General features: G+C 38.1%; 1 protein-coding gene across 1 annotated transcript; it reads right to left on the bottom strand.

Moving 5' to 3' along the window:
• Positions 1-279: 279 nt before the first annotated feature.
• On the bottom strand, positions 280-84,324 carry LARS2 (leucyl-tRNA synthetase 2, mitochondrial). The gene is made up of 21 exons (XM_058036860.1): positions 84,238-84,324; positions 81,117-81,367; positions 79,197-79,325; positions 69,815-69,906; positions 67,921-67,981; positions 60,202-60,291; positions 55,987-56,130; positions 43,725-43,832; positions 41,956-42,115; positions 38,640-38,744; positions 35,846-35,961; positions 34,612-34,895; positions 30,897-30,995; positions 27,966-28,103; positions 19,746-19,849; positions 18,395-18,577; positions 15,741-15,910; positions 14,670-14,747; positions 12,511-12,622; positions 5,995-6,122; positions 280-646 (listed from the first exon to the last, which is right to left on the bottom strand). The coding sequence occupies exons 2-21, from the start codon at positions 81,348-81,350 to the stop codon at positions 467-469; spliced, it is 2,715 nt and encodes a 904-aa protein (XP_057892843.1). The 5' UTR covers positions 81,351-81,367; positions 84,238-84,324; the 3' UTR covers positions 280-466.
• Positions 84,325-121,896: the final 37,572 nt, after the last annotated feature.

The following is a 121,896-nucleotide window of genomic DNA, read 5'->3' as shown; positions in this document are numbered from 1 at the left end:
TCCTTCAAACTTTAAATGCTAGTTAATGGTAGGGCACCCAAACATGAGATCCAGGGAGCAAAGCACACCTAACATTTGGGTTAGCACATATCAGGACAGTTGTTTAGTCCTGGAATCACATTTATGCATCTGCAATTAGCCAAGCCAGCTTTCCAACAGGATATATTCCCGAGGCTGACACTAAGCCCCATGTGCTTTCTTCAGTTACATTCTGTTACAATTGTTTAGTTCTTCTGTGCTTCCTTCTCTTTCTCCCAAAGAATAAGGACAAGCAGCATCTTACCGTGACTCAGTAAGAAACTTTAATTCTGCACATTTCTCCACATTGAAAGGAAGATTTAGCAGCAACCTGATTTTAACAAGATTTCTTTCCCACCTTTACATGAAGTGAAATAACCATAACTGCTCTTTTTGGTTTCCACCTCAGAAGATTCCAGATCCCTTTTGCAGTCCAGCAGAGCCTTTACTATTCTTGCACCAAGAAGTTGATAAGGGCAGTTCTGGGAGACAGAAAGGCCTTTTTAATGGCTCGTCCCTGCAGGTGCTTGGCTCCAAGCTCACTCTGAAGAACGAGCTCCTGGACTTCTTCAAAATTGCGGGCTGCTTGCTGAGGCACAGAAACTTTGCCACAAGCTTTGTTATTGATCTGAAAGAGAGGCACAAAAACAAGAAAAAAAAGAAGTTTAACTAGACTGTTTCCTACAATTTAATTTCCTGTATCTAACCTATCTTTTTACAAAAGGAAAGGGGGAAAGTGGAATAAACACTTTTTTCTCCAAACTCACACTTTCTAAGTAGAGGATAAAATTCTTTCTATCTCCTGTCCACCTAAGATAAAACTCTGATTCATGATACTCAAAAAAAAATTGGAGAAGTGGCCACAGGAAGTCTCAGTTTTGAAGACAGCAAGCAGCATGTGACTGTGCAATGCAGTGATCTTTTAATTTTAAAAACATGACAGTCATATAGGCTGCATGAAATGTCTGGTGGGAGTCTTGGTTTGTACATACTTCTGGGCAGCAGCTTGGATTCTTTACAGCTAAGCAATGTCTTGCAGAGATTCAAATGGAAGATTTATTATTTTTAGAAAAATAGGCTTTAACTTAGTGTATGTTGCACTCATTGTTATATGCTGCACTCAACCCATGGCTCATTAATCCAGCAGTGACCACAAGGACGTCAGCTGCTCACTCAGCAACATCTTCCTGTGTGGGGCTGCTTTTCAGTGCAGCTTCCACCCTGCTTTTGCTTCAGGAGGGCAGAATCACATAAGTAAAAATGAGTAAGCCCTTTGGTGGGAATCACCTCAGTTTATAAAATGGTTTTATAAATCCTTTCTGTCATCCAGTAAGGGTAGATAACAGAGAAAGACTACAGAGCCTGACTGAGTACCTTTCTGGAGCTGGCATAAAATGAATTATTACAAAGGCTTTCAGATTTATATGGACTATTTTCAGTGGCTTAATGAGAAGAAGGTCAATCACACATTTTAGAAAATGAAACAACTCAAATCTTTTAATGCAGTTAATTGCATTACTTGCATAATAATCTGTATATGTACTGCAGATTTCTGAGCCCTAGGCATCATTTCAGGGAGATTTCAATCATCTAAAAGAAACACACATTGCTTCATGTAGTTTGGACATAAAAATGTTCATGACTTGGTTTTCACCTGGATTTTATCCAGGATATCTCCATGCAACATACAACAAAGCCAGAGAAAGACCTAGGTCACTTACCTAGTTTGTATTTTGTTTGTATTTTATTTTAATGAAAATAATTTGTGCAATTCTCTGAAAGAGGAAGTTGGGACAGATTTTTAAGGAACAAGATGGAGTCTCAAATGCAGCAAGGATGAGCCACTTCTGTTTTTTGACTAGTCTTGACAATAATTTGCAGTGATGTCAGTAGGCTTTTAATTACTCCTACAAGCACCCATAATGTGGCATCATAAAAGGCTGACTGTGTTAAACTTTGCCTTTAGCATCTGGTGTAAAATAAAAATCTTTGAAAAACACATAGGAGTTAATTTTTAAAGCTTTTGTGAAAAATAACTACAAACAGTTCTTTCTGACAGGACACTTCAGAGAAGAAATGCATTCTACAGGAAAAAGAAAACAGTAAAATCCAAAGAGATACAGTTTTAGTGGGAATATAAAGCAAGCCTCTCAGTTTGCTGCTAGGACACGCAGCCTGCAGTTCAAAGCTATGCCTGCCCAGTTAAAATGTCATTCACTGTCCTCCATCATGCAAATTAATATGTCCCAGTGGATGGATGTTGGCAGGGGGAAATTTTCCACAGCTAGCCTATTTGGTGCTGTTCTCAACAGAAGAGCCAAGCAGCCTAAATCAACTTGGTAAATAAATGACTGCTAGCGGTTGTGTTTTCCTAGAAAGGTTGAGAAGCCTGGGCGACCTGGCTCTGTGTACCTTCCCACAGCACATCTCCACCTTCCCACAGCATGTCTCCTGATCTTCCCACACTCTGCTCTGAGCTGGGACCATAACTTTTATCAAACAGCAGATTGGTTATGGTTTCACCACGTGTTTGAGCATGGCTTTCATTTTATCATAGGTATCATGAAGCATTTTACCACTATTCTTAAAACAGGCAGCTGCAGATTTCATCACATGCTGTGTGTAACAAGCATCCTAGTCACATATCCTTTTAGTCCAGGGCTTAGGCTCTCAGCAGGAAAAATGCCTTCTGCCATTTCTGCATCTCTCTCTGTGTATCTCAGTAGACCAGCACAACCCCTGGCATTTCCAGGTGAAAGTGCCACACAAGAAAACTGGGTGCTGGTAGCCTTGTTTCTCTGACAAACCATGCAAGAGGAGAAATACACAAGTCTTGGGTCCTCTCTTCCCCTGAGGAAGGAAGCTGTTGCTTTTTTCTTCTCTTCTTTTCTCTCATTTATTTTTTTTCTTTTTAACATTTGACATTCTACACTATTCCAGATCTACAGAGAGCCAGTGGTAACTAGAGAAGTTATAAAACTTGAAATGAAATCACAGAAGACTGAAAAATAAGCACCTTGAGGCTGGAGAGAGGAATTTTTAATTCAACTCAAATATTTTTTTACCATTGATGCATAATCCTTCTGAGAAGTTAGAAAGAAAATAAATATCTGAGCACTGTTAGACCTTCCTCATATGCCAAAGCAAGGAAAATGACACCAATTTTTTTCTTAATTTATAAAAACATCAGTTATAAGACCACATCTGCTAACAGTTCTGCACCACCTAGAAAATGTGAGGAATGCTAGTCAGAAGTATTTATAGGATGAAATGCAGACTTCATTCAGGTCAGATTTTTCAGAGCATTAATAATATACAGTATTATTAAAAATACTCAACTTTGCAATAATATTTAGAGGAACAGATACTGTGCATACCCAGTGAATTTAAACGTCTTTCTTGTAGGCAATTTATATTGTTTCAGCCAAGGATACAGGGAGCTGGTCGCTTTTGTTGCTTTGGTTTAAATATGGAAAGACATAACTGCAGCACAGACAGGAAATAATGAAGTATTTTGTGTGAAGAGAAATAAACCCAGAATGTCTCAGCAGACAAATCCCTGGCAGCCTGAGGCAGTTTGATGGCTCCAGAAGAATAGGGTTGTGGCCCAAAGACTTGGTTTGACTGTACAGCCTTGTGAAGAGACACTGACTCTTTGCAAAACCAATTCCTCTGTATGGCGAGTGTTTCTTGGTTTAATGAAGGCAATTTATTTTTGCAGCCATACAAAAACCTTCAGTGTCCACAAGAATTCCCACATTCCATGCACATTCACATTCCCTGCTCCCCCATACCTCCCTTTTGCTTTACTCTTACAGTAGAAAGGCAGGCACACTCTGTAGGCACTATTGCTAAGAATTACTCCCAGTTCAAAAAAACAACTTGTCTTTCTGTCTTCCAGTCACTTGCTTTCTCAGAAGGAAGGTGTTTACATACATCATATAATTCCATGAATATATGACTGAGACCCCAGGGTTTTTTTTGTCTTATTACAACAAGACTTACACAAGGCTTTGACAAAGTCAACCAGGAAAAGAAACAAAAATCATTTTAATACAATAAATTAATTAAATTTTTTTTCTTGTTCCTTTTTATGAGAAGGAAATTTTCGTGTCAGCAGAAAAATATCAGTGAAATATTTAGGTATTTTCATGTTTGGTTGTGTAGTCTTAAAAACATTGTGTCCAGAGTTTTCTCTGTGTTGCTGAAGTTGTTATTTCAAAGATATATTTAATAACATGTTTGCTTTAACCACAACTGCGAAGACGTTTCTAAAATTACACCATTTCTCATTCATGACTTCCTTATAAACTGAACGCTGGAATTCAAGATGTTTGCTAGCTGTGGAGGCTTATTTTGGGCTTGAGAGAAGTGATCACATCTCAGTGAAGATTTTTACTGTTAGAACTAAAAGCTTATCACTTAAAGAAAGAAAGAGAGGGCAAGAGAGAGGAAAAAAGCAATTCACCCACAGTGACTATTAGGCTAAGTCTTCTATTAACTCCAGCTGGCAATTGAGTCCTTCTTGGTTTGGAAAGATGACAATTGAAAATTTCCTTCAAAAAGACATACTCCTTGGTCTTTCTTAAGTGCGTATGTTTAATGTTGGAAAAACAAGTGCTTTAAAATTATTTCTCATTCTGTTCAAATAAACTGACTCAGAGATCGGGCAAGATATGAAATTATTTGCAAAGATACTTTGATTAAGGAAATATAAAGCAAAATGGCTTCCCCTAAATTCAACCAATCTCTTCCCTCCTGAAAAAATTCAGCTCAACAAAAACAACCCAACTGCTTTGCTCCCTCCCCCAAAGGGGTGAACACAAAAAATACAACTAAAACACATTGCTTCTGTTTCTTCTACACACACAGAACATACAGTTTTACATGACCAAATGACATTTCTTCTATAGGCTCCATTTTCATTGACTGTCCAGAAACACAGAAAGTGTTTAAGTTGAAGCGTTACATTTAATTTAGAACATTAACTTTTAGAATGTTAGCATTAAAGATTATCCTTTGGGGACCAGTGAACAAGGCAGGAGACTTCAGATCCGGTAGTGTGCAGCTATGTTAATTACTGACTATCACACAGTGCCTGAGCATGAGGAGCTTGAAGGCAGGCGGAGCAGGAGCCAGCCAGTGAAGAGCTGAGTCCCTGCTCAGGGATCCCACACCTTTGGCTCCAGGCATCCATTCCCTCTGTGCCCTGTCTATGCTTTATGGTGCCTGGGAGCATCCTGAACACATGCTAGTTAACTAGAGCCATAGCAAAGAAGACAGTAAACTACTCTGTGCACACACTGGGGAACTGGAGGTTAACTAAAGGTAGCTACAATGTGCACTCTTCCAGTGAACAGTCAGCTCTTTCCCTGGGCCACAAAGGGGCTTGAGCCCAAAAGAGAAATTGGAAGTTATAACACACTTCCAAACATAGCTGGTTTTCTCAACTCCATTCCTGCAAATGGACTCTCCTGACATGTGCCAGAAATTCAGGCCAATGCAGATGGGAAACATCATTTGGCAAAAATCACAACTTAACCAAGCTTATGATTGGTTCTGTTAGGGAGCAATAGCACTACTGGCACCACAAGAAATATCACCCAATTATACATTTGTGTACAGGACTGAGTTAATAAATGCACTGTCAGGCAAAAAATCTGGGCCTAGTGATCCTAGTTTCGACTGTATCATCCTTGCCCATGGCTGTTCATTGGTCAAATCTCCACAGGTACTAATATACAGTCACTCTGAAAGATTTATACTTAGGGCATCTCTCTTCCAGACTCACTATATCTTTTTGTTTAGGAAACCATTTTAATTACTCAGCACAACTGTTACAGCAGCTTCTATTTTGAACTTTCACTGGGCCATTTACTATGGGAACTGACTTCCACAAGAGAAGAAATTCCATCATCCTCTGGGCTCATAACTCATTACTTGGCCACTACTGAAAATAAATCAAAATGCTCTTACCAGTACAGACATCTCCACAACATCTGATGGCTGAAGGTAAGCTGGATCTACTTTGGGCCAGGACTGATGCAGAACATCAACATCCCAGTGATGATGAGTACAAAGTTTATTCTGCACATGTGCCAAACCTGGAAAATGAAAGCAGTAAAACATTCATCTGTACATGGTAACCAGAACATTTGGTCTCTGGAATTTGTTTGACAAACTGGATCAGGATAAAGCTGACTTTAAAAGCAAGTGCCATAGGAGGAAATAACATTGTTTAGATTAGCATACAACACATTATAAACAGAAAGATTTAAATCTTTGAAGTATTTGTTTTATACCATGAGTAAGGATATTAACAATGTGGGCACACTTTAAATTTAAATTAACACTCTATAACTTTGCCAAGAGTGCAGAAGACTGCTGCTTATTGTTTTAAATTGTAATCCTGCAACATAAGCTGACCTCTGCTTCTAAAAGTCAACCATAATACTGCATTTATTTTCAGTAATGCCACCAGTTTGATTAGAATTTTACTAACAATTGAGAATGATAAATGATTATGCCTCATTTTACCAGCTGTAATATGCTGGCTAGTTTCTAAATTTGCAAGTCAAGCTACTTGCAAGATTTTCTCTATTTTGTGAAGTATATTTTCTCACAAATTAAAGGTGATACAAAGGAATGCCTTGCAGAGCTTGCTCTCCTTCTTACGATTTTTACATTCTGAAACATTTTGTCCTTCAATTTTATTGTTAAAAATTTCTAAAATGGCTTTAAGTGATCTTCTTTTATTAAACTGGTCTTCTCAAGATAATTAATTTCTGATTTGTTTAAGTAATAGGAGAATAGGATGCAAGTCATTCTGAAGCTGCATTCTGTAACTGAATAGAAGCTCCTGAGTGGGATTTATGTTGCTGTTTACTGCAGCTATATGACAAAATACAAAGATTTCATTTAACAAGATGCTGTCAAATATAATTAATATTGATGATGATGACTCTTGTGATTCTGACAGAGCCAGGAGATTTTTTAAATTAAAAGCATTCTCTGCATATGAATAAGAACACAGACTAAAACTTTTTATAAGCACATGCTTCCTTCAGGGCTGCAAAATGAAATCTTTTCTGGATGTGAAATTTCTTCTGGTTTAGGGAAACTCTATCAAAAGCATAAAGAAAACCCATTCACACAAGACTCACTGGTGAGACTGACGCACTGAAGCTGTTCAAAACAGCAGGACAGCAGCCACAGGCACCCACCCAACCCATGCACAGAGCATACATCAATTCAGCTCGCTGGGTTGTTCAGACTGATACGGTGAGTAACAGCAAACAGGCACATAAAGAGCAAGTAGCTTCCTCCAGAAAAATCCACCACATTTTTGTCAGTGCTTTTTTGGACAAAGTGCTTTGGTAAAATGACACACAGCTGTGCTATTTGCTGAGTGACTCAGACAGGGACAGTGGGGAGCACTGATAGGAGCTATTTCTAATGGCAAGCAAGAACATGCACATTTCCTAATGACAACACCTATTTGTTAGGTAAATAATTTATTAAAACACCTCAGTGACACTCATTTTGGGCATTCTTTTTTTCTTTTGAAGCAGTACTCAGAAACTGAGAGAGCAAAAGATAGGAAGTCAAGCAGAAAACAATCTTCATATTGATGATTCATTATCACATTGACTGTAAAGAAAACAGCTGTTAGATTCTTTCCTTTTTGGCTTCTGAACACCCAGATGACTTCACTTCTTTCCAACTGATCACATGCTTTGTGGCAGAAGCATGCATGCTGGCCATTCCTTATTTTACTGTTGAAGAGAATTCTTCAAACTATTTAAAACCCACTTTCTGACAGACAAATTTCTATCTACAAAAGCAAAACCAGGGTCCCTTTTAATTCCTGTGGAGGCTGTCAGTCTTAATAAACTGACCAATAAAAAATAATCAAAATTTATCTTGAAGCAAAGTGTGAGTAAGCTCAGTGTCAATCTTTTGGTTCATTTTCTTGCTACAAAATGAGCTATGAGCTCATCCACAGAAAAAGAGAGTAGAAAAGTCAACAGAACTAGTTTGAGAAAACAGTTTGACAGGAAACCAAAATGAAGGTTTTAGTTATGTTGCCTGTTTGGCTTCCTGCCTTAATTCACATTCTGTAAGCTGTAGAACACAGAAAACATAATGATTTGGTTTGTATTTTCAAAATTCAACACTCTAAACCAGAAACTCCATCACTCTGATCCAGAATGGTGATTGATAAATTAAAAATGGACCATTTCTGAAGCTTTGATTGTGAAAACATGAAAAACATCTTTTGTTGTCTTACTGTACAGGAAAGTGCCTAGTGAAGTGCATTTTATGAAGTGGTGTGCATTTTGCATCATATTTTTGATGCATTTTTCTTACATGGCTACAGATTCTCTGGCAGATGCACGACAGAAAGATAAGAGTAAATTTTTAACTTACTGTAAGCTTTTTACTTATACGTATTCATCTGTACAGGACAGATCAAAGACAATACTTGTGTTCAGTCTGAAGTCCTGATCTTGCTATTGGATCTGCTTCAATGGACTTCTACTGACTAGCAAGCAAATATTAGAGCAAGGTTTCCCTAACCAGTAACTCACAGAACTGAAACCCATTTTAAAACACCAAGTTAAATGAGTACTATAGTACTGTAAATTAGCAAGTTGAGAGAAAGTGGGGACAGGACCAGTCTAACAACTTTTCAGCTCAGGGCAATGTTTTACTAACATTACAGGAGTATTTCATAAGCATAATACTTCCCCTAAGGTGCTATTTGACAGGGCAGAGCAGATTCTCATTTTAAAAAGATTTAAAAAGGAAGACGTGGGAGCAATCGTGTATCAGCAAGGTGTTGGAACAGAAAGGTAACTCTAGTCTTACAGAAAAAAAGCACTGGAAAAAAATTAACTGTAAAATTCCAGTAATTGTGCAGCTACTTAGACATAAAATTATGCAGGCCAAGGAAAAGTTGTAATTATGAAGTAAATTGAGAAAGAGCTGGCTTGTGACAAGCCCTGGAGAGGTTAAAGCAGAGAAGGAAATGAAGATGGAAGTCTTAATGGGTGATAAAAGGAAGCTAATGAAAGCATCTGAAACAATGGCAGTGTCAGAGTTTAGGACTAGAGATTTTCAAAGAGAACATGTTAGAAGATCAGAGGGGTAAGTACAAGATGACTCTGAGGGTGAATACCCAAATACTGCTAATTTAATTAAAAAGCTCGGATCAGGAGTGTGTAAGGGCAAGTGGAGAGACATTTTGGGTGAGTATCCACTTGCCTGTGAAACCTCTTTCTGGCATTGTTGCCATGTTACTTTGTTCTTGATATTCTCTTTACTATTTAATGAATCTTCCTATTTGACAGATTTGGGCAAGTTACATATCCGAAATTTCTTTCTGCAGCTCAGGAAGAATATGTCTGTCAGTCATATGTGAAACAATCTGCTATCTCAAAGAAATGGTAACAGCTGTTTCCAGACAGCTCTGAGAAAAGCTGTATTATACCACTGGTATAGTAGCACAGAACACAGAACTGAAAAGCCTGGGTTACTGTAAGCCAACTCTTGGATGTGCTTGCAATCCAGCAAACTCCACACAAACACTTTTAACTTTCTTAAAACAATCTGTCTTCCTCCATTTGAAAGACTTTCTCTACTTCCTCTTATGCTATTACTCTTGGAGACAAAAAATTAATTTCCAAATCATGTTTCTTATTGGATTTATGAAGAGGGATTTCTACATTCAGATTTTCAATTAAAACCTGCAACATCAATTAGCTTTTACTCAACTCCATTCTTTTCAGAAGCCTTTTTAAGCAAGGGCTGAATTCAGACAAATTTTTGCAACAGAGCTATTGTAGTGACAGTTAAAATATTGTTAAGACAGTGATACCATAACAAATTCAAAAAAATATTTCTAATTTCAGTATTTCCTAAGATGTGTTTATTGAAGGTGTACATGTCTTTCATGAGCCATCTCTAATAAAAATTTAGCAACTCAAAATAAGTAGTTTCATATCCTTGTCTGAACAGCAAAACACTGTACTACTACAAACAAACTAAAAAAAAAAAAGTCTCAAATGGTGTCTGTATATTCCTTAGATACAAGGTTTCAGGAAGGAAACAGATTTCCTCATCCTGTTAGTGTTCATAAACTGCCAAGATATCCAGCCGGATGAACTCTTCCCACACTGAGGGGCTACGGCTGCTTTTTATGTTATTGAGTGATAAACCAGCGCATTCGGTGCACAATTAACACCAGCAGGCTGACACACCACAACACCAAAAACTGCTCGTCCTCCGAGGCGGGAGAAGAACTTCTTCACACACAAAGTATCTTGGGTTGCGGCTGTTCAGCTGCTGAAAGGTGAGGCACTTACAGGACAGCATTCAAGCAGCTTCCATCAAAGCCTGGGGTCCACTGCTATAGGTGCAATTTATAGAACTAACACTATACAAACTCCTTTTCCTGACCAAGTTACAAAAGAGGAAGCAGCATTATCCTGACATTTAGATGCAAAGACAAGGTACAAAAGGAGAGATTTTTTCTCTCTGAGTATGAAGAACTAAACACAGAGAAAACTAAACAGAGTATTTAGAAACCTTAATTTTTGTATTGAAATTATTTAAAATAGTAAAGCATCATCGCTTATACACAACAAAGTTTGAGAAATTGGTTACATTAGAACAGCAAAAGGACTTGGTGGAACCAGAGTGCAATTCAAAACTTGGAGAATTTTTAATATGAAATCTTAATCCCAGGACAGAACTGATAGATGCTGGCTATTTCAAAGTAAAACAGTATTCTTACCACAATGCAGCAGTTAAATGTACACACATTCTCCTGATAAAATTGTTTAATAACTTCAGTATAATGCAATGATTACCATGCTAAAGGATACTGTCATTTTCAAATGTAGTAATAAAATTCTTCAGGCAGTAATCAACACACTATGGTTTTTAATGATTGCTGCACTGAATTACAGTGCACATGCCTTTGGACCACACAAGTAAAATTTTATCTTTAAATGCAGACAGAGGCTGAGGACAATACACTTCCAATTTTTATATGCTTCCTTTTGATTCTTACATCAGAGTGAGATACAGAAAATGTTTATCATTTTCATTCTCCAGTGATTTTAGTAGCAAGAAAAGACTTCCTTATCTGACATTCAAAACACTATAGGATTAAGCTTTGTGTTTGACAAGTTGTTAATTAAGATACCCTAGTGCTCTTTGTCATTTTATCAACCATAGCTGATAATTCTGAATTTCCTAACATGTAATAGAATTCCAAGTTTAGAAGGCACTGTATGTATAAGTAATGATCCTGAATCTCTTCTGTCTCCATCTCAACCAATAAGGAAAACAGTCATGCTAATTGCTTTTATTTAGCATTATTTTAATTAGATGGCACATCATCGTATATGACCAGATGGATCCTGTCTGATGCCACTCTTTATTCCAGACTTAAACTCCTAGTAAGACATTTTTAAATCACTTGAAATGAAAACACACACAAAAAACCCAACCCACTCTCCCTACTATATCTTCTTGTTTCCACAGGCTCCGCTTCTTTGTTACTGCTTTGAACAAGTACAGTCTTTCCTTGGCAATTAACATTGCAGGCCATGCCCAACACTGAAATACCATCAGTTTAGTAGCACTGCTCTGCAAACATTTGAATGCACAAACCATTGAAAATAAAACCATTAAAACAGCATCCAAAAGCTAACATTAGGTCCAAAACCACACAGCAGTTTGTGGCCAGTCACAACGCAGAGTATATTCCTATCTTCCCACATGCATCTTGGGACTTCTCCCAATAAACCTTACAATCAGTTGCTAAACTCTGGCATGCACATCCCTTATTTTACAGGCTTTAACTGTATCAGCACCATGAAACTTAATCCATTTGGTCTTCCAACCTGTACAGCTCTGACAGGTGTTAGAAAAGATACCCTTTTCTACAACTCCCATTCTCCATGGCAGGGTAATTTACAGCATAGTGTCCCTTAGTCTCTGGAGCATCCTAAAAGGACAGGATTTTTATTGAACATTCCTTTAGTCTTTTTACTATCCAGCCCTCTGATATGGTTTGGTTTGCCTGAATTCCTGAAGGAAAATATTTGTAGTCCAAAGGCTCTGACACAGTTATTTAAAAAAGGGCTGTTTCTGCCCTGGTGTTCAGCTCTTAATAATGCCATCCATATCCAGGAGCAGTTAGCAGATGACATATGAATTCCTCATGCAAGTCCTGTCTTGAATTTTTCTTCTAGCTCCCTTTCTCTACCTAGTTTCAACCTCTGTATGGAAGGAAAAATAAACTAAAGGCAGAAAGGAGAGATGTGGGAATGACCAAAGTTCAAATTTGTTTAACAATTATGAAAGAAGGTGACCAGCTAGATAAAGAATTCAGAGGTAAGTGACATGTGCTGAGTTACAGACATTTTTGCAAATTTCTTGTCCTTTTGCCTAGAACACCTGTATGAAGTTTATAAATACCTTTCCACATCTCTGATGCAATGTGGGGAGCCATAGGTGCAACCATAATGCAGAGGGAAGCCAAAGCATCTTCAAATTCTGTGCTGTGGAGAACAAGAGGCCGAGGAGCTTGCTGAGTGAAAAAGCAAGGAAAAAGAAACAAACTATTAACATTCCGAGGTGGGGAGGAAAGTAGTTTAATTAAGAAGAAAATGCAGTAATAAAACCTAAAATCAATGTCTATGCTAAGGAGAGTGCATTTTCACAGTAAATTGGAAACTTATGAAACTGGAGAATTAAAATCATAACTCTTGGTCATCGAGTGCTCTCTAACACTTAGAAGCTGATCCTGAAATGGATCATCCTGAAATTGCCATCATCATCCTGGTGAAGATCCTTGGGGATCTGCTCTAGCACAGAACTCTGAATACACACTCATGTGGACAAGAGTAGCCCATAAAACCATTTGGAGTGCTGCCTTTTCTAGAAGTGCAATCTTAGGCAAAACCAGAGCTATCTGAGAAGAGGTGAAGCACTTGTATATGACAGTCAAACTGTGCTGAATGCAACATAGATTTTGTTGGGACAAAGTTCCATTCTACAGGATCATAGAGTGGCTTCAGTAAAGCTGAATTTAGTGACCAAGTGAGGTTTTAGAGCTGAAGGAAGCTTTGAGAATGAAAGCACAGTGAAGTCTTTTACAGTTTTATGTTCTTATTATTTTAGTAAAGTGTCTGCCTTCTTTAGTATATAAAATGTTCAATTTCTGGCAAAAAGGAACTTGACTGACAAAATCTGAACTTCATTTCCCCATTTAACTCAACTTACAGAAAAAAAGATACAGCACTAAAAGTAATCAGATGAACTTTTTTATTCTTTGCCTAAGAGATCACATCCCATGGCAAATTCAGCTGATGCATTTATTTTGTAATCTATCTCTCTAATGAAACAGCACAAAAAAATGTCAATACATGTCAACTTACAAGGATTATTTGATGTGATGAAAACCCATTCTCATCAACTAGAAAATGGTCCAAAACCAGTGATTTGCTTGACCTCAAATGTTGTCAAAGGGCATCTTATCACTTATAGCGCAAACTATATTTGAGTAAGATTTAGCAACTGCTACCCACTTTCAATGTTTAATCCTTGCCCACCTCTCCACTTCCTCCTTTTAACTGGGAGCAAAAAGAGGAAGTGCCAGCAAGCTATGTGGAAACTTATTCTTCAAAGATACTGCACTGTCTTCTTTGCTCAAGAAATACATCAGTGCTCAAGTATCTGGCTGTCTGTAGGACTCTGAATTTTATCTTTTTTAACATTCATTCCACCATCCATTAGCCCCAAATGCCTATGAGTCATTGAAATGGAGATAAAGAACTGGGTGTTACCTTCCCAACACCATACAAGATGCCAGGCTTAAGTTGTTTCAGTACAGCACCTGTGCACAATGTACTTCATTTTTTGTTAAGTTCCTCGATTTTGCTAATAAGCACCTTGGAATTCATAATGTATAAAATGGTATTTCAATAAAGAAGCTAAAGCTTTCAAAATTATATTTAATTTCGGTTCAATATCAGGTTACCATTATATGCCTGAAGGACTGCTCAACCAGATCTAAGAGTAGTAACAAAAACTAATGATAATAGTTTATTATTTTTAATCTATTACCACTGGCTGATAAACAACATAATCTAAATTAAAAATCTTAAAACTTAGGTTCAGCAGTGTAAGCTGTCTTTGAGGACTGACTGTGTGTGATTTTCCTTGCAAAGAATAACCCTTTTAAAATCAGAATATTTGGTAATTCTATAATGTACTACTATACCTAGCTACCTATGTAACTTGGCTAAAATCAGGAGAACAAAGAACAGAACTAAACAAAATGTATCCTCTTCAAATTACAGGATGCAGACATAAACATCAGAATCTGGTCTAATCTGATCTAATACCATCAAGCTCCTCCTGCAAAACTGTTTATATTTCAGGGTTACAGTGATACCAGAACATGCTTTTGAACTGAGTGTAACTCAACAAGGCTCTTGACTCAGTAATACTGGTTATGAAGTTAATGACTTACAGAAAGCTGGACCTACAGTTCAGGTAGTTCCTGCTTGGTAGAAAGACTGACAGGAGCAGTGTCTGAGAGGAAAATACCTTCATTAATATCCCATACTTACATGGAGTACATTTGTGAGGCTCATCAATCGGGAAATAGCTGCATTGAACAAATGATCCTTTGTGAAGTACTCGGTTACCTGTATTAGAAGAAAAGGTCTGTCATTAATTACTTAAAATTCTCAGACTCAGAATACTGGGTTTTTAAAAATGGAAAACAATTACTGGTAATCAATTTCAATTTGTGAAATATGTGCATCTTACCTAAAGTGAGGAAAATCACTTTAGTACACAAACACATCATATGTGCAATCACAGGTGTGGAAGGGAAAATAATAATCATATAAAAATTCAATTGATTAGCTTCCCTTCTGTTTCAAGATTTAAAATGTTTCAATCAATGAAAAATGTGCATTGTTCACCCTTTATTTCCTTTAATAAAATATCTTCCCTTTGCCCCTTCAAGAGGCCTTCTCTCTTGTAAATCCATTTATACTGGTGAAAACTTGTTCATAGATTACAAGATTAAAATTATAAAGTCTGTTAAATGATCTGGAATATCCCTCACAGCAGGGTTTAAACTGGCAAAAGTTTTTATGCACAGAAAATTACTTGAAGTTAATTTTGCAGGTATTTATGTTTTCTTCTGAGTCTTGGATAACAGAATTTATACCAATCACAGCAGGAGACAACACATAACAAGAGATGAACAACCACTTCAGTATTTTTTTCAAGGCTATGCTAATATATTTTAACCAGTGGCTTTTTTCATTCTATATGAAACAGCAGGAACGATAATGAGATATGAAGCAAACAGACCAAAGCTTTTGTTAGGGTAACCTACAGAACTCACCTAAGGTTTTGTTACTTGAAATGGAGTTACTTGAATCCCAGATTGACAGAACTTTATTGTCATAACATTTCATTCCTTAATGAGGCATACATCCTTTAAATAAGTTTTGCCCCACAAAATTTGTAGGTAGACAAAATTATTTACATAAAGAATAATTCAGTTTAAAAAATAGCTACTCCTCTGGGGAAAAAGCTTTTGGCTCTGTAAGTCAAACATGTGGTTTTAGCACAACAAGCAACTTGTTTAGCAATTTAGAAACTATGTAAGTGTTTCTTTTAACCTCAGAAATCACCAGATTCTTCTGCTCCCAGATCTTTCTGGCTTCAGCCTTCTCTTTCTTATTCAGAAGCTCAGGATTGGGCATGATTCCTGAAGTCCTTGCTTCAATAAGTTTGGTTACAAGTGCCCAGAGGCGCACCTGCCATCTCTGAACACCGGGCATGGCATCAGCTGAGATTAATGAAAGATTTCAGAAACAAATGTCAGTTACAAGTAAAGAATTCAAAACTGTAAAGAAAAGCAGGACAGAACATTGGAGATAAACATTTTTAAAAAACACTCTCTATTTTAAATGAAAGACATCAATGCAATTAAAAATGTCTTTAGAAATAATGCTGAGTTGCTTGAATGGAAAAAAAAATCAGTAAGTATTTTTCTGCAATGACTTTAAAGCAGATATCTATAGCAAGAATATAGCATAGAATATTTACTAAAATCTGTAAAATAACCCAATATTATGTCAATGCTAGAATGCTCATCTGTTTTAATGACTCCACAAAGGAGTTGCATGTGCTCTCATTTTTCTGAACTCATGGCAGAATACAAACATACACACAAGTATGCATACACATACATTTTCAAATTGAGAAGTTTCTTTTCAGATTTGATTTCAGCAAGTATGTATATTTTTGTTGCTAGATATGCTATTGTGCTAATGAGTACAAGCTCACCATACTCACACCACAGGAGAAAATGACATGAGCCCTGCATTGATGCCCACCACTGAGAGGACAAGGAATTTAGTCTGAAGGGCAAACATCCAAAGGCTATCCCATCCAGAGGAGAGAAGGATCATGACAACTGAGAACCACTATTTAACATTCTCTGAATGAAAAAATTTCCTGGGATGGCTTTGCATGGTAAAGTTTTGGTAGGGATATGCTACAAGGATGACTCCTCTGGGAAGATTCTAGGGGCTTGCTCCATGTCTGACAGGGCCAGTTGAGCCCAGGAAAAAGGGAGGGATGAAAGGAAGGTGTAAATTTGGTTTTACTTCTCTTTACTCTAATTTTAATTGGTATTACATTAAATTAATTTCTCAGTCGAGTCTGTTTTGTCCATGATGGCAAATGCAGAGTGATCTCCTTGCCCTGACCTCAACCCATGAGCCTTTTGCTGTACTTTTCTCCCCTGACCAACTGAAAAGCAAGGAGTTATAGAGCAGCTTGGTGGCACCTGACATCCAGCCCAAGGTCAAACCCAACACAACCTGCCTAATTCCTTTAATTTAAACATTCATGATGTTGTTATCATCATAAATTCAGAACAAAGCATAAAGATATTTAAGAGATGCTTTTCACCTAACTTTCTATTTTCTTCTCCCCTGGAAATATCTTTAGGCAGCTAAAATCTCCTTTTGCTCACATTTTCCAATACTTTTAACATGAGATGATGCCAAAATATTCCTTTGTACTTCTAAAGTGGTAAACAGTTGGCTTCAATGACTAAATACATTTTTGCTAGTAGTATAACTGCGCGTTCTTAGCTTTCTTACAAAAATGTTTAATCACCAAGCTCTCATATACTTTGCAACTAAGATTTGGTACACATTATCCTCACAGTAATTCAATTATTCCATTTTCAAGATCAGAAAATACAGCAAAAAGTTTGTGCATCACCAAATTAGCTGCCTCAGAGGGAACTGTGTACCTGTGTAGTGTTTAGGATGCAGCTGTTAAGGCTCAGTTCTAAGTGACTCATTTTTTTAAGAGACCTCTTCAAATGCCTAGCTCTCTACTGTTGTGATTAGGTGGTGACAGAAAGCCAGCTGAGAACTCACAAAGCCCACTCCTCCAGTACATACAATAGTGCAACAATATATAAAGGAACACAAATGAATATAAAGCATGACAGACACAACTGAAATAAAGTTTAGTGCAGGCTGAACTAAGTGGCAAGAACTTAACATGTGAAAGAATGAAGAACTACACTTTTTGAAACCAAGAATGGAGTGTTTTATTAAAGCCTTATGAAACAGGAAGGTGAAATGTAAATGAATATATAAGACTACATTAAAATGTATGAACCACAGTAGATAAAAGAAATTAAGACCTTTCAGTATGAGGAATTGCATGACAGGAGTAAATAAATGCACAGGAGGGTAATTCCTAACTTACTCAAGAAGTAAGCTCATAAAAATGTCATATCTAGAAATATTAATTACTAGGAACTTCTAATGAGATTCTTTCTGAAAACGATTTCATAATCCAGCTTACAAAAGCCATTGCATGTTTGTTAATAAACAGAAATAACAAAATATTGTAAAGTTGCATCTCTGATCTGATATTATTAGAAAAAAACAGATTATAAAGAAAAATAATTTTCAGTTAATCAATTATTGCTAATTAAAAAAAAAGATAATGAGGTCCAAGTTTTCAGAAGAAGATGCAACTTAAGAAATAGTTTTTGTATGTGCTTTTAGCTTATAAGAGGTAAGCTGCTTGCAATAATCTTGTAAGATTGCCTCAGTGACAGCTTTGTGACTCTTTCCTTTAAAAGAAACAAACAATAAAACCTGTTTATGATACTTTTTGATTAATTTTTTCCAAAACTTGGGCATGAAGAACTGTATTAATTTTGTGTTTAAAATATACTACTTGAGAAAAAAGAAACAAGTCCACAAGAAAACAAACTACAGAAAATAATCTGACTCACTTTTAGCATCCCACAAAATGTCTTGTTCTGGAGGAGCAGCAAACAGGATGTAAAGGCGCAGGGTGTCGATGCCATACTCTTTCACTATTTCCTCGGGGTCTATTCCATTGTACTTAGATTTGCTCATTTTTTCCCAAGCAACTTGGAGCTTCTCACCAGTTTTTAGGTGGACTGGTTCACTTCCTAAATATTAAGACATAAAAAAACTACTGAAACAAATTTTGCTCACTTGTAACAGCTATTAATTTTGTTCCCTAAGCATGAGAAGAAACAACTGTTGCTAGCATTTTGGTTTTTTTTTTTTTTCCAAAACAGCTTAAAGAAGAATACCACCCATTCCAAACACTCTTTTCCCTCCCAAATTTTTCTTGTGGTAATGTTCTGAACACCAGTAATATCCTAAAGCTTCCATCACATCATGATAAAAAGTCTCCTATCACTTGGAAGCTGTATCTGGCATGCATCCTAAGTGCTGCCTTGACAGCTCCCGATATTTAAACTTTTTTATAACCATGACATTTAAAACTTTCCAGATAGGTGTACTGATTTGATACAATTCTGACCTGCACTTAGCTTTTGCAAACACCAGAGTTACAGGTTCCAACTGCAGTAAGTTATCCTGAAAAGAGTGTGTTTTCTCTTGCATGAATTTAGAGACAGAGTGGGGCATTTACAATTAAAAAGGTGCAACTGAGTAAAACCCTCTGCTAAAAAAACTCAATCCTTTCTAGAAGAAAACAGGGTAGCAGAGAGTGGTAAAACTTAAGAGGGTGAATTGGTGGGTTGATTTTTAACTCTTACAGGGTTTGTATTCAGTGCAAACGAGGACGTATGAGAGGAATGCTTAAGAGAGGCAAATAAGACCAAACATTTTTGTTGCTACAGGTCCCATAGCAATGACTGGTCCAGCTTATGCAATGAAGGCTCTGCAAAGAACTTGAGAATGAGCACTGTTTCCTAAAGGTTTTACATTCCTAATACCTACTGTATACACCTGCACCTGTGTTAGTTTTGCTGCAATGTTTTTGTAGGTTGTCTGTTTGCTGGGCCTAACTGGCTCCATTCAGCAGGCTGCTGAGCGCGGTCTTAACAAAACTGACTTTTGATCTTTTGGACTACACTGGAGCCAAAATAATACCACAGCACTGTTTCTGTGTTTGGATGCAATTAAAAGCTGCTGTATTAGTAGGATCTCTGTGTACTCAGCAGCATGTGTAAATCCAAAACTCACAGAAGTTGCTCTCCAGTTTAAATATTAGATTCATTTTCTCTTCCAAATTTTCCCAGCACCGAAGCAGTCCCTGGCTTTAGGGGTGCACCTATGCTGATTTTCCCATGCAGTTTCTCTTACCAGTGAGATCAACCTCCTCTCTCTTCAAACACTGGCCTGTTGTTGTTAGTCTGAAGGTCTGATTCTTGATAAGTCCTTGAACCAAGAGCTTATGGAAAGGCTCCCTAAGGACGGAAGGAAAAAGAAATTTCTCTGTTGAAAAGAGCTGTAAAAAGCATACTTTATGATAAGCCTCAGGTGTTGAGCCAATCAGGCACGATTTTTTAATGAAACAAGAATTTCAAGCTGACTGTACATAAATAGTTGTCACCTTAGAAAGAGTACTTTGTGCATTGATTAATGGTGGCTGGCTGGCAATTCTAAGTATTTATTTGCATTCTGCTCACATTCTTGTACCCTAATTTAGTACTAAGTTATTCTAACATCACTTTTCAAATTAGCATATGGATAACACACAGAAGTTTCTTGTACAACAGTACAATTTCCCTAACTTCAAGCTAAATCTCTTGCGTGAAAGCATTCAAGTACCTGGCTTCATTGTCACAAATATTTAGTTCTAGCTTCTCTCTGAGGAGCACAGAATTTTGAACAAATCAAAATGCTGTTGCACATTTCTTTCTATAAACAGATGGAAAGAACAGATAGATGTTTCTCTAACATAAGCACCCACATGCCTTGGCCCTTTGCAGAACTAGCCAGGAAGGCCTGGCTGTATGAAAAAGTGTACTAGAAAAAGGGCAATGCTGAAAAGTTCCTATCCCAGTGCATCAATTTTTTTGCACCTTACTTTTCTAGCAAAATTTACATCAGTGACAGTAAACTCCCATGAAATGAGTGTATGACAGGGCTAAAAAGAGCCTTGAAAGGCAGTAGCGCACTCAGCAAGAAATAAACTCTAAGTAAACACTGCTCTGGTTGACACTATTGTGGCCCTCTCCTTTAATGATCTTGCATTTCTAATGCATTCAGTCACAGTTCTGTCACTGTTTTCACCGAAAAAAAAGGCAACAAAATGAATCTCTAAAGCTTTTGGTTCCCACTCAGCAGAACAGGAAAGTAAGGCAGCTCTAACACAGCTTTAAGAACAGCAGGGGCCAGGGAAGGAGGTATGGAGCCAGTCCCAGAAAGCACATACAGTCTGGAAGCCTTCTCACAGGACCCTCCAACACAGGGACATCAGTCACCACGACTGATGTCATCATGACATCATGTCATCATGATGTCACCAACACCATGACATCAGTCATCATGTCATTTTGGAGGACATGATCATCAGCACTGGTTAGTACTGACTTGCACCTCCCAATGCTGACATGTGTGTGCAACATTAAACTGAGTTTTCTACACTTTTTACCTAATGAAACCTCAAATATATACAAAACAACTTATGTAAAAGGATGCATTATTTCTATTAACTTTTAAAAAGCCAGAGTATACCCATTTAAAAAAGTAGAAGTAAAACCAGACTTCCACATTTTATTTCATGTGTACAAAAAAGTCATAATCCAAAACATGATTCACCATTAAGGAGTTAATATAGTATTTTAAATTATTATGAAATATAAATTAAATGAAAATTTATCTCACAATTTAAAATGAAGTAATTTAATAAAACAATTAAAGTATTATTAAATTATAGAACAATTAGGCATGTTTCTATCATATTAAAGCAAGTATATTCCAAGTACTAGTCCTTAAACACTTTTGATGACTCTGAAGTAAGAAGATATTTGAAAACAAAACTATAAACTGGGAGAGAAAGTGACAGGCTTCATATTTGATCTTCAACATGCTCAAGTTTGAACATGAGCTTCCTTCCTTGCATATTTTGTATACTTATAAATATTGTGCAAGTACTGGCACATATTGATGTATCACTCAGTCACAAAGAAGTATGAGTCTCTGCCACGCCACCTGGTTTTAGCAACAATGTTAACTAAGAGCAACTCAAGCATCTCTATAAATATTTTGTAGACCATACTTCAGAGGCTGATGAAAAACCTTGTTATTTAGAAGTAAAGGAACTTAAGGGAATGAGAACTGAGGTCAAATTTAGACAGCAAAATGAAAAAAACATTAAAAACAGGATTCAAAAATAATCTAAAATACCAAAAATTATTATAAATTATCCAAGTGAATTAGAAGGTAAAAATTGGGAACAAAAACTTTGTAACCCTATCAATAACAATGGTGGGAAAATGCTTCAGGATAAAACAGTTTATGATACATTTCTTCTGTCTCTACAATCTAGAGACATAACACCACTGGAAAAAAAACTCCCTCCCTATCATTCAGTACTTCAGTCTGTTTAAGATCTCAAGCAGTTATTAAAATAGCTACACTTCCTGCTATCTAAAGTAAAGCTAATGAGGTAGCCAGATCATCCAAATCAGATAGGGCTCTCCACTGGAAGTGATTTTTCAAGGAACACTTATTTTTCATGACAAAGAGTTAGTTCAGATCATACGCCAAGTTACTAAAAACTAAATGCAGGAACAAGCATTTCTTATTTTTGTTTATGCTGACAGAGGCTACAAAAATGCAATACAAAATACATTACCAAGTATGGGGAAAATAAACCCCAACCATGTGTCCCTAGTGGGAAACCACAGGAGTATGGAAACATGCCCAAAAGGAGAAAGCCAGAGCCCATCTGCTAAAGACGAGGCTCTGAACCAAATTGTGTTTAGTGATTTTGGCATTGTGTTGCGGTGGCTCCCTCTCATGTTCACATGCAGAGTTACACTTGAATTCATGTTAATAAAACTGCACACCTCAAACAAGCCCCTTCAGAGGCAGGGATGCACTTCTTGGCTCTAAGGGAACTGCCAAGGGGCTGCAGCACAGCAGGGATGATGCAATTCTGTCCTCAATACTGCAGCACCATGGTCATGGCACCATAAATACCTCCTGATCCAAAACACCAAGAATAATGAAATTAAGCCACTTTGAGACACACTGATATTTCTGGCATAGAAGAGGAGTCTGGAGTTCCTCTGAATGCTTGATCATGTTTCAGACCATAGATATAATGGAATGGGATAGGCCTTCACCTGCCTGTGAAGTTTGTGCTCATGCTGGAGTATCTGCCCTGGGGCTTTTGCTCATGTTGTACACCCACCTGCAAAGTGTGCCTGACACGTCTGAGAAGGATCAGCTGTGCTAGTAATGAAATCTGGAATCCTTCCCTTCATCTTTTCCTTTCTCTAATGTTCATACTCAAGTTCATCTCTATGAGAGACCAATCTAGGACCATGCAATGGATGGTAGGGCAAGCACAACAGACAGATCAGGAATTCCTGCTCAGTACCACGGTCTCATGCTCTTTGCTTTGTTCTGTGCAGGGTGACCAGCAGGACTTTCAATCCTAGTACAAATGACCTGGCTGGAAGAACTCTGTGGGGCCACAGTGATAAAACAGTGAATTCAGGAGAAGGGATAGCCCTAGCAAGGGAGCTCACTGCATGTATTTGCACCCTGCGCCTTTAGAAAGGATGAGAGAGCCCGAGTGCTGTGCCCCTGAGTGAAGACAAGACTACATCAGTCACTACTGGCTGAGTTCAGGGGGCTGTGAAACCTGCTGCTAGATACAGCTCTGCAACCTTGTGGAGGTGACTGAAGGGCATAGAAACCGATAATTTTAGGCAAAAAAAAAAGATAAAACAATAATGAATGTTCAAGATTCCACACAGTTAACAACTGAGAGCTTTTGCTTAAAATCAGCACTAGAGATAAGGTTCTAAATGAATGCAGAGAAGCTGTAGCATTGTTCCTTCACAGAATAAGCTATTTCTGTCACATACAGTCTTTTATTCTGTAACTCAGCTATGTGAAAAAGTGTCTTCTTACTCAGCAGATTTGCCCTCTATCAGAGTCAAATCTGCTGACTTAACGGCAACAACAAAATTTTTTTATTGCTTTCTAACTCTTCAGGCAGAATGTGCTAGATTCCATTTCCAATTATTCATCAGACAGATGTGATTACTGAAGTCTAGGGCAGAACCAAATTCTGTGTAACTTGTACTTGCAGAGATGAGCAGGTGCAGCAGAGAGTGACAGCACACGCCTGCCGTGGTGGATTGAGCTGGAACAGAGGAGGAGTTTTCTGGCCCCAGCTGCCTACCTGGCCCCTCTCCCAGCAGTGGTCACAGCTGGGAGGGCTTGCTGCCTTGTGAATTATTTATAGAACCAATGCATTTTACAGACCAGACTGCTAGAACAAATTGACATCAATTTGGGCTTAATCTGATATCACATGTATGAATACCCAGAGGGTACCACTTATTCTGCCTTGTCATTACTGAGAAATTGAGCAGCATTTCTTTCCCATCGTCTCCAGTCCAATGCATTAAAAAATAAAAGACCATGCCTCATCTTTAGGGGATATTTAAGCTATACTGACACCTTTACAATTCTAAATTCTAACTCTAAATGTCTACAAACACTGCATTTTCAATGAGGGTATGTGTGTCTGTAAATGCCTATTTCATACATGTTGCCTGTAATATTTCTGTAATAATCATTACCATATATTTGGAAAGATCGCTTTGACAATCCAAACTACAGGAATGTTAATTTCTGTTTTCAACCACATTACTATATAAATAGCCATTAAAGACTATGCATAATTAAAGGCTACACAGAAGTATTTCATCGGATTTGAACATCACAGGATAGGAGCTAAACAATGAAAATTTCCATCAAGTAAACATATCAAAGAAGAACTACTACAGATAAGCAGAGGAATCATAAAATTAATGCTAGATGACACTTTAAACGGTGGCAGCTCTCCTAACTGAGATATAACAATTTTATTTATTTAATCAGTGAAAAAGACCTAAGCTTCTAGAGAGAGATTGAAAATGCACAAGAGGGCAGTGTTTTTTAACATTTTAGTGTTTTCCCTCAGAGCTGTGAGTTTTGACATCATAACTTTGAGCTTCCTAACAATAAGCCTGTTGTTTCTAATTACACTTGTCAGATACTTCAGACCAGTCCTTGAGCAGTTCAAACAGAAGACTGAGCAAAATTGGCTTCTGATTAACACTAAAAATTTAAAATACATGGTAGTATTTATAAAGGAGTTATGATTTCCATATTAAACCAAAATCCTAATTTGACTTCATGGCTTCAAAGCACCTAACGCTTTACCTGGCACAGAGCTAAAGCAAGTGAACAATTTTGTGCATGATGATGAATTTGTTAGAGTCATCTTGCAGTCTGAGCACTTATCTAAGCACACGCCCAAGCAGCTCATACACCCAGCCCTCAGGCAATGCTGTAACACATCTTCACACCTGCAACAGCCCTTGACATTGTATACCATGCCAAAGGAATTCTCCACAGTCTTGCAAACTGCTTCTACAGAAAGCAACTTCTATTTTCTTCTGCCATTGTCACTAGATGTAGTCAGTGCTTCTTAAAGAGTTTTCTTCACTAAAGGTAGAGTTTTCTTCTGCAATTTACCACATTTAGAACAGGCTACGCTACACAGCTTTTGTGCTACTGCTCTGTCACACCAGAGTGTGAACAAAACACATTCCAAAGCAATGCAGCTACAGAATCACAGAGTCCTCAGAATAATGCAGGTTGGAAGGAACCTTTGGAAGTCATTTGGTGCAACTCTTTTCTCATATCAGACCTGACTTCAGGTTGTTCAGGGCCCTGTCCAGCTGCGTTTTGAAAATATGCAATGATGGAGGTGCCACAATGTCTCAAGTCAAATGGTTCCAGTCTCATCACCTTCCCTGCCAAAACTGTATTCCTTCTGTCCTTGCTGCAATCTGTGACTGCTACTCGTTTCCTTTCTCAATACATCTCTGAGAAGAGTCTGGTTCTATCTTCTCTATAAATCTCCTTTAGGTAGCAGTAGAGAGCAATTACATTTCCTCCTTAGCCTTCTCTTCTCCATGGGGAACACACTCAACTCTTTTAGCCTCTTCTTGTATGTCGTATGCTCCAACCCTGACTATGGTGGTGGTCCTCCTCTAACCCTCTTTAGTTTGACAGTGTACCTCACACTGGGGTGAGGGCCTCAAAACTAGACATAGTATTCCAGTTGTTCCTGAATGATGAGCAGAGATAGCCAAAGCTGGGCATGGTTTTGCTAGAGGAGTATATTGTCATGCCAGCTGCTGACCCACATCCAAATTGCTGTTCATGAGGACCCCTAAGCCCTTCTCTGTTGTAATTCTCCCCACACAGATGGCACAGCCCCAGATGTTCTGTTGAAGTCATGGTAAAAGATATGCACAGCTCTCTCCTCATCCATAGATGGAATCATGTCACCACAGAAGGAAAGCAGATTAAGTTTGGAATAATTTCTTCTTGGTAAATTCATGGCAGCTGCTCCAGCCTCCTTGTCTTTCATGCCTGGAACTTGCATGTGTCTGGTTTACTTAAGTGAGACCTAACTCAATCTTACTCTACAATGGGCAGTATGTCTTGCCTTCAAACTTTCCTACTAAGCACAGACCTTGACAGCAAAGGCCAAGGCAAAGACTTTTCTTTCTACTTAGGCTCTTTGCTGGATTGTGAATCAGTCCAATGTCTTCTTCCTTGCTGTTCTTTTCCATGTTTGTCCAGAGGCTCTTCTTACTATCTTCACATTCTTCAACAGTTTCAACATCTGATGAGCTATGACCTTTCCATAATCCACACTGCCTATCCAGTAAAGGCTTCCACATTCCTCCAGGGGTAGACAATCCTTACCTCCCATTTCCTTGCACTTATTTTGGTCTTCTTGAGGTCACACAAGAGGTCTCTTTTTAGTCCAGCTGGCCTCTTTCCATGCCCTTTTCTCTAGCATACCAAAACAAACCACTTACTTTGCAAGAAAATCTCCCCTGCCCTGTGATCTCACTTTCTGACAATACTTCAGCCACTAATGTAGTTAATGTAATTTTGGAAGGTTGAAGAATTTGACTAGCAAAAGAACATTTTGCTGTTGTGTGTTACAGCTCCACTAGATGCTTGATGGATTAGGATTGTAAAATCTTTTGTAGAATTAATAAGCCTAAAATTGCTTGCAAGGGAAAGCTTTAAAATTCTCTGCTTGAAGGCACAGCACCTCTGAGAGGAAGGGTCTGCTTTGAAAGGTCCACTCTGAGAGAGAAGAAACAGCCTTCCTGCTGCAGCTACACAGGCTGCAGACAACAGAGTGAAACAGGTACACAAATCATCTACATCCAATATTTCAAACACAGCTTTCACTGCAAACTTTTGCACAGCCAAGAACGAGTTATGAAAACACATTGCCGATTTTCATCAAAATTAGGAAATACCTTGGGGAAACATCCTGCTAGCTGCAGTAACTTGTCCATCTTTTTCTGGCTCACAATAATTCAATTCTAGTTTTGTAGCAGAACTACAGCATTCAAGTGAGTTCAGTGACACATATATTTAGGCTCCTGTTTAATGTCAAGTTTTTAGAGGGGATACTCGTAAAGAATGAATTTATTTATATGAGTTGTGGCTGAGAAATCATTGAGCAGTTCTTCTCATGGGGCCACTCATTTTGACTCAATATATTCAGTCATCTCTGCTGATGGGAGAACAGAACAGAGCATGGGCCAGAGTTTCATTGTTCTGTCCCTAGCACTCTCCAAGCTGAGGATGGCATTTTAGGGTACAAAAGAGCTGAATTTCAGTGGAAATGGGGATGTCAAGCTCAGAACCTATCTGAGAGGACAAAGAACAGAACAACAGATGACTCACTTTCTTCCATCAAACTTTACCTCTAACCAAAACAGAGAACAGTGAATTAGGCTATAGCAGCAGCATCAACAAGAATAATTAAAGGTAATTATATAAAATTAATTAAATAAAAAATAAATTGGCATGAGATAAATATATTTCTTTTGCCTATCAAGAAGTGTTTTGTACTGCACAGCTCCAATTATACAGTGACTTAGAGTGCTTTGTTTTTTACATATGCATGCTTCCACTGAAATTAATGCTATTACTGGTAGGAAGTTACCTAATTTGAAATAATAGCACTACACAGAATGCCTGAAGTTACTCATTTGTGCATGCTTTTGCAGGCTGGAAATCTACAGCAGCACTTTACCACTTGCTCTGAGCCAGTTAATACTCATGCAATAAAAACCTTTGTATGAACATATACAGGAAGTGCAACTCACAGTGAGAAACCAAGTACTGACAAGGCAGGAAAATTCAGGCTTACTCAATGTAATGTTCCACCATCACGTCAATGTCCACTAATACTCTTATGAGTCAAATGAAATATGAGAGATTTTAACAGAAATAAATAAGGCTTACTTGTGTTTAGTCATCTTTAGATCATGGCAAAAATGGCTGAAGAACCTTGCATAGAATAAGTGCATAACTGCGTGCTCCTTTCCTCCGATGTACAAATCCACAGGCATCCAGTAGTCTGCTAAGTCACTATTAAAGGGCCTGAAAAAACATAATTATAGGGAAAAATCCAGTGTTGAAAAGAAAGATCAGCACCACGGAAGTAGCTCATCATCCTTAACTGGACAATACTGTTTAGTGAGAGCAATACATGTGTAATAAAACTTTCATTTTACTATCAGATCTTTTTATTTTTCTAAGAAGTAAAATGCTTATTATAGACAAAAATTAAGTTTCTGCTGAGATGTAGATCTACAAAAAGATTATTTACCTACTTTTCAGGCAAGCAATTACCTGAGAAAGCAATGAAAATGCTTGACTGCTCTTTAAATGATTTTTTTGTAAATACCCTGTGGCTGGCTTTAAATTTTTTAGTATTTATCAAGCTTTATATACAAATATATTAGAATGAAAGACAAAAGACATGACCACTTAAAACCAGTTTTTTAAACTGACGGTTTGCATTGCTGCCGTTAGGGGGCAATGGTGCAGTTCAAGGCTGCAGAACCCTCTGTAGAGTGAGATGGGTCACAGCACTACAAGTGAAGGATGCTCATGAAATGACAATAAATTTGCCATTTACAGCATATTTACATATCGTTGGAGGTCACCTGAATGATTTCCCAGCATTGCTTATTGCTTCATTGCATATTTCCATGTCGCTGTAGTGGCCCCACAAAATACAATTTGTACAGAAGTGTTTCTCTAATGTAGGCTTCAATCCCCTGCTCCAACAAATTTATTTGTTTTGTCTGTCTGTCTGATTATTCCATCTGTAATTTTTGTTACAGCAACACTTCCTTCGTCACAGATGAGCCCAGAAGCAAATAATGATCTGGGATTCATGTCTTTGGTGGAACAAATCAAACCTAACTTGTTCATAGGGTTCCAGAATCAACAGAGTAATTCTCCTGAACGGTAGACCAGTGAAATATGGTTTATGGAAATGAAGGGTTTACATATGCATAGCTTAGTTAAAAGAACTAACTAAATAAATCAAATGCAGGCAGCAATTTAGTGCAGAAGTCCATATAAATGTTCTCATTTCAGTGTAAAACAGATTAGACTACACTAAGCTGTTACTTTGACAGTTGGATGTTACATCTGACTATTTATTCTTCAACTTCTGGAAAAGTCCCTCTTGCCCACACACAAAAAATACTTCAACTGTAATGGAGAGGAAGCAATCTGCCTAACTCAGTAATAGCAGTAATATATTCATGCTAGCACTAGAAAATAATTAAAACTGGCATAAAATAAAAGAGTTCACAGAAGATTTTTCTCTAGTTTAACCAAACTAGTGCTGCCAATACAAAAAAAATAATTGGCCCAGCAATACTAAGTCACTGAGTATATGCAGTATGCTTCCAGACACTGCTATGCACAATAAATAAACAAATACATGCCCAAACAGCCCATCATGTGGTATCAATGTTTTAAAATGTCATTCTTCCTGTCCTCCTCAGACTACATAGGGATGTTGCACTAATTCCTCTTTGGGAAAAAAAGTGCTATCAAGCAGTGCTACTACAGCCACACTATGAAGCAGAAAAACAGCTAAATAACTACATCTGTCTTCCCACACTCTCCATGCTGCAGACACTAGGCCATAGCAGATGAAAAACCTCATTTCATTAATAATGCATGCAGTGGAAGTGCTGACACAGCAGGACATTGCTGTGATGCCTCTTCACTTTAGGTCTGCACACAAGAAAATGGCAAGAGTCACCAGAATTTAAAAGGAGAGAAGGGAAGGTTCCAGCTTGGCAGCTGCATATCACACTGGATTATTCCTCTTCTTACCATTGGAACAGCACTGCCTGTCCACACACTGAGCTACTCACTGCATTGCCAGGGAGGCTACACTCCATGCAATTTACCAGTCTGAAGCCACGGCAGGCTGTCATTCCTGATGGCATGGCCCACTAAGGACTTCAGCTCCTCAGCTGAACATTTTCCCTGAGCCCTGCCCCATAATTCCCATTCATGCAGATTTCTGCTCCTTGTCCTGTGGTTCCTGTGCTTGCATAGTTGTGCTTATGCATCCTGCTCTTCTAGATCTCCTGACACAGGAGCAATCAAATACCACATTTTTAGACCAGCTCCAGATATTGCCCTGATTTTAGCTGCGATAGAGTTCTTTTTCTTCTGAATAACTGGTACAGTGCTGTGCTGTGAATTCAGTATGAGAATAATGTTGATAACACACAGATGTTCTGGTTGTTGCTGAGCAGTGTGTACTGTAAGCCAAGGATTTCTTGGTCTCTCCTGCTCTGCCAGAGAGCACGTGTACAAAGAAACTGGGAGGAAGCACAGCCAGGAAGGCTGAACAAGACTGGCCAAAGGGATATCCCATACCATGGGCTGTCATCCCAGTAGATAAACTGGGAGGGTTGGCTGGGAGATGCCAATTGCTGCTATGGGATGGGCAGCAGTCAGCAGCTGGTGAGCAATTATACAGCGCATCACTTATTTTTCCTGGGTTTTCTCTCTCTCCCTCTCCTTTTCATTATAATTATTATTATACTTTGTTTCAGTTATTAAACTGTTCTTATCTAAGCCATGATTTTTACTACTTTTTTCTCCTCCTCCTCCTAACTGTCCTTCCCAGCCCACAGGGTGTGTGTGGGGAGTGGAATTTAAATGCCAGCTGGGGTTAAACCACACCCACCAACCCTGTGCTGCGCTCAGGCCCAAAGGGCAGGCACACGATGAGGGCAGTGCAGGGATTTACCCTGCCAGCACACTGCAGCTAGAAGCACCTGAGTGTGTGGTCTCTTTGTTCCCTTGTGTTCTGTGCAGCAGGCTTGTTCCCAGTGGCCCTGTGCCACTCACCTGTCACTGTTGTGAGGGTCAGTGTACCTCAGGTAGTACCAAGCAGAATCAACAAAGGTATCCATGGTATCGACTTCTCGCCGTGCTGCTGCCTTGCACCTGAGCAAGAGGGGAGAAAAGCTTCTTTTAGATAAGTGACAAGCTTGGAAAAAAAACCCAAAAAAACATGGACAGAGTGGCCATAAAGACATTTAGATTGAAAACTGAGCAGTCTGAAGAGTGACATGTTCAGAAAAAGTCCAACAACCATAACAGGACTGACTTCCCTCTCCCTCCCACAACATAGCAAAAGCAAGCTGAAAGGAAGCCTGAGCATTCATCATATCCAGCAACAGCAGAAGATGGCACTGCACTGGACAGCCCTCTCAATCTTGGAATTTTTTAGAATTGTCATTTTAAAAGCTACAAAGCACAGACAAGCATACTTTGCCATCAAGTTAATGGGTACTGAATATAGATCACACTCGTTAGGTACCAGCAGATTTAGCAGAAAGGTCAGGTGGTTGCCTCTCACTGATTGCCCGTACAAAATGGTCTTTGCAGATACCATTTATTATCTCTAGAAAAAATTAACTTAGTTTAATTTCAGCTTTCACTGAAATCAAATCTCTTCTAGACCTTGTAGCACAATTTTAATTTGTGATTACAGCAAATTGATTTTTGCTTGTAATTATATTGGCAGCCCTAAGGAACAGTTTCAAAATAGATTTTAGGAGCTCAGGTTACTTTCTGTTAATTTCTCCTTGAATATTCGTTGTTTGTACGAGCCAATAATGACATTTAATAAACTTCCATTTGTTGTAAATGATCCCTCTTAAAACTCTTACTATTAAAACAATGGGATTATTCTAAAGTCAATGAAACTTTGCAATCTGTGACACTCTAGTGCATAAATGACACTGATTATATGTAAGAAATGTACACAGTTAATAATTGCATGAAAGTTTAAATGTATGTATATAGTAGTAGTAAGTGCACATAATGAATGGGGACTGGCTATTTCATATTTACTAACTGCACATTCAGTCTCTGATCAGTCTTGATGAGTGAGCTGCAACATGTATCTCTGCTTGTCTGCCTGATACTTCAGCTTGGCTTGCCAAGGCAAGTTTACAAGAGCATCACCACTTAACATTTTTCTTCATTGTGTCTCTGTACGTGGTCTTCCTCTACATGCAACTTTTTCTTCCAATGAGACTAATGGAATAAAGGATTTTCACATCTAACTGCTTTTTAGTGTAGAAAAATATTTTTTTTCAAATTGCACATGTAAACAAAGACTCAGCCAATGTAAAATAATGACTTTTCTGTCAAATGTTAAGAATACTTTACAGTCATTGAACCATAATTACATCTGCTTCATGCCTCTGTGCTCTAAATGGACATGGCTCACTAACAGAGAGCCAGCAGGGGCATCTTTCAGAGTTTATACAATTTATATCAATACTGTGATTACAGGATCTCATTAGACAATCTTCAGACGACTAACACAATTACTGGACTTGTATTACAAAGAATAACTTGGGCATCTCCTCCCATTTATGATTGTTAACATTATTGTCACCCAAATACTCAGACTTTTGTATCTTTCCATCTGGCTCCCCTTATTAATTATAGATATTAAATGAAACTAATAAAAAACCATATTACTGGAGAGAAGAACTAAAGGAAGGGATGATGTCACTTCTTGGAGCAAGGAAAAGCAAGGATAACTGCACACAGAAGTAATAGCTCAAATGATTTGAAACTGTAGCAGACATGGACGAGCAATACTGATGATAGCTGTCAAAAAGGTGAAAATTAGGAAGACAAATAAAGATGATAATTTAAAAAGTTAATTTCAGCAAACTACTACATTTTAGGCTAAGAAACTAATCCTGTGTGACTTTTATTTCTGACTAAACAAATGCCTTTGATTAACTTCCCTGTAGAGCAGCCACAATAACTATCCAGAAACTGTAAGGATTTCCTATACATCAAAAGTATGTTATCGTCTGGTAAACAAAATAGTAACTTTAAACTAAGGTTAAAAACTGGGGGGTTAGAAGTTGGGGGAAGCCAAGAGTGCACACAGTGACTTTCAGTCACAACAGCAAAATTTTTAAGTTTAAATTAGGAATTGTAGACCAAGGCTTTTCTGGGGGTTTTACTAAACCTGTGGATTTTATTCAGTAAGGCTTCACTGCAAAGGTCACACTTTAAAATACACTACTATGTGCAATTTCAATAGGCACATCTGAGAGGAAATTTTCTATGCAGAAACATGGGAGTAAAGGTCTGTTTTGCAAAAAATTACATGTTATCAACAAAGTTTAAAACATATGTTTCCAGAGAACCATGGAACTGCTGATATTAAAATAAATTTAGATGTTATGAATCTGCTGAATTATCAGTGAGAGCCCCTATTGCCATTTATATGTCTGATTTCCCTACCTGGCACCCTGACAACATGCTTCCCATTAGTTTGGTCAGGCTACTAAGACCAGCAATGCATTGCACTGCTGATGAGAAAATTCTCTGGGATACTTTATGTTCTACCAGTTCCTCCCACAGAACCCACAGACAAACTTCAGTGTACAGAGTATCTATGCAGTCCTCAAGATTACACAACTGATTTTTACAACATATCTCTCACTACATCATTTAGACTTTTTATTTCTTGAACAGATGGACCTCAAACAATAAGGATTTCAGTGATAACAGGATGCATTTACTTTCAAATCTGAATTACATGTTATCTGTAAGGTACAGCCTCCTGATAAAGATTTATATAGCTGAGAGAACACTTTATTGTTGACTATTGCAAAAAAATAAAGACAATGTTAGTTTCCTTAACAAGAGGACTAATTCAGTAATCATTATAAGCTTTATATGAACACTGATGAAAGACAATTAGAATAACTGTAATAAATGAAGTGATAAATACTGTAAAGAAAAGGAAAATGGAGAAAATTATTCTGTTTTTCCTTTTTTTCTCTCCTCTAACTTAAAACCAGTGAGTTTTGTTTTAACTTGCTTTATGAAAAAACAGCAGTAGGCATTGACTGTTGCAAAACAAAGGAGTTTTACAGAGTGTATAAGAAAAAAATCCCTGTTTATGAAAAAACAGCAGCAAGCATTGAGTGTTGCAAAAAAAGGTGTTTTAGAGAGTGTATAAGAAAAAAATTCCTGAGCTGGGTCAAACAAAACATTATTTTGGAGTAGTATCCTGTCTCAGAGCAGTCACTTGCCAACACTTTGGGTGTCACAGACATATTTTATGAAAAATCCTTTTGCTAGGATCTTTTCTCCTGAGAAGCTGAGACACCTCAGAAAGTAAATGCAAACAATAATTATCAGCTGCTGTGGAATGCAACAGGTGCATCTTTGATTGGTCTCATGTGGTTGTTTTCAATTAATGGCCAATCACAGTCCAGCTGTCTCAGACTCTGGTCAGTCACAAGATTTTATTATCATTTCATGCTATTATTTCAAGCCTTCTGATGAAATTCTTTCTTCTATTCTTTTAGTATAGCTTTAATATATAATTTTTATAATTTTCTTTTAATATAAATATATTATAAAATAATAAATCATCCTTCTGAAACATGGAGTCAAGATTCTTGTCTTTTCCCTTGTCCTGGGACCCCTGTGAACACCACCACACTTTGGGAAAGCGCACAAGGAACAGGCAGGCGCAAAGTGATCTCTCCCAGCAAACACAGCACTGACTTACTTCGGACAGGAGCAGTTCACCCACTCTGGGGCACTCTCCAAAGGTGAGGCTCCCTTTCCTGTGAAGGTGGTGACATTGGGCAGCAGCACAGGTAAGTCCCCGTAAGGCACGGGCACAGCGCCGCACGCCGGGCAGTGAATGATGGGGATGGGCGTTCCCCAGTAGCGCTGTCGAGATATTAACCAGTCTCTCAACTTGTCACTCGTTAGGTCTCCACCTATCCTTTTATTTTTGGCCTGCTGAGTAATAGCTTTTAAAGCCTCCTGCCGAGTCATGCCGGTGATCTGATTGAAAAAGAAACAAAAAATGAGACGTGGGAAAGGAAAGAAAAAATTATAGGTGCTGTCAGTGGAAGTGCAAGAACAAACAAAACCAGTCAGTTTTCTGGGAGGCAAATAAAATAATAAGTTCCCTCTCACCTCTGGTTAACATCCTGCTATCCAAGAGACTATTCACATACCAGCTGCTCATTTGAACCTTCTTGCTTAAAGGATTATGTTCTTCATGATCTGAATAGAACAAGGCTGAGAAAGAGTCATGTAGACCCCTTCAGCCATTACTGGCAGATATTTGAATTTACTGCTGATATCTTTATCAGTTGCTGTATGCCAAAACTTTCAGAATTCTATCACAAACTTAAGGTAGAGACTAAGGAAATACATAAGAAAACTGCTTTCCCTCTCCTGTGTTCACTTCAGCATTTTCTATTCTTGCTTTCACATCCTTTTTAACCACTTAGACCCTATCTGGGAAGTAATGTGTCTGCTATTAAAACACATATTTTCAAGAGCTAGATCTAAAGATAAGATTCCTATGTCTCTTGAGGCATCCATGATACCACAAAGGCTGAAGCCACATTTCAATGAATTTATGGAAGAAGGATTAGTATGTTCACGTTTAGGTTAATATTCTATTGAGGTTATGAAATAAGAATCAACTTTTAACATGGGTTAAATTATTCAGTTTCCATTATAGAACTGAAACCAATAGAGAGGAAAGTTCAACCTTCCTCACCTATACAAAAGGAAAAAACTTATTTTATTGCTACAGCAGGGCGAACATATTTCATCATTAAATTATTCCCAGAAATTTGGTAGCATAAGCTTGGCTTGATTTAAAACAAACAAACAAAGAAATCCCTTTAATCATACAAAATATTTGGCACTCTTGAGAAAACAGATTTAGTCTGCATTGTTACTGTAAGCTGGAAATAAATCCATACTTGTATACCCACCTCTGCAGAATTAATGACCTTCTCCAAACCATTTGGCAATGTCTCGATGACTTCAGTGAAAGAAATGCCCAAATTCTTAGCTACTGCAGCATCTTCTGCACTAGTACTAGGAATTCCTAGAAGAGATGAAAAACCATTTCATTTCTATGGCACTCTCTTTATAATGACTTATATTTTCCTAAAAGAGTTAAAGGAAATTTTTTTAAGAACAGTAAAAACGTTTTTGTGTTCTTTAAGCAATGAAATTCAAACAGCAATAATTACAACTCAGTAATTTCTCAGTTCCTCTGTATTTCAAATGTTCATCAATGTCCTGTCCTTCTTTCAGAAAAGTTTGAAAATCTGATGGTACTGAAAAAACTAAAGCCGTAAAAATTGGATAGAATTACAGAATTTTCAATATAATCATATTATCTAAATATAATATATTTAAACAATACAAAATTTATTTATATTTGCTAATATGATAATCAAAGACTCAACAAAGAGAAGAGTCTTCCTGTTTCAATATTAATTTATCTCTAATTTCATAGAATTATGAAATAATAGAATATTATTAGAATTAGAAGTCATCTAAATTCACCGTAATGCAACAGTCTCAAACATTACTATCCCTTTAATTTACTATGAAAGACATGATTTGTTTATAAACTCAGGGAAACTATTAAAATAACATCAGTTTGCTATTCAAACTATAACTAGTGAGAACACTTCCTACAGCTATTCAGATGGGTTACACAACTCACACTATTTAAGGCTCCCAAAGCTCTCCTTCCCTCTGCATTTTATTATTTGTCATGCATTTTAATTCTGCTCTGGAGGGTTTAGCAGTGAGTTAAGAAATTTCTTAGCTTGTTTTATTGTCACATGTATTCTGAAAAAATATTAAGATACCATCAGATTTATTATTTCCACAGAGATATATCTTTCTGCACATTTTCCCCCTCCAATGATAATTTAATAAATAATTTGAACTATCTTGCAATTACTGGCATCTTTAAAAGGCAAAGAAACTTCTTCTAATGAGACAATGCCAGCATTAAGTTGGTGAAAACTACACACAAAAGTTCTCAAAATATTTGCTGAGCACATTGGAATTATTAACTAAACCAGCTTAACAATTGTCTTAGTTCAGGCAGTGAAATGCCAGCTATACTTTAACTCTGCCAAGATGTGGAAGTTTGGAAGCAGATGTCTAAAGAAAATCAAACAAAACTCCCCTGTGACAACTACTTCCTTAACTAGAAAAACGAAAAATTGCTATTTTATCTTCCCAGCAGATGTACACTCTTGCCATTTCAAGAACAATATTTGTATCTTAATTTGTCAGAGAGCCCTGCAGTCTGCAACAGGTGACTTCACAATATGCTCTACGAACAGAAAAAAGCAGCTCCCACTTTTTGGTCTGCTTCCTTTTGGAAAGATGATGCTATTAATGTACACTGGCAAAGCTCAACAGCTGGCACCCTCAGCTTCCCATGAAGAGCTGGGCTGTTTCCAGCAGACATAAGGCCAAGGTATGTGCCAGCAAACTGCAAGATTTTAAGGAAAATTAAGATTAGGTATCTCAATCATTTGGCTTCTCCAGTATGAGGAAAACCTTTGTTTTTCAAAACCAGAATCAAATCTAAAGTGTAAGATGTGGGCATGTTATAAGCAAATACAGCCCAAATGGGTAATTTCCATCAGCCCTGTGAGGGTCATCCAAGACATTTTTGCACATTCAGCTGGTTTACTTCAGTCCAGTTGTGCAAAAATAGCCAATATTGGCAGCAGTGAAAGCAGCAGCCCCAGGACAGGAAAGAAGTATCAACAATAGGGAGGCAACAACAGGAGTTAAGAGATAAGGAATGCACTGGAAAAAGGGAAGAAGACATAAATTATTTCCCTTTAGGACTGGCATAGAACATTGCCTTCTCAATGCAGCTGAGCCCATGGCAAAGCACAAGAGTAAACTGAGAGTTTGGTGGGTGAAAATTAAAATGGATATGGTTTTTAAAACTTAGTACAATTTCTACTTTGACTTATTCAGACAATCATATTATCTAAGAGGATGTACTTAGCTGCCCAGTTTTGGGACCAAGCTCCATGTCCAGGAAAGGAGTAAGACAGGAGCTTCATAGGTCAACTTTGAGAACAGAAGCTCACTGCAGGTGATTCAGCATCCTCTAGCAACACCCTCCCCCTCCACTTATCCACCCTCAACTCCAAATCAGGTGCCATAATTATGGGAATGCTACCCTGAGAGATAAAGGATCCAAGATAATTGTCCAAGACTACCTCAAAACAATTATTACCTATCCTGAACTATTTTACTGGCCTCAAAACAAATATTACTAGATAAAAGTCAAAGTTGGAAGTTTTGTAAATTTACTATCTGAAGCATTTCTCTATAAGCATGTCCATAATTTATGTAAACTTTAGACACACAAAAAAGTCCAAAAGTTAGGGTTGTTTGCCAAAAAATAGTAGTTCTGTTTTGATTAAGGATGGTGAGAGAAAGCCAAACACATATGTTGTATGTAACAAATTTTCTTAAGATTTGCAGATCCTCAAACTTAGCTCATTAAATGGACTAATTTTATAATATTTCCATTTAATATGCTGTAAATCTCTTCACCCACATAGATTCCACATAGCTTCTTTTCCCTTCCTTCTTCCCTAATGGAGAATAGAAATCCAAAATCTAGGAGAGAGAGCCTCTGTTTTCAAATATTTACTACACCAGTATCTTGTGTTCCAATACAGCAACTGAAAAGCATACTATTCCACTTAAATATTTAATGCCACATACCTATTTTAGTATCAAGATAATTATCAAAATTGGTCTTTCCTGAGATGACTATAGGAATCTCCTGATTGGTAAGCAAATTCACAGCTGTCACTGAAGTAAGTGAGTCTGAAAACAAATGTAATGATATGGTAAGTAAAATATAACAGAAGATATGCTAAGAACATCACTTAACATTACAAAGCAGTTTATCTTCAACTTACATGAATTTTAAGTAACAGTTTTCTTTAAAAAAGAAAGTGACAAACCTACTCACATTTCAAAAAAACTCAGATGTATTAAAATGCTCAGTCAGATTGATAAATTATCATGATTAGAAAACATACTTATAACAAGCACCTCTATAAAAACTGAGTAAGACTTGGATTATAACAAAAAATTGAGTTTTTGATCAAAATACAGGCCACTGCAAAGTTGTACAAATTGGTTTTATTAAGCCCTGAATTATGTACTAGCATACAATGCTACAAAATTCTATCAAAAATCAGATAAAATCGCAGGGGAGCATATATCCTTATGATTTAATTTCTTACAGAAGAACTTCAAAGCATATGACATCTTATTTTTCTAACCTGTGTTAAAAAGCCACCTAAGTAACCTACTGATTTCCAAACAGGATATTCACATTCATATTCCAGATGAGGAACCCAATGTCCAAGCAAGGGGGAAACAGGAGAGGAGAGAATTAAGGGTGAGGACTAATAAACTGAAATTGATGTACAATGTGCAGATTGGGAGACTCAGCAAGAAGAAATCCAAATCTGAACACTCCAAATTTTGAGGATTTGATCACCAGATCTCAATTTTGGTCTAACTTTTTCAGTGCCTTTAAGTTGATGATAATTACAATCATTAAAATATGGGTTGCTAAGAGCTTCCTTTCACCTTTCTTCATAGCTAAGCTGAGGCTATGAAGGCTTGCATTGCAATGCATAAAATCTGCTTGAAGTAAAGAAACAGCAATTTTGAAAACAGGGCTGTTGTATCTCATCACACTTCTTAACACAAATGATACATTTTATTTCTGATTACTACTTTTCCAAATTTTAGGTGTCTGAGGTATTCATATTACAAAGAAAATTTCTACATTTCCAACCACCACACACAGCTTTCCTGTGTTTAAAAAAGTACAAAAGGGACAATTTCATTTTTTAAAAGCAACTAACCAAGAAGCGTCATGAGCAGGAAGCTGAGTGGGCAGGACACTGCTTTTAAAAATAACTTCTCTCTTCCACCCAGCAATAATATTCATTTTTATGCTGGAACCCAAAATAATAACTGCAGTTGATGAAGGTGCTCTTTGCTGTGCTCATTTGCTCACATCATTATCATCATAACCAAAGAGAGAGAGTGGTACAGGTACAAGTGTAAGACAATGTATGCAGAATATTATCATGAGATAATGAACAATGTAATGGTCAAATCTTTATCTCAGGTACCTCCTGCTGCCCAAACCATTAGACTTTCCAGATTCTAAATTAATACATATTTTTCTAGGCAAAAAAAAAAAAAATTAAATTGAATGTTTGACAACTGGTTGTTCTATTTATTTAAATAATAGTAGCCTAAAATACAGACATGTACTTCAAGACTAAAGGTTTTAAAGCTTTCAGTTACTCAGCTATACAATTGCTTTTTTTTCTCTCCTAGAAAACATAAAAACATACCCTCCTAATTATTTAAATGAGAACACAGTGAAGAAAGAGAATTGCAAGACTATGCCCATTTAAATGAGAACACAGTGAAAAAAGAGAATTGCAAGACTATGCCCATTGAAAAGAAAACAATTACATTTAATCAAATTAAAATTTCTGTGTTACTGAGGAATTTTTTTATAAAAGTCTTGGTTAATGTGAAAATAGGGTCTACATAAGGCCATCCAAAATGTCTTTTTTTTAAATGGCATTTTTGGCCTTTCATATGTAAAATGCCAATCTCAGCTAATTTCAACTGAAGAATGTCTGTAAGTATATTCACAAGTAGCAGGAGTATACAATAGCAGAGTTATGTGAAATTGTGCCTCTTTTTTCAAGACTTTTGGTTGTCATCATTTCAATTCAGAGTTTCTTAATTTAACTCGGCCAAAAGCTTTAAGCTTATTGTTAACAGACACACAAAAAAGCTTTTGCAAGTATTTCCACTTAAAAACCAATATAAAAATATAACAACATTGTCCTTATTAAAAGCAAATTTTGCACTTCTGTGGTTTGGCATAAAGCACAAGATCCAACAAAGGTACAGGCACATGCATGAATGTGTGTTTGTGCAGTTAGTGCTTTGATTTGGTTCAACTGCAAGAACTGCAAATTTGTTCTCCAAAATTCTCCAAGCTTTTCTCACCTCTTAGACCAGGGATTTATGTACTCAACACAGTCAGGATCCATGTTTCTTTCTACTAGCAAGCAAACTGTTTTAAGGTAGAAAAAAAGTACCTAAAAAAGCAGGTTCTGTACAAACAACACAATTTACCAGAAGATGCTGTTGAAATCAGATGTTATCCAGACAATCTTATCTTTACCAGTAAGGGAAAAAGAAAATATTGAACACCAGCCTGAAGTAGAGACAAAACACATTATATTTACTCTTATCATGTCCAGGTTTTCCAAACAATAAAAAAATACTAGACCATGGATGCTAAATACAGGCAGAATTGGTGGTTGGAGACTTCAGGAAAGCAGTTAACAACAATTAAAACATTATCAGTTGACTGTGCAAGTCATGAACTGCCACAGGGATACTCTGAATTTACTCCATTGGAGCCTTGTATTAACAAAGGATCTGCATAGCAGAGTATTATTTTACAATCTATCAGTGATCCACTTTGCTATGTATTAGTGATAAAACCAGATAAATTGTTTTTATTTAAAAAACAATTTTAAAAATAAAGCAAAAAATTAGTGATATATTGACCTCTTTAGAGTCCTTATGACAGGAAGAAATAATTTCTGGTGCAAGAATTAGTTCTGCTGTCTTTGTGCTAATGACACATACCTTATAGACATGAGATTTTCCAATGGGCTGACACAGTCAAATTTGGACTATTCATTTCTGGTGGATGAGGAAACAAGAATCTGTTCCATTGCTTTTATATACTGTGAAGTGTAACAACTATTATAAAAAGAAGAATTCCAGCATAGCTGCTCTTGCCACATCTGAAGCCAGGACAGGCTGATGTGACACTGTGTGACATAGCAAGAATCAAAGGCCTGCTTGCTCTCAACAGGAACAGCTCCTGCTCAGCTTGATGCACATTCTCTAAAAACCATTCTCTATAATTGTTGCTCTTCTACAACAAATTGCAGTATGAGAAAAATACCACCTTTCCCTGGGATGAACTCCCTCTGAAAGACTTCCTTGAGACTGCTATTCCCATGCAGCAGTCTGTGAGTTGGTAAGATATATAAATGGGAAGCTCCATAAATGGCTTCAGGTGTATAGGTGTAAGCTGCTAGTTTCTCTTCTGTTACTTTGCCATTCACCTGAAAAAGAGCAGAAAAAAAAAATCCCACTGGCAGTGCGGTGCTTATTCCCTTCCTTTTCCCACAGCTAACGAGCCTACATCACCCTACAGAAATACACAGATCCAAACAGCAAAGCCAGACACATTCCCACTATAGAAATTTTCCAGAATCAAACCTTGACAAAACTTACTTTTAGGCCTTGAGAAAGTTGTTTTACAGTCTTGCCTTAGTTTATCCAAATATAACTATAAAAATATAATTCTAATCCCATATGTAATATTGCACTGTGCTACTGAGATAGACTCAATCCCTGGCTAAGCCACCCAGAATCCTTCTATTCACTTTTAATATGCATGCCTTGTTTCCAAGAAACTGGAGGGAGATGTTGCCTCTGAAAGGAATTTAGGATTTTCTCAGCTACAATATGACTTTACATCATACTTCTCTGATGAAGAAAATGCTGTAAATTATAAATAATAATAAATAAATAATAAAATATAGAAATAATTAATAATTAATGATAATAAAGAACAAATAATACAAATAAACAATAAATTTAAAAGAAATAAAATAATTAAAGGTGGCACAACAAACAATTGGACATAAAATGGAAATAGTAAACTTCAAACACTTTTAAAGAATTACCACCTGGTACTATCAACAATGTTTATATCTTAGATGAACTAACTGTGGAGTATATGGGGGTCTTGGAAGGAGATTTTTCCATAATAAGTATTGATATAAATTTTCAGAAGCAATTGATAAAAACAACTTTAAAACAGTTATTTATACAAATACAAGTACTGCATCCTTAAGCAGGGTGCAAATCAGAGGTATTTAAAAGGTTTAATTTGTCTCAATTTGAAGTTCTGAAAAACTCAGTACTTTAAAATGAGAAGTCACTTTTAGAATATTAGCCCAGAGTAAATAATCACAATAAAGCTTCACAGTACAACGGCTGAAATTTGATCAGGGTCTGTGAAAATGTCTTCTGCCACTACCATATTCATGGAGCCTTGCCCATCTCTTGACAAAAAAGGGATATCTGAAGCCCTTCTGCAGATAATGAGATTTTTTTTTTTCAGTTTCCTTTTCCTTCCTTTCCTTACTTTCTATCTAGACTTCTCTGTAGCTCCATCACTACCTAATGGTGTGGTTTCCATTATTTTAATTATGGGAAATAGTAAATGAAATAATGGACAAATGTTGGCGAAGCAGTTTGCCTGAGGTCAGCCTGGGTCTGGCAGAGAAGGTGCCATTCAGAGAAAAGCAAATGCCCAGCTAGACCCTAGCTGACATGTGCAGTGCCACTTGACAGTGCACCTGGCACAAATGTTGTGGCTTTTAGGGAAGCTTATTAGCTGGCATGTATTTTGGCATAAATACACACAGCCAATTTGCATCCACTTGAACACACAAACCCTTTCCTAAGGAGGGTAGCAGGGAGCATCTCTTCAACCCTCAAGTGCTGTTCTCCAGGAATCTGTGCTGGTCTGTGCATGAATATAATAATCATCTTTTTTAGGAGGTTTCAAGCTTTTAAGATCTGGGAATCCATTCTCATCACACATTTCAGGGGCTGCAGTTAGCCCAACCAAGAGATCAGCAAGTGAAATTTCTGACTTACCTTTAGCAAGAAGTCAAGAGAGCACCCAACGCAGTCACCTATCCAATTTGCTTGCATTTCTTTAATGCCATACCACTCAGGGAGATCAGATAAAGCATCAAACATGGCCTGGAGCAACAAAAGAAAGAATGAGGACATTCAGCTTTTGTAAGCATATGAATTAATACTATGGGTTTAATTATAACTAAAGCAAAATGGCAAGGTGCTGGTAAAAACATTGGAAGAGGTGATTTTATATTGCTGCTACCTCAAATTAATCTCTCTGAGAATAGAACTAACATGGTACAAGCCAGAGGGATGTCACTGCCAACAGAGACCCTCTTGTTATTAAAAGTGGCCTTTCTTTTGAATGGATTAGACCTGAAGATACAGGAATGAAAAACTGAGATGAAAACAAACACAGAAAATATTCCCAGTGGTTGTAACTTCTGGGAAGTGTAGGTGACCTACTGAGCCGAACAAGACTTAACAGATATGCTTGCAGATACAAAGCCTAGATTTGTATTATTAGACAATAGCCTGGAGATTGCAATCAGACAAAAGGTGTTAAAATGTCCTAAAATTTTCAAGCTCTGGCTTAAAATAGCATGATATTTTCTAGCTATCTATTTTTTCATATTTCGTATTGATATTTTACCAAGCATAACAGGCTGCAAAATTGATTGGGATCTTTAGGTTGTATCATCCTGCAAAAACAACACTAATCATAATAACAAAGGCTTGTACTAAAATAAAAAAAAATAATATTATAATATTAAAATTCTTATAAGCAACCAGCAACAAAGCTGGGTCTGGAGCGGGGTCTAGAGCAAGTCTTATGAGGCGTGGCCAATACACCTGAGAATGTTTAGCCTGGATAAAAGGAGGCTCAGGGAGGACCTTATCATTCCATAACTGTCCAAAAGGAGGCTGTAGTGAAGTGGGGGTCAGTCTGTTCCCTCAGGTAACAAATGATGGATGGGACCAGAGGAAATGGTCTCAAGTTGCACCAGGGGAGGATACTAGAAAAAAATTCACCATGGAAAGGGCTGTCAAACACTGGAACAGACTGTCCAGGGAAGTGTTTGAGTCATCATCTCTGGAGGTATTCAGAAGACCCACAGACGTGGTGCTTAGGGACAGGGTTTACTGATGGACTTGGCAGTGCTGGCTAAATGGCTGGACTTGAGGATCTCAAGGGTTTTTTCCAACCTAAATGGTTCTATACTATGCAGCAGTGAAGAAATTCAGTGTTGCCTCCTTTACTATCTATAATGTTCAACAGCCAACTTGTAACTTCTACTTATGTTTGCACTCAACAAGAGATAAACCTATATATTTATGTGCTTTCTGATGTGTGGAATGGAAGCATGAAAGTCTATTTCAAATCAATTAGTATTCGTCTAAAAAGTTTGAACATCATGATTTTAATAAATGGCATCTATAACAATGTAAAGAAGACAGATAACTTAAAGTTCATCTCATTTTTCACTTCATAACACTTCACATTTTTGTTATGAATACTGTGACTGTCCAAAATCTTTACTTTGGCAGAAGTACAGCCAGAGGCATGAGTCATTTGGACAGATGGTGAATATGCTGAACAATTACAGTTAAAATCTAAGAATAAGGCAACATGTTGAATAATTTCTCCTTCAGCTGTGACTCTCAACATCAAATGTGCAAGCTCTTTATTATCTCAGTAATTACTAACAACCTGCAAGGATGGACAGTATCTACTATGTGCTGTTCAAACCAAACAGTAGGTAGGTGGATAATTAGTGAATGCACACTTAATTCTTCTCCAAGAATGCATTTCAAGTTCTGTTTTAATGACATACTTAACTAATTTCAAAGTGAGATGCAGAAAAGTTACTGGAAGAATTACTTTTTTAGTTACTGCTCTGCTGTATATTTGTCATTCAAAATATAACAAAACCCATGTCCTTTGTAAACCATAATATTACATCACCACTTGGGATTTTTATGGCTTTCTACAACTTTAAGAATCAAACCAATTTATTGATGATTTATAAATAAAAGAATGCTAGACTTTTGGATAGGTTTTTATTACACTATTTCTTTAATCAGTTTTAACTCTCAATTGCAAGCATGTTATATCAAAGAGAATTCAAAGTTTGGAGTATTCTCATTAATTGCACCGTTCCAGAAACAACTAAGCTCTATCTACTATGCTCAATCTATGTACTGATGTAATTATGAAAGAAAAAAATAATTTGAGATAAATATATTATATCTCTATACTATGTATGTATATCTCTATACATAGACACAATATCTAGTTACACTCTTTGTAAGAACTTTATGCATTTTAGAAAGAATGAAATTGTGTCAATACACGCAGAACTGGCTGTACACATTAGATATCCATTCTAATCTACATCACATTTTGCTGCCAAAAGCAGCTAATTGTGCATGTGTTCTACTGAAACTGTACAGTCTGTAACTCCTTGCCAGCAAAGCTTCCTAGATGTTTGTTCACTGCAGTATTCATACACCAAGATTGTCAATACCAGTGTGATAATGATTTTACTGTAATTCATTGGCCTTATTAGAAGCTACAGTATGAGTTAACCCAGTTCTTCTCTTGATAATGCAATTACTTCATGCAACTAAATACAGGAAGAGCCAACTTTACTTCATGTGAATGAAGATAACTAAGCTTACTCTGCATGATGATGAAGCCTACAGTGTTTGCAAACATAAACCTTTATAACCTAATTTATACATAAACAGTTTAGTGTGATAGGAAACAAAAACCCCAAGCAAACAAAAAAACTTCAAAAATGTTCAAAATGGATTTATGATACCCAGTTCTTTGTACTCAACAAACTCCTTAGGTTTCTCGTCAAGGCTATGAACTGCAGGTGAAGCAGAAAATGAACATGCAAACTATAAACAATTTATCTGGTGTTACAAAGGCAAATAATATACAATATGCACACTGCTAGCGTGTTAGTAAGTGTTTCTGAATGGTAAATTATCTAGGGTACTCACTAGCAGGAAAGGAGAGATGCATCAATTCTTACACACATGAATGCACTTGTACATCCAAAATTCATATATGCAAACTAGGACCTTTTAAAAGATAGCTTAAGGAAACCCTTTAAAAAAGCTTTTCATTTTCAAATCCAATTGGACTACACCCTACAAAATATATGCTCATAAATATATGCTAAAACTATTATTAATATTTTAAAAAATTACAAGTATACTATTTGGGTATACTCTTAACCAATGCTAGCATAGAAATTCCTGAATATTTTAAGTTACTATTTGGGAAGTTAAATATTAACTCCCATGAATTTTGCTTCCAGGCTATTTTTAAAAAATCACTGCCATGTTCAGTACAACATTTTCTCAATCATTAGAGTAGTCCCATGAATTCTGCTCCAAATTTTAATTTGCAAATTGCCAGCCCTGGCAGTATTTAAGGCCAGGGTGGATGGGGCCTTGAGCAGCCTGGTCTAATTGGAGGTGTCCCTGCTCATGGCAAAGGGGATTGGGAATAGATGGTCTTTAAGGTTCATCCCAACACCTTAACATTCTATGATTCTGTAATTACTGATAATTTCCATTAAAAAAAAAAAAAACCTGATCCTTAAAAGTGTATATATAACTTTTTGTTATTTCTGCCACAAATTTGTTAATTGATTTGCTAACACAGAGAAGACAGTCAGTAAGAAGACTCCCAGCACACAGGCAAATAAACAAAAGTAAAACCATGTTGGAGTCAGCAGGGGACAGAGAACAAGAGCAGCATTTCAGTCCAGTAAGCAGAGAGTGACAAGATTACCAAATAAACTCCATTTCTGAATTTCTGATGATAACTTAATAGTGAAAAATTTGGAAACATTAGGTAGCAGAGCATTTCTGCTTTCATTTCTCATTACTCAGAAAGAGACATGAAAACCTCAAATGCAAACATCTAATTACAGGAGAAATTACTCCCATCTTAATTAAACATAAGTCAAGGAATAGCATAAATACATTTTGTCAGTCTTTCAGATCTAAAGATAGACAGACTCAGGAAAAGCTAAAGAAATCAAAGTTGTGTTCAGGGATGAGAATGATTTAAAGGCTCTTACACCTGAAGAAGTTGGAGATTGAGGATAAATGTTTCACAGACTTTTTTACTCTTTCAGAACATGCAGAAAATCCTGGCACAGCCAGAAGATGAAAGTCAACTACCTCAGATGATCAGAGAGTAACTAAATCAAGATGAATTTGCTGAAAATTCATCAAAGACAATGATGACCAAGCCTAAAACTAGAAGTAACACATTGTATGTGAAAAACTGGTCTCACATTTCTAGCTGTTTAGTCTGCTGAGGCTTATCACAGAAAGAGAACTTCAGTTAAGCAATTTTCAGGCAAAAAAGATCCAGAAAATCCATGAACAGAAGTATTTTACAATCTCCCAAGAGAATCTCAACTCCAAAAGTCCTCCTGCTTTAGTTCAAAGAAAAATTCTGCTGAACCCCTAAAAAATTCAGTCTTTGACTCCATGAACTAAAAGTTTTAGTAGATCAATACCAGCTACTAATTTCATATTTAGTGAGAGTGACTTAACTCCTCTATGATAATACATGAAATAAAGTGGAAAATCTAAATATAACCTATATAATCAAATGTATACTCTTTTTTTAAATGAAGACACTTCAATGAAGTTTGACAGATCTGCAAGGTAACAAGAAGATCAGAATAAAAACTTCAGCAAAAGGTCGCATTTCAGAAGAATTCAATTAGCAAAATAAAATTGCATTCTACTAAAAACAATAAAATTTAAAAGCTTTGCTTCTGAGGAAGAGTCAAATAAATATCCAAGCTCTGTTTGAATTAAAATGAAATTCTTCACTTCATTTGATCAAACTCCCCAAAGAGCAACCAAATGTAAACTAAAGATTACAGAAAATCATTTAATACAACTTAATATATTAACATATATTAAAGCACAAGAAATTAAAGCTAGGCTACCCACTGTTTTATTTTGCACTCTATTGCACTGTTCCAACTGTGATTATATGCTACAGCTTCTGCTGGCATTTAATATCTTCTTGTTTTACTATTTCTTCTTCTCCTTCAGTAGTTTCTATCTGTACTATTGTAGGTCACTCTTGACTTTTATTTCCCATGTGTGAAGAATACTGAAAACATACATTAAAGAGGAGCAATAACACAGACACTGTGTATACTGAAAATTCTTTCTCATAAATGTCTGAACTGTCAGCAGTTTTCCCATTTCCTTACCTACAATTTATGGGCAACAAACACCTCTGGTGTGATTACACAGAGCTGAGGCAAATAAATGTTTCCTTAAAAGCAAAAAGTAAATCCAGAATTATTCTCCAGATTTGCTCTTCAAAGCTGTTCCTTGCTTAAATTTCTGAAGAGAAGATACTCCCTTTCTGAAATAATGAAGTATATATTTGTGATGAGTAACTGAATCCATAAATAGAAAAGCTCTTCAAAACATTTGCTATAATTTTTAACAGTATTAAGTATGCACTGTTTTGGTTAACCTCATACCAACAGGAACTTAAATGTACATTGCTGTACCATCAAATGAGATGCTGCGTTTAAAACAAGGTGACAAGACCAGCCTGGTCTGGATATCCACAAACAACTTTCTGCCTTGCCAAACTGACAAAACAGGGGCCATTTCTTAGGAATGAAGTGCTCAGCAAGCTGAGGGAGCCCGGCTCTTGGTCCTTGTCCAGGAGACAGCTCTCAGCCTGGCTCAAGAAGAAGTGCTTCAAATAGAGCTTTATCAGGCCTGCTCTGTTGGGGAAGACAACTATGAGCTCGACTCCAAGTGTGGGAATCAAAACAAAGCACACACAAAGAATGAAAAAGAGCCAGCATTTCAGTTCTCAGTGATGAGGCATTACTTCCTGCTATGAAATCCCAAGTGCTACCAAGACTCCTGACATCCTGAAATTCAGTACTTCAATCTCATTACATTTCATTACTATTCTGCTTCAGATCTCAGAAATAAAATACAAAATAAAAAAATCAAGCAAAACACAATTACATGAATTGTGTACAATTCCAAATCTATTCAGATGAGGCAAAAAAGGCTGTCAGATGCAGTGCAAAGCCAGAGAAGAGTTGTAGTTCATTTGCTGTTTTCCCTCCACAGAGTCAGCACCATGCCCAACATTGTGTTCCTGAAACCCACAGAAAGTGAGAAGGGTTTATCTCTAAATGTCTTTACAAAAAAATTTAACTAAGAAAGGGTGCTACTTATCTGTATGGCAACTGTCAATTACATCAGTAGAATTTTTTGAATTAAACAGACTGCCCTACTGCTGTGCAAAAAGGGGAGATCATTTAAGGCAAAACTTGAAGTTTTAAAGTTGCTTCTGTTTCATTTTATTCAAGAAAAGATTATTTTCCAGCTATTTGAATGAACTTTCATACAGTAAAATATGGAAAAGAATTGTATAAATTTAATTTAGGAAGAACAGCATCTATAAAAAGACTAACCTTGCCAATTCTGTTTTGAGGACTCAGCTGACCACGTATAAAAACCTCCATAAAAGCAATTTACAGGTACACAGAAAAAATACTAACATTTACAGACAGATTTTTCCAATGAATCTGCCTACCAATTCAGCAGGGTAACCATAGCAACTAAATGTTTTAGCTTAAACATCTTAAATGCACAGACAACAATCTGAATAATAATGCCATCAGTTAAGGCATTATACTTTTATCAAAGAAATGCATCAAAAGAAAAATAACAATTAAAATGTTCTCTAAAAATCAAAAAAAGCTGCTAGACTATTTCACATGTACTTTACAGTTTAAAAAATGGGTCACAATTACTTTATTACTTTTCATAAGCAAAATGCTTTCTGCTAAGCATTAAAAGCCTGGTCAATATTTTTGCCCTTTGAACAAAACTCATTACCAGTGGTAAATTGCCATGTGAGCCAACACTGCTCTGTTTACAATTTTTATTGCAAGAAAGGAATATGAGATGGTGCAGTAACTACAAAAAAAAAACCAAAAAAACAAAAAAAAAAAAAACACCACTAAACCAAAGAACCAAAGCAAGTCCACACCAAACCACACCAAAGCAAGTCCACAGGAGATGATTGCTCTGGACACAACAGAAATGTGAAAAACAGTGTGTGTAGGAATGAAGCACTGGTTCCTGTAATACCCAGCTTCACAGACCACTAATAATCATGTAACTCCTGGCTGCCATTTGACCAGTAATGTAGGCACTGCAGATGAACATTACTCTGATTAGTTTTTATTTCCATTAAGGTTGTGAGATATCAAGGAAAACATAAAATGATAAATGGGCAAAAGAGAGGAACACAGATGACTAGAATAGATCGTCAGTATACACTATAAATAGGCTGAAAGTTACAACAAAATAGTTTGTGGATGCTACCAGCAGAAAATAAGTTGTATCCATACATATTGAGCCATTATTGCTAGCTGGTAATTTGCATGAAGAATTAAGGGCTAGAAGATGAATTAAATGTATTTCAAATGGAACTTTTTCTATGAAAGAAGGCTATGGAAAGACTTACAGTGCCTACATTACTGGTCAAATTTTCCTCTAAGCCACACAGGAATGGAGCAAGTTAACAGAAATTGTAGAAGTGAAGGGAGACGACCCATCCTTTGATCAGCATCGAACTCTGATTTATTGATCCAACATGCACATTTTATAACCATGTTAATTAAGTTCATACATATTGCAAAACCCGAGCTCATCATTGGTCACAGATTACACATTAACCCCTCCTTTTGTTTTCAATACCTGTGGTTTGTTATTGAGACCAAGACTTGTTTTTTCTCATCCTGTTACGAACGGTTCTCAAGGCCTCCATGTTTGTCACTCCGCTTTCCCATACCTTATCCAAGGACAAGGTATTTACTTGTTATTGAAGACAGGCTTGAGAACTCTTGCTGCTTACAGAAAGGTGCCTGAGAAACAGGCTCGAGAATTAGCTGCTTACAGCTGCCCTTTTCCATCAGCTGTATATTTTCATGGCCTTTATTTTTCTTCAAGCCATGTCTGAGCAAAATTCTCCAACAATTTCCCGTTTTTCCTTTTTGCACAAGGAGGTTAGTCTGCCAGGGTCTCCCCATCAAGAAATAAAGCTTTTTTTTTTTTTCCAAATACTTTCTCACTATCTCAACTTATAGAAAACCCAGGTATAACTTTGGGGAAGGAATAGGAAACAGATTTGTAGAGAGCCATTTTTCAGAAAAAGGGCAAGGAAGGTGATACTTCTGACATTTGATCTTGAATTTCTGTAAACTTTTCAGAAGAAATATTAGTCACCATTGAAGGCACAAGAAAAAGGTGACCAGAATCAAATAGCTTTCCCTACGATACACCAAAACCAGATAAAGGCCTGACTGCACAAAGGTGAGTGAGACACTCATAGAATTCTAACCCTCTAGGTCTGAAAGTAGGCCAATCAGAAAAAAACACAAGTCTTCCCCAAAAGGTGCAAGGACTAAGTTACTCTTAGTGCCTTTCAATTTTTAGATTTCAAAATAAGATGTAGTGGAACTTCAGTGGATAGCACAAATCTAGTCACACAGCTCACTGAAAGCCTGATCCACTTGGCTCTCTACCTTTTTCCAAACCCAGGAAAAACATCTTGCACAAAGAAGGATTAAATCTGCTCTGTGCCTGTGAACTGTGAGGAAATAAAGGGCCATGTGTGCTGGGATACAAATTCTGGCAGTACAGCCCAAAGACCAAAATGCTGCTCTGTACTGACAGAAAACACAGATTTTCATATCACAATGACTGTGACCACACTAACCTGACATAATCTTGTCTTAACCTTCTGGACACACTTAAAAAAAAAGGAATTGGACAAAAGATGTTCAACAGGTAATTGACTCAAAAATGGGGAATAAAGGACTCAGGATCAGACAAGTTCTGGAAGGGCAAATTTCTATTTCTGTTAGTGTCTAATGCAAAACAATCTAGTCACACAGCTCACTGAATGACCACGGATTTGAAATTGACCATGGATTTGAAATTCCTCATTTTATAATGCCCCCTCAGATTTCCCTTCTACAGGAGTCTGGCATATGAATTACCAAACAACTGACAAAAAAGGGAAGTGAAATCCATAAAGAATCAAATTGCTTTACTGATTTATCATTAGAGGCACAAATATCTGAAGTCTTGGAACTGAAAAGAATTTCAGGAAAACAAAGCTGTACTGGTAGTGTTTCTGGTCTGGTTTCATAAGCCAGCAAAATCTCTTCATGGAAATAAGTGTGTTCAAAATCAGGAGACATGAAATAATACCCCTTGCCAAAGTGAAGGTATCACCACCACCAATGTTATCATCCTGAAATCCTATTAGCAATTAAAGATCTTTAGCTTCTTAGAGAGATGTCTTTATCCTCCACTAAAAGGACTAACTCCTTAGAAATCTGGACCCTCCACTCCAAGAGGAAAGGTTCTGTAAATGATGAAAGTGAATGAAGGTCTCCCTCTCAATAAAGCCCATTCTCCTGGCAAGAGCTTTTGAAAAGAGGTGAGGAAGAAGGTTTGAGGAATAGGCTAGGAAGAGTGATTACTGTAACCAGGGTGTTCAATAAGGCAGGATAATGTGGATTCAGATGAAATGTCAACAGCCTGAATCCAAAGATAAAGGGGACAAAAGAAACAGGAGGAAGGATTCATGGGTTTTACCACTCCTGGAGAAGTACTGGCACAACTACCATAAGGAATGAAGAATTGTGTGCAAGGATGTTTTGAGGATAACTAGTCGAATTATTCAGGAAGAGAAGCCAAAGTTGTAGCATTTCAGATCTGTAATTTGGCTCCTGTCAAAATGCTAATGTGAAGCTTCCTGATTATTATGTCAGTGTGTGCAAAGAGTTTCTAAGAGACTGAAATGCTTGGCCACTATTAGCTCAGATCCAGCCTCCCTCCAGTGGACTGTTTACAGCTGTGGCTTGCAGTTCATGGGCTGTTCAGAGTTGTATGGCCAAAACAGTCTTCCTGAGAAAATAAACCACAGCACGCTGTGTTATCTAGTCTCTTGCAACTTGAAAGAAAAAAAATTACCAAAAAAAGGGACTTTATTTGTCTTAATCTTCCAAGCATGAAATCCATCGACTATCAGATATTGGACTTCATAGAGCAGAGCCTGGTAATCTGCTATTCTTATTTCAAGGTGGGGGGGAAGTTATTTTTCCCCCTCTACAACCAAATGTTTAAAAGCCTTGCCAAAAGAAGCAGAGTGAGACTGTTTAAAAAGAACCACAGCAACAAAAATAGGAGTGAATGGAGGGTGAGTAAAAAGGAAAATCCAAACCACCTGCTGATTCTTGGTAGCATCTGTCACTGTACAAGAAGTGGGAGAACATGTAGGTAATGCTTGCCAAAGCACTTCAGCTGGAAGCAGCATGGCATCATTCACTGATCTGGTTGTATCAGCTAGCACAGACCCTATGAATATCAATCACAAACTGAACAAAATTTTGGGAAACCTTCACATAAATCTGTAGAGTACTCAACTGTCCTTTGCAGCAATGTTTTAAGGTTTTGTAGGAGTTGATACAAATGGTCTTCCTGAAATGAAAAGCAGAAGCAGCTCTTATTCATGTCACTAAGATATTCAAGAACAAAAGGTCACCTGCACATTTGCCCCTCATGTAGGTAGGGAATATGGCAGCGTGCTGAGGTGACATCTTTGGGGGGAAGATGAGGGGGTGTTGTGGGGGCAAAAGTTCCGTCTTATCATAAGATAAGCCTGCTTACTGGGGAATGACATGATGGAATGATGGAGATGTGATCAGAGATTGTGCATTTCCTCTAACAGCATTTCTCAGGTAAGAGACTAAATACAAAAGATAAATCCTTCCTAGCAGAGGGTGGATATCGAGCAAGAGGTAATAATCCCATAAACCAAGGGTGTTTTCAAGGTTACTGAAAAGCTCCTCAGTCACGTCTTTTGGTCTCGATGAGTAAAAATTTATGGCTGATTCACCCCTTTTAAAGGGATATAAGTGATTGGGTACCAGCATGGATACAGACCAGAAATACCAGTCATTGCTTCCTACAACCTGTATAGAGACAATAGACAAAAGAAATAACAGTGGAGACAGAAACTCTAATGGAGCTCCAGCCTCAAACGGGGGGAAGAATCAGTGAGTTGGTGCAGACCCTAAAATATCACAATGGTCAAAATGAAATCTGGTGACAAAGGAAGTGGGGGGAAAAAGCTCAGAACGTTGTGCTTATTTTGTGATGCTGCAGACATGCTCCATTTTTCCTTCAGCTATTGCAAATGTTCCCTCCTTACTGCCAGAACAGGCAGCACAATCAAAAAACATGTATCTCAAGCACTTCTCTGTGTATGAAGAATCAAAGCATCAGGCAGGATATCTAAAGCTTTTCTCTTTGTTATGAATAGACCTAGAGAGAGACACAGACTTCTCCTTGGATGATAGTGGAAATTTGGCTTCTTGAGTCTGGGACTTGGGAAAAGGATCAAAGACAAATGTTTAATATTTTCTTGGGAGCAACTTTCTCAATCTGTACTTGAAGTCTCCATACACAGAACACTCAGAGGGAATAAAAACTTCGCCCAGACACGACAGGAAGCAGATACTTTCATCTCAGAGAGCATAAAGCCAAAACTTTTGTTCTGAATTCTGAAGTATGGAATCTACATTGTCCCAGCACAATCAAAACTGGAGCTTATAAGAAAAAAGGATGTTTAAATGACTTGAAAACATTTTTAAAATAACAGATTATCAAACAGAGTAGAGTGTGAAGTGAAGTAGAAGGTTGAGATGAATCTTCAATAAAAAGCAGTTAAACATAAAGAACTATGATGCAGACACAGGTAGAACTGAATGCTAGGTAACAGGCTGTACTCCATTGCTAATAAAATGCCCACAAGTCAGCAAACAAGTTTTGCACAGCTCTACACTCAAAATATGCAGAAAAGCACTTGATGGTGAACACAGATGCCAATGTGCAAATGCAGAACTCAGTAATTCACTTCTAATTTATGCCTTTTGATTTCTTCAAAACTTAATCCCACACCAGTCACCTACAATTCTTAAAGAGGTGAACAGAAGAACTTCAGGGGTAATAATTTTAATATACACACATACACAAGGATATTACTATGCAATTATGTATTATTCAAACATGTATCTATAAAGGACCACATTCAGCTTAATATTTCTGAGCAAGAAGTCTCCTCTTCAAAGTGCTACCATAATTTCCAAAAACTGTATTCTCATACCTTTGCATAAGCAGTTGTCTTGATAAACCACTGTTTGAGGTATTTCTGCTCCACTTTTGCTCCTGAACGCCAAGAGCAACCATTGTCATCCACCTGCTCATTAGCTAGAACAGTCTGATCCACTGGATCCCAGTTAACCAAGGCCTAAAAACAAGTTGCAGGAAGAAGAAACACTTTCAGCAGCTAGTTAAAAACCAGTTTTACTTTACAGATGCCAAATGAATTATCCAGAGGCACACCTTGGAAGTTTGCCCGAGTCTTCCATATTTTTAAAACATTAATTTGAATCAGCAACATGGACTCAGATGGAAAAGTTTTGAACATTCATCTTCTCAGAATTCAAAAGACCCAGAAATGCAGTTGGCAAGATTTGTCCAGACTGATCATGCTAGCAGGATAGGCTGGTACTTGACTGCTTGGCTGTAATATATAATAAGTGTTCCAACTTGACTACACTTCAAATAAAATAGTCTGATGCTTAAAAGTTCTTCACTACTAATCCAAAAGTGTTGAGTCAGACTGAGGGGGATGAGTAGACAAGGATGTCCAACTGAAAAGGACAGAATCTCAAGGAAATATTACAGTGGTCAGCTATATTTTAAGTGAAAGAGTTGATATTATTTGTATGTAACTCCTGTCAACTGCATGAATTACTTTTGGAATTCTTTGCTTATCAATACAAATGCATTAAGTGAAAATCTGTGAAGTGTAATTAATGTTGGTGTTCAACTCCACAAGCCTTGTATTTTGAGCTTTAGAGTCAACTGAAATACAAGACATAACATACTGGAAAAGAAGCAAAAATCAAACTCAGCCTCCCTAGTGCTGAACAATTTAACTGGTCACTTATCAAAAAGGATCTAGGATCACAAAAGAATCCTATCCCAAAGTGGCATAAAATGCTATACATTGACTTGAAAAAATGAACAGAAAGAAAAAAAGTATAATCAGAGCAATAGAGTAATCTATTATATTGAATGTTATTTAGTATTTAAGCTAAATTAGTCTGACTGAAAAACAGCAGCTATCGTTCCATAGAGATCTAATACATTAAACATTTTAAAAAATATTTGAATGACTTCTTTGGGTATGGGGAGGTCTTGTATCTCTATCAAAAATTAGTAACCGCACTCACATTGTACTTTATATTTTATCTATCACTGATCACCTTCTGACCAGTTTCCAAACACCCAATATTGCTTCATTTTAAATATGCTATATGTTCTTACAAATAGTAAATACCACAACCACTTTACAAATCTTAAATGAGGAGAGCTGAAAGAAAGACACAGGGATCCTCTTGCTTCAAAATACTGCTCACAACTGTGTGAGCACAAAGTCTGGCTACACTGAGTTATAAAAAATTTATTATCATTAAACGAAAGAATGTTATTCATTGATAAATTGAAACTTGCCTTGAAACGAAGCTTCTTTGAATTCAGACTTGAATTTAAACTTTTTACTTTTAGCCTTTTATCTGTTACCAACCAATAATACCCCACCAGATTTTAAAAAGGCTTATGAAAATTCATTGTGAAATTAAAAGAAATCAATATATTCCACTATTACAAATGTATTTTCCAGAAAATAAAGCTTCTTCAGTAGTAAGACATTATGAATATGGCTCTAAAGTAATCTAAAAGTAATCTTTTAATTTATAAAGTTCTGAAAAAATGCCACACAAAGTTACACCTAAAGAGAGTTAAATCAGACAATACTGAGAAGTAATAAAATTCCAGTTGCATAAAATGGTATTAGCATAAGCTTGTATTAAACTGGCTGTGACTCTAAGTTGAGCAAAAATACCATTTCTATTTTGATGATAACATACCAAATTTATGATGAAAATTTTGGAAGGTAACTGAAATGATTACATAACTATTTAGCATAACAAATCCTCCTGTTACAACTCATGAGGCTATATTTAAATAAATCCTGCAAAACATAAAGCAAATATGCATTTAAGAAATGGCTGGTGGAAAGTTCTTTGTATTTTTAAGTTACATTCCTTCCATCTCACACAGACTTTTGACAGTATCTAGAACCTGGCTAATAAATGAAATCTTTAGTTCCTGTTTGTACCTCACAAAGGCAACTTCTTGACAATGACAGCCTCTGAAACTACGACCCCAGGAAGCTGCTCAAAGTCACCTACACAAAGAAAGCAGAGAGCAGGAGTGTTCAGAGCACACCAATTATCTTGCTCTCCTCACTATGCCAATGCAGACATGTGCTTTTAAGGCAGGATTCATCTTGTCTAACTTCAGCTCTCCTAAGTGTGAGCATCTATCTCCAGGCTTCTGTCTCTGTGTCCACTGTGGATTACAGGTATCTGATCAAAGCAGCAGAGTCAGGGCAGGTATTAACCTCAGTGAGGCACTCACACCTGGCCAGGCCAATAACCTCCACAGCACATTGACTAGGTGAGTACTGCAGGAAAAAGGGACAATTTTGCTGCAATGAATAAAGGTGCCCTCTCTGGATGCTGCAGCGCTCAGACAGACATTGTTAATCCTCCATAATTGCAGCTCATGGACATTCTGAGCCTGTGCCTCCCTGCCAGGGTAATTTCTGGTCAGACATGCACACTGCTGGAACAGAGCATGAACTAGGCTAACACCTTATTCTTATTGTCACAGCAAGGCTATGAACTATCTCTTGTGCCCAAAATGAAACTGTAATACAGGAGACTTCAGGCTGTGTTTAATACATACTGCAGATACACTGACAACATGAGACAAATATATGCTTTAAGTATATATGACTGTTCAAAGAGACCCAGGGTTACGGGCTCTCTCTGCCATCTGTTTCCTGCCAAAAAGCAACTGGTTCATATCCACCAGAGATTACATCCCCTACAGATTGACAGATGCTGATTTAAGTCCTCAAGCTGATCCTTGACTTGAAAGCAGATGGAAGTTAGAAGTAGATTCAATCACTGGTATCCAAACACCTCCAGGATCCCACAGTACTCAGAGTCAGAATGTAAAATTTATTTTGTATATCATCCCTGCTTTAAATGAAGCAGCAAACTTTTACTTTCTTGAATCATCTTGATTCAAGATTCATCTTGAATCTTGAGTTCACTTGTCAAACAACAAATTCACAGATAAACCCAGGTTTGTTACAACAAAGCTGAGGGTTCACTTTTTTTAATACAAGAAAAAAATAATTACAGAAGGGAAAAAAAACCCCAACCCCCAATCTAGCAAGCTAGTATATATTAACCATTGAGAGATTTCACTGGTTGTCATTTAAGATCTCTAAATACAAATGCAAATAGGAGAAATAGCTCAGTAACACCCTGCTATCCTAAATGCTACCTTTCACCATCAATCTCTTTTTCCAGGTTCACAGAATAATTCGAGTACGTCCTTAATTATATCCTATGGGGTTTCCTGGTTTCTACAGAATACAAATGAAATATCAAAGCATATTTAAGAAATCTTAGTTTCCTTTTTAAGTTAGAAACATTCAGTAAATTGCTGCTTTGTTAAAGTGCAGCTGTTCAGGTATTTTGGAACTGCATTGCCTAGGCTATACAGAGAGTTCTCTGGACTGCTCATTCAACATCTTTGTTTCATCTCGTGTTTCAGAAATAACTGAAACCTTCACTTTTCAGATACAGCCTGACACATATTAGGTACAAAATATTATAATTTCTTAATGTAATGGTAACTGATAAACAGCTGTGATAGTCTTATGACACCTAATACTTCTTAAATATTTTGAAGATCACAAATAGTGTTCTGGAATAGGATGGTTATGCACTTGATCTCCAATTATCCTATCCAAAACCATAAGTTCTGAGACAGTATCACAGTAATGTTAGACAGGTAAATAATCTCACTGCTGAACAGACTCCTAATGACCACCATGTCATGTATTTCCATGAGGGACAATAAAATCTAGAAAATAGTAAAGCCAGGAAATAAAAACCTAAAAGCTATATTCTGGTCCTGCACTTCAGTGCAAATCTCTGACAATAAACACTTCTGACTTGAATTGCTACAATGGCCATGCATGTTAGCTAGTTATAAACTGCTACATAGAAAATTCTGTATATATAAAATTAATTCCATTTTAGAGTGATTTAAAACTAACAGAGCACAATCACTTTATGACTGTGAATGGACAATGCAGAAATGTGCCACTGACATGAGGGATTTAAATTAGTGCAGCAGCAAAATGTTGAAGGTCAAAGTTTGTACCTACCTCTTTTTGATACACTATCCCAGCTTCAAAAAGCTTAAGGAAGAGATATTGTGTCCATTTGTAGTACTCTGGTAAGCAAGTGGTTACCTCCTGTAGAAAAGAAATAAAAATTTCTGAAACTATTCTCAGTATTTTCCTACACTGTTTTAACTTCAACAATTAACCCAGGAGTGTATAATATATTCCACAGAGTAAACATTTATGCATGTATTCATGTACAAACCTATTTACTTGTATAATGCTTACAAGGAATGACAGTCACAATGAGTGATAGTCACCAGAGAACATTGGCTTTGTGTGGGTTTAATGCAGAAGGTAAAGTTTCCCTGTTAATGTGGGATATAAAACTCTGTAAGATTAAAGCTGATAGATATAAGAACAGAAGATGAATGGAAGTGATTACAGCAGCCTGATCAAGGAAACAGCAAAACTAGAAAAAAAAAAAAAAAGCAGACTTCTCTCAAAGAGCCTTCCTAGCCAGGCTGCCTTTCCCTCTGTTGCTCAGCAATGGGAGGCAGGAGCCGAGGCTGTGGATGCTCAGAGGCAGCAGGGAGCTGGCTGATGTGAGGCAGGCAGAGCGAGGAGCTTCCAGCTGAAACTGTGGGTGCAGGAGGAGAGAGAGAGAGAGAGAGAGAGCAGCGCTGAGGAGCTGCTGGCACACGGACCGTGCGGGGCACACAGCTTGGAGTACTGGGTAAGGCTCGGGAAGGGCAGCTCACACAGGGCAGCTCACACTCAAAGCTCAGACAAGCAACTGCTCCAAAAGGCAAGGCAGCTCAAGTTAGGAGGATGCTCTAGGTTTAAGTATGGAAAAAATGAGTCATAAAAGTCACAAATGAGGAGGATGGTTATGAAGGAAATAAAGATGGATAAAAATAAAAGACAACATAAGCAGGAGGAATGGGAGTTACGACAACAGCAAGCTGCGATATAATGGATAGCTTTTTTAAAACTCAAAAACATTTGCTAAGTTTTTAGTGAACTCTGATAATTAAAAAACAAGCTGCTTACCAACTGCTTACTAAGCTCCATATTTTAAATGTTTGTTCTTAAAAAACTCTAACTTAAAATAAGCATTAATATGTAAAGACAACTAATGGATTCCATCATTACAGACTCCCTGTTTTCTCAACACAAACACAGGTTTCACAGGTGCAATGGGAACCCACATACCTGCTTGAAGTGAAAGAGGCTTCTACATCAACTTCAAATTAATATGAACATCTCTTGATTTTAAAGTTACTGACAAAAAGTAAGCCACTGATACAATTTATTCCATTTGGAGTAGTTATCAAGCATCAGAAATAGCTCTAAATGTGAAATGTCTTTCACGTGGGCTTTCCCATCATCCTAGCTTCCCACTACACACAGCTCCTGCAATATCATCTGCTACTCAAATGACATCTGAAATGCTCTAGCAGAAAATTTTTATCCTTTTTCCACAACTTTATATTCTAGTTGCTTTGAACTTTATATGCCAGTGCTGAAACATAGCTTTTAACAATTAATATGACCTTTGAATAAATGTGCCTCAGAAGTGTGTATAAGAGGTTTTCAAGATCAAAAAGAGACATTTAATGGCAAGTTTTCAGCTCAGCATGTGAAGACCTAGTAATGAAAAACAGTTGCTTGATTAAAACCCTTTGCTCTGCACTGAAAAAAACCCCCACTTGATAAAAATCTGATTTCCATCTCTTCAACTAAGCACATTTAATAGTTTTTCCCCCCCTGCTTCTTCACACAGTAACAACAGTTCTTGTGCCAGTGTGATGCCACTACAGGCAACAGTTTCATCACTGAATATCAGACACACAAAAGAAGAGACACAATCCCTTTCAGTACATTATAAGATTACGTGAGCAACAGGAAAATAGGTAGGATAACAAAAGTGAGATGTGAAATAAAAATAGAAAAGTGAATGAAGATTGGTCCTTTTGGCCCTGAAAGGCAGATATGTGTCAACTGAAACAACAAGATGACATTTCCCAATCTAAACAAGCATGTTACAAGCTTGAGCTACAAGATACAAGCTAATTGCTGCAAACAGAATCCCATGTACACGATCTCTCACAAGGAGTAAATAGACATTTCTTTGAAAGAAATGTAGCAGACTGTATCAGTGAAAAAGAAATCTGCTGTGTGGTCACTGAGATGCAAAAAGAATAATCAAGTTTAGAATTTAACTTTATAACCATGAAGGTTTGCAGTAACATTTCAAGGTAATGAAGAAAGAGAAATTACATCACTAACAAGTAAAATGAGGTGCTAAGACAAGCCAGCAAACTCCTGTCAATCTTGAAATGTGTTTTGGTGGTTTTTTTCCTATCATTTAGCACAGTAAGATTTACTGTTATAAATAATGTTGCATGTATTCCAGTTACTGACCTTGATTAAATGAATGATGCCTGGTAAAAAGTTTCCATTAGGCTGCCTTCATGCTTAAATTAAGGTGAATGTTAACATTTCTATTTATACTCTGTAAGCACGACAAAGATCCACAGAACACTGACAGAACTATCTTAACTCAGAAATACACAAAAGAGTTTATAAAAGGGTTTGAAAAGTAGCATGCTGGAGCCATTCCAGCCTGCCAAAAACTGTACATTTCTGTTTCTCATTTGCGATCTGAGCACTGGCATTACAGCACACATATAGAATCCTGTATCATAAAGCAGTACAGTGAATATATAGAACAGGATATTACCATATTCTCCACAAAAATAAAATACCTACTAAAAATCCAAACTTTTCTAAAAATATGTAAGATGCTGCTCAGGCTGTCCACTGCATGTGCCCTTCAGTGCTCTGTGAGAGATGCAGTGATCACCTCAGCATTTCAGTATTATGAAATGCCAGGGAAAGTCTCTCCCTCTTTCCCCCTCTACATTTTGCCTTTTACTTTTGTCAGCTTTAAACAGACACTCACCAAAATGCATCTTTGTCTTTGGTTAGTGCTACTGTTCCTTATTCCTACAGGAATGACACTCATTCATTAATAGAACTCATTACAAGAATTTAAATTAATCACCTATACAGGTGGTTTGCTTTTAAAAGAGCAGATACTGGCAAGGCAAAAGAAAGACCCCTATCCTTACCAAAAACTACCTTGCTTAATCCATTTATTGCAGCACAGTAATTTGTTCCAAACAAATACCATCCCAGAGGGGTTGGTAACTTTTTTCTTTTTGCAAAGAAATTCTCAGTTACAGACTAAATTGGTAGTATTATAATCTGGATTTGGTATCACTGCAATGTGGGAAGCAATGGGTCCATGAAAAGGTCAAAAAGCCATTCACTATTATGAAATCTGCTTTGAAGAGTACCTTTCAACTACCAATAAAAATAAGGGTAACCAAGAGTAAAAAATCCTGCATTAAAAAAAAACAAACCAACAAAAAAACAACAGCTAAATCTAGATGAAAGATTTTGGTGTTTAATAAAAGAAAAAGTAATTTTCAAATGCTTTGTTTTGAAATTCATTATTTGTTCTAAACCTGCTCCCTTCTAACAATTTTCTATTATGAGTCTCTGACCTTATAATTCATTTTTGCTTGTATTTTTAAGAATAAGGGTACAACTTCAAGCTACTTCCATGGCTATATTTTAAAAAATAAAAGTAATATTTATAGGCTGCATGAAAAGATTTATTTTTTCCTAAGATCCACCAGGCTTTATGAATAACATATAACTAGACTGGAGATATGCAATTTCCTAGTTTATTAATAATAAATTTATTTTTAGCACAGTCTTATGCTGTCCTGAAGACAGGCATGTTGCACCTCTTTAAAGGGAGATAAGAAGAAAAAGTCAGGATGGATTTTTTTCAAAATCTATTTGGGAAGATAAAACAGTCTTTAATCAATTATCTGCCTATTTTGGTTTTCAAGGGCATGCGCTACCTCATCTAGAAGTATAATTATTTGATTTTCAGAGGTTTGGAGCTACACCAACCTACATTTCTAAATTAATTTGAGTATTTGTATTTCAAAGGCCGTTAGTTTTATGCTTTATTAGCTACAAATAGAAATGTCATACAGTGCCTACATTTTGGAACACGAATATATTTTCTGCAAAAAAAAGCAGTCTTGAATCAACAGTTTCTTTTTTAAAAAATTTAATTATAATTGGGTCAATGGTACGTGGATGAGAAGAAAATTTCATAGGTAATCTATGTACTGTTGTTTTATGTATGTTCAGGCAGTACACACAAATGACAACTTCAAAATTAAATGGAAAATTATCTGCACAGAGAAAATCTACCAAAGATTTAATTTTTTTAATGTACAGAGCAGACGGGGAATATTAGTCTCATGCAAAAAATATTTCACTTGGAATGCAGAAATTGAAATTACTAAAAAACCTTCATAGAAAGAGCTACTTCCTGGGAGAAAGTTACAGATTGATAATAACTGGTGAACTGATGGCTGACTGGGAACATGCATTTGGTCTGATGACACTCCTGAACAAAATAAAGGAAAAGCTTTATATGCTTTTCATGTTTTGTTGTTGATGATATGAATCATTGAAAATGTTTAATTCCCCTGAAAATAATGTTCAAAAGAAATCACAGGCAGTTTGTTATGCTGTCTGGGGTGGTATTTTCAAAAAATCTGATCACCAGGAATGCTCAGATTATAGTTATCTTAAACCTAAAACATAACGTTGGGGATTTTTAAAATTTTCCATGTGTTTTTAATGACTCTTAAGAGACATTTCTTCCATGCTCAAACTTCAGCTTTTCATCCTTCCATCAGAGAAACATAAATGTTCAGAATAGAAATGTTATCTCACTTATTTAAAAAAAAACTCTCCCCAGAATCACACCATTTTGAAAGTGATTTAAAATATAATACTTCTAACTTGAGGCACTTAAAATACCTCCATGTTTCAGGTAAAAAAATCAGATAATCATTTGTATTCAAAACTACTCTAAGGCAAAGTACTTACAGAGTTATTTTACTCATTTAATTTAATTTCATTTTGAATTTGCTTAGATTTTCTGTTTAGGAGAGCAATTTTAAAGTGTCATTGTAACCTGACTGAAATAATCTAATCTAATTAATCTAGCTTTTAATAAATGTCTTATTTATGATATTGTACTAGATAAGTAAGTTCACTGACAGCTATGAGACAGAAATACCTGTACATTTTGATTTGTAATACAGAGAGAACAATGAAAAAAAATCATTGAAAAATAAAAGGAAATTTCTAGCATTGCAAGTGCACAGGGATTTATTCATACTAATTTTATCAAGCAATGAGATTTAACTAATCTTAGTATTCCTGGACACAAATTTCTTGACAAGCAGACATGACTATAAGCAGGAAGACTCTTTAGGACAGCTATATGCAATAGGTTCTCAAAATGGATTTTCTTTTTCTTTTTTCCATTTCTCTTTTCCCATACCATATGTAAAAGGTAAAGTTTATGTAAGTTTCCTTCCTATCATCTAAGCACATACTCTAAGCTGGCCACAGAGGACAGAGAGAGTTAACATAAATTCACATTTTAAAAAAGCAGTTCATGGAGTTAAGGTAGGGGAGTGGGTTCCCTCCAGCATTATTTGGTAAGTACTATGCAGTAGCATAATAAAGGGGAAGATTTAAGCAACATCAAGGAAATTAAATTTAAAACAGGCCCCTGCTTTGTGTAATAGTCTTGATTAATTAGACCAACCCATATAAAATCTGTTTTTCTTGGATTGTTCATAGGAGTCACTAATACTAGTGGGTTTTTTGCAGTGTCACAGTATTTTGTGAGCCACTGATTTAGAGCCATACAAGTATAGAATACTATAAAAAAATACTCCTTACCTCAAATAGCTCACTTTTAAGATAAGCACTTGCACAGCACAGTGCTTTTCTGTGCAAAGATGCCTGAGTTAGCCCAGGAGCAGTACAGCTGAGGCAGTAAGATGCTCTGCCCAGCCTAATGAGCCTGCAGAGAAGCAGGCTTTATCAGCCTGTAGAACACCCTGTTACAGCTTAGCCCTTCCATTTCCACAGGTGCTTCTTTCATGGCCAGCTCAAATATCTGTGCATTTGGAGTCACATAATATTTTGGGCATCATGCATTTTTTGCAATTAATAAATATATCTGTTTCTGTGGCTACCATTCAGGTTACTGTTACTCCAATTAGTATGACAGGCTTTCCAAGTAAAACAAAACTTAACTCATAAGCTAAGGAGTGAAAACTATAACATGTGTTGTCTTTCAAGGAACATTTTTCAGCTGTTTCAAAATCTTACTTTTCAAAAGCACCAACTACATGTCCCTAGAGCATTCTAAAGCATTTCAGCTACACAGCAGTTCAAATGGAGTTAGTAATAGGGTATCAAAGCCTTTTCCACAAGTATTGAGAGACTCCTGAAAGTTCATTAACTAAAATACAGTTTACTGGTAAAGTGAAAGTAACTCTCGAAGAATAGGCAGAGATGACAAATCATTTTTCCCTGAGCACTTATACTTCTTGCCATGGTTTTCAATACTGCCAGTTTTCCATTTGTTTTTCAGGACAGAAGGGCCAAACAGAAGCTTATACATGAGACATTAATTTTCTCAATCTTCTTGAAATGCAACCAGCACCACTGAACTCATGTGTGTGTGTGTGTGTGTGTGCATGTGTATGCTCCATAACATAGCCTCCACACAGGATTCCACTGCTTTCAATACTGCTGCACCACACATACATACAGACAACCTCTGAGATACTGACAGCTTTAAACATTAGATGTCAAGAACGCCTGCAGTGAAGCTTCCACAACAAATCTTTTATTTTCAGAGCAACTTTTTTGGCTACCAAGAAAATTTAAATCTTATTCAAAAGGCTTATACTGGAAAATCCTTCCCTATATGAGACATGAAAAAATAGTTTTTTGGATGCAAGACATACAAATAAACAACTTCACCTTCATGATTAAAGAAAACAGATGGCATGTCTCAGACTGTCAGAAAACTAATGCTTTTCCTTTTCAGATCTACAATACTGCTATAAAAATCCAAGATTAGCATCTCCATCACTCTATTCAAAATCACATTAAGGTGATAAGCAGCAGCTACTGCTGAGAATATAAAGGCAGTGTGACTGATTCACTGGTAAATGCAATAACCTCACAATCGCTTCCAACGCTAATTTCTTTTTTATCTGGAAAAATGGCATTAGCTTATGTCTGACTGTGTTTGGTAGTTTTTTAAGGTGAACACCTGATTCTCAAGCATTAGTGTTTTAAATAAATTTCTGGTTTCCAACATGATCCTGATATGAACATTTATGAAAATGCAGGCTTATACTTCAAAATTTGGAATAACATAACTGAGCCACCACTCCAATTTACTATCTTTAAACATTTGACACATGCATTGAAAACAGCACTCCTCAAGAAACACATACCTTAGCACAAAGGCATTGCTGTTTCATAAATATCTGTTTATTACCTTATTTCTAACACAGAAAGTTGATACTTCAAAGAGATAAAAAGCAAATACAAAATCAAAATGACTTTAAAGATTCTCCTATGCATTGATGATATCAGATGATATCAGCATGTTAAAAGTAAGCCAAATCTGATAAAAAGCTCAATTTTACAGTTTAACAACTTAAACTGGTTACTGCCAAAGACAGCTGTATTGTCATAAATAAAATGGTGAAATTCCATGGGTCTCAATGCTCCATTATACAATACAATAAAGCAGTATCCATTTTAAAAAGAAAATCTTACCCTTTCCCATGTAAAAGACAGACCTAGTGCATCAAACTGTTTCCTCATGTGTTGAATGTTACTGCAAAATAATGATAATAAATGAAAAATTATTAGCTTAAGATACTTCTAACATGTGATCATATAAAAAATCTGGTGCTTATAGAGTTCTGAGAAATCCAAAGCACTAGTTAACCTCTAAACACTATGATCTCACTAGCAGTAAAACTCAGAATTGTCAGAATACTGAAATAATAATTTTAAAAAGCCCCCAGTATATTCCGGTCCAATTCCCATGGCTATGTATATGAGGCAATAAATTTTTTTTCCTCTAGATTTGACTGCAACTTAAAAGTAAATATGGCAGTGTAGTTTGAAGGAAGCATTACCCAAGCACCACTTCTTACTATTTTTATTTATCTTTACTGCAGTTGAGTCAAAGGGCCCTCTCAAATCTCAATCTCAAAAGTAGGGGACACTTCCACTTTGAGCTTAATCCTGCTGTACTCTGGCAATGCTATCCTGGCTGTTATTTTGCTGCGGCTCTGGTGATTGTGTGGCTGTAGAATAACCTGAAACAGCCTACCCATTCAGCTGAAGATATGCCCTACAAAAATTCTCCAAAAAAACCCCACGAGATTTCTTTCCTCCCTCTGATCAACAGGCCGATCAAACCAAAACCGTGGCCCACAAAACCAGCTGAGCCAGTGCAAAGGAGGTGGTGAGAGCTTGTACCCTGGGAGGTGACAAAGAACTACAAAAATTCTGGTGGCAGCACCACCATAAACATTAATCAACTCACACACTGTTAGGTTAGATGCTGCTCTGAACAGATTAAATTACAAATGTAAAGTAAGATACATCAGGATATACAGTGAAGCTTTAGTTTGAAAATGTACTAAATGTGCTTTGCTAAAATACCCTCAATTACACAATATTAATTAGTGACCTGGTGAGAATTCATTCAAATACTGTAAAATGAATTAAAATTTCTTAGGGACTTTGACCTTTCTACTGAAAGACATTCTGTCAGATAAAGTAATATCTATCCTCCCAGAGCAGCTGAGTTGACAGTCATGAAACAAAGCATTTAACTCTGATCCAGAAAAAACTTGCAGTGCTGAATAACTGAGTACTGCAAGTATTTAGTATTATAATATCTTTGTTGGAAAAGTATCAAGAGTCTTAAGATGGGACCAGAAGCATGAACAAAACCCAAAGAAACAGCATTATCAAAGAAGGAAATGAATCAAGGCCTATAAAGATACCACAGGTAGATTACTGCTTCCCGAGTACAACAAACAACCTCACTTAGGGAGATTGGTTTCCAAGTAATTTTCAGAAACTGTTTACTTATATAACATTTTACTCATTTTAAAGAATATCAGGAGAACGTAAGACCCCATTCTGTGGTCTAAACCAAAAATATTCACAGAAATCAGCAGCAATAATGGCTGCTTAGCACTTTCCAAGATCCAGTCTCAAAAAACCCCAACTACCTCCTTCCTCTCTCCCATGGTACCAAAATCTGCTAGTAAATCTAACCACATAACTCGTAATTTTCCACTGTGTACTCCATATTAAGGTTTACCTCACCATGATGAAATTTTGATTTATTTGTACCTGCTGGTTTGGGTGTTTGGGAAATGCTTCTCTTTTGATATTCTAGCATTTTACAATTTAAAAGTCATTGAGATTAAAACCTTGAAAATCATCCCAATATATTTATCTTTCAAAGCAGAGTCATCTGCACAGTCCCATAAAATGTTTTCACATAACCTTGGTCTCAGACAAAAGAACCCTGTTCTTTCCCGTACCATCTTTCTTCTGTGCTAGTTTTGCTCTGTTTTATTGATTCATGGGGGCCACAGTACAGGTATTCACAGTGAAAATGCCATATTTCAATTCATTTCACCTTTGTGTCCAGCTTGCAGGGTGAAGGCCATGTTCAACTGCAGCATTTTCTGCTGGTAAACCAAATGCATCCCATCCCATGGGATTGATCACCTGTCAGCAAAAGGAAAAACCACAATGTTATGCAACTTTCTGGAATGGCATCAGCAACACAATGAGAGGCCTCTGAATAATGAATGGGGTTGGCATTCCAGCATTCAGTCTGAGCTGAACTTCTTCCAAACCTGCCAACTGTGGCCAGCTTTGCTTTAAAAGATGACTATGAAGTGCACTTGTGACCTACAATGAGATGTTAGAGGGAGTTTAAAGTATTATGCAATAAACTCTCATGACTATTTCAATATCAGGTTACAATGACAAAACCCAACTCTTTGTAAGTTTGTGTGGTGGTAAAAGTCAGCAGTTGATGCTGCCACTGGACAGAACTAAATATTCATTCTAAAATAGAAGATGCAAGTAAAAATAGTTGAAACAACAGTTTTACAACTGTGACTGATGTGTAGCCTACTAGTTTTTTACTTTGTGTTGAAAACAAAATAAAAGAAAAATACCCTATGATAACTTTAAATTCACCAGATAAAATTGTGAAGATGAGGAAAAACTGTTTTAGTCAAATTTTACTGAAACATCTCTCGCAAATATAGACTACAGACGGACAAATTATTATTTCATGACCACAAACAAATTAAGATGGGAAAAAAGTTTACTACAAAATATAATAGATAATTTCTGTTGAAATAGAGATGTATTCTTCCTGTTAACACGCATGTTATTTAGAAAAATAATCTAGCAATATGGTAAGTATTCAAAAAACCTCTTTAATAACCAACAAAAGAAAGGCCAGTACTTAAGATGCTGTCATTAAACACATATATATTGGATACCTGATAAAGCCAATTCTATTTCTTAACCTACAAATGTGCTATAAATTCAATAATCATTATTAAAATTACACAAGTTTAACAATAGCAAAACATGACTAACATTTTACAAGTTGTAAGAAATCAAAATTTTTGCCCCTTAAAATACCTATTTATATAAAAAACATGTTTCTTAGTGGCATGTAAGCAAACAAGCCATAAAAGAGCAATCCCAGCCATACTAATCTCATAATACATCTCCATGTGAAAAATCACCTCATTTTAGAAGCATAAGAGCTACTTTTGTCACTGCTTTGAATTATTTTTATTCTTCTTTGCCAACGCTTTCCAATCTTCTGACTTAATGTAATATTTCATAACAAATATTTTATAGACGTGTTTATAAAGATGCCCTAGGCACCAACACAGTGTAAAAGCAACAGGATTTAATAGATGTGACTCTTCAGCATTCTCATTTTCAGTACTGATCTAAAACTAAACCTGCTGTCTATCATTACTCTACTGGTGCAACAACAAAACCAAAGGTATTTACCTGTGATTATCTGTGATCCAAGCCAGCCCAATAAGGGCCCATGCACAGCACATTTTTGGTGTCTAAATCTAACAGAAATTGGAATGCTATTCTGTCACAAACTCTCCCTATCAGACAAACTATTGCTCCTCACACCATGGTATCAGAAATTATGAGTCTTAACTGCCTATTTCCTCACAAATAGAGGGGGGATTTTGCATGGAAAATGTCAGCTGGAGCCTAAACCACTTCTCAACACCCCACTGAAACACACCTCTGCCCAGCCCCTCCCCTCCCATCCACCCACCAATCAAAACTATTGGTATGAAAGAAAAAAAAAGTTATGCTTTACATAAACTATAAATATCAACAGAATTTTTATGGACATCTTAAAATATTAATTTATGTAGCTCAGTTCTTTTTGACTGCTAGTACTGCTGACAACCGACCTCTGGACAGATGTGATGGAAAAAAACAGATTTTTTTTTCCATGTATAATACATGTTTTCTCTATTTAAATGCCCTAGACTAATGTCCTGCCTTTACATTCTTACAAATACAAATTGATGCACATTAAGTGAGATTAGAAAGAATCACTCTTGGTTAATTTTTGTAAAATTTGGCTTCTGATGATCTCCTGGATACAGACAGGCAGCCAAATGCAAGACACAATCTCATTTCTCATGGCCCTGAGCAAAAAGATGTGGGAAAAACAACTTCACTACCAGCTACAGACTCCCCAAAAGGGCTGATGGGTGCTGCAGACAGTTCATGTGCAGACATTTTAACCCTGTACCATCAGTGCTGGAAAGAGCAACCTGTGCTCGCAGAGATTCCAAATTCTAGCATTTATCAAAAAATGCCATATCCACTCTTCACATTCAAAAGTTCAATTTAACGACCAATAGCATTCCTCAAGCTAAAGGTCTGAAGAAGTATGCTAATTCAAGTTTCAATCAGAAAACTGAATTTAAAGAGACATTAAAAATATCCTCAAATTAGCCTCCAGGATAGATCTATTTATGTAGTTGCTATAGAGATGAATGTAACATGCACAGGGGTTTAGAAAATGATTTCAAGTTTATTGTCTCTTTTAATTCTCTACCATGAATGGATTTGAATGATTTATGAAATGCATTTGTCTAAACAACAGGTCAGTTCTTCTGGCTGTAATCTGCAGCAAAAATGCCACAGTCTCCACCCAGCATTTACATCTTAACTCTAGTTATTCAACATAAAAATCTGAGAAGAAATGGAAGAGGAGAAGAAAATATGCAACTACCATGTCAAAAGTTGGGACAAGGGATAAAGGAACAGTTTGACTGTTCAAAACAAATTAAAAAAAAAAATAGAAAGCAGTTTTGAAGACCCAAGGGTTATTCCTTGTAGCTCTTTGGGTTGGTCACTGGGTTGGTCACTGGCCTAACTAGCAGAAAACATGGCTGCTCTCTCTAGCAGCACAGATGAGTAGAAGAAAAACAAGTCATCCACTTTCTTGAAAGCTGACTTGATTGCTTTCAACAGCAACCTCTAAACCTTATGCAATAGAGGGATCCATTCTGCTCACTGCAGTGACCACTCTTCTGAACATCACTTCTCTAAGCCTCAAGGAGACAGAAAAACAAATGACTGTATTTTGTTAAACAGGAGGCTGCATAAGTCTAAGGGTGCCTACACCACGTAAAACAAGGCAGGCTGTAGTTCCAGCCATTTTACAATGGCAGAAGGCAGTGCCATCATCAAAGGCAGCTGTGTGTTCATCCTCTCAATGAAGTGGTCAGGTGAACTCCTCGTGCTGGAAACTCCCAGGTTAGTGTTGAACACACATGGCATAACTTCAGATCCTCAGAAGCTCACACGACCATGCAGGATCAACTATGAAACTCTGGCATTTTCTACCACTTAACACGGTTTGCACAGGAGTATAAAAGGCTACAAGGAAGTGATTGAACAGCACGTAGGGAACAAAGCGCTCAGTAACTACGACACTGAATGGGCTTTTTAGGAGCAAATTATTAAAAATAAAACCAGTTGCATCTTGAAACATTTTAGATCCCAAAGACTCTGGCTTGGAGCATTTTTGAGAATCATTTCCCAGCATGGTCAAACATCTGTTAGCAATGGCTAGAGCTCTTCACGTTACTGTGGGACCAAGGGGAGGAAGACACAAACTCCCTTGATTGAATGCTGAGATCTCAGCTCTTCCTCTCTGAGCATTCTCATCTGTTCACTGCTGTAACAATCAGCTCATCACACTGACATCAGTAGGTGAGATCAGTGTACTGTATAACACAGAGCTGACAATGATCTCATAACACTCAGCTCCAAGCCTCCATCAGCATAACCAGGGCTGGTGATTCAGTGAATTTTCCTCGGTCTTTGTAAGGACACAAAGAACATGTTTGCTCTCCTGATGTACTCAGTATGTCTCAGAACTATGACCAGGGAGCTGACATACTGTTCTTACACTCAGATCAATGCATTCTAAATTTTAAGAAAGCTGGTAGACTCATTGTCAGAAAGGCCTGCAGATAAATATATTTAATTCAGACAATGTGTAATGAAAGAAGATGACCAGAAATGAAAATTAAGAGGCTTGCTGACAAATTAGTGGTTTGAATTGATACAGCAAAGTCTATGTTCCTATCTCTGCTTGCAGCCCCACGACACACTTGACATGAACTAACCAAAAACGGCTGGCAAAACAGGCAATCCATGATTGCAAGTTCCAGCTGTCAGAAAACACCCCCGGCTCCATCATGGATCTTGCAATTGTGCAATCACAGACATGAGACAGCGAGGACTTGCAGGTGGAGAGGGCAATGGAAAGGGTGGCTGCTCCTTCCACTGGCTGCCCACAGTGGGCTGAACTTGTTGAAAATCTGATGTAAACTGGCGTATTACCGCACACTTTAAATACAATTCTCTTTTAACCACTACAGGTAAGAGACATCATTGCACAACAGGTAAAAATTATCATAAACAAACAAACAGACAACTCCCCCAAGCAGATAAGGCACACCTGAAAAAAGATAAAAATAAGGAGTTTTTGACCAGTGTAGATCCTAAAAAGGACTATTTCAATGCTTCTCTGCAACACAGTGCTGCATACTACAGAAGGTACTCTCTAATAATCAAACCATACAGATTTCTATCAAAACATAAAATGCCCATTTATTTTTATTCTCATAGAATATAAGATATGAGAAATTACTCAACATTCACAGAATACCACACACATTTTAAGAACAAAGTTATCTTTTGCCTTCTTAATCTCATGCATTCTTGTCTAACATAATTATATTTAAAATTATATCTCATTTTCTCTTTTTCTTTCAAAATGAAACAGAGTGAGCTCATTAACACCTTCAGTACAGGTTGTGGGAAAACTGAAATTAAATAAGATTCAATTCACACACAATACTTGTAATATTTGCTACTTAATTTATACCACGTGAAATAACCTGACAAAAGGATACAAAAGCCTCACAAAAAAAAAACCTGGAAAATAGCAGCTAGTGATGAGTAGAAAACGGATCTGTATCGAAATAATTCATCCTACTGATGATTAATTATAGAGTTTTAATTAAACTTGCCTGTCTGGCTTCAATACCATTCACTTTTGCAATTTCAAGAGCATGAGCATTAAGATTCACTGCTGAAAGGGAAAATAATTAATGAAAATACATCCAATTAAAAAGTAGATATGTTACAGATTAAAAAAAAATGCTCTTCAAGTCATTTAGGGGCATTGCAGAAATATCACTGACTATATTTTAATCCCATCCATCCCAGTTTAAGTATAAATTAAGAAATAATGAGTATAGTGTGATTCTAGCATGCAGGAATTTCCCCCTGATTTGATTACAGAAAGGACTATTCTCAGTTCTGTACAACTCTCACATGTGACTGCTTGGCTTTGGTACCAGTTTCATTACAAAGATATCACAAGAACTATTGAACTGAATCACCCTGTTTACTGATCACTAAGGGAATTATTCTCAGTCTTCTGAGAGGCACAAATTATCCACTTTGAATTTATCAAAGACATGCTAATGATAGCATGATAAAGTAATGGTAAATACTTTTTCCCAGAGCAATTGCACACTGGAAATCTGCCATAGTGAAAATCACCATGAATATCTCTATCATTTCTACACAGCAATCTCAAATAATGAATAGAAAATAATTTCTTACAAAACTCCTACACTTGCATTCACAACGTGCATGTAAATTCACAGAGTAAACACGACCAGAAACTACACATAATAGTTCGGGACTGATTTATTAACAACTATAAATTTGTAATTTAAAATATATACATTACTTTTTCATAGCATTTTACAATAAACACGTTTTAAATAAGATGTAGAAATGTCCATATATAAAAACTGTTTTAATTGCACTTCAAGAAACATGTCACCCTTAACACACTCTGGAAAGACCAGCTCAGTGCAGCCATGCTAAACAATCTATATGGCTTACATTTCCCAGGCAGAGACTTCAAACTTCATCTTCAGTAATCAAAATGTAAACAAGTTACCTTCTAACACATGTACTCTACAAATCATTTATCCAGCAACCCAATCCTAGTGCATGACAGCTTGCTTCCCAAGCACTGCCTACAGGTCCTTGAGGAGTGACTGCTGGAACAAGACAATGCTTTACAATGCTTTCATCTGCAGTTTTGTATTGAAGCAGTATTTCTTTAGAAACAAGGTGGGGAAAAGAGCAGTAGATATTTATTTTCACTTAAAGCGCTGATGCAGTACAGGTTTCTGGGAAATATCTGTACAGTTCAGTGTGCATTACCTCTCTAGAATATTTTAACTGAAACAAAATCAGACTTTATGGAACTGAAAAAAAATGGAATACTAGTGTTCCATTTTAGAAAAACCAAAACCACAACAGAATCCAAATGATTAAAAACTTTACCAATTAAAATTTCAAAATACTTCCTATATGAAGAAATTATGCAACTGCATTCAAAATAATCCCTTTGTAAATGTATTCTAGCCTATCCTCACTAAAATATTACAAAATATAGGCCAATTCTTGCCTGCTCAGATTAAATCAAGACGTAACTAATTTACTGTTTTCTCAGTAAGGCATTCTTTATGAAAAATAACTCCACCTTGTTCAATATAAATTAATCTCTTACTCAATCATATATTCTTGTCAACTACATTCACATGATAGACGTTTCCCCTCACTGTTTATTAAATAACAAATATACATTGTAGTCTGAAGCTTTCCCTGGGAACTGTAAATCTGAATGGTTTTGTCTGTAACTTTCATTGTAACAGCCCATCATTTCTCATTGCCTTACACTTTTCTTTTAATTTGAAAATGATGGATGCAAAGTTTAAACAACATTGTTGCTCAAAAATCTTACCCTAACCTTGCATTGAATGCCTGATATTGATTCACTTCTCAGATTTTTGATTAGAGAAAAATTGGCAGTCCCTAGGCTTTCAAACATAGAATATTACAGCAGAATTTTGAGAAAGAAATAGAAGATCAATAGAATAACTTCAAAATTATGCTTACTAACAGTTCTGTTTCTAAAGCATTCTTTCTTTATATATACTGAAGAATTCCAGTAATTCCTTGAATACAGAGACAAATTAATTTTTCTAGGGAATATATAAAGTTTTATGATATAACCACATCTTAGCTTACAATCATCACAGTATCTTAAATATCATAATAACCTTTGACAGATTGTACAACCATGAAAAAGGCAGAGAGAAGCTTTAGAGGTTGATAAATTAATTGCAAAGAGAAAGTCAATTATACAGACTCTAATTCTAAGTGATGGAGAAATTAGCATGGGCAATAAAGGAAAAGTTCTTTAAAGTAAATGTAAGTTCCAGAAAGTTAATGCACATCAATAACACAATGTCTATTAATCTGACATACCCAGAAAATCATCTGAGAGATTTTTAATGTCTCTTAATCATAAATGAAAGTTAAATTCTTTGGCTGCCCACCTTTAGTCAAAAATAGATGTTCAAACTGGATAACATAACAGAAGATATAAGTATTTTTAGAAATCCAGCATATTCTACAGGCACTTCTTCAAAGTAATTTTTATATGAAATATAAAAATGTGCTGAAATGCAAGATGTAAAAACTTGAAAAGTCTGGAAAAAATTTTCCAGAAAAAATATAGGCAAACGTGGAAATAAAAACTTGTTTGCATGGTAGCTCTTGCATTTTATTGGAATTATCTTTTTACTTTTCTCCAAATGTTTCCATTAAAGTGCCTACTTACTTTGTATTCAAAAATTTACAACTAGAGCATGCTACTGGATGCAGATAATTATTTTCACTTTATTTTCACAAGTACAAGAAGCAGCAAGTTTTCATCTTTCTGAACAGCAATTTACTGGCTACCTTCCCTGCTATTGATATGAGAGGGCTACATCCTGAAATGACATTTCATGAATGGTCTTAACATCAAGCAAAAATCAAGCATCCCTTCAAATGCCCTGTTAGCTGCATTTTTTTAGTGAGATCCAAGTTCTGGTCATTCAGAGGAGTCAGGAAAGGTAAGTGTTATAACAGACATTGGGGTTTCTTCTCATTTAAAGTCTAAAGCATTTATTTCTTTTTCCTGCAATTTTGGAAGCCTAAGAATGCATATCTGTAAAGCAGCAGCAAGTATTCAGTGCATGGTATGTTCATCACTGGCAAAAAACACATAGTATGTGGAAAGGCAGCACACTGAATAATGCAGTGACAATACCTATCAGAGTCTCAGGGATGGCGATAAATCCAGGAAATGCTACACTTCTTCAGCACTTGTAGCAAGGAAATTGCACTTAGTACCACGACCAGCAACTAACATTCTTTCTCAATTTCATCTTCTTTGTACTCTTTTGAGGTTGATACCTATATTCTTGAGCTGCTCCATCACTCTTGTACAATAGAGAGACTGCTTCCTGTCATCCTAGATCCTTGCCTATACTATTTTCCTCTTTTTGTTCCCTTCTCTTTCCATATTCCTCGTTTTCCCAGCTTCTTCACATTTTCCCTCTACCAAATGTCTTTCCTCTGTAATATGGCTGTCACTCAGGCCACAGTTCTCCTACACCTTCCTTACATCCTTCAAATTTTACCTTGCCAGCCTTTACTGCGGAATGCCAGCCAAGATCCCACTGCAGATTGCAGGGACAAGGCTCTCAGCTACCCCTTCAACCTAATGGAGAGACAGAAGGCAGTGAGGAGAAATTATGGCAGGCGTGGGGGAGACTGGGAAACAGAGAACTGTGGAAGGGAAAATGGGATTTCTCCTTGCAGATGTAGCAAGAAAGTTAAGACTTAGCCTAGCTCATAGGCCTGCACCTTCAGAGGATATTTCATTTTTATGAGCAAGGCTGAAATGGGCAAGTCAAGGGGTCAGATGCTACAGAACAGAAACTTTCAGCTACACACACATGATGCAACATATGGCATGATCCTGTTCATCCAACTTGCAGTAGTCACCAAAAAAAAAGAGGTTTCTGTCCCAGCAGGCACAGAGGCATCTGCATCTGACAAGTGACATGAACTGGTTCTCAGGAGCAGAAGAGGTGAAAGCAGCTGGTTTTGGTGGTATCTCTTTTCTCTTGCCAGGTACATCTTTTCCTCCCCCCTGGTCCCACCCAGCTGGCAGGAGGGTTGTCAGCCTCCTCTCACAGAAACTGTGTAGCCCAGAGGTCTCAGTGACACTGTGCCACACATCAGTAGATTCAGGCACCTCATACAGCACCAGCTGTTATCATCTGAGATAGCTTCCAACCACTCCTACTGACAGTGAGCTCTGAACACCACTGGCTTTAATAAAACTCTCAAATTTCAGTATTCAAAGCTTCACGGGTCATTATCTACACACCTGTACCACACACTCCACTTTCATGGATTTTGGAAAATACTAATTTCCTGATCAATTATGATATTAAAATATAAAAAAACCCCACCCAGTCCTACCACTGATCTATTCTTACCTGCATCCCTCTCATTTTCTGGAACCGAGCTACTGCATCACTGATGGTGTAGACACGAACATGGCCCATGTGAAGCTTCCCAGAAGGATATGGGAACATAGAAAGCACATAAAATTTTGGTCTTGATTTCTAGAAAGAAATGTTTAGAAACTAGTAACTACATGAGTTCGCATTTCACTTGAACAAATACACATGCACATTATAAACTACTGCACAACACCCTAAAGAGAAACATGGTTCTGCTGGAACTGATCCAAGTGAGCACTGACAAAGTTCATTGGATCAAATTCTTTGGGGCTGTAAATGGAGGTGTTTTGCCAGACTTTGCTGCCATCTCATCAATTTATACTGATATTTCTATGGCACTTAAAAGTTATGAAAATTAATTCACTTTTACTCAAAAAAAGCTATATTGACAGAACTGGAGCTTAACTGTAGCATCTGCAACTGATTATCTATGTGTTCTTAGTCTGCCCCAACAAAAACATGAAAACATAGCAATTAAATTACACTCATAACAGTTTAAATAATTAATGTTTTATTTTGTATCTACAACAAACACAGAGCTCACTCCTGGCCAGTTGCTTTTTGTCATCTGAACATCCCAGAGTGACTGCATCATTTGCAATTGCATGAACATCTGCTAAAGGGAAACTGTTCAGTTTCACTAGCTATCCTCAGATCCAAACACATCTTACAAGCAAGATTTTGCATAGTGAAAAGAAACGAAAAATTTCATTTACTTAGGTTTAATTAAAATGACAAAAGTTACAAAGAAATCACAAAATCTCATGCACATCAATTATTCCTATTACATCTTGATTACCACTGAATTCATCACTGATACATTGATAGTATCAAGTGCCACTGATACGTGGTAAATTCTTATATTATTTTTCTTGTTAATAATAAAAAAATTACAGGCAGCTTTCAGCTTTTACTGTTCTGAATAAAACTCTATTAGTATTTGTCAAATAATATTTCTTTATCATTTTTGTTCAATCACAGCAAAATCAGAAATAATCTGAGCACTACACACTATTTGCCTCTTAATATGTTATTAAATCTACTTCAACTTTAAGGATAAAACAAAAATACCATTTAAAATACAATCTAGAACTTAGCATACATATGCTACATATGACTCCTATGTACATATGTATATAAAAGGCACAGGTCTAAATGAATGCTTTCCCTGCTACAGGTATACACACATACCATTTCATCTCAGTTTTCTTCCCCAGAAAAAGCAAGCTCTTTTCTCTCTTCAACATTTTGATAGAATTATTTTTTTGTCAGAAAAAAGGCAAATTTTAAGGGAAATGAACAAAAAAACATCAAGAGCCACAGAAGTGTATTTGTCTATTGTGACAGAATAATTGTGAAGGCAAAAAGAGTCAGAGACTGCGATACAGCTGTTTTCAAGATCTTTTATTGCATGGGAAAACTTTTTTTTTCTTCAAGTCACTTACTATGAGATTGTAAACCAGAAAATATTAAAAAATCTTTAACATAGATTTTAGTGAGTCACAGGGTGTAGTGTGATAGATTTGTCATAATGTGGGGAACAGAACCTTGAGAAAATTGTTTACAGAAGTTACTATTACATGTTTCTTTTAATACTTTAAATAATTAAGTGCCAAATATCTATAATATGTAAAGAAAGAACTGATTACTTAAACCCTTCCTAAATGTACAAGTTTATACTTTGCCTATTATTGTATTTTTCCTCAGGATTTTAAAAATTATTTTTGTTTTCTTAATAATGGTTTTTAATAATCTACATGAAAGTATTTTCCCCTGAAACGTAATGCACATCTAATCATTAAAAGCCATCTGTACTAAGTAAGTTTCAATTAATTTCGTTCTAAGAAAACAAAAATATAAACATGTAATCTCCACATTTCTCATATTGCTTACATCAGTTTCTGAAATTCTGCAGAACTGTTCCTTTATTCTTGGGAACCACCAATTCTCAACTCGTTTCCTTGTCTCCAACCCATAGTTTTTTTCCCATTTGCCCGTCTCACTGTAAATGGTTCTCACACAAGCAGGAACCAGTCTTCTCTGCCATTTAATTAATCCCAGGAAGCCATTTAGTTGTCTCTTCAAACATAAGGAACAAGGGCCAGCTCTTTGATAAACCGACTGCATTCTTAAGGTTATGGTATCTGAAAAGACAAAAATATGTATTTCATGCCACAATACATAACAAGAACTCAATGATTATTATGATTATACTGAAAAGCGGTAGCTATTAAATTATTTTAGCTTGACTTAGTCTACTCAGCTGCTTTTCATGGAACTTGCATTTTATCTCCACATCTGAATTATAAAAGTATGTATTTTTTAGTCAAGAGAACTAACTGTGGGCTCGCACAGAACAAAACCATTGTGTTAGGTGTCTTGTCTAATAAAATAAAATTCTTGCATTCAGTGTCCCATAAAGGCATAATCAGTCAATTGAAGGTTCCAGAAGCTCCACTGCCTGAATAGAAGATGGCTAACAGGGTGTTAGTAAAAATTCAGAATGAAACAGAGAGAAAAGGAAGTTGGATGAAATTATACTGTAAAAATACTGAATTTGTCATCACTGAAAAGAGATGGGGGAGGATGACTATAATTAGTAGATTTCAACCAGATATTCTAAACCAACTATTTTGCTAAGGCTTTCTTTTTCAACTAAAAATCTGGTTAACTCCTCAAATGCTTCAGAGAGCATCTTTTAAGCTACTCAGATGGGAAAAGATTGAACAGCTCCCATATCTGGGATGAGTCTCAACAAGATTTTTGCTGATTTTACTTCCTACAGTAGGAAATATGGCATTAAAAGAACTTCTACTCTGCGATTTCCTCGTCATCTTGACTGCCTTTTTTTTTTATGGCATTTTTACATCAGTATTTTCTATTCTCTACAGTTGGTTTTGGTGCTTTGGTGTTGTTTTTCCCTTTTTAATTTTGCCCAATACACTTGTACCAAACTAGCTGTTTCAGTCAGTTCAGAATTTTCCTTGCAGAGTTACATCAGTAAAATCTCAGTGTAGAGAAAGTCTGTATAAGAAAAGATTTTACTTATGCATTTCCCATAAGGTAGAAACATTATCAGTAGAAATAATTGCTATAGCACCTAAATTAGATCCCCAGCAAGCTAGTGGGAGTTATGCTTCCTTTAACATTCACCATACATGCACACACAAACCCTCACTGCCTGTCTCATTACCTATGCAGAGAATTGCTCCTTTTCTCCCTTACTTATCAAGCAGGGTCTTATAAACACTCCTTCACTTATGTCACATCAGTGCTTTGGATTTCTTGTTGCTACCCTCCATAATCTCTCTCATTTGTAATGAAAACAGATCCAGGACTGTACTCAGGATTCCCAGTTCAGGCGCACATGAGTCATTCAGGAGACTCCAACTTCCCCCAGCCCATAACATCACACTCATCTCAAAATTAGCATCTCAGTACTTCAAAGTTTTTTGCTTATTTTTACTAATTATTTTCTTATTACTTATGTCTCATGTCTATTGATTTATTTTACAACAGAAAGGAGTGCTTCCTTATACAAGCCAATTTCAGCACTGCTGGTTTACAAAGGAAGTATTTTAAACCCCAGGAGCTCCACATGAAAGGAGACTAGTGGATGAGAGGACACAGTCTCAAGCTGCACATGGGGAGGTTTATGTTGGACGTTAGGAAGAATTTTTTCCCAGTAGGGGTGATTAGATATTGGAATGGGCTTGCCAAGGATGTGGTGGAGTCACCATCCCTGGAGGTGTTTAAGGAAAGACTGGACATGACAGTCAGTGCCAAGGCCTGGTTGAGAGGGTGATGTTTGGTCATGGCTTGGACTCCCTGATCTCAGAGGTCTTTTCCAACTTAATTGATTCTGTGATTCTGAGACAGAAAGAACACAGACCCGTGCCTGTGCACAGCTCAAGGGAAGCCCACCAGCCATGTCATGCCTGAGAGGGCACATTTGGGTGACCTCAGGCCCTACAGGTCACCCAGGCAGGGGTCAGAGCAGTGGGTGGGAGTGAGAAAACAGCCACAGCCAAGGGAACACAGCACTACCACTATGTTCATTCAAATAGATGGAATTTCAGGATGAGAAAGAGAACTGCAGTGTCCTTGCTGCTCCTAGGTACTATCATGCACAAGATGCAATGGTCAGCCAGCCATGTGTTGGACCAGTGTCCTTCCTGCTCCCAGGTACCATCATGTCCAGGAGGCATGGCACAGAGGATAATCAAATCCAAAAGACACAGCATTAAGCTGTTTTTCCTTTCCAGGCTTGTGTGCATGGCACTAGGACAAGGAGAGTGCCTCTCCCTGCCCCACTAAAGGGGACTCCAGCCCAGTGGTGTGTGAGTCTTTCAAGGAGCAGGTTAGGAGCCTAGAACTGTCTTCAGGCAGGTATGCCAAGCAAGGAGGAAGGGGCTGGTCTGATAGAGAAATAAATCACAGAATGCCTGAGCTACAAGGGATGCACAAGGATCGCTGACTCCAGCTCCTGGGCCTGCACAGGACCATCCCCAAGAGTCCCACCATGTGCTCAGGAGCACGGTCCGAGCCCTTCTTGAGCTCTGTCAGGCTTGGGGCCGTGACCACTTCCCTGGGGAGCCTGTTCAGTGCCCAACCACCCTCTGGGGGAAGAATCTTTTCCTAATACCCAATGTAAACCTCCCTGACACAGAAAACGTTTGGAAAGACAGTAAGCACACCGGAGACTGAATTAAAGTCCTGGAAACTGACTAACGAGGCCCAGCACATTTCACTCAGCCCCGCGGGAATGGGGGCGTGTCCCGCCGCTGGAGAAGCCTGCACGGGGAGCAGGCGGGCCGGAGCGAGCGGGGGAGCAGTGGCAGAGGGAGGCTAGAGGAGGGGGGAACTCCGTGGGCGCAGGATCTCCGGGAGAGCCGGCTGGGCGCGGGCAAGGAGCCCAAAGGAGGAGGCTTTGGGAAGCGGCGGGCGGCGGGATTAGCGCGGCTCCGGCGGGCGGGGGGCGTGAGGCGGGGCCGGGCGGGGGGGGAACCGTTACCTGCACGCGCCCTCCCTCAGCTCCCCCGGCGGGCCGCGGGCGCCGCCATCTTGGCGTGTCGGTGTCGGAGCGAGGCGCCGCCTCCGCCCTTGGCACCGCCCGACGGGGCGGGAGCTCCGCGCGGGGAGGGAGCGGGAAGAGTTTCCACCTTTCCCGAATGTAACGTGGAAAGGCAGAACAAGAGTAAATTACAAAAATAATGATATAAAAAAATTAATTAACCGGGATTCAGCTCTGTAGAAAATGCACAGAACCTGCTCGGCCTTGAGAAGAGAGGGGCCCTCATTAATGTTTATTGTGAAAAACGCCAGTCACTTGCTGTTGGTTTTTTTTTTTTTTTATTTTAAAAGTCTAATAGTAATAAAATGGTTATAAAAATAGAATACAATTAGAGTAATAATAATTTGGACAATTTGAATTAGGACAATATGAAACAATAGAAACAAAGAGTTACGGACGTCCAGGTACCTTTTTCTGGGCAGCAAAAGCCCGAAAAAGGACACACGTTAACAAAGGATTAACCCTTAAAAAAAACAGCCTGTTGTGTATTCATACACTTCATACATGATGCATATATTCCATTAAAATACAGGATTCTGTCTGGTCATTGTCAACTTCTTCCTCTGAATCCCAGCAGAGCCTTCGAGGCAGGAAGAAGTTCATTTCTTCTGAAGAGGGCAACAAATTTTTTTTCTCTGAAAGATTTAGGTGTCCTGTGGCTGCTATCTCGCTGCAAGTCCTTTCTTTGAAAAAATATCTTACATCGCATAGTTTCCATTCTAACATTTTTTATAACTTAAAACTATATTTAACACACTGCTTAAGAGAATTAATACAGTGTTACTTTCTAACACAACACATATAATATTCATTTTAATATTTGCGAAAAGCCAGTCATAAAATACGCATGTTTCACATATATAAATACCTAAAGCGGCGGTGCTGAGAGGATGTTTCCAGGCTCTTCTTGGTGGTGCCAAGCAGTAGGACATGACACAACTGATGTAGGCAGAAACTGCTGCACAGGAAGTTCCAGCTGAACGTGAAGAAGAATTTATTTGCTGTGCAGTGACCGTGCCCTGGAACAGATTGCCCAGAGAGGTTGTGGAGTCTCCCTCATTTGAGATATTCAGGAACCATCTGGACTCAATCCTGTACTGTGTGCTCTAGGATGATCCTGCTTGAGCAGGGAGGTTGGACCAGACGACCAAGTGTGGTCCCCTCTAACCTCACCTGTTCTGTGTGATTCGTTTTGCTCCCTTCCACATACACAGATGCCCTGTAAAGATTAGTAATTTCAATAATTACTAATCTATACAGTCTAATTACTAATTTTACTTACCTTTTTGGGTTTTTTTATTTGTTTGTTTGTTTATTGGTTTGGGGTGGGGTTTTTTTTGGTTTTTTTTTTTTTTTTTCAGATTCTGAAATAAAGGCAATGGTTTGGGGATTTCTTTTGTAATTTTTGACTAGTCAGAGCAAAAAGCATAAGTCACAGAAATACAGGATCACAAAATCCTGGGAGCAGGAAAAGCACTGCAGTTCTCTTTCTTGTCCTGAAATTCCACGTGTTTGAATGAGCTCAGCTCTAGTGCAGCGTGCCCCTGGCTGTCATCTAACTTCCCTCCTCCAACAGGGGCATCCTAGACAAAATGGCACAAGTCAATAAAGGCAGTCTAGCCCAGCATAATTAATGCTACCTCTGCCTGGAAAGCAACATCTCATCCTGTTGTCAACACTGTGGAGCTCAGACTTGGTTTTAATTACTGCAAGTAACTTGTAGTAGCCTCCAAAGAACAAGAAATAATAATTATATTTTTTCCCCATGTTTATGCCCTTTTGCTGCTGGCAACTGTTGGTTCTTTTCATTTTTAGACCTTTTTCTTCACTGTTGTGTCTCCAACACAGTTTAAACAGACACTGTTTATGCAGTGCAATGCCTGCAGTAAAGTCAACCTTCTTATATGACTAAAAATAAGTATTTACTGAATAAAAGCTTTCCACTTGGTTGTGTGTACCTGTCAAGTGTGCTTAAATTATAACCTTTTCACCACAAAAATGAACAGAGAGCAGCTCTGATGGTTACCCTGCTGATAAACTAGTACAGTTTCCCCATGACTCTGTGCATGATTTTATTTTGCTTTCCAGTTGATCTGCCTCTCAGCAGGTGATGGCAATCTGGCTTTAACAGGACTTCCATCCCAAATTTCTCCCTGAGCTGCTGTGTGAGCTCCTGGACTGAGGGAGGATGAAGCATTTTGTTGTGTGTGGGGACAGACAGTGCAGTCCCTGGCTGAGTCCCTTCCCCAGGATAAATGACAGCTCATGACCAGCTGGGACATGTTTTCAACTTACACGATGATTTCCCCTCACACTGCCCTTAACCCCTGCTTTTCTGATTCATGTCTGAGTGAATGGATGAAAAGTATCTCAGAGAGGTTAGCAGACTGGGTGAGACCACAGAAAAAAAGCCAGTATAAGATTTTGGAACTATTGTGTGCTTTTGGCTGTCCTCTTGACACCCCAGGGCAATTATTCATTGCCATTTCTTGGCATTGCTGACATGGGGTCTTGACAGTGTTTTTGAAATGGTGCTGCCAAACAGTCAGTGCTTCCCACCATAAATAAGGAAATAAAATGTCCAAATACCAAATAACAGTGTATATCTGGATTGGTTTTGGCCTTCATGAACTATGATACCTTGAAGAATACCTTTGTACTTCTTTCCTCCTCAGAATGTTTCTGGTTGGTCTTGGTTTTTCTCACTTAGTTTCTGTTTACAGAAAGTCTTATACCTTTTCTAGCTTTGTTTGATATTGGCTGCCTTCCTCACTATTAGAATCCAGATTACACAATAAGCTCCAATAAGATCAACAGAAAGTGACACAAATTAAAATTTCAGTATATTCTCAGAGAAGGTCTCCAGTATTTTCTTGACAGAAGTCACCTTTTACATGTTCTAAGTAACACCCAATTCAAACCTGTGGCAAACCTGCTTGAGTTGTTTTTGTTAGCAGGTAATAAAAGTCATACCAGTAAAGTCCTTCCAGAAGAAAATAAGAATATTATATGATTTTGGTTTTTATTTTTCTCCAGTTAATTTTTTTAAAAATAGTGTCTGCAGAATGGCACTGTAGCCAAGACTTGGTACAATACTTGCCATATCATCAGAATCCCAGGATAGATTTGAATTCAACCAAGCCCAGTTTGGTTGTTGGTTAATATGGTAAACAGAGAAGAGCTAGAGGCTCCACATGGGCCCAAACCAAAGTGAGTGCTCCTCAGGGGGCAGGTCTACTTTTGTGCATAGCATCTATCTAACTTTCTAGGAAACATTTAGGGTTGTGATGAATTTAGCAATAATCTAAACAGATTATCCTCAGCTTCCAGCAAATCAAATATATAAGTAGATTGTCAGGATGAGAAAGCAATGTTTTAGTGAAATGAATGGATTAAAAGATAAGACAAAGGTCTAACTACTGAATCAGCTATAATCTTGATGGCAGTGGGTGAGAAATATAGGTCAATATGTTTAATGTTAGATATTTCAATAGTCCAGAGATTGAAATGTATTTTAAAAATTATAATTCTAAATTTGAGGCAGTAATTAGAATTTCAAAATGTTTTCAAGACAATATAAAATAAACCTCTCATTATTTTGCTAATTTTTCTTGCTCTAAACTCTATGGTGTTTTCCCCAGTTGAGGGGAAGAGCACTACACACACAAAGTAAAGAGGTTTTAATTTGCAAGCAAGGATGGCCAGCTGCTCCACATCAGGTCCCATCCCTTTGGAAGTGGGAACCTCTCAGGTTCCTGAGCAAAATCCTGTAGCAATAATGAATCAGAGCTGTGAGCTGCACAGTGCACGTATGAGTGACAATGAAACCCCACAATGCCTTGATTGCCCAGGCAAGGGTTGGAGACACCACCCACTCACCTGTCTGTCCTTATTGGGCCAAAACCCATGCAGAGTGCAGAGAGCAAGCAGGGACACAAGCCCTTAAAAGATTCAGACTTTTCCAAACAGGATACCTAACCCTCTCTCCCATGATCCCCACCTTCCCCACCTGGAGTTTTGCTTCCTAACCTAGTCTGTATTCTCAGTCTCATTTCATTATGGGAAATAATTGATATAGAGATATTTGTATTTGCTTTAATAATCATAAGCTATTTTCCATCAGGCTGATAGTCTCCTGATTTCTTTTTTTAGTCTGTGCACTAATGTGTTTGTTAGCATTTTCATTAGTCCACATAAAGCCTGGAGCTGATTGGGTAAATAGGTAATTCATTAGTTCCTGTATGGGAAGTGTGCAGAAGTGCCCCAGTTGTCTGTCACTTAAATAGACATGGTTCCCAGATTTCCGTACAAGTATAATTTTGCTTTGGCTGATAGTTACCAGAATTGATGTTTGTGCTTCCTGGCATTGTTTTTTGCTCCTACATCAACAACATGACTAGTATTTTTTTCAGCCTCCTACAAAAAGAGGATTAAAGCCCAGCCTTTCAAATAAAAAATGATCTTTATCGCCTACTTAAAATCCCAGTCCTATTTCATGTACTTAAAGAATTTGTTTGGTTATTTTTTTCCATCCAACTCCTTGAATGTGGCTTTTGCTACTGAGTTTTGTTTTGCTGTTGTTTACATATATGCATATTTAGTCGTTTTGCTTGAAAACACAAAGTCAGATAAAAAATGCAGGTGATTGGATTGCAGGGGTGTGAAGAGTATCACTTGAGAATATAAAAAAGCAAGAAATTCATACACTAAATTTAAGAAAAATCCTTTCAAACTATATCTACTATCTGAGCCCATATCTCAAAGGAAAGAATTCTGAGTGAGACCAGAAGAATCAGAGATCAGGAGAAGCTTCACTTTTGCAGTGGATTTTATTTTAAAAGCACTCCGGTGTTGTGGTAGTGGAAGAATAAACACTTGAAAGAGGTAGAAGAAGCAGTTATGCTTTTGGGATAGAAAGGTATGGATTTGGGCAAGACTGGTCACATTACTAGGGGTGGAGCTTAGCCTTTAAATTGTGACTTCTGGTAACTCATAACAGGTATTACTTGTATTATAGGTATTACTGTTTGATGCCCCACTTTAGCTGGAGACTGGACGATGACAGAGTGGGTTCTTGTCATCCAAACCAGCACAAGATTTGTCATTCCTTGGTTTGTCAAAATGAAGAACTCACACTAATCATCAGTGGATGAAGAGATCCGCTGTGTAAGAAGTCAGAAACCTGCCTGCCCCATCCAGGATGACCAGGATGGCCCTGTCTGGTTGGAAAATATTTATGCCTGTCCCTCTGCCACTCATAAAAACACTGAATGTTATGGAAGAATTTTGAAAACATGCAAGATCCAGGCTCAGTGGAATCATATTTACCAGCATTGTTTTAGCAGGCTGATGTTGGAATCCTGAGCCTGGAGCTGGGACATCGGACTAATTTTTAAAACCTAGGTGAGCCTTATTGTGAAGGAGTCTTATGCAGCACCTGTATTGTGTTATTTACAGAAGGATGCATTTAACCCAAAACGCGCATCCTCCATGCTCCACATGAAGGCCTTAGACCAGTGGTAATCAGCAGCTTTTACTGATTCAGACTAAAAGTGTGCGAGTAGGTGTGTGCATGTGGCTGGGGAGAAGTTATCAGAATCAATGCACCTTTACTTTTTTGCCTTTCATCAGCAGCTCGGTTTTCAAACAAAGTAATTGGTACTGTATTTTCATCTTGGCCATCTCCTAATGCACATTTTTGCTGTTTTGCTTGCAGTGGCAAGCAAAACTACCCCTTTGCAGCTTTCAAAGCTACACATTTCTTGCTTTTCATCTCAAAATAATTTTTTTGTAAGACTGTTTAAAACTTTGAATTTACAGTTATTTACAGGGAGTAAGAGCTCAGTCCTTGTGAGCTGGTGGGCTCTGGTCACAGTGACACCATATTGTCATTAAACTGTCTACAATTCAGGGGGATCTTACAGCTAAAAATGCAAATTTTGGAAACCTGGCTTTTCATTCTTCTGTCTTTCTTGACGTGTGTCATTGCAGATGGTAAGTCAGTTGTATGCCTAGAGGCAGGTGATTCCAGCTCCTCAAAGACCTTAGTGAAGGCTGCCACATTGCTGTGGTACATATCCTCTACACATCTTCTAGATATCCTCTGTATGTGGGGGAGAGGATGATCCATCTGGACAGCCACCTTACAGAGTGGCACTGCACTTCTCTTCCTCCACCTCCTCTCACAATAACTTTTTGTATTACATAAGTGTGTGCTACCATATCAGACAAGAAGGAATAACAAGACAGGCACTTGTTAATGAAACACTTGCCATATGTTGACCTTTCTTTCATTAAGAACCAGGCCCTCATATTTAAAATAGATGGCAAATGGACATTTTCTGTTCACTGTGACTCTTAAAACAGCTTTTTATACTAATGGACCAACTTCATCATTGCAATTATCCAACATCTAGATTGCACTTGAACTTTGTAATGATATCAGCAGGAAATGGTTTGAGTGCCGGGTAAAACCATCCTGCACACTGGGCTTGTCTCAGTGGCTGTCAGCTGGCTCTAGAAGAAGTGGAAAAGGAGGAAAATATCTGTAAGTGTTAAAATTAATGAGTATTAATCAATCCTTGTTGTATGGACGAGTGAAAATGGTTGTATTTCCTTAAAAAGCTCAGTGCAGCTTGGAAGTGGTTGTATACAAATATTTACTTGTATGTGTGTGTGTTGCCCATGTGTATATGTAACACAAACACTCATATGCACATCACATATATATATACTCGTGTTTTCTATCTATAAGCTTATCAATATACTCCAGATGGAAGTGGATGTGATCTCCCTCAAATTTCTTCTGTATTTCTACACATGGTAAAATTACCAATGGAGAAAGAATGACTAAATTTCTTTCTAGTTAAGCATAAAACAAAATGAAAGGAGCCTGGGTTTACAAGGTGGACATTGTGCCAGAATAACCTGACAGCCTCCCCTAAATGAGATAATGGATTTTCCAAAATAAAAAATGTGGTAAATCTCATTTGTACCTTAGCTAAGTGGTTGATACACCCCTATATTGGAAAATACTAATGGAGCAATAGAAGACGGCGTTTAACAGATGACATGAAAGGTGGGAAAGAACTGATCAATGGGAAATGGCAGAGGAAGAGAAAGACATGAGAGTCAAGAAACAAGTTACAATGAGTTCCTCAAGGGTCAATTTTAGGACCAGTGCTGGCAATATTTTCATGAAGTGCATTAGCATATGAAGTCAGCGAGCTCTTGAAATCTGAAGATGAAGGGGCATAGCTAACATGTAAGACTTATCATTTATTAAAAGCTTTCTGACTCTGACAGATAAGTGGAAGAGATGTTTGATTAGAACAGAATTTCAGTGTGTACACTTTAGGCTTAATGAGGAATTTGTCTAAGGGAGACAAGAGAGGACTCAGATGGAGAGGATTGCGTGACTGTGACTGTGAATTGACCACGGCATGAACCCCTGAAGAAGGTGTTTGTGGCCATAGCATACAACAGACAAGGTATTTCCAGCAGAAAGTGAAAGCTGCGTTGTAGAAGGCATGGGTGAATGTGCATCTGCAACACAGCTGCTGCCACATTTCTCTGAAAAAGATTAATTAATCTGAAACGAGTGCAGAGGTACCATATAGCATGTCATATGAGAGATGGCATGAAATGCTACTTAGTCTAAAAAATAAAGGTTTTGATAAGATAGTGAATTCTTTCTAAGAATATATTGGTTAACTTAGTACCATCTTTTTCCTACTTAAAGAAAAGAAAAAAAAAACTTAACTATATCACATTTAGGCTGGATATTAAGAGCAGGTTCTCATTATCTCATTATTGGATTGCAGAAGTCCTCTAAGCTTCTGGAGGACTACAGCTGGAAACAGCTTCCTCCCTTCAATAACTCTAGCAAGTTTTAGAACAAAATTTAGCTCATTAACAGCACAATCTCTGTGGAAAGCCAGGGCCTGGTCTAGCTTTGGTAATGCAGGTGGACTCTGGAAATACTATAACCAGTCACTCAAGTCCCTGTTTCCCTGGAAAAATTGTAAATTACTTTGGGAAATAATATTTAAACAGGGGCCTTGCCTGTTTACTTTAATCACAAAGTAAGCAGATACAGCCATGCTATCCATCCTTCAGTACTGTGGGAATCCTGAATGTCTCATAGATATGTAATGTAAAGTTGGCATTTCTGTAAATCACTTTCTGCTACCCCTTCAAAACTCATTATGCTTTTATAAAAATGAAGATTTACATTCCAACAGGGGGAAGGTTCTTCTGCACATTTTTCAGCAAAACTTCCAGCATGGCTTGCAGGCATACCAGATGTACCGGATAAGCTCGCTCAGCGTTTCTTACTGCCATTGAAATTACTTGCTAGAGACAGGCAGGAGGGGATGTTCCATGCCTTCCTGTTCCAAGAGAAATTTCAAGCAAAGGACATGCAGTTTCAGCACAGGATATACCTTGATTCATACTTTATTGATGAAAGAAAATCACTGGTTTACTCAAGAATGAGATAAGCCCGGGAATGATGGTTAAGGGTGGTGACTCAATGCTGTTCCGTATTACCATGTTTTTACAATCGAGCCATGGTAACTCCTTGCAGTCAGGGAAATAAACTAGGTAGTGCTTCAAGGTAGAAACTGTTTTCTTGTGCTGGGACACTGTGCCCTTCTTATACCTAAGGTAGCCAAACGGTGTGTGTGTCTGTCCCAGGCCAGTGAGGAGCCACATGTGGGAATCTCACCTTGGGCCCTGTGGAGCCCACTCTGGGCAGGAGGCTGGAGGAATTTTCACCAGAGCCTGTTTTAGCTGAGGAGGGCTTTACACAAAGGGAAGAAGTTCATCCAGTGGCAACACTGTGTACCTAAGTCAGATCCTGCTCTTTCCATTGACTACAGAAAGAGATCAAGAAGCGAGCTGGCCTCCCCCAAAGGTAGCTTTTGCCAACCTCACTCACTTGTGCCCTCTGGCAGTCATGGACTGCTGTGAAGATGTGAAAGCTGCAGGACATCTTGACACTTTAAAATTAATGTTTTATGTTCCTTTACCAATCTGCTGTTTCTCATGATGCATGGACAGGCAGAAAAGCCAACAGTGAGCATGAGAAGTGAGCATGAGAAATTTCATGAAGCATTGAGTGTGATGTTTTGTCCCAACCTGGCTGCTGATCTGGGATGGTGAAGGCTATTAAGCTGCAGGAACCCAAGCAGGATCAGCACAAGAGTAACTAGATACTGGACCCAGCAAACCTCTATGTCAGGGATGATGCTCATGGGGTCTGCTTGCTCACAGTCCAGCACAGACTGTTGCTGCTTTAGGATACTGCAAGTATTACACCTGGGAGAGTTATGATGTTATTATGGCCCCCTGCTATCTCCTGCAATTGCAGATTCCTTATGTTCTTCATCAGTACTATTTGCATCTTGGACCCCAGTTTTTAATTTAATTTTTTTTATTGAAAAAAGAATTTTTAAATCTAATTTCCTTTGGAAAAGAAGCAAAACAGGATTGGTAAAGCATTGTGGATGCTGTTTGATCTTGGCAATCGTTTCCTAATGATCATCTACTATGATTTAACTTTTTTCTTTCTACTTTTTCTTTCTAAAATAATTTTTATTAATTTAGTATGTGATTATCAACAGATATATTTAATGCCATGTAAACTACACAGATATTATGTCCATTATATAGAGTGGTCTTTGTTGATAGCTATGATGCATATGCTTTTCAAATCCACTGGTGCTAGATAGAAATCCTCTTGCTTCTAAATGAGTAGATGATGAATAGGACTTTTGAATGCTCTGGACTGCAGTTCTTAAATACCAATTAACACCTCCATTCCAGGATTTGATATTATGAAACCTGTCACTCATTTTCTCTTTGTAGCTGAAATTATATGAAAAGATGTCACAAAACCTGAATAAGAAAATGGGGAGTATATTGCTTCTAATAGAAGATGTTTGAGATTTGTATAATATAGCTAAAATTAGAAAATATATTTTAAATGTTAAGCAGTTCTATTTCAACAATACAGGACTTTTTAAATGAGTGCAACTTTTAACAGTTGAGAATGTGTCTTTGGAGAGTATGGCTCGTTAAAGATTCCATTGCCATAAATAAACTCAACCATGCCAAGTTTTATTCTGGAATGCAAAGAAATTTTCACTTCTAGTTATGCAGATCCAGAGGGATGCTGTGGTTGCCTGTTTGTGTTTCCTGTCATTGTGTCCTTCATGAGAAGTACAGGGTTGCTTCAGTAGCTGCATTCCACTTTTTTGTTGTTGTTGTTGTTGTTTTGTTCAGCTTGAACTTGTGAAAAACACTGCATGAAGTGAACAAAATACCAAAAGAACATTCAGGTACTCTGTCTATTATTCATACAGTCAGATTCCTACTTTTGATTCTTATTTCTAAAGGTCTTTTGGATGTATTTTTGTCTTGTTAACATTCCCAAGTCTAAGCAGAGCATGTAATGTTTGCAGTTTTTACATATGTTTTGCAAACCAAATACTTACACTGTTAACCTTATGTTAATTTAACTATTGTTTTCTACTCTTTAACATGCAAAAGCCCACTAGAGGAGTTAAGATTAAAAGGTAGCTTGACAACTAGGATCACCAGCCCACATTAGCACTGCTTTTACATGAATATAATGCTAAGATTTCTTAAGGCCTGTCCAGGATATTTAGTGCCTGTTCTTTATAAGAGTGTTTTGCTGTGTCTGGATTGCAAACAGCCCATGGTTTGTATAAAGAGTGACAGAAGAATTAAGGAATACTTCTTACTCCTTTCAGGCTTCCATTGAAGTATTTCTCACTTCTGTCCTAAACCAAGGGTTTAAACTCAAACCTGTCCTTGCCTGCTGGAGGCTGAGGTGTTAATCCAACACAGGGCACTTCCCAGAGGACACTGGGGACAATCATTCAGCAGCAGTTTCAGCACTGCAGGACATGGTGTGCCTGACAGCATGCTGTCCTGGTAGAAGGCTACCAAGTGACTGTACTACAGCTTATTCACAGGTCGGAAGTTGGATAATGGATGTCTCTCTATTGATCTGGGTTTCAACAAAACTGGAGAAGAACAACTGGAAAGCAAATTTTACATGCCAACAACTTCCCAAAAATCTGGAAGATTTGATGGAGAATTAGGTAGGTAAAAATCTGCCTTTAGATGTGCCATCAGAGAAAAGAAAATAATCAAGTTGTTGATAATAGTTTAGAAAGTGTGAAACGGTCTGTAGTGCGTATGCAAAATTCACTGGGGTAGTGCTTTGGCTCAGTGTCTTGTGAAGTACCAGTTGCAAACAGAATGCTTTATATTCCCTGGGAAAGTAGATAGTCTTGGCTTTCTAATGATATAAAGCAATTCAATGCTGCCTTAATGCCTCCAAGGGTTCCAAATCTCGAGCCAGATTCTGTTTCAATGCTCTGTTTCAATGTAGACTTGCTGTTTGGAGGCTGCAGGCAAGTGTAGTTTTTGGAGATTAATGTTTTAGGAAAGAAAGAGAAGCCTTTGTCTGGCATGCTGTTTTGTGTTTTAAAATTGTAGATACTCCTTGTAAAATGTTGGTGTGAGAAGCCACCATGTGGTGTGTACTTGTTGGTGCTTGTTTTCCCAGAAGTCAGGAGGCCAAAGGTGCATGATAAATGGAGCTTATTAAACTTTCAGCTGTTTGGCTAATTATCTACTTTCTGAGCAGAGTATAACTGAGAATGCTTTTAGTCCCAGTCTCCTGGATATCACATGGCTAAAACTGACCACCAGGCTTTGTGAACCATTAGTAATGAAATTACTGTTGTGAAAGATGTTGGCTTCTTCATCACGGCTGCATCACTACATTTTCACTTTGCTGTTAGTCCCCCACAATCTGTGTGCAGCATCTGATTTTGCTGACAAAGAATTGGATAATTAAGCAATAGTCTAGGGTTTTCTTGATCTAAAAGATCAATAATCAACTAAGAAGTAAAGGGCTTTTTATAAATTAGACCTTTATTTAGATACTGAGAAGGGGTAGCACAGTGCATCATGCCTTGAACACATGGGCACTTTCCACAACCCTGGCAGTAATCTCTGGAATAATCTCACAATAGTTAATTAATTTTTGGTTTTCAAATACTTCCGTCTTATCTAATTTTTAAGAAGTTCCCCATATCCAGTGATTTACAGCTGAAGAGTTGAGACTCTGTATAACCTAATAAGGAATGATCTATTCTAAACATCAGTTTCCTTGAGTCCACAGGAAGACATTAATGCCTTTACCAGCCAGAGATTTGCAAAAGCACTCTAGATTTTGTAAAAGCAGTTATTATTAGTAATTGACTGGACACTGTATGCACAGGAAGGGGAAAAGGAAAGATTCTTGGACATGACAGTATTTTCTTTATGGATTGATCTTTGTTTTTATTATCTGTAGGAACTAATGAACAAACCAAAATTTCAGCCAATCTCTTCCAGAAATCTGGATTCTTGTGAATATGAGCATGTAACAATAGTTTTTTGCCCAAATAGGCAGCTGTTTCTACCCCATTGTATCCTACAGTCCACTGAGCTGCTGCAAGTAAAACCTTTTTACTTCCTCTTAAACCATTTTGATTACTCTCTCCTTTTGATGTTTGTGATTAAAAAATACAATAGGAAGATGACACCTTACAGCAGGAGAGGCTCCTACCTGAGTTATCTTCTGTAGCTATAAACAAGCAGCAATGGTTTCTCCCACAGAGGAAAGTGAGGGAGACCAAAGGAAACAGTGGTAACAATTCTCCACTAACAAATCTGGAACTTGAAGAGACAGGATTTACAAGGTTTGTGGAAAGGAGATAAGTAGCAGACCTCAAAACTGAACCCAGGAACCCTGACAAACAGCTATGTCTATAACTGAACGTGCACCTGCATTGTTTATTTGTGATTGCCAACACAGGGATATAAATCCAAGCAAGAAGTGCTGAGCTTTTTGAACTCCCACCAAAAAAAAGTAGGGCTCAGAGGAGCTTGCCCTCAGCAGGAAGGTGACATTGGACCTGCTATAGGTCAGTGTGGGTTCAGCCCCTGCCACCCCCAGGCTCTGCTACCTGCCTGCGTCAGCCACCTTCTTCTCTTTCTCATATGCCTCTAATCCACCAAACACACACGTGGGAGTATCTAAATTAAAAATAGCAACCCAGGGAAAAAAATGCAGTGCAGTTGGAGAGCTGATTTGCAGCTGAATTATTCATCCCCACATATCCCTCTCATCCCAGGATGTTAGTGCTGGAGCTGCGCAGGTGCAGCCTGGCTCAGGGACTGGTCATGCAAGGGAGAGACAGCAACTTTGTGGGTGTCTGTCCCCTGTCAGCAAGCTAAACCTCCCACCTTTCAGCTCCTCTGTCTTTTTATACCAACTGCTACATGAAAATGCTTTAAACTACCACCTCTCTCCCTTCTATGTCACTCATTTCGCTTATTACTTATTGCCCAATAACCAGATTAATGCAGCTTGGCTCTCTCCAACCCAAAGAATTGAGTTATTCCAACCTTTTAAAAGGTTATTGGAATATTCTGTTCCATTAACACTAAACTTCAGTGGAGAAACACATAAAAAAGCTGCTTCTGTGCTTTTATTGGCCAGACCTGAGCTGGGGTGCTTTGGTGGGTTGCCAGCTTGAGAAATTGCAATTTGCGCGAGAACTGGAGTGATTTTCCCCATGTATCTGCAGGGGTGACCTCTGGTTTTAATCAGTGCTCTGGTAGTTGTGATAGCAGTGTATGATGCAGGAAAAAAAATCTGGCAGTTAATTGTCACTTTTTTGGAAAGAATTTTTGTGAATAACATTTTTATTTCCACCGAGAATCATTCAATTATCAGAGCAATCATAAAAACCTCAGAAGCCAGAAGATTCTGTGACATGAAAGAAAGGCACAAAAAAACCCTGGACTTAACTTCAAAGTAGCTTTTATGGTTCCTGGCTGGCTTTTTACTTCCCATGCTTGGTGTGATATATTTGGCATGGCTTCCCTCACCATGTTTCTGGTCTGGAGCCTTGCAGGACCCCCATCACGCATCCTCCCTGAGGATCACACCCTGATGTTAAACTCAGGGGCACATGAAAGCTGAATGGCATAATAATTAGAAAAAACCCTATATGTTTGGTAGTGCCTCTTGGCTTCTAGCAGACAAAACCTTCCATTTCAACTGGCAATGTAAGCAAGATGTTTGTGTTGCACAAAACAGAGCTTAGTCCTAGATTATTCTGGGCAATGTCTTTTATGTGTTCCTTCTCTCCATTGGCTCTTCTGTCTGTGGGGTCCTAGCCCCTGTTCTTCTCTTCCATGATTTCTATAGGATACTACATGAATACTACCCATCTCATTCCTACAATTTGCTGTCATATGTCACCCATTCATACCCAGTCCAGTCATGGCTGCTTTGGAGGTGTGTTGGTGTCTTAGAAGGCTAATCTTCCCCCACAAAATTGCAATTACCTTATTCTGAATTATAAAAAATTCCAAGAAACACCTTATGAAGACATGAGTACATGTAAGGATGGTCCTACCTCACTCTGCTGCTGCAGCCCTTTGAAAGGGAATATGGTGATGACTTCAGTAGCCTCCAGCCCTCTCCTGTGATCCAAGTATCTTTTCAGCTTCCACCTCAACTTGAGGCATTGCATAGGCGGAGCAGGAGACAGGGATTGGCTTTGGGTGTTAGCCAAAGTAACCATGGGACTGAAGTGACCAAGAGAAATGGGTAGACTGCAGCTGTAAGTCAGGGATTGCCCAAGAAACCACTTGCTATTTTGGATAGAAATGCTACAGTCTCTCTCTCAAGTTTCTAACCTACTTCTGCAGCTCAGTGATACGGGAGACTGTGCTAGACATCAATCTGGGCACTTGCCTCAGGCCTTCTGCTTTGCTTTCTTCTTCTAGTTGGCACTCACTAGCATCATCCCTTCAGGGCATGGAGATTGTTCCCAGTGGGAGCTGCAGGGAGCAGGACTGCTACTCACAGACACCCGGGCATCCTTTTCTGGGGTGTAAATGCCCAGGATCATGCACTTGCAATGTACGGCCAGAAAGAAGCCCTCCAGTTTTTACAGCTCTCTAAATTTTGCTAAATTTTGTATCACCTTGTCTTTAGCTGATAAATCTCAGCTGGGAAGCAGCTGTTCACTAACCACTGTAACGGGGCCAATTTCTCCAAAAAGGGCCATTCACCAGAGCATTGCTACTTTCTGTGTTCATGCATAACCTCCATATCCTTTGTTTTTTGCAGCTCAACATTGGTTTTGTGTGAAGATTTGCTGAGCAGTGAAAGATAAAGCAGGCTGGAGAGAGAAGAGAGCCACAGACTGCTATTTGTGTGATGTCAAAAGAGCACCAGATTTTACTGTTATCTCTGATGAAATGCTGAAGGGCAAGGTGAGAAAACAGAGATTTATTATCACTGAACGTAGTTCTTCTTTCACTGGACTCACAAACCAGCAGGAAGTAGAGAAAAGAGAGAATTTTGAGTGGCTTTCAGCTGTATATTTAAGTGTGAATCATCCTCCATCTATTGCAAAGTCTTTTTTTTTATGTAGTTGAATTTTCATGAAGGAATATATGAACTTTGGCTACAACAGATGTCATCTTGAAGAGGTTTTTTTGCTTTCAATATCTGACTGTAGCCGCAGTATAATAGGCAATATTAGGCTTTTATCTTTCACCACTACTAGCTATAAAATCCAGAGGAGATGATCATTAGCATGAATGACTTAAGAGATGTACAGCACTCAGTGAGTCAGGATACAGACCAAGAATTAATTGTTGAAGAAATAAAAAACTAATTCAAGGATGTTTGAGAATATTGCAGTCTGTCCAGACTCCAAAGGGCCAGTGCACAGTGAAGATGGCTGTGGTAATCTATTCCCCTCTGGCTTCCCTGAAGGGATGCAGGGAGAATTTGCTGGGAATACAGTGGCCAGTAGGAACATGGGTGGGTCTGCAAAGGAAGATATGGCAACATGCTGCAACAGGAGTGTGGAGGGTGAGGTTGGATGGTGGGAGATTCCACACCAGGCTTGAAAATTTTCATAGGAAAAGTAGTCACTCACTGAAAATGGCCAAGGTGGTGCCAGAGAGGGGAGCAAGAGCTGGCCAAAGTGCAGGTTGCTGGAGGCAACCTTTTACAAACTGTTGAGGAAGAGGCTCCAGTTTTCACAGCCCACCAGTATGGATTGCACCACATGCAATAGGGTGTTGGACTATAGGATGTGTTTGCTTGGAGATGAGTGGAGTGCTGAAGAGGCCATGCTCTGTGGCAGCATCCTCAGCCAGAGCCCAACACCTAGGGCTGCAGCTGAAACAGAGCCTTTTAGTAGCTCCCTGCACTATTGCCCTACTGAGCTTTCCTTCAAAATATTTAAATCTCTCCTGAACAACTGTCTTGGTGGCAAAGACTAACCCCTGCCACATTTTAAGGATGCTGGGAGTTCTTTGTTGCTATTATTATTCATCCTGCCCTTTATGCAATGCCAACACTACTGCTGATTTATCTGCGGTATTCAGAGCCTTTTTCAAGACCTCATCTTCCCCATGAGAATATTTCTTATTTATATGGGATGTAGTGAATCAGGCCATTAGGGACAGGAATGGCCACACAACTGGCCTGAACCTGCAGGCTGCATAGCAACCTGTACAGTGAAATATTTATGAAAGAGCTGCCCCAGAGCTCTGGTTTTTGGGGGATGAAGGAAAGATTAAGCCAATGCAGAGTGTTTCTCTTCTCTGCCAGAGTAAGTGCTGGGCTCAAGAGGCCAGAATTTCTAACCACTTTCTATGATTAGATCATGTCTTTGTAAAGAAATTATTTTTGAAAACCAATCATTGTTTTCTTCTGCTAATTTCCCACAAACTTCTCCTAATTCTCTCCTGTACTGCATCATGCATGTGCCCTCCAGATTTTGTTCTCCTGGTCAGTTCCTGTTGATTTCATATCACTGCAGGACAGTGCCCCTTGAATGGCTCCACTGTGGCCTCTGCTCAGCAGATTCCCCTCAGCTTGCTCCGAGTCCTGGTGTGAAAACTGGCTCTAGCAGCTGTATATGTGTAAGAATGACAAACTGGAAGGTGGAAATTGAGTCAGCTTGTGTGTGCCCTGCTCGCAGAAAGCAGGGGAGAACTTTACATTGTGTTCTCCCCGTAGCTAAGACAAGAGGATTGTTTTTTCTCTCATGGACTTTGTGTAGCACAAGACTCCAGAAATGTCACTCTGACTGCTGACTGAGGGTGGACAATGGACTGTCCTTGAGCTTTTGCCAATGGGCCAGGGAGACATATGGGCATGGGAAGATGTTTTCTCTGTTTTCAGTGCCAGTACTTATTATTTCTCTGATCTAGAAGTACAAATTGCCAAATCTTAAGTGATGCCCCATTAGAAAGCCATAATTTCTAGAGAAAAGGTTGCCCCTGCCTTAAAATCAAACAAGAGCCTTAAAAGACCTCTCTGGTTGTTTCCCTCAGATCAGCCAGATAGTGGGCATTTTTGCAAATAAAGGCTTTCATTCATTTGTCACACTAAGACTTAATGACTCAATAAAACTGTAGAAGTAGGGGATTAAGTGGTCTATTGGCTAACCATTTTCCCAAACTATAAGTAGTTGAACTTTTTATTGCCTTTATAAGAGGTTTATGCCCTAGTTCTGCCCCCAGGCTCCTGGCCACAGGGCTCTTGCCCTCTCTGTGATCTTTTTGTGTCCTGTCTCTGACAGAGGAGACAAAATTCTCCTCCCTTTGTGGGTTTGTGGGAAAGAATGATAATTGGCAGTTACCGTTTGTGCCTAATACATTACTGCCCAAGCAGCATTTACAAAGGTAACAACCCTGTCTGAAGCTAAAGCAAGGGTGCAGCTAGGAGTGACAAAAGCCCTGTCATTACAGCAAGTATATTAGGGAGTTGATGTCAGTTTATTTGTCTCTTGGTGCCATAAAAAAACCTAGTGCTAAGAGAGACACAAGAACAGCTGTCATACATTATTTTACTGATTATAATCTCTGGTTTACTCCCTTGGTTAGCAGTTTGTCATAGAAGGTCTGTGCTTTATTCAGGGGCACATATGAAAGCTTCAGTGCCTTCCCAGGTTGCTCCTGTGGGATAAGGAAACTCTCTGATCCTGACCCTTAAACTGACCCATGCTGGCTTGCCCTTCCTATTTTAGTAGATTGAATGTCTGTGCCCTTCCTTGACCCCTTGCATTTGCACATTCTCTCTGCCATGTGAACAAAGGGGAGGTTCACACTCCACCACAGGTGAATGGAGCTGGAACCTTTGGCTGGAGACCCTCAAGGGGCATTTGAGAATTGGCAGCCAATGGTCCCAGTCTGAGCACTGTTGTGGAACAGAAGTTCAAAAGCTGCATTTGGGCTGGGAGTGGAATAGCATCTCTCTTCATGCCCATGCTATTTGCCTTACAGATAGTCACTGATGTGGGTTATTTTCTGCTGCTAACCAGAAGATTAGTTTTAGAGCTACATGCCACTCTCCCATTTTACTTTTAAGAGACAGTACTTATTTTTAAAAGAAATTACTTACAAACAGTATGTTTTCCTGGCCATATTCTCTGATAGAAATGTCTGTATTGCAGATGGCATCATGTCTAACCCTCATGAGACAAATTTCCTGGAACTGAACAGAAGACAAAGTGCGAATATCACAGCTTCGAATAACTGTGCCCGTTCAGTGGAAAATCAGTCAGCAATACAAAACCATTATTTAAGAAAGAAATGTCTTGGGCATCCATTTAAAGTTGCATATAAACAGCTCAATCTTTCTCTACTTGGTTGTAGCTGGCAGAAGCAAAATTGGGAGATGAAAACATTGTTTCAAAATGGAAATTAATGAATGAGTTGCTTACTTATCAGGGAGATGTTTCTCTGCTGGCACACATAGATGCCCTCTTGTTTCTCTTCCTTCTTGAATGACTGTAATAATGAGACAAAATAAAAGCTTTTTCTTCTTAGAGAAATAACAGCTCAGAACTACCTTGCAAGCCAGCAGAACAGGGTCTTGAAGGGCCTCCTGTCAGCTTTCTCCTTGCTGAAGCTGAGTGAAGTAGCTACAAGCTTTCAGAGATGGGCAATCAACCAGGAGGACAGCACAGCTCGAGCTGGACATGCTCATAGTGAAAGGCTACACTTGATGAAGAAGTCTAATTTCAGATTATCTTTGCTATGCAAGTATATTGTAGAAAAAAATGGTGTAAACAAGTTGAGGAAAATAGAGAGAAGCCAGTAAATAGAACGGATGTTTTGACTGTCCTCAGACATCAGGACTACAATGCTGATGAAGAAGGCTTTTGCATTTGGGTTCTAATATTCCTGAATAGCTACAAACTTGTGCAGAGTAGGAACCAAGAGCACCCAAGTGTGGCCAGTGCAGTTGAAAATAAAGTATTAGCCCAAGTGATGTATTTCAGAGTGATCTGCTTTTCAGTGGAAGGTGTGTGTGGGGGATTTACTAATATAAGGGAAAGGGAGAAATTATTAAATTATATCTGAGGAAGATATTTTTCATATCTCTAAAGAGACTTAATCCCAAGGTGATTCACGAATAATATACAAAGCCCAGGAGCAAGAATAATAAAACTCAATTTTTTTGGTCCTCTTCTTTTTTTCTTCTTCATTTACCCTTCCCACCTTCACTCACTGTCTAAGTCTAAAGAAAAATAATCTGCATACAGTAATAAAGGGAAGGTCAAGATGAGACAAAAGTCCCAGAATTCTGCCAGCAGTCAGTGAGATCTTTTCTCTTACAGAGCTCAGCACAGGGTGATGGAAGGAAAACTTCACTTCTTTCCCTGTCTCCATTTCAGCAGGCTGGGGATTTTCCCTTTTAATCCAAACTTCATTTAGTGGAAGGGGCTTGTGAAATTTATTCCTTAGTTACCCTCCTCTGTATCCTTTCCCATTCTGGAAAGCAAGACCAGAATGGGAAAGGATACAGAGGAGATATGTTTGGGATACCACAGGTGAGCAGAACCACTCCCATACAAGCACAATAAATATTAAAACTTCCAGCAGCACAATCTGCTGGCAGAGGAGATAAAACTAATACATGTTTATACAAATCAATATCTTGAGCACAGAAAATACATGGCCCAAGGGCTCTGTTGGCTTTTTTTAGGTTTAGTGTAGGTGGGTGGAAAGCTCCTTTGTGCCTACAATAGAGCAGAATGGCTAATGACTCTGGGAGAGAAGGGAGGTAGGATGGACTGAACACCGTGGATGAATCACTGGAGCATGGCCCTGAGGAAAATTAGGAATCTCAGGGTTATGCTGCCAGGAATGGACTGGTGCCCTGCTTATGCAGGGATGGAAGCTGCTTTAATTTATGTTACCTACTCTGATAAAGGAGATAAATAGCTTCTTTATAACTTCTTAAAAGGGTTCATATTGTGAGTTACTAAACAACAAGTGAGGTCATGTGAAATATGTAGGAATTTTATGAGGCTGAAGTTATGGCATTTTTCTGTGCACAATAATTTCAACATCCCTCATGTCATTTGAATTATATCCTACGTCACTACAGTGAATTGCACATGTTTGTAGATGTCTCCCTGCATATATCTCTGCACATATTTGTTCACATAACAGAACCATCTTCAAATGAACTGCTGAGCACCAGCAGCAAATTGGCTGTAGACTCAGACTAGAAGGCGGGTGAATCTAAGTCATGAGAAGAATTTATTTTTTAAGCATGAATCTCTCTTCTTGATGTTTGCTATCACTTAGATATCTCACATTTTAACATACTGTATCTTCTGTGGGGTGAAGAGTGGGCAAAGAGACTCATGAGAGTGACCCCTCCATATCTGAACAAACCCAGTCCATAGCCAGGAACACAAAGAGTGCCTGGTCTTTGTTCAGCACACAGGCTTTCCTGCAAGAGGAATATTAAGTCAACAAACCACTAGCTCTGAAGAAATGCTGCCAGCTTGCAGCTTTAGTACTAGTCCAGGAATTTTAACCAAAATATTCCTTCCAAGACTTCTGTATTGTGTATATGGAAAAGGATCTCTTCCCATCATGCAATTCATAACCATCAGAAAGAATATGTATAAAATCTTATCTGGCTACAAGCACCAACTGCAGAGCCTTTTATAAAACTCCTCTTTGTGACAAAAAGAGAAAATTATCTCTTCCCAGTTTCTTGTACCTCATTTGCTCTATACATTTCCCCATCTCTTTTCCAGGCATTGATTCAATCACCACTGCCTCCATTGACCCACACAAAAAGTATGCGGTGGACAAGATTTTAGAATTCCTCTCTTTTAGCAAAAGTTAGTTAAAGAAGAAAGAATGCCTTTTAATACTTACCTACCAATGTCAGGGAAGATGGAAATAATTTTTCTTTTACCTGTGTTTAGCTTTTCCCCAATATATATAGGAGGAATTTCTACATGATAGATCTGTTTTTACATTTTTACAATCACTTGAGATGCAGGTCCCCTCTTTACTTTCCTAAAGGTGATTATACCAGGAGGGTGATGTGTATGGAGACTATTTTCTTTGCAGGACCAGATCTGCAGAGCAGAACAGCTTCTCACAGCCTCACCTCTGCTGTCTTTGCTGAATGTCACCCATAGTGGGAAAAGTGCATTTGCTTATCCTGCTGAGAAAGGCTCCCTTCACATTTCTTATGACCATGGTGAACTCAGACCATGGCACCTCCAAGACCAGAGTGTCTCACTGCTCTTATCTAAATGTCTTATTACAAGGCAGCCCTTCTGGAGGAGCAGCAGCTCAGCTACTCCACGGATTACCTTACTATGCATTAATCAACTGTGCTCAAATTTCCCTGGCAGTTTGCATCATGGTGTGGCAATCTCTGGAAATGATATCTTTAATGCCAAAGCAGCCTCAAACAACTCTCTGCATGCTGGTCAGTGAATCTCAGAATCCATTAGCAAGAGAAGTGACTGCAGAGTTTTTCTCTGACTCCTGTGACCCAACTGCTACTGAGAAAATTAGGCAGGCAGCAAAAAACCCCACAGCTAATGCCACCCATAGTTGCCATAGGATAATAGCTGGCATTTTGTCTCACTGGTGACTTAAGGACAGCATCCATGATGCCCAAGAGGTTGCCATACCAGGCTCAGGGTTTAGAAGAGAGATTAGAGGCAGCTGTTCCCTTATCAGTGTAAAGATGGGAGTTCAGGGTATAAAAATAAAATGCAACTGATGATCATTTCCTCAGAGGCAGTAGGCAACTTCAGCAGTGGCACTTGCCTGGAGGAGCAGTGGCAGCAGTGTGGCATGCCCACCCTTCTTTGTGGAGGGAGCTTGGCAGTGCAGGCCTCAGCCCTGAGCAGCGGCTGCTGGAATCTTCAGGGGTATCTCCAAGTTGCCACTGCTTTTCAGCAGGGATTGATGTCGGGGGATAGCTGCCTCTTGGGAAAAGCTTTGCTTGGAAGAGCTTTGCTATTGAATGAACAGCCATGAACAACCTTTGGAGCTGGTATGAAGGGCACCTACTTTTGTTTTAATCACACAGAATCATTCTTCTGGAAGTGTAAAGTATCCGTGCAGGCTGGGCAGAAGCGCCTTTTGTCATGCTTCCAGTCTCCTTGTTGTAAGTGACCAGAACAGGGCTGAACTGCTCCATGCCTAAGGAGATCTGACTCGAGTCCTCAGCACTGCCACAGAAATGCTGAAAACCATGCCTGATGAGCCAGGACAACCATGGTTTTTCCTAAAAAAAAAATATGTAACTAACTTTCGCAAATTGAACTATTAAAGACCAGCTGATCTTAATATGTCTTCATCTGGGTAAGCTGTTTGCTTTAGAGCATAATAAATTATAACTGTTTCTGCAAGCTGTCTCTGAACACTGAGATGAGAACAGAATACAAACCGTGGGAGAAATATTTCAAAACCTTAATCCCAAGAAAGGGTACTCAAACACTGCTTAAAATTTCTGTGGTGTTTTAATGAACATTTCCTAACATGTCTCTTATTTGGAAAAATCAGATTACTCAAAACAAAATAGCATAAAAAATGGCCTTCAGAAAAAATGTTTTTCCCCTGTGGATGTCTCAGGTTGCCATTATCAGTGAAGCATTTATTGTTGGCCCACAACATTTGTTGAGTTATATGTACCCCGTTAAATCTGCCCCTTATCCTGTATCACCATGCTTTTTCAGCAGCAGATACTTCTGTTAATCATACAAAAGAGTATGCTTATATAATGTGTTCTTTAAATGTAGCTAGGAAGCTAGAATGATTATGAACATCTAAAAGGAATCATCTTTGGGAGGGAACTAAGCACTGAAAAACTTCATTCCTCAAAATTATTGCATTGAAAAGTTGTGAGATTTTAAAGGGGGACTTTAATGACACCTTCCTAAAGTACTGCTGTCTGATTTATTTTATGTATAGTCTGACCATCTGCCTCGAGAAAGTATCACTGCTAGTCATAACTCATAAATATTACACTGTGTTACTGGAAAGTGCTGTTGTTTTAGACAACTCAATTGATGATTACCAGTTTTCTAGGTAATTGACATCTTTTAACCTGGCACTTAAACCATTTATTAATGACAGGATTATGTTGGGTAATTAGAAGAAGGATGTACTTTAATCCTCATTTTGGCTCAGTTCTTGCATTCATCTTCATTTACATCACTTCTGAAAATCATAAAAATTTTAGTTCCAAGTTTTAATGATATGCAAACTGACATGCCTCAAGTTACATATTTGATCATTTCTGTTAAGCCCTGGAGCCCTCTGCTCTGCAATTGCTGGGCAGCTGTACAAAAACCTTGGGTACTTTCTATAAAATACCATGAAGCTTTGTGAAGTGTGTGTTAATCTCTGGTTTAAACATCAGAATACACAGAGTATCAAGCGGAAAACAAAATGAAACGTGAAGAATGAGGAATATCAGTCACTTAATTCTTCATAGACTCTTGGTCATAAATTAGATCTAGCAGAATGTATCAGTATGTGAAATATACATGAAAAGTCTCCCAATGGGATCAGCAATTTTAATAGTTCTTTTATGTTTAATGTTTAATACTTAACGCTTTCAACTAGTTAAAAAATTGCAGGTGGAAGAACAAGACGGTTACTGGAGGACTGGCAGCTCCTGCTCTGCTCTTTTGCCATGACAGTAAATGTGTTATGTTTTAGGAGAGGTATCATACCACCAAGCAGGGGAGAAAAATGCATATTTATGCAAATAATCCCAGTGATTTCTGTGGAAGTGACACAAAGAATAGGTTCCTGTGGTTCATCTGTGAGGGAGGGGGGTTCTTGTCTGATCAGCCTGGGTAGGTGAAGATACCAAGGCACTTGGCTGACAGTGAGATATATCATCCTTCCCACTGGACTCTGCCTGTCCTAATGAGTGCCTGCCAGACCTCTCTCTGCAGAAAATGGTCCTCCCTGTGCTAAACAGTACATTTAACACTGGCACTCATCCAGAGCCTCGGGAATGTCAGCTGTATGCTCTGTCTCAGTTCCTTTTCTGCCAGGTAGTCCCGTAAATGTGATCAAGGCTGCGCATCTTAAAATAGCGTGCTGGAGACATAGCACTCTCCAAATGTTAGCTAATTGTCGCAGCAGCCTGGCACAGCACATGCCTGGGACCCGAGCTCTGCACTGATTAGGGATTCACACACGTGGGGAAGAGCAGCACACATGGGGAGAACGACAGCAAGAGACAGAAATAAGGAGAAAGAAGATCAAATCAGACAGGCAAACAGAGAAAGAAAAACCAATAGATAGTTAGGAGTGTCAGGGATGAAGGCAGTGGCTCACAGAGGATGCATGAGTGTTACAAGCAGAGGACAGGAAACAAAGGATTTGATTTCTCCTTGCTTGCACCAGCTACTGCTTCAGTTTGATGCTCCTGGCAAACTAGCCTATTTAGAGATTACAGAACACTTTCCAACCCAAGGGTATCTCTAAGGCGAGGAGGTGTTTCAAGGAGAAACACAGGTTTCCCACTGATAGGCTGGGGGAAGAAACCAGGAGAAATAAGAAATTCATCTGCAGAGCCCCAGTGGGTGCCAAACACACACACACATGATCAGTCTTAATATCCTGACTTCCCATATCGGCAGAGAGCCACTAAAAAGTCTTCAGATTCCCCATGATGTAGGAGTGCATCCCCTCTTGGTTTAGGAATGAGGAAGCACACACAATTTGCAGTCTTTGTTCAGCCCAGGTTTGGGGCTGAAGTCTCTCAAGTCCTGGCTTAGATCTCCCACAGTTCTGGGGTTTCATCTTCATCAACCCTATACTCACCACAACATGTTCAAGGCACTGTGGTGGAGAAGCTTTTCCCATCTGCCTTGTCAGTGATATGCTACACACACTTGTCATGTCACATATTGCCATAACTAGACTTTCCTTGTAAGAAATATTATAGATAGGCATGTAGTTAGTATTGGAAGGACCGTAACTCCCAGATTTAGTTCATATCTGGCATGTAATACTTGGATTTTTGTGTTCTTGGAAAGCATAACCAAGAAACTCCTGTTCTATGTTATTAATAGCAGAAAGTAAGCCGTCATTTTGTTCACATGCAGGCTGCAGAGTAGCCAATGGAGATATCTGTATTTCCACTGAATTGGTGTCTAGAAGATAAAAGAGGTCTGAAGCTGTAAGTTCTCCCCTAAAATCACACTTTGAGAGGCCATGATCAATATTGCTTTATTATGGTGCTTGCAAGAGTGGAATTAAGCTGCATGAGCATGCTGGGCCAGAGTAGTTGTGCCTCACTGAAGAGCTTGAAGAGCTTCCCTATGCACCTGTTCTTGTAGAAATTGAGAGAAAACTCTTTTAAGAGATGAAATACATATCTGAATCATGACATCATCAGAAGCATCTCTCCGGCTCACATAAGCAGTGAGCAGGTTACAGTTACCTAGCAACTCCTGCAAGCAGCTCGCTTCAGCTCCAAAGCATTAGGGTTTAAGTGGCAGACGTGGACCTGGCTCTAGCTGCTCTATTCATCTTCAGAACACGGTGTTCAGTTGGCAGAAATCAGAAAAAAAATCAGGAATATTATTAAAGACCCCCATAGCAGCTTCCAAAGCACACCTCCTTGGGGCTCACCCTGTTGTGGTGCAGCATGGTGGATGACAGGCTTTTTATCCAACTCTGAATGGCAAGCTGGGGCATGCTGGTGAGACAGACAGCCAAGCAAGAGAGCACATGAATGTCTCACAGATCTGTGAGCGTTGCTTTTAGGTGGCACTTGATGCTGATGCCCATAAATTTCCCTTTGCAGTTCTGCATTGATCCTAATTGCACGTGTCCAGTTAGTGCACGTGTTCTAGGAATGCAGATGGTTTTAATAGGAAGGCACCAAGCACGGATGAATCGACCATATCCTGCATTCTGCAGCAGGACATCTGCAAGCTTCCCTGGGAATGCCTGCACAGTCTCCAGGATAAAGAACACAGAAAAGCCTGGACGAGCCAGCTACCAGGAAAACTGCTCCGCAGACTTCAAAGTCATCACCACTTGGTGACTCCATCAAGTGAATTATATATTTATTTGTCTTCGCATTTTCAAAGAACTGCAACTCTGCTTGCCTTTTCCAACACATGCTGGCATATCCTGAGCCATTCACGCAGTCAGGATTTCACCCAGATTTGCCACTTACACTGGCATCCGCTATGAGACACCTCCTATTTCTACATGTCAGTATCCAAATTGTCTCATTTGTGGGGGAGCCAAGAGATTGCAAAAGTCTGCAGCAGATAAGGGGTGAACTGATAGCAGTCTATACTGAGTAGCTGAGGAAACACAAATTGTGTGACAATGGTGTAACACAATAGATGATATTATTTATAATCTCATCAGGCTTTTCGTGCCTTCTACTGCTTCCTCTGCAGATTGTCATAGATTTATTTCCACATGACAGTCACAGTTTCTATTCAATATTAGGGTGCTTTTTCCTTTTCTTGTTGAAACACTGAAATTCTAGGAAACTCATCTGTCACTTAGATGTCTAGCCCTTTTGATGGACTGTTCTCAGAAAATCCTTCATTAAAAAGAGGTGAGCTGTGATGTTCCTTCTCTCAGTATTTTCATCACACTCTCCCCTCCTGCGAGCAAGGAGGATATTGTTGTCTTGACTAAGATAGAGTTTGATGGGGTGATAAATACAGATGTAGATAAACTGCCTTGAGCAGGGCAGAGCAGCAGGTGAGAGGAGCCCTGTGTGTGGTGTTCCAGGCTCTGACGCCACTCCTGCTTGCCCACAGGTCTCTGGGGACCAGCCAGAGAGCATGGCTGGTGCACATGGGTGTGCCTACCTGTGAAAGGAGGGCTTTTTGTCTTGCCACAGTACCTGGATAAAGATAAACTGTATCATTACAGGATGAGTTTGCAGTCATATCAAAGAGGTGCATGAAGAGGGAGCAAACCATCCCCTGGCCATGAAAGCCAGTGGATTGGGTCTGTATTTCACCACACCAAGCTCACAGCTGCATTGCTGCTATTTCAATGTCTTTCTTTAGAGGAAGGAGGGTGGGAAAAGAGAAATTTACTCTCCATCTACAGCTGTTACTCCTCTGTCTACTCCAGTGGTAGTAGCGTATCTGAAAAATCTTAGTCCCCTAAAAAATGTTACACAGATTTAAACAAAAAATATGAGGCCCAGGGGTGAGATGAGCCATTTGTGAACACACCGACTAACCTTTATCAGTTTTCTTCTTGTTAGCAGCTTCATAGGTGAAAATGCAGGAGCTGCTGTCAAGGAGCAGCTGAATGGTCCACCCATTACCACATCACTGATTCTTCCATTCCACAAGACTGTAGAGGAAGATGACGGAAGACCAAGTAGTAAACAAATAGGAGATTTGCCTGATCATAGGAAGGAAAATTAATTCTTATCTTTTTGTTAGTAAATTGAGTTCTCTAGAGACACAGAACATTAAAACCTTACATGAGATGGGACATAAAAAATATTAAATTGATATTTTATTAATATATAGAAACATTCAATCCTTATTATAGCTTCACTAAGTTCTTGGTTTCAATAGTTTTTGCATCAGGTTAACTCTACTTTCAATAAAACTGACTTCCTTTTATTAGATTTCAAATTTGTTGCCTTTAAGTTAACATCTTGTTCTTCTGTTTAAAGACCTATAAAAAAGTGTCATTTTACCTTCTCCATGGCGGACATGAGGAGCAGGTAATATGAATCTGTCACATCCCTCTTATCCATGCTTTCTCTCAATTCAACATTGCTAATTGTTCCAGCTGGTTTGCCTGCAAAAGCTATTCCAGTCTTTCGAGATACCAGCTTCACTTTCATCCGTCATGGTGCTTTAACTGTGGTGATCAGAGCTGTCGGGAACTGAGGGAGGATGTACCACTTGAGTCTCACAATTTAATGCTTTAGGGGCATCTAGGCTGTCTCAGACATCTCAGCCGTCTTGGGAATGACCGACTTCACCTAAAGAAGATGGCAGAAATTTTGCTTCATTGATGTGCCCATGGCTGGGTTCCCCTAGCAAAGACAAAAAGTAAAAATGAATGGTGCTGTCCTATCTAAAGACTTCAGAGAGAGAAGGGACTGATTGTTCTTTAGCCTTCCATTTTTCTTCTCAACAAACTGTTAGGAAAGAGTAGGAGCTGCTAGAGACATAGCAAGAATAACAAAAATCCTTGCAGTGCAAGATGTGTGGAGGCTCGGAGAGTCGTGGTACCATCTGTGCCTGTCTATTTACAGCCAGAACAACTAACGCCCAACTAATGGTGAAGAGAAGCAGAGCATCATGTCATGGAGACAGCTCTCTAATCTTACATAAAAGCAGCTCTCTGAAAAACCTGAATTGTTCAGATGGAGAGAGGAACAGCCACAATTTACACTTAGGAGGATTTATTTATGGAATGGTAGAAACACCTTTTTGTTTCAGCCACATCCTTTAAGCAATCTTCATCTGAGACTTCCAGGCAAGTTTGATCAGTGCTTTTTCATCAATACAAAGTTTAGTACACACAAAACACGTCATTACAGAGAGATCCATGGTTACAGCAAAAGATCGGTAATGAGGGGAAAAGCAAGTAAGCTGTGAAAGCAGTGTGCTTGTTTTGATTTCAGAAAAAGATTTTTTATATTTGCAACAGCTGCTGAATGCAAAGAATAGGTATTTACTCAAAGGGAATGAATGAGCTTTTGCTTTCGTACTTTTCAATGACAATATGTTTTGGAAACATACATAAGACTGAAATTTTAAAAAATTGTATTAGGAAGGAAAACATGTATTTATGTCAGTGGAGTTGATCTCACGGATAATTTTAGGCTCTCAATCAATATGACTCCAGCAAGGATGTGAGACTGGATGGGAAGCAATTGTTTTTGGGTGAAATGGTTGCAGGCAATTATCTACCAAAGGAACAGAGCTGGGTGAAGAGTAAAGGGGCAGGGACATGGTATACTCTGAAGCAGGAGACACAGCCAGGGAATGGAGAATGTGAGGACCAGAGAAAGTCCCAGATGAAGGAAATAAGAGGTAGAAAGGAAGGAAAAAGCATTCAGACTGAGGGAGTTGCTGTACAAAGGATGAAAAGTTCTATGTTTATGGTTAAAAAAAGTCTGTGGAATAACAAATTCAGTTTCATTCAAATCTGTTATATCTAAAGAAGTCTAGATAAATCAAGACTTTTTCTTGATTCCTAAAATATATATGGATTTAAGAACTCAGCTTCCATAATTTAAAGTTTTAGATACTAAAGATAAAAAAAAAAAATCAGATTAACATCTGAAGCCTTGAACTCTACCAGAAAGTAAGTATGCTAAATTTGATTGCTGTTCTGTCTTCATTAGTTTTAGTGGAGCAGGGATTTAGTATCTTTCTCCCTTTATGTATATTTTATTTATTTACTTTTTTCTGAACAGATATGTAGACCTCTAAAAACTCACAAAACCATAATAAGAAATTAATAAAACCCAGAACACAGGAGAACAAATGATCACAATTAAGACTAGGGACACTCATAGTCACACCCCAGTGGATAGAGGAAGTATCAAAAGTTCTGGAAGAAAATATGAGCTTTTAAGTGTTATGTGTGCTCAGAGAGACAGGCTCCTGCAAGCAGCTGGTCACTTTCCCTTCTGACTGTCAAATTTTAAGTGATGAAGGAAAAAATAATTCACTGATAAATTGTGATGCTCTAGAAATGTTCCGTGACCATATAAATTTCTGCCTTGAAACATGTCTGGAGACTTCCACCAGCCTCTCAGTACTCTAATATGTGCAGCTCAAACCTTCTAATTAACAAAAGTGCCTCTGAAGGTTGTTCCACCAAATAGATGCAAATTACTCCTTTAATTTCTTTCTTCATTAGATTCCTTGTTTCCTTTGATGCTGCAACGCCTTTTTTCTCCCCATGACAACACACCGGCGATGGCTGATAACACCTTGAAAGTAATTGCTAACATTTGAAATTTTGCTTTTGGTCTTGTAAGAACTTCTCTTTACCACACCTGGGGATTCTTCCTATTCCTTCTTCAGCTTTCTGCAATCCTCAAAAAATTGACTTCCCTTTTTTCTGGAATTACAGACTCTTTGCTCTTGTTCTCTACTTTTCCTCACCCCTGCTTTCTTTTTCCTTCCCCTCCAAGGTTTTCTAACCAAATATGCAAATAGCTATCAGTCCAAAATATGCTGTTTGTACATGCCTGCACTGAATGAGAAAATGTCTGTTTGTTGGGAAAGGAATGGAAATAGAATTAAATACCCCATCTCCTATCAAAAGTTTCTTTATATGTATGATAAGAACTTGGACATCTTATGTAGTTATGGCTATTGCACATTTTCATCAAAATAATAAGATTTTTTTGGTAATTATATATGTCCTATAGTTATTTGGTAGAAACAATATTTTCATCTCACAATATTTTACAGAAGCCAAGCTCCTAATAATAGAAAAATAAAGACACTTGAAATAATTTGGAGTGATGCAAGTTACAAAAAATATGTCCTTGGCTATTCATTGTCTGTGTTTTATGTATTTAGGTTCTTGGCAGTAATACCTTGGAATCCAGCAGATTTTCCTGCTTTTATCATTTCTTGGTTGTTTCTTCTTTTGCAAGCCAAAGATAAGTATTGTAAGCACAGGAAAAAATTTTTACTTTTCATTTGTCAAAGTTAAAAATCGAGCTTATTCCATAAAGCAAGCACAGGATTTACCATCGCAGCACAGCTACCCAGATCTCACATGGGAGTGTGATCAGAGGAACTGAATGTCCTACGTGGGCTACAGCAAAGGAATTTTTCAAATGCAGACATTCAAATTGTGCTATAATTTGTCTATGGAAGAGGTTATGAACACATTCCTTTGTTTAACAGACCAGCATATATCAAGGACAGGTTATAAATTAAGTAACACTGACTTAGGCTTCAGTGTACTGCCAAAAATAAGTATACCATGTACTCTTAGAATGGAGTATGGAAGGAAAAGCAGGACTTAATCTGACGGTACAATGAGTTATTACTGAATCCATCCAACTTAGCAATTTAATCATTCAGTAATCAGTAATACTGAAAGTAAGTAAGTGTTTATGCATACTACAGAAGAGGTGAACTTGGGAAGAGATGTCCTATTAAAAGAAGAAAGATAAAAAGCAGTATCTGGAATGAAAAGAAATCATTACTAAATGGCAAGAGAGATCCATTTGATGTTCAGCAAATCCCCTTAAATATTGGCAAACATTTCTGGGTCATGCCAGTTTTCTGGACTATAGTTATAAACATGTAATAAGGTATGACTGCAAATCTCTTACCTTTAGAGAATTTTAGGAAACTGGTTACCCTACAGCATTGAAATCACAAATGAAGGTTTTTCAACACACAGAGCAGCCAAAGGAAATGGGTATGTTAAAAATAAGAACTCAATCCTCTTTCATTCTTCAGATATCCCGTAAGAACAACATTGGGATGTGGGGTGATTCATTCAAGGAAGTCTTTGTTTTGGGTTGAAGAAACAGAATAAGCTCCTTAACCTTCTGCAAAGTTGTGGTGGTCTGGCTTCAAAGAGCTCTTCTTTAAAGAAAGGGACATTGTTTTTCACTGACTGCGGCAGAAAAAGCCCTTTTAGTAGATAACAGAAGTGAGTCCACTCCCTGCAGACTGTGAACCATCTTTCTTCTGAAGGAGAAATCATCAGATCATAAAATGTACATACCTTAATATGCACATATATACCCACAGAAATTCACTTTGCAAACAGCTGTACCATTCCAGCTGCCTGTCACTCCATTTGTATTGGTTGCCACTGCTTCAGCTCTGCCAGAGGAAGGGAATGCTTGTGAATGCTCCCTCACCTGCTTCAGAAAAATTATTCTGGTGAGCTCAACTTGCTTTTAAGGATGAATATGAACCAACAGCCACAGGCAGATTAAAGAGAGCTGACAAAGCAGAGCAGGGCACAAGCAAACTGGTATCCTGGTATTTCCAGGTGCTGGGCAGCTCTGAGTCTCCAGACAGCCACGAGCAGAACCAAGGCTGTTCTCAGGCAGCACTGCTGGAACCAAGAAATCTGAACAACTGCTCAGAGCTGTGGGCAGATATGGGCACAGGACAAAGACTGGGAGCTCACTGTACAGCTGACAGCATCCTGATACCCAAGGGTAATGACCCTGTTTGGAAAACATCCCTGAGCCAAACCTGGAGCATTTGTAGTGATCTACTAAACAAGCTGCTGAACTATGAAGACAGCCAGAGAGCTTGCATTAACATCACCACTACTGAATAAAAAAGGACAATAATTAGTATGATACTCCACTCAAAAAAAGAATGTAATACAATTTTTGATATGGATTTTTTTTTTCAAAAATTAAGTCTACCTACAGTGAACAGGCTGGTTTTCATTGATTTCCTCATCCTTATGTATTTTCCCTTCAACTAAAATCAATGTTATTTTAGATTTGATTCCTCTGGTTTCTGTTTACATTTTGAAAAATCCACTGTTGAGTTACAACAAGTGTTACCATGTAGTTTTCTGATTTATTAAACTATAAATAGAGAGACTTCCTTTCCAGGTCCTGTGCGGTTACTGTAACTGCTCAAGGTTGAATATTTAGTTTGTAATGGAAACTCTACAGGGTGATATAAATATACAACAGGATAATCTGATATAAATATACCATGGGAGAATCACTATGTAGGAAAATCTAGATAAGTCCATCAAGAAACGCACAAATATAGGCATTAGATTACATAAATCTAAATAAAGAATTAGATTATCTCTTTGTGTCTGGTTCTGATGGGATATAAACAGGTGTGTCCAGCAGTAGATAGGCATTTGTTTCCTCCTCTGAAGAAAGGGAGTAAAGTTTAGGAAAGGGTTTAAATATGTCAGTGGATGGAAATGAGAACCTGAATTCATTAGGAGGTTGGACATCAATATTAGTTCAGTAAAGACTGTGTTAGGGTTCACAAACTCTTCCCATATTCCAAGACCAAAAATACACTTCACAAAGCCACTTAGTTCTTGAGATTCCTACAGGCATTTTTATGTCTTTGATTCCATCCCCTTGTGAGCTTTACTTGAAGTTTCAGCTCCACAAGTGCCAAAGTCTAAATAATGGAAGCGAATTGATCAGAAATGATACCTGCTGTTTACTCTCACTGTTTGCCTTTCACATACTTTAGAGTGACACACAAAAAAATCTGGTTGGCAAAAATGGCACAAGCCTTCCTTAAAAGATTTTCTTCCCTTGAAAGGTTTTGTATAAAATTTCTGCTAGCCCCAACTGATGCTAGACTTTAATTAGTTGAAAGGTTCCCTGCTGTCTGTAAATCTGGAGCTAAAAGTGAGGTGAGTGGAGCTAGACTTTAGATGAATTTCCTAACAAAAAAGATTTCTGTTTAGCTCATCAGTAAGAATAATTTTCAAGCAACCAGATCTGCAATGAGGCCACAATCTTCACTTTACAACAGATTATTTCTATCTCATTTTTTTGCTCCAGAATTATCAGTCCTCATGCAATGTGTTCCCCCTTCTCTGCTGAAGGCTCAGGTGTCTCTATAAGCCGAAAGTTGCACAGCCTTTCCCTACTTTTGTGATCCCCTGTACTGCATGTCCAGGTTGGCTTCATTGGAGCCGGGCACAGCAGCTGCTCTGGCATTGTGGGCTGAGAGAAATGCAGCAGCACTGCTCCTTGTGCACAGGGTGCTTGTTGGTGGGGCTTCATGCCCCTAGGAGCCTTGCTAAAACACAGCTGCAATGCTGTGACTCTTGTCATCTCATGGACCAACACATTCCCTGTGGGAGACCTCGTGTCTCTGTGTGTATGTGTGTGTGTATGTGTGTGTGTGCCCCTCATGCAATCCATTACTGCAGTGCCCTTCCCAGTGACTCACTGTGCTTGTTTCTCCAGCAGGAACAAAGCTTCAAGCAGGCAGAAAACTAAAGGCACTGAGGTCTCAAATCAGTCATCTCAGAATATTCTGTCATTTCTGGGAGAAATCTGCAGTCTGTACTAACCCTCAAGCTCAATAATATAACAAAATAAATTAGCTCACGGTGAGCACTATTTTGAAGTGACTAGTTCATTATCTCCTTGCCTAGGGGAGAGCATTGACAAAAGGAAGAAAGATCCAGATATTTTCTGGATTCTTCCTTGAGATAAGTTACAACTTTAATTAAAAATGCTGCCTGGGAAGATGGCTGAAGTGCAAAGCCTCTGTTGGTGCCCAGAAAGGAAAACGTCTGTCTCCTCAGAGGGTAGCTGTGCACACGTAGGCTATGTGCTGCTTTCTCTGTCCTGATTTGGAATGGTGAAATGGAGTTATATTTATTTTTTAGTTTTAGAAGAAATTCAGGATTGTGCCTCCCATTGAGGAAAAAAAAGCACTGCTGAAAAACCCAGGAGCACCCACTGTCTGTCAGCCATGGCAAGCGTTCCAGGTGCTGGCAGAAGTGGAGCTGGTCCTCAAGCAGCCCCTACATCACCAGGTGGCTGTTGGCAAAGCTGCAAGACATTCCTCCCCTTCCCCACATGTACATCCAGCTGCACCTACATGGCCTTCCCCTCCTCCACAGTGCTATTTGCAGCTGGAGTCAAGGCCTCGTATCCATGTGCATTGTAAACTATCCATTTGAGACAGGCTGGCAAGGAAAACACCAAGCTTGGGGATGAATGAGCTGGTTTTGGAGGTGGCACCCGTGCTGGAAGGAGCACCCAGTGATTTAATTCCAGTGTAACTTCCTCTTGAAGTCATGTGAAATACATGTATTTTGTTAATTTTTGTCTGTTTGGGAATCATTTTCTTCATCTAGAATAGAGATGATATTTCAGGGGTGTACAAGCATCTGCCTGGGTATGGCAAATGGGCAGCATCATGAGTGCTGCTTTGACAGAGCCATCAGTAAACTTCTACCCAAAAGACCCTGAAGAAATTAAATAAATATATGTGAGGCAACAGCTGCTTTCTTTCTTTCTTGAATGCCAAATGCTGTTCCAATTCTTTAGTTCCTCAAAATGTTTCCAGAGATTTCTGTCCTAAAGCTGCTTTGCTGCTATCATCTGCTTCTTTATAGCTCATGCAAACCATCACAAGTCTTCTCTGCTGGGGCGGGATTGCTGATAACTTTCCAGGCCATTCAAGATGGGATGCCGATTCCTAAATTGATTCCTTCTGCTTATATAAAGTTTGCTCCTTTTGGGCAGTCATGATTATCTTTGTGATAAGTGCTTATTGCATGGTTCTTCCTTTGCCTGGGAATTAATGTGTTAGAGGCCACGGATGTGCAGCACACACCTGCAAGTCCCTTCATGTCATGAGGATGTATTTGCATTATCAAGCCCTCCCATCCCTTCAGGCTTACTGGTTCCACATCCAGCAGAACATTGCAAATTTGATTTTGAAGCAAGAATGGCCTAATAAGGGGGTTCAGAAAACAGAAACTAAAATGTTGACCTAATTTCTCACGAGGTGCCATAAAAGAGTGCAGAACTGGATTATATTCACTTGCTTGGTCTGACAGATGAACTATAGGTATTTAACCTGCTGGATCTTCACAAGCTCAGGAGTTCCATTCATATTCATCTCACTGTACTAAACATGCTAGGAGGGCACAAACTGCCTAGAGCCCAAATCCAGATGATGTGGGTGATGTAGACTGCTCTCCACTGTGATTGATGCTTGTGTGTACAGATGAGAGCTCCAGAAAAGACTCTTTTCTGAAAGCCATGTCAGCAGGTGGATGACAAGTGAATGACAGATACCTCTGGAGAAGCAACAGTGATATTAGGACTGGGAAATTGCTAACACAAGCATTGGTGTTTTACACTATATACAAATTATCAACAAATCTGCTGCACTGGGATGATATACAAAAACTGACTTGGTCTTTTTTATACATACTGGCACAGGCTACTGCTTAATTGGGTCATTATTTGCAGTTTAGTGAGGATGCATTCAGTCATACAGCTGCCAGTATGTTACCTAGCATTTAAGAGTTTAAATAGTTGCAAAGTCACAGGGTCTTGACAGCAAATATCAAAAAGGCCACAAATTATATAAGGGAAGAATGGGGGAAAATCTCAGTTCAGTAAAATGTGAGCTTCCAGGAACAGAATTTCTGTTGTAATGTATTCAGTACAGTATTTCCACTCATTTTTTTTTCTTTTTTTACACTACTTAAGACAAAGAAATGGCATGAACTCATCTTTGAGGTATCAGATTATCCACAGGAAGATTTAAGCTATCAGAGCCTTTTCTACACCATCAGGCACAGCTATTGCTCTGATATATTGCCCTTTTCTGTAAGTCAATAATAAAAAAAATACATCATATTCTTTACTCTCTTTTCAAAACACAGCCATAATTGATGCTATTTCCTTGAGGGGAAAAAAGAGTGTAAATAAAAAGAAGTAGCCAAAATTCTTTAATTTGGTTCAAGAATTTAAAGAATTCAAATTTACTAATTTGGTAAATTGGTAAAGCTGCAAGTCTTAAAGCCTTTTAGTGTCCTGGATCACTCTTAATAAATATTATACTGGACCAAATTAGAACTAGGAAAACTGATACAAAACGTGGCAAAATTTGAGTTCAGATTCTCAAAGACACTTCATTTAGCCTCCAGAGTTCAAGTCTGATAAGGCTGGAGTGTTGCAGAGTAACATATAAAAGATCTTTCATAACAAGCCCTTTGTTTCACACAGTTTTAATTTGTTGTGGGGCACAGACCCAGAGTTTTGATGCTGCAAAATGGTGTGAATAGACTTTGCAAGAATTCAAAACCGGAGAGTCAAATTCTTTGCTTGGGATATCCTCCAATTCATGCCAGACCCCCTTTAAGGTGGTAAAGCTACAGCATATCAGAAATAGACCAGTTAGATTAAATTGTAGTTTGAATGGAATTTTGGGCAGGAAAGTCAAGGAGCAGAGAGAAGAGAGAGTTCTTACTTCATGGGAACATATTCCTCCATTTCTCCATAATTTCTGCCTGCAAAGAAAGTTTGGTCAGACACCTGCTACTTTGCTGATATTACAGGCATTAAAGGCTCCTCTGCACCTTCCCATCCATTTCTCACTTTTGAACAAAGCTTCACATCAAAGCATGCATTAAAATTGGAATAAGGGCCACACAAAAGTCTTCAAATTATACATCTGAGTGACTGTAAATGCA

Source organism: Melospiza georgiana, chromosome 1 (assembly GCF_028018845.1).
Source record: "Melospiza georgiana isolate bMelGeo1 chromosome 1, bMelGeo1.pri, whole genome shotgun sequence".
Taxonomy (NCBI): domain Eukaryota; kingdom Metazoa; phylum Chordata; class Aves; order Passeriformes; family Passerellidae; genus Melospiza; species Melospiza georgiana.
This window is presented reverse-complemented; position numbering and strand designations above follow the sequence as displayed.

Bases quoted from the DNA above. Each gene is read 5' to 3' on its own strand.
- LARS2 (XM_058036860.1), bottom strand. From the start codon at position 81,350: ATGCAGTCGGTTTATCAAAGAGCTGGCCCTTGTTCCTTATGTTTGAAG. The intron at 28,104-30,896 runs GTGAGTGGCACA...ATGTTTTTTCAG, and splicing joins GACCCTCACAACAGTGACAG to GCCCTTTAATAGTGACTTAG. The intron at 6,123-12,510 runs GTATTTATAAAC...TTCATTTTCCAG, and splicing joins TGCATCAGAGATGTGGAAAG to GTTTGGCACATGTGCAGAAT.